General features: G+C 45.7%; 5 protein-coding genes across 18 annotated transcripts in view; 1 reads left to right on the top strand and 4 right to left on the bottom strand.

The window, feature by feature from the left end:
* Window positions 1-4,772: 4,772 nt before the first annotated feature.
* CCDC136 (coiled-coil domain containing 136) lies at window positions 4,773-31,184 on the bottom strand. 10 transcript variants are annotated; one of them, XM_060108961.1, is made up of 18 exons: window positions 31,114-31,184; window positions 30,234-30,341; window positions 28,452-28,727; window positions 28,294-28,368; window positions 22,364-22,687; window positions 20,026-20,137; window positions 19,276-19,444; window positions 18,886-19,026; window positions 18,407-18,565; window positions 17,951-18,121; window positions 17,356-17,541; window positions 15,518-15,712; window positions 14,830-15,057; window positions 12,829-13,338; window positions 12,236-12,457; window positions 10,877-11,158; window positions 9,923-10,213; window positions 4,773-5,114 (listed from the first exon to the last, which is right to left on the bottom strand). In XM_060108961.1, the coding sequence occupies exons 1-18, from the start codon at window positions 31,169-31,171 to the stop codon at window positions 5,004-5,006; spliced, it is 3,618 nt and encodes a 1,205-aa protein (XP_059964944.1). In that variant the 5' UTR covers window positions 31,172-31,184; the 3' UTR covers window positions 4,773-5,003. The 10 variants fall into 10 exon arrangements, with proteins under 10 accessions (XP_059964944.1, XP_059964946.1, XP_059964947.1 ...); XM_060108963.1 differs by having other exon boundaries at window positions 10,898-11,158; XM_060108964.1 differs by having other exon boundaries at window positions 19,297-19,444.
* Window positions 31,185-39,775: 8,591 nt separating this feature from the next.
* Window positions 39,776-43,044, top strand: OPN1SW (opsin 1, short wave sensitive). The gene is given in 6 exon segments (XM_060108311.1): window positions 39,776-40,028; window positions 40,031-40,120; window positions 40,421-40,589; window positions 40,897-41,062; window positions 41,480-41,719; window positions 42,925-43,044. Coding segments are annotated over 6 exon segments (1,038 nt in total).
* A 1,479-nt stretch (window positions 43,045-44,523) lies between these two features.
* Window positions 44,524-73,272, bottom strand: CALU (calumenin). Of its 2 annotated transcripts, none has more exons than XM_060107551.1 (7): window positions 73,165-73,272; window positions 63,626-63,857; window positions 58,864-59,057; window positions 54,783-54,949; window positions 54,029-54,089; window positions 48,545-48,744; window positions 44,524-46,901 (listed from the first exon to the last, which is right to left on the bottom strand). In XM_060107551.1, the coding sequence occupies exons 2-7, from the start codon at window positions 63,844-63,846 to the stop codon at window positions 46,797-46,799; spliced, it is 948 nt and encodes a 315-aa protein (XP_059963534.1). In that variant the 5' UTR covers window positions 63,847-63,857; window positions 73,165-73,272; the 3' UTR covers window positions 44,524-46,796. The 2 variants fall into 2 exon arrangements, with proteins under 2 accessions (XP_059963534.1, XP_059963535.1); XM_060107552.1 differs by lacking the exon at window positions 58,864-59,057 and adding an exon at window positions 58,597-58,790.
* Window positions 73,273-79,669: 6,397 nt separating this feature from the next.
* Window positions 79,670-97,410, bottom strand: LOC132496284 (Golgi-associated RAB2 interactor protein 1B-like). 4 transcript variants are annotated; one of them, XM_060108577.1, is made up of 6 exons: window positions 97,307-97,410; window positions 96,224-96,411; window positions 93,405-93,588; window positions 92,176-92,428; window positions 87,747-87,917; window positions 79,670-80,198 (listed from the first exon to the last, which is right to left on the bottom strand). In XM_060108577.1, exons 2-5 carry the CDS (start codon window positions 96,318-96,320, stop codon window positions 87,768-87,770), a joined length of 684 nt encoding a protein of 227 aa, XP_059964560.1. In that variant the 5' UTR covers window positions 96,321-96,411; window positions 97,307-97,410; the 3' UTR covers window positions 79,670-80,198; window positions 87,747-87,767. The 4 variants fall into 4 exon arrangements, with proteins under 4 accessions (XP_059964560.1, XP_059964564.1, XP_059964563.1 ...); XM_060108581.1 differs by lacking the exon at window positions 97,307-97,410 and adding an exon at window positions 95,844-96,016 and having other exon boundaries at window positions 96,224-96,286; XM_060108579.1 differs by lacking the exon at window positions 79,670-80,198 and adding an exon at window positions 84,886-84,929.
* Window positions 97,411-111,342: 13,932 nt separating this feature from the next.
* The window catches only part of LOC132496322 (Golgi-associated RAB2 interactor protein 1A-like), a 10,944-nt gene continuing 2,387 nt past the window's right edge, over window positions 111,343-119,899 (bottom strand). Inside the window, 5 exon segments of the mRNA XM_060108664.1 lie at window positions 111,343-111,541; window positions 116,158-116,231; window positions 116,233-116,280; window positions 117,842-118,088; window positions 119,040-119,224. Coding sequence (XP_059964647.1) covers window positions 111,343-111,541; window positions 116,158-116,231; window positions 116,233-116,280; window positions 117,842-118,088; window positions 119,040-119,224 — 753 coding nt within the window.

The following is a 119,899-nucleotide window of genomic DNA, read 5'->3' as shown; positions in this document are numbered from 1 at the left end:
CAGTGTCCCTGTCACCAGCCCTTTTGTCCTCATCCTCTCAGAATGAAGCTAAGCTCAGGAAAAGAGTGCCCAGTGAGTCACAGTGTGCTTCCCCGCGCCCCACCAAAGTCTGACTCAGCCAAGGTGATGAGAGGGGAGGGAGAGCCTCTGCCCTGTAGTACCAGGGACCCCCCTGGGCGATGTGCCCATTTGGGTCACAGGGCAGATCCTTCCAGTCAAAGGCAGGTTAGCCAGCCAGAGACAGAGAGAGTCCTGCCCAGAGTAGTCAAGGGGAAACGTGACAGGGGCTGGTGGGCAGGGAGAGCCCCAAGGAGCCAGCCAGGATGCCTGGGCAGGACTGGGCTCAGGGTAAGCCAAGGGCAGCTGACAGCAGGGAAACTGAGGCACTCAAACAGAGGAGCTGGCCTGGGATGAGGTGAAAGAGCTGTAGAACCTACTTTATATAAAAAGAATATATATTCTGCAATTCTGTAGGATACATGTATTCCGCACCTCCTGGCACCCCCTTTAGGCCAAACTTCCTCAGCTTTCCCATGCTTCTGGACCCATAAGTTTGGGCCCCAACTCAAGGTGTGTGATGACTGAAATTTGGCAAGTTTCTGGTGAATCATCTGACATTCCTCTTCCCCCACCAGGCCCGGTGAAAAGGACAGGGAGAGTGGGCATCTTTGGGGTCAGAATGAGGGCAGTCCTTGTTATAGAGCTTGGGAAGAAGTGCAGGAGCTTTGTGGGGGGCAGTGCTTATGGTGAAAGGGGTCCTTGAAGGATTTCTTTCCCTTCTCATTACTGAGGGAGGGGGAGGAGTAGAGAAGGGACCAGAAACAGAAAAGGGACCTGCTGTGCGTGACTTAGGAGGGGGGAGCTCTGGGGGCCCTGATAGTGACAGGCGAGATATAAATAGCTTGGGCCCTGCGGCTCATGTTCTCTCGGCTGCTTGTGATGAGGCGCTTAGGAATTCCACCCTCCTGCTGGCACCCCCTTCCCTATCTCCAGAACTCCCATTCCCCCATGCCACCTTTATACCATGGCCAAAACCAACCATCAGGCATCAGTGCCGTCGGTCTACTTGAGAGGCTGAGCTCTCCTGTGCAGAGATGCCCACCTCCTGGGGACACATGACATGTAGCTGGGTTTCATAAGGGAAGTGTGTGTGTGTGTGTGTGTGTGTGTGTGTGTGTGTGTGTGTGTGTGCGCGTGTGCGTGTGTGTGTGTGTGAGTGTGTGGCCCCAGGGGAGTGAGTGAATGGTCGGCAGAGGGTGCCCAGTGCCAAGGATGGTTCCTGGCACCCTTCTCACCCTGCCTGCCCCAGAAACCAGAGCCCGTTACTCTCCAGGATAAATCAGGGCCTGACTCAGGCCCCAGCCAGCCAGTCAGAGTCAGCCTGCCCAGGCACAGGCTGGTGACTCAGCCCTCAATATAGCCCATGAGCCTAGGCCCCAGGCCTCGCCATGAGAGCTGGAACAGACCGTGCACAATGCTGGTCCAGGGACCTGCCAAGTGAGGGCCCCTCCCTGAGGAGGGCTGATGTGCTCCTCTCAGAGCCTGGCAGGGGCTCAGAGAGGGGCTTACAGTGGGTTTCATCAGCTGAGTTTTTGCGGCAGTGCTGGCGGTGGCCAAGGCTGTATATAGCCCCCTGACTCACCACCCGCTGACCTGTTTCAGGAGACCTGGTTGCCTGGCCGTTCACCTGGCCCTGCCTCTCCCATCAAGGGGCACTGCTGGTCAGCCAACATTGGCCATATTTAACTTGAGCTGAGCAAAATCTGAGTGAGCGTGTCCAATGGGCCATGTTTGAAAATCCTGCTTTTCTGGAACCAGGGACATTTCCATAGCCACCTGTGATGGCACCAGGCTGGCCAGGCTCACAGCAGGCACTCTGTTCAATCCGTGATACTGACTGTGGCCCTGGCCCAGGTGTGGCAGGGACAGTGTAGTAGGGTGGAAAGATCCATAGGCTGAATTCCAGCCTCTTCACCTCTGGTTCTGTAGCCTTGGTCAGGTAATGGAACTCTTTGGGGCCTCAGTTTTTTCGTCTGCAAAATGGAGTTAATAGTACTCTCATAGGGATTTTTTTATGCGTGAAGATGAAAGGAGATAACATGTAAAGTGATTAGCATGGTGCTGGGCAGCTAACAGGTGATCAGAGAAAACCAGTTTGCTTCCTCTGCTGGTATCCTGGGGACCACATGGGTTCTGGTGAGCTAGGCCTTCCTCACAGCTGCCTCTGTCCCCTGTAGAATCCCCACTGCTCCCCTCTTCCCTTCCTTGCATCCTAACACTCCACCTGCCAGAATCAGAACCAGAGTACTTCTGATCTTTAGAGCTACCCACCATGCCCCCCGAGAGCAGCTGGGCCTTGACTGGGGTGGCAGGTGGTGTGCTCTACCATGTAGCCTGGGAAGGGAAAGCAGAGGGGTCCGTGGTGCAGGGAGAGGGCAGAAAGGAAGCAGTTATGCAGAGGGCAGGAGAGGGGGGAGATGGAGGCCACTGGAGGTGTTTTGAGTCCTTGGTTCTATCTGTACCTGGGCGCTTGCCTGCCTGTGGCTTCTAAGAGACACCCCTGTGGACTCAAAGCTAACTCCAGGGACTGTTTCACATTCAACACAGGCAGACCTGTTAACTCTGAACAGTGTATCTGCAAGACCAGAAAGCACAGAGCCCAGATCAGTGAAGAGGATGGCCTTCCAAGATGAGCCGACACGGGCAAGTGACCTAAAGGGAAGAGCTCTGTATTCTAAACAGAAAGGCTGAAGAAAAGGACCACTTCCCTGTCATTGCCAGCTCTGGGTTTGGGCCTGAGAAGGACCAGATGAAGTCCTGACTGGGGGCCGACTGCCTACCAGACCATGACCTCCACGTTGGCTTCAGATACGAAGTTAAAACAGTGATGCTCAGTGGTGGGTAATCTTCCAGTCCTCTCCACCACGTATGTCCTCCAGCCAACTGGTGGCCGGAGTAAAGTTGGTAAAAAGCAGGGTCTCACTGCACTCAACAGCAAGGGGACAGTGGTAGCAGGTGGATTGTGAAGGAATTTCAATTAGGTTACAACTGAGAATACACAGTCTAATATAGTGAGGGGCAGTGCTTCTCAAATTTTATCGTGTGTACTAAGCAACTGGGGATCTTGTTAAAACGTAGATTCTGTGTCAGTGGGCTTGAGCTGGGGCCCGAGATTCTGCCTTCCTAACAAGCTAACAATGCTCATGCTGCAGGCCCGTGGGCCACAACTTGAGCAGCAAGGAGCTAGGCCACCCTAAATGAGCCCTATCTTTAAAGAGGAGTCATTTAGAGGGAGCAAAGGGGACCCACGGCACTGCCCTCAATCTGCCTAGGTACAGCCCTGCGATAAGGGCAGGTCACGATTTCAGCCCTGGCCCCAGGTCTGCTAGGAAGACTCCCAGTCAGCCTTGTCACTCCTCTGGGCTGCACACAATTTAAAAACCTCCTCATTCTAAATGTCCTTGCTCCCACTAGGAAAACACTGTGGAAGAAATGAATTCATTTAGTGCTCAGCAGTGCCCACCTCAGTACACACTCTATAGGTACGTGTTGCTTTGTATATTGGGGGGAATGAAACAAACTCCTTTGGTATCAGGTAGAAAGGAGGCAGAGAGAGGGTCCCAGGAAACCAGCAGTCACGGGGGCCATTCTGCCCACTATGGCTTATGAATATACTTGGGGGCTTTCATATGGAAACATTCATGATGAGAACAACCAATCACAAAAGCTTCCGCAGGAATGAAGGTCAACGGGAACACTCATAAATTATCCTCATCATTCTGCTTATTCCCACTTAGATCCATTCTCAATCCTCTGCCTGGCTGGCTCTGAACTCCAGGAGGCTGACCCTGAAAGACTATCACCTGGGCATCTCTGCTCTCTGGCTCCCAGGTGGGATCAGCCAATGAGACACGCCAACAGGGAACTGGAGGGTGGGAAGAGAGGGTCGGGGGAGCACATAAACTTCCCACTTCCTCAGGGCTCTGATAAGGGCCACACCCCCCTATGGCCACCATGTGTGTCTGGGGCCCCGTGCCAGGCCTCCAGCTCTTGCTTCCTCCCTTTTCCCCTTCAGGCCTGCGACGGTTGCCAGTTCCCCCCGTTGCTGGTGCCTGGGGACTTCACTATTCCTCGTTGGTTCTCCTGCCTTCTGTACATAATCTGTTCATTAACAACCCTTAGGTTAAAGCCTTTTTTTTTTGGCTGCACTGTGCAGCTTGTGGGACCTCAGCTCCCCAACCAGGGATTGAACCCGGGCCATGGCAGTGAAAGCCCGGAATGCCAACCACCTGGCTACCAGGGAACTCCCTTCAGTTTACTGCTGGGACCCTGAGTGATCATTAAGTCATCTCCGAGAGCAAATCCCTCGAGAAGTCCTAAGAACGAAGCCACGAAGGCCTACACGCAGATCTTCTCAGGGCACCCTTCTCACAGTAGACAGACGTGGGCACGAGACCCAAGGGCAGGTCATTTGGCCCCCCATCACACAAGTACCCAGATCATTCCATTTCTCTGTGCTTAGATAAGTTCCTTGAGATTAGGGTTAGTAGGTACAGACCAATCCAGCTGTGATTCGGCTGGCAGCACAAGAAGCCAGCATCATTTCTTTCTTTCTTTTCTTTTTTTTCCTCAGCCTCATTTCTGAGGTCATTTGTAGGGTGAGAAATCGTACGTAGGAGCCAGAGCCTTAATTGAGCACCTGGTTAAAGGGGAACTGCTCTGTTCTGGTTGTGCTGTGAGGTAGTTAACAAATAAAAAGCCACAAAGTCTCATGTGATTCCGTTGATGTTTAATTACAAGGAACCCAGGTTCTTACACGAGGCAGGAGATGGGAGCCGGCAGTTCCCCACAAGCAGCCTTTCCGGCCTGAGTGGCTGAGGCTAAGGAGATGGGGACACATGGAGCACACGGGCGGGGTGGGGACTCTGGCACAGTGTGTCCTGCCCAAAGCTGAGGGTAGTGGCCACTGCGGATCTGCCCCCTCGGCTGGCCCAGGCCTGCCATCACTCCATGAGGCAGAACTCTGTCTCCTGCGGTCGCATGTTGGGCAACACATACAGAGCCACAGCTGCAAGAGCCAAGAACACCATAGGCTTCCACATCCCAAACATGTTCTGTGGGGACCAAAGACAAATGGTGAGTGCCCCGCCTTCTGAACTCCTCCCTAAGCTAGAGATCCCCTGCCTACTGGTGCTGGAGAGATACCTCAGGAACATCCTAATGGTCCAGTCTCTCTTATCTCCTGGGTAACCGCCGCAGACAATGTGGGCTTAGTCCTGGCACCATTAGGTATCTGGAACAACACTGCGTGGATGACCTGAGCTGGCTGCCTGTATTCATGCCCCGTGGGGTGAGAAGAACCAGCTCCTGCGTGTAGGAGCAAGCTCAGAAGCAGATTTCAGAGAATCCAAATGGTTGCAGCAAAGGATCAGATGCCACGGCAAGAAAAAGAGGGTAAATTTGGGCCCTTGGGAAATGCAGCAGCATCATTAAATGCTTGACGGAGGAAAAGTGAACTCAAGAGGATGATGAGACTAGGGGGGAAGCGAAGAAAGTGCACCAGAGTATGGCAAACATGAGGTTCTCAGGCAGCCCAGACCGTTTGTGGAGAATGAGGTCCTTGAAGGAGACTGAAGGAAGTTGGTCACTGGCCCCGGGAGGCAAACACCAGGGTCATTAAAACACCTCCTTGGAGAAAACAGGAGAAGAAAAGAGCAGGCTGATGGCAGCCTGCTGTACAACCATTTGTACGTGTCTGATAAGCTGGATGAGGGCCTGGAGAGGAACACCCTAGAGGCTCACCCTCACCTGTAACTTGGGTGAAGAGAAGAAGGTGGCTGGTCACCCCTGAGGATGAGGTGAAGTTGGCTGCAAAAGTGAGTACTTTGAAACCACAGGGTCAAGATTAAAAATAAACACAAAGCTTCATAGGTGAGAACAGTGGACAGTGGACTAGATCTAATAGAGTTGAATGGAACATTCTGCCTTGGATCCAAAAAATCAACTGCAGGCAGAGAATGGGGAGAGAACGCTTAGCCTACGCAGTGTGCAAAGGGCTTTTGTAAACAATACATGAAATAAGTTAGCAATGTGATATTAGTTATCAGAGAGCTAACGTGATCTAAGGCTGCACGAAGAGGCTGCTGTATGGTGTCTTCCTACTTACTTGGGAGCAACCAATGAAGAGAGACGAAAAGGGGAAACAGGACTGGAATTTTATCTGATGCTAGTATTAAGTCCTTAGAATCTGATTCACAATTTACTGGCTGTATTACATAACCCCTCTATGCCTTAGTTTTATCACACGTAAAATGATAGCTACCTCAATGGGTTATTGTGAGAATTAAATGAGTGAATACTTGTCAGATGATTAAACAGTGCCTGGCATATAGTATGCATTACGTAAGAGTCTGCTCTTTTTATTATTTATGCGGTGTTCTATCATTTATAAAGTACCTTCATATAAATGAACTCATCTGTTCCTCACATGAGGAAGCCAGAGGATTTATCATCCTTTCCTTACATTTGAAGAAACTGATGTTCAGGTTATGCATTTTGCCCACTGGGACTAAGCTCTAAGAAACAGAGACAGACTCACCCAAGTTGTCTGCCCGCTTTGTCAGCCACACTTTCTACTCTACTCTGCTGCCTGAGTTTCTGGATGGGAGCTGCATGCTGGGCCGTAGCCAGGCTCTGGGTATAAGAGGCTCCTCCAAGAGGATGCTTACCCAGGAGTTCCTTCCTCTCACTCTGGTCAGGCCTGGCTGGGTTTGAGTTGGTGAAAGGTTATGGCTGAATGCTTTGGGTCTCATCCCATACGGACCCAGAAATCTGGGAGTGTACAGGGAGCAACAGGTACAGGGAGAGACCCCTCTCACCAAAGGAGTTAAAGACTGACCGTGGTGAGTAACTGGAATGTCTAAAAGAAGAAAGGAGAAGGGCTGAAGAGAGAAAAAAAAGAAAAAAGTGAGGAGGAAAAAAGGCAGGACAGAAAAGGAAATAGTGATAAATGCTACCCACAAAGGCTCCAGCGGTCACTCTGAACCTATGCAGTGAGCCAACTCCATTTACAGGGATGTTAGAAGAGAGGGCGGGGGAGTGGGAGTGGCAGGGGGAGCGTGGGAAAGGAGCCAAAACAGGCCAAGAGAGAATAGTTTATGGGTCTGGAAGGGCTCTACCTTGGGCCATAAGACTACATTCTGCCTCCTGAATTTGGTGCCCTGTTGACAGATCAGATTACATGGACTGGTGCCCAGAATATATCAGTTTGGTTCCCTGAAAACACTGCATTTCTGGTTAGTGGAAACTTCTCACCAATACCACATTCTCTCCAGAGAGCCTAGCTTGGGAAGCCAATTACAATAGAATCTGACCCCCAAAAGGGATGTGGCATTCTTGTTCTGATTTTTTGGAGACTAGAATCCCCAAACGAGAGAACTTCTTAGTAGCAAGTATATAATATGGTAAGAGTTTGATGCCAAGGCTCAAGGACGAATCGAGGTTGTCCTCATACAAATGACCTTTGGGGATCACAACTCTCCAGACCTCCTCTCTCACCCAAGTGGGGAGGCAGTGATTCCTTATCTTGCCATCCTGGGTAGTGACCGTAGTGAGAGCTTGGCTCTGGGGCTAAACAAAGACAAAGAGCAGCCGGGCCAGCCTTGCAGTCAGACATCAGCTCATCAGAAGTAGTCGAGGGAGCTTTGAAAGTAGCCACAGTGCTGGGATCCTTCAAATTTTTCCCAGCCAGAGTACAGAAAGTCAAACTATGTCGATGGCGAGCATTCCAATTCCGTACAAGTTAGGGAGACGTTCTCCGAGATGTTATGGGCTTTGCAGTAGCCCAAGGAAAAGCCAGGGCTAAAACTCAGACCTGACTATCACCTGTTGTAAAATGGCAAAAGCAAAAAGCAAGCGGCTCAGAGAAAAGGGAAAGAGGAGAGGCCAGGGCAACCTGCACCCTCCCTCTATCCCTCAGAAGGAGGGGACGCAATACCAGTACCTGCGTTAGGACGACGTCTCAGCCCACCAGCACCAGAGCAAAGCCGATATGACCACCAGGCCTACGAGAGGCAAGGAGAAGATGGGGGGATCGGGGGCAGGGGATGGCTGCAACATATCAAATGAGAAAGAGGCACGAGGAGAGACCAGAGATGAGAGATGGTATAAAAAGACATAAACACATGAATCCAACAGATAATGAAGATGAGAAAACAAAGGGAAAAGAGAAAGAGATCAAGAGGTTAAACAACAGGTAAGCGAGAGCAGCGGTATTTCTTCTCCGCTACTCGGGCCTGGTTCTCCCCGTCGGTCGCCTACAGGAGATGCAAAACCGCACGGGTTAAGCAGCGGCGTGGGTCCAATTCGGGGCCACATTTTTGGCTTGTCATATCCCTCTTATATCTTGTCAAGCAAGGGTTATCTGCACCTAGACCTTTCTTGTAGGTCAGTAACTGGAAAAGTGAAGCTCCAGAGAGTAAAGCTGGGCTTTCCAGATGAGCAGGATGTCTACTTTGCCTGGGTCACTCTAGGAAGGGTAGCCTCCTGCCAGGCCACCTGTCCCTTTGTTAGCCGCATGTTCTGGCTGTTTTCCACCAAGTCTCAGTGTTCTGGGACATCCCCTAGGAGTCTGATGCTGTCGTTGTGAGACAAAACGCACTAAAACAAGCTAACAACGGAGAAGGGCTAGTTCTTAACTGCAACCATCTTCCAGAGAGAAAATGAATTTGCGGGCGGTAACACATATGCCAGCAGAGCTGCCTGTAAAAGATGCAGGACCCACTGAGGCAAAGGGACACCTCCATATGCAGACACAAGGAATGTACTTGATTGTGATGTAGAAAAATCCAGTTTCGTGTTTAGAAAGCTGGCACATGAGGCAAGGAAATCTATGAGGCTCTGAACCAGCATGTGGCAGGGTATGAAGAATTCAAAGAAATAGAACACTGGGGAAGGGGCTATGGTTACTCCTACTTTTCACATCCTAAACAATGGTCCTCTGCCATGAGGTTGACAGAGAACTGTAACTGGGTCCTTAGCCAGTGCTGCAGACTGAACTGACTGAACTGCTGAAAATTCCAGATAACCTTTGAGCTGACTGGGACATCCCACCACAAGAGACTTATTTTCTTCCCCTGTGTTTAAAAGGACAGAAAGAACCTGTACTGCAAACTGAGGACTTATTCAGGTACTACTCAAACCCTTCAGAAATCAGAGCCCCCAGTTACCTTCAACCAGGGCAGAGATTCAGCTAGTATGTTCCTGTATAGATGTACCAGTTGTTAAAATACAGAAATATTTTTGTACAGTTGGTACATTACCCAGGATACTCCCACCCGACCTCTCCAGATCTGGTAACTAAGGGGTCAGGGCTCTGGCTGGTCTCCCAAGACTGGCCAACGGCCCTGCTGTAGAGACGGAAACACTCTATCACTTCCCATCGGCCCTGGTCCCCGCTCTCATGCCCTGTAATATTACACAGACCCCGGCAGGCGACAGTAGCCTCTCCACACCCCTCACGGCAACAGAGGTCAGCCCTAATAGGGCACCTCGGGAAAGCAGGACTGGGTGACTTGCCCAGGCTGACAGAAATGCGTGGTGCGGTGCTAGGGGAGGGTGAAGAACCCTCCAGAAGTGAGTAACGAGGGGTATTACCACATAAATGAAAGGAGGCAGGACTCCGACCAGCACGCCCCGGTTCCCAGAGAAGGTGCTCTCTGTTAAGACAGTTCCACAGCCTTTCCCGCAGAGACTGCTCTCTCCAATCCCACCTCCACCTCCACTTTCCCCAGTGCGATGCCTCAGAGCTTGCTGGCCTCTACTCCTGTAGAAGTCCATCCAAGGGCTGGGTCACACCTGAATGCTGGGCACCTGCACCCAAGAGCCCATTTCCCACGTGATCCTGCCTTTGGGCGGTGGTTACCTTTTTGCTCTCAGAGGGCTTGAGGGGGTTGCTTCCCTCTGAAGCTTCATCCTCCTCCTCCTCTTGGTCGTCTTCTTCTTCCTTACCCTCCTGGCTGTGGAACTCTTCATATCTCTCCTCCTGGTCTTCTTTGAATTTAACCTCTCTAGGACCTGATGGCTCAGAAACTAGTTCATCCCAGGACTCCTTTGTTTCATCAATTGCCTCCTTCGTTTCCTCTTCTATTTCCTCTTTCGTTTGACCTTCCAAGGCCATGTGGCTGGCCTTGTAGTACAGCACCACCTCCAGACTCTGTGGGGCGGAGGCAGTGCAGGATGGGGGATGCTGTTACCTGGGAAGATGCCCACCCTCATGACGATGCTTAACTACCTCAAGAACACGCTGCTTCCCACAGCGCACAGACAGCACTGTGTCCTGGGACTGAACTGATGTCCCGCGCACAGTGTGGAGGGTAGCCACACCCGGACTCTCTGGACCCGTACCACATCTATCTGGCCAGTAGCCACTTCCAACCGTTCCCAGAGCTAAAGATTCTGCACCTCAACTGCTGCTTCCTACCCCTGCCTGGTGACCCCCCATTTTATCCAGTCCTCTTCCACCTATATGTACACAACTGCTTTGAGTAAATCCCTCTTTCCATCCATTTGGTCCTTCTCTTGGGCACGTGACCCAAGAAGAAGAACAGGGGCCCCAGAAAATTGTACTGGTCTAACTGAGACAGTCACCCAGCCTAGGGGCTCCAGGTCTGAGTGGTCTGTATTCCACTCTCCCCTTGACCTCACAGGAAAAGGGAGTACCAACCTGCTATTAAGATAGAGCTACTCTAGACACATTAGAGATCCCAGAAGCTCCTCTACAAATACCTCATCTGGTCGGAATGGTGGTGAAGGTGATTTTCCTTCCTAGGATCCCCTTTAACTTTCTGCTTATCTGGCTACCAAGGTTACTACTCACCCTTCTGGTCTCAAAGCTGACCTCAGAACTCTCCAGGCTTGGCTTGGCCACCTTTTTACTTTTAACCCCATTGGCATTCTTGTGCGTGTTCTTATTGCCATTCGTTCCCTTGGTTTCTTTGGTAACAGAGGACCTCTTCCCTTTGAGCTGGTGAAACTCTTCCTGGCAGCGCTGCAGCTGCCCCTCCAACTGCTCCTGCACGGCCAGGAGCTGCCCCTGCTCATCCACGCTAGCCTGGTACTGTAGCTGCAGCTCCCGCAGCTTGGCCTGCAGTTCTTTGATCTGTTGGTAGTGGAGGCCCAGTTATCCACAGCTGGGCCTACATGCTCAGCCTGGCCCCTGCTTCAGAAATCTCCCTGCTAAAGCCCAGGGGGATGTAGGTAATACAGAAAACATTAAACTGTTGAAAAGGAGCCTCTAAAGCAGTTTTAGAGGTTCTCCCTAACTTGAAGTACTTGATGATTTACATCTAACATGATCAAAAAAGGATGACTAAAATTATGTTTTTACTGTGAACTGTCAGGGGAATGACAAAAGGGCTAACCCCTTCTGAACCGTGGGGCTTTATTACGTAGTTATTTTTGAAGGGAACTCCTACTTTGCCCAAGCTATTTCTCTAATAGGTACAATCATTACTATAGGAACAGTGTTGTATACTCCTGAGACTGGACCTGGGCTCCTGCACCTCACTCTGGAAACAGAGGCAAGTGCCAACCCTGCTCCCTACTCCCTGGTTTTGTCTTTCCTGGCCTCTGGCAGCACATCATGGCCTCCTTGGGTAGGTACCAATACTAAGCAACCTAGGCCCACGTGTTTCTTGCTCTCTGAGCCTCTCCCATGCGTACAGCGACCCCCACTGGACAGAGGACTTCTCTTCATCAGAGACAATGCCCTCCGTCCCATTCCTAGTGGATGCGGAACACTCTGCTTGGCATTATGAGAGATCCAAAAGAAGGCACAGCCCTGGCCTTGAGGTGCTTACAATCTAGTTGAAGAGAAAAGGTGGAACACACACGAACTAAAGAAAATTGGAGGTAAAAAAGATACAACTCTACAGAAGTGCTCTAGGACAAGAGAGAACAGAAGCGGCAAAGGGGAAAAAAAAAAACCATTCAAGGAGTCTTGATGATCAGTAAATCCCAGCACAGTGGGCGCCTGACAAATGTCCATCAGTGGCACGACAGACTGCCCAGCCTCTTGGGGCTCAGCCCCTGCTCTGTCCCTCTGACCAGGAGGAGGGCAACTGTACAGAGCTGGCAATGAGCTCCCGTCTCTCTCCTCAGCCTCTCCGAAAGGGCTCCGACCTCCTCTGGCTCTAGGGACTCCTACCTGAAACCCTGCCTCCCTGAAAGCAGTTACCTCGTGCTCCTCATTTTGGGAGGCAACGGTCTTCTCGAGGCATTCCACGCACTCCTTGAATTCCTTCTCGCAGGCATCCAGCTCTGCCTTCAGCCCTTTCTGCTGGTCTAGCAGGTTTCTCATCTGCTGCTGCAGCAGGTCGTGCTCTTCCTGGCTGAGCTGGTACATGGCCTGCACTCCCTGCAGCTTGATCAACACCTTGGCAACCGTGTCCTCAAAGCGCTGTGGACGGCAGGGGAGTGATGACGGCACCCCGAGAAGCCCCTGCCCTCCGCCCGCTCTCTTCGCTAGGCCCTTTCTTGGGTACAAAACAGTGGTCACAAGGATCTGAAGCTGCCCAGGGGGAATCCTGTATTTCTTCCCATAAAGAGCACCATGACTGTGTTGATGCAAAGTCCTGAATCTCAGACTTCCATCCAGATGGAGCATCTCCGTATGAGGCGGGCAGAGTACCTCATTTATTTCCTGTGAGTTTCCCTGCTCAGCTCTGAGCCCACTGCCCACTTCACCTCTTGTGCCCTTCCCCGTGACTTCTCTCTTAATAAGACAAGCACCTTCTTCCCCTATCTGACCTGACATCTGGTGACTTTTACCTCCATATCTTCAGGCTCGGCAAGTTCGTCGTCCGTGCTGCTGCTGACATAACTCTTGTGACAGGTGTCAGAGCTAATGCTGGTGCCGTCACTCCTCTTATAGGCAATGCGGCTGCTGCTGCTGCTGCTGCTGCGGTAGCTCCTCCCATAGGACTCCCTGGTACCGGTGCTACTGTCAGAGCTCTTGAGGAGGCTCTCTTCGCTGGCCTGGCTGCTGTTGTAACTCCCGTGATAGCTCTCGTTGTCATCAATGTTACAACCTCTGCGACAGTTCTCGTTGCTGGTGGCCGTGCTCCCGTAACTCTTCTTGTAGGACTCAAGGCTCATTTTCACAGACGGGGACTGGACGTGGAGCACGTGCATTTCTTCCAGGCAGAGCTGCAAGTCGGTCTGCAGCCTCTTCCGCTCCTCTAGAAGCCGCTCCTGCTCCTGCTGCAGCAGCTCCTGCTCAGTCTCACTGGCCTCGTACAGCTCCTGCAGAGCCTGCATCTGGGCGATGATCATCTTGGACTGCCAGGAGTGGGCGGGGAAACAGCATCGTTACTCTAGACACTGCGCTCCTTCTAGCTGCACCCCTCCTGGTGCGGATGTCTGAGAGCACAGGTCAGAGCACTGCACACCTACCCTCCCGTCTCACCACAGCCTAGATCTTTGACTTTGCCTACAGGTAACTGGCATGTGTCAATTTCTTGCTCACTGGAGAAAATCTCCCTGGGACAGATAGTCGACGATTTCTGGCCTCCCATTTCTGCTGGTTTCCATATGCTCTGGTAACTTCCTCTCTCCCTGGAGCAGCACTGAGTGGATCTCAAGGTCACTCGGGCTCCCTCCCCTCCCCTCTTCTCAGTCAGGTGTATCCATTATCCTGACATCTGGGGCTCAGTCCCCTCCGCCACCCCCAATTCTAAAATCAGCCCTGGCCTTGAATGTGAGCATATGAAGAACTTCTTCCTCAGAAGATGCAGACTTGGAATCAAGGTCTCACTACAAGTCCCTGTCGTAGTGAGGGACTCCTCCTGCCTCAATTCTGAATCTGGCCCCTGGCATGTTTCCCAGGCCCTCGGGGCCTGGCTTCTCGGGAGCTGATGCCCAGGATGAGATCTGATTGGTTAAGGGAATATTTTATACCTGGTTCCTGGTGTCTGCTATCCAGGCTGAAATCTGACACCCCTGGAATCTGACCAAATCTCAGTTTGGACTTCCGCTATTCCCTACATATATCTGCCTGTCTAGGCTAATATCTGAACAAATAGATTGAAACTGAATACATTTCAATTTCAATAAATTGAAACTGTCTACCTGCTCTTCCTTGTCCCCACTGAGGCCTCAGACCAAATGCATCTCCCAACCCTGAACAGACTTGTCTAGAAATCTCCTTCAGTGTGACCCCAGAGGCATGACCACTTGCTGGTGCTTGAGACCCATGGATTCTCTAGCCCAACGACTCTGACCTGGCTGTTATTGCCACAAAGTTCCAATGAAGACAGTGAGGTCAGTACCAAGAACCCCATATGCTGGGAATTCTTCCCTTGGAAATAAACGGCCTCAGATGTGCCTCATGTAGAACGCCAAAAGGTTACAGATTTTGGTCACTGGAAAGCTTACTTCTCGATTACCAATGAGTTCATGAGGAAAGGATGGCATGTTTAGAGTCAGTCCTAAGGAATCCAAACAAACACTAAGTTGATCTACTTCCAAATACATCTGGAAAATGAGATGTTGAAGAGATTGAGTCAAATTATCAGGAGATCACAAACTTCCAGGTCATCTGGTTTCTAAGTGTTCACAGTGCTTCAACTGGGCATCCATCTGAGGGAGCAGCTAAGGCCGTACCTAAAGCCACATCTTAATGGGCCCCCGAGTGGCTGAGAGGGAGGAGCTTTAGCTTCATCCTTGCGCCTGGCAAAACAGGGCTTCAGAACTCTGACCCCTCTGTGGAGCCCCGTTTCCCTACCATGCTGTTGCCCTCAGAACTATCTCCCTGCCTCTTGCTATAGTTACCTTGTTATAACCACATTTTGAGGACTTAGGCCATTTGGGATCCTTCGGATTCTCCAACACTTCCTGGAAATCAGACTCCTTGAAACGTTGCAGCGCTCCGTGCAGTTCTAATTGTTCCTTTAATACACTTTCTTGATTCTGTATCAGTTTTTTCTGCTCCTCCTGCATGCCTTGGTAGAGCATCTGTAGTTCACACAGGTCTTGTAACTTTGTAAGGAGCTCCTGACTCTGTGAAGCAGAGTGGAAGGGGGCTAGAACTGTGGTGGTTACACAGCAAGACCTCTGCCTCCTTCCTGCTCGGGACTCTTCCCTTAGGGGGGCCGGCTCTGCACAGCCCATCTGGGACAGGAGGGGAGTCTCTCTTTGGAGACCTGCTAGTTGAGTAGTAATGACCTCATATGTTTGGAGGCATCTTGCAGTTTGCAAAGTGCTTTCAAGTACATTTTCTCCAGACGGACTGAATATCTAAATATAAAATGCTGGACAGATTCCAGAGTATAGGATGTATTTTAAGATTTAGAGCCCTAATCAGCTATATTGAACAGTTCTGTTTGAGGAGGTTGGTGAGAAAGGAAGGAGTGGTTGGTTAAGAAGAGAAAAAGTTCCATCCCCACCCTTCTACTTCTCCCAAGTACAGTCACATCTGGGCAGCTCCTCACAGCTAGCAGCCGCCCCTGGCTGTGATTACCTTGTGGAAGAGACCAGATCTGGGGAGCGGGAACGTGAGCCTGTGCAGCTCTTCGTGCAGCTGGCCCTGCGCCTCCTGTATCCTCCTCTGCCTCTCCAGGAGCTCGCGCTGCTCCATCTGCAGCTGCGCCATCTCCTGCTGGCTGGCCTTGTACCTCTCCTGCAATTCTGTCAGTCTGAAGAGCAGTGCGTCACACTGTGGACGGGGCAGGGCGCGCAGGGGTGCTTACTCTGGGAGGCAGGCTCCCTGGCGTTTCTCTGCCCCGTGCGGTCAGCAGAGCACCCCGTGTGCTCTTACCGCTTGTGATTCACCAGGGTCTCCCACCCTGTAGTCACCTTAGACTCATCACCCCAAGCCACATTGCGCCCATACAGGCCTAGATGCTGAATGGGCACCCCAGCAGGCTTCTCAGGACTGAAGTTTGGCTGTGCTCTAAATTTTGCCTACTAGTTCTTTCTGAGGGCGGTTTTCGCGGGAGGTTATCAGCGCCCCTCCCTTCTCATTTCCCCACCTCCATTTCCTCTGGTAGATACCATTTTCTCACCCTGCAGGGAATTCTAGTTCCTGTTACTCTCCAGTTGTTTCTATAACTAATTATGCTCCTATGCTCCAATAAGGACTTACTTTCACCCTAATTTTCCCCATTTTTGTTTTCATAATCAGCTTTAAGAATCTTTAGAGAAGTATGAGCTATTGCTGAATTTGGGTTGAGAGGACTAAATCATCCCATGATGCCAAAAACCCAAATCTTCTAATATCAAACTAATCTCAGTGTCCTTTTAGGATGAGAGAAGAGGCTGGCTCTGTAGGCCAGCATGCTTCTCCCTTCCCACAGTTTCTTCCACTAGGAGAGAAAGTGATGAGCAAGTTATGGACCCCCTGGACCTCTAAATGGAGTGGGAGTGGCGGGGGGTGGGGAGGGAAAGTGAGCCTGGGTGTAGAAAGGCAGGTGGACTATTGGGGCAGCCCATATAACGTCCCCAGTTCTGTGTCTTCTGAAGGCCTTTCCCTGGGGACATAGCCTACTGTTGGCTGTGGCAGGAGCTACTGAGTATTCTGGCAGAAGGCGACTAGCTCCACCATCTTTTGGAATCTTGTACCTTTTTTGCATCATGCTTCAACATTTTTCCATTTCCTGTCAGTGGTCAGGAGCTGAAAGTACTCAACAAGGCTAACTAATAATGACTTGCATTTTACACACTATGGAAAAAAGGCTAAGTGAAGAAGGAAGGCCTTATTTATCACTACCAGGATTTTTTACTAAAGGAAAGAGAGATAACAGTGGTATTCTGTTCAATCTAAAGAGGGTAAAATTCAAGTTTAGAATTTAACTACTCTGAAGTCACAGAATAAATCCTGAAAAAGCCTAGGTCCTTCTAGTACCCAAGTAGCACTCTGGGCACAGACCATGCCTTTTGACAAGAGCACCTACAATCTGCCTCAGAAAACTGGACCTTCTCTTTCTAGTTCTAACAATCATAGTTGTGTATATGGGCCTATGTATATGTTCTTTTCCACGAATGACAAGATATCACTACAGTTCTAACAACAGGGTATAAATGTCTACACACATGAAATCATGTGTGAAATCTTCAGGTGTTCAGACTGGATCCAGAGGTATTGATTCTACTAAGCTGTGGCTTGGGCTCAAAGTCAAGGTCAAGGCAAAGTTTTAAAGTTAACAGCATGGGGCTCTGCCTCTGTTTTCTGCCTTTCCGCATTCATCTGTGATTGGACAGGAAGTCCACCGAGCCTCCTGGTTGGATGACTTCATCTTTTGCCTCTGTACCTCCTCTCTCCAAGGCTCAGGAGACCTCACCTCTCTTAATTACAATTACCTTATCAGCACACATTCCCTTGTCCTCTGGGGTGGCCTGGGTGGTCTTGAGCTGCTGCAGCTCCTGCTGGCAGAGCCAGAAGTCCTGCTTGAGCTGATCATACACGTGCTTTTGCTGCTCCAGCGCATCCTTGCTGGTCTGGTACAGCCACTTCATCTCCTGCAGCTGGGCGTGCATCTCTGCATTCTGGGGCAGGGGAGGCAGACCCCGCCGTCATCCCAGAAGCCCCCGTGGCTGCACTCTCTCCTCTCAGGCAGGGACTAAAGGGTCCTGTCCTTTCCAGTTCCAATTTCATCCCAGCAGGGACTACCTGAGATGGACCAATCCCTAACAGGCTCTATACAGAGACCTGGGACTTCCTCTTTTGGAAGGTGGGGAAGGGAAACGGCTTCCTTTTTACAGCCCTTTCTGATTTAAAATCGAAGGAGGCTGAGCGCATCGTGACCCTTGAGATCACGTTTCCATGAAGCACTTTTTTATCTCCCTCATCGACAGCTCCTCCACAGAACTCCACCACCCCACTCCTCCTGTGGGCTTGTCCTCTCATGGGAGGCTCTGCCGTGCTACGTTCTCCCTCATCTGAAGCTTCTTTTACCTTCTCTCTGCTCTCTTGGAAGGAGGCCACGATGCCCGTGAGGTGCTGCACCTCTGCCTTGTGGCAGCGCAGGCTGTCCTGCAGCTGCTGCTGCACGGCCAGCAGCTTGTCCTTCTCACACGTGATGTTCTGGTACTGCAGCTGCAGCTTCTGTAGCTGGCACTGTAACTCCTGCGGTGGAGGGGGCCTTGGGCAGTACCTCGGGGATCCTCAACCCACTCACGCTTCTGCTTGAGTCACTCTCAGACACACAGAGTCTGAGAATCCACTTCCCCCTGCCCTGCACTTACGGGTGTCCTCTGTCCTCTCACCTAACAGAGGACTCGAGGGCGGCTGGAGTTCTGTACCTGTGGTGTGCACAGGGGGCAGCTGGAGCTATTTCAACACTCAACTCTTATCCCCCTCCCCCCAAAACTCTGGCACCTAAGCAGCCCCTCACCTCGGGGTCGTGGTTACCTTCTCACTCTGGCTTTCTACGACTGTGGGTTTCATAACTTTGAGCTGCCGGAGCTCAGCCTGAAGTTGTAGCTGCACCTTCAAGAGCTCACTCTGCTCATCCTGGCTAGCATCATACTTTTGCTGCAGGGCACAGAGTCTGGTCCTCAGCTCCTCGCTCTGCGGTGGGGAGGATGTGGGAAGAACGGTTACTCTCATGCATCAGCTGACCCCTCTCCAGACCGGAGTGGTTCTTTTCCAGACGCAGACATCTTGAGGCACTCCCACAGGCCTATGGTTTAGTTTCTTCTCTGCGGCAGACGCTCGATAGCGACTACCATTTCTAGAATGCGACGCTGTGTGACTTCTCCAATTGCTCTCTGGTTGCAGGGCAAGAGTCAGCAGAGCACAGCCTTCCTCTGCGTTCATCCTCCCCTGAAATGGCGACTCCACGTAGGCCCTTCTGCCCTCCCCGATGCCCTTCCCCCGTCAGTGTTTACCTGGGTGACACTGTGGGAAGTCTGAAACCGAAGCACCTCATTCTGTGCACACTTGAGCTCCCTCTGCAGCCGCCTCTGCTCCTCCTCGCTGGTCCGGCGATGATGCTGTAGCTCTTGCAGCTCACAGCTCAATTTCTCACACTGTGTGGGAAGCGGAACAGGAAGGCGGATTTACGACAGGTACCACAGGCTCTCTGGGAACAGGCTTGGGCAGAGTATGTCATTCCTTTTACCGGAATATTCAGGAAAAGGCAAGCAAGGGAGACCCTGGAGTCCTATCTCTTGCCACAGCACCTGCTTCCTTTGTCAGCCTCGTGTCTAAGGAGATGCTGCTGCCACGGGCCAGGAGAAGGTGGGAGCGAGGCCGTAAAGGGGCCTGCCTTTCCCTACCTTGTCCTGCATGTCATGCACCTGCTCCTCAGCTCCCAGCAGCTGCTGTCGCAACAAGTGCATTTCAGGATCCGGCTCCAGGAAATCCTCTTCTGAAGTCTGAGTCTCTGCTGACTTCGTACTCCGTAGTGCTTGGGACTCCAGCCACCTTTCTGTTGCTCTTTGTGTCCTGTAATCCAGAACCCCAGAGTCACGTTTGGGAGAGAGCTCTGCCCAGCACCACCTGCCAAGTGTGCTTGGTCCTGATGCCTTCATTTTAGGCAAAAGGAGCCTTCTATAGTGATTCACCTCTCAAACACACCTAGGAGATTATAGAAAAAGTCCCCAGCACCTCAATCTGCAAAGGCATGTCTGGCTCTGGGAGACCCTAAGAGTACGAGTCCAGTCGGGCTCCAGGCTGGGCCTGGAGACACGCTAGCTCCAATCTGGAGGTAATATACCATTAGACTGAATCAAGCCTGGGAGGACAACAAAGGAATTGCTTCTTATCTGCTCTAGGGCAGAGCAAACCAGACCTAATGCCTAGAATGGAAGAAAACTAAATTTTAGAACTCACTCAATTCTAGTCCTGAGACATCTGGGTTGGACCCCAAGACCTACTTCTTGGCAGTATCCATATCCTTTGGATACCATGGAAAGGACCGGCTCACCAGGACCGGAGGGAGGCTCATTAGCCTGGCATCTGCCTTCATCAGTTCTACTCAGGGGAAAGCCCAGTCCTAAAGAGCCCCGCCAGCCTCCAGGCTGTACCTCTCACTCTCCAGATCCGCAAGCTGTCCTGTGAGGCTGCTGTTGCTCTCCTGAAGGGCCTGGTACCCCTCGTTCAGGGAGTGGTAGCGGTCCCGCAGTTGCTGCAACTCTTCTGCAGAGGACAGGCGGAGAGGTGAGATCCCAGGGAGGAAGCACTGATGACCAGCCCCCAATTTTCCTGCCTAGAAATCTGGCTGCAGAAAGCTGAAGAGTTTCTTTTTCTAAAGACAGATGAGATACCACATGCAGAGGCTTAGAAGACAGGGCCCGGAAAGTTCCACGCTGCAGTGAGTCTTTGTCCTCTTTCAGTGAGCTGCCCTTCTTTTCAGCTTCCCAGAAGATTGCCCTGTGTGCCCATCTTCAAAACCCCAACCAAGGGGTTGGGTAGGGGTGGCAGGGGGTAGAAAACCAACCAAGACAGCCTTGAGATTTTGGGGAGCTTGCGAGGGTTTAAGTAAGTTTTTGGTTTACTGTGTTGAAAGCTTCCATTCAACTGTTTACAGTTAATCTCCTCTTACACTTTTAGTACAAAAAGCTGAGAGTGTTAACTGCCAGATGTCATACTGCCAGTGCCAGGCTTTCAGAGACAACCCAGGCATCCTTTTACTTCCTTTATGACCACACCAAATCCATCGGCCTGCACATGGCCAAGAATTCTTTCTAATGATCTTTTATCTCTGACATAAAAGCCCTCCCCAACCAAACCTACAAATCATCCACAGGCATCAGCAGAGATCTGGTTGAAATGTCCCAGCACATGTCCCTAAGTTCCAGATACCAATACTTTTTAGCGCTGTGATAATATCAACACCCATATCTGTTTTGTTTCTTCATGATTAAGAATTATTTCTCTCAGAATACTAATTTTGTTGATATTTAGAGAATACTAACTTGCTCGAATTAGAACACAAGGCCTATCTTACCTGCTTTGAGATTCAACACCCTGAAATTCACTTCTAATGTTCCCTCTTTAGTCCAATCAAAAGTCCTCGGCATACTCCAGATTATCATAGAAGGAAGGAAGGAAACTAATCTTTAATGAAAACCAACCACGTGCTAAGCATTAGACTTGATGAGTCCAGCCTCTGATTCAGTTGTGTGTGAGCGCCTTCAATACACTAGGCATTTCATTTAATCCCCAAAATAGTCCTATAAGGTTTTCTTTTTTTCTTTCTTTTTAAATAAACTTTTAGTTTTAGAAGAGTTTTAGATTTACAGAAAAGTTGCAAAGATAGTGCATAATTCCCCAGGAATGTTCTCACCTAGTTTCCCCAATTGTTAACATCTTCCCATGGGTACGTTTGTCATGACTAAGGAATGAACACTGGTACTTTACTGTTAACTAAACTCTATACTTCATTCAGATGTTTCTACATTTTCGCTAAGGTTCTTTTCCTGTTCCAGAATCCCATCCAGCTATAAAGTTTTATTAATCAATTTTTATAGCTATGTAAACTGAGGTCCAGGGAGATAATAACCAGGTTATTTATCCTGCTAATTAGCAGAGCTGAGATTCTGAACTTGGGTCTGTTTAACTCCAGCCCAAGCGTTCCCACTGTGCTGGCCTCCCTCTCCTAGTACACCAGTCCAAAAGCGCTTCTGAGAAGCCTGCTACAGCTGGGAAAACTTGCAGTTCTTTGATTCCTCGTTGATTGCCTCTGCTTGACCTGGCCTAGTACAGGGCCTCGCATTATACCCAGATCATAAATCTAGCCGCAGAATAAAGGCAAACACTCTGATGTCATGAAGCCTAGCAGCTAGCTGGGAGACTGAGCAGAGCTCTAAGCTTTTGAGGACTCACATATTACTGGAAATAACCTCTGTTCCTCTCCAGCTGTCTTGTGCTCTGGTTTGCTGCCCCCTAAAGCTTCTACTTGGGGAGGACTAAAGAAGGCTAAAAATTAGCATTGTGGGCATTCTGGGACTTGGGAGCAGGACTGGGAACCCCTCACCCCAACCCACACAGAAAGTGACCCAAGCAAAGCACCATGATGCCAGAGCAGTGGGAAGCTTTCCAAGGTGACAGGCCCCTATACGCCCACCCCAGAAATGGAAACTTTCCCAGGAAGGGCTTTAGCACAGGCAAATCAACAAATGCCCAATGGCTCTCTGAGGAAGAATTCTCAGGGTACAGCTCCATGGTGCTATTTCTTACACCATTATGGACTGGTTATATGACATCAAGTTTTTCTCTCTTACAGTCTTGAATCCAACATGGAAGCTTTTTCTAGAGGCTCCCAATTCATGATCTAAGCCCACCTTCCACCATCTTCTTGAATATTACTTCCCTCTGCTTGATTTGACTGACAGACCAGGAGGAGGGCTGGCTTTCTCATACCTTGCATCTCAGAGAAATCTGAGAGACTTAAACTATTGGATGGGTCAGAGTTCTTCATTTCTATTTCTGCACGGAGGGAGGTGATCTCCATCTCATACTCTCCTCGGACGCGCTCCATGTCCTCGAGTTCATTCTGCATACGGCAGAGATCCTCCTGCAGGGAGGCTATGTCACTCTCATGTTCAGTCGCGGAGTCCTCCGCTGCCTGCCGCAGATTCTGGATCTCAGCCTGGGCCAAATGCAACTCCTGCTCTACCTCCTGAAGTTCACATTCTTTTTCATGCTCTAACAGGGAAATCTCCTCCCGTAGAGACCGCAGCTCACCTGCAAAGCCCAAAGACGATCTTGAGATGATCAAGAGGACAAGTGAACTGATCTACCATATTCTAGAAGCACAAAGTTAAAGGCAGACTTATTTCTTAGCTGGAAACTCCTGACAACCCGCTCTCTACCCCATCAGAGAAGTATAGCTTCACCTGATATGGAATAAAGGGAATACCTAAGAAGAGAACAGAGTGAATCTACGTAGCAAGGTGCAGTAGAAAAGTAGATCTTGAGGTCGGGCATCAAAAACAAATTAGGCTACTCCAAACAAAAAGTATTAAGTGCTTCTATGAAATCGCCTGACAGTTAAAGACCAAACCTAATTTACAGCATTTTACTGATGCCCTGAGTCTTTCCAAAAAGCCCCTTACTAAAAAAATTTACACAGGCTATTCTCATCTATTCAGTCTGGGAGCTTAGAAATCACAGAGCCTCAGATCTCCCATGAACTGCCTGTGTAAGTACTGGTCCCAAAACAATGTGTATTTAGAGCTCACAGCTGAAATTCAAATATAGGTTCATCTCATGAGAACCAAACATGAGAAATAACCTAGATGCCAATCAATAACGGATAGCTTAAATTGAAGAAGGTAAAACAGAATATTGGCAGCCATTTAAAGGAAAAGTGGCAGATCTATAGAGAAGACATGAGAAAGTTTCCATAATATACTAACTAGGAAGAAAAATGAGCTGTAAAATACATGGTATTATCTTATTTTTGCAAAAAATATTCACATGTATAATATATAACACAAATATACAAAGACATAGAAAAAGTTCTGGAAAGATATATGTCCTAAACCATATAGCATAGCTGCTTCCGAGGAATGAGACAGCAAGTGAGCGGGGCTTTTACTTTCCACATCATATATATCAGTGCTGTCTGACATTTCACAACAAGCCTATATTTTATAATAGGTTTTAATTTACAAAAGAAACGTGTCAGAGCTCTCAGTATCCGTGGAGCATCTCAAGGTTTCTGGACAGAGGTACCCATCCAGGATCAGGAGAACCTAAAAGTGGAGCGAGAGTAAAAGGCACTGCCACCAACAGAGAATTCAAAATTTGGGAGTCAGGATTCAGGAATTAGTGAGGATTGGATTGGGAGGGTCAGGACCTTCCCACAAACTCTTTGCAAGGCACACTGTCCCCATCCCTTGCCCCCAACTCCTGTTCATTCTACAGATTTCAACTTTCCCTAGCCTCTCCCCCAAGCTCCTCAAAAAATTAAGCAAAGCCCTCCATTAAATGCTCTCATAGCCCCTTGTACTTTTTACAGTGTGTGTGTGTACATAAAACGTTGGTCTCCACTTGTAAGCTTCATGAAGACAGGAAACATGTCTGTTTTTCTCACCATTACAGGTTCAGGATCTGCCAGAGAACCTAGCATAATGCACTCAATAAATTTATTTGTTGTATTCATGCATAAATGAGGCAGGGATACATTTAGTCCACACACTTTTACTGAGGACCACGGGTACAGAATTACATGTTCGGGGTGGGAGGGAGACTCAAGAGGGAAGAGATATGGGGATATATGTGTATGTATAGCTGATTCACTTCGTTATACAGCAGAAAGTAACACACCACTGTAAAGCAATTATACTCCAATAAACATGTTAAAAAAAAAGAATTACATGTTTGGGTATTTTTTAAAAAACTAGAACAGAACATGGAGGTTTGAGAAGAAAAACTTGGACACACTGCAGACATAAACGCTGAGCGGACCAGGTGTCTCAGAGGCAAGGGTGCGGGGTGGGAGTGGCACGGGGGGTAGGTCTTCTGTCAACCTCACACGGGCGGCTCCGGCCACATCTTTGCCAGTCTCTCCTTCTCTACAACCATCCAACCATCCTAGCTGTCCCCTCTCTTCAGTCTATTCGACAAGTATTAACTGATCACCCCTGTGCCAAGTCCAAACATCTCCACTTAGATTCTCTGACTTCCTTCCTGTTTGAAGGAAACAAAGTCCTTGCTCTTTCCACTACTGAACGGACACACAAGTCAACCGGCCATTAGGATAAAGGCCTGGGTGGGTTTTCTGTTGGAGGGCTGACCAACGTCTACTTCCCCACTTTGTCCTCAATGTTCGGGTTCAAAACTCCCTTAGGTTCTCCTCTGGGGTCTAACCCTAAAAAATGACATTCTCAGATGCACTGGGGAACGGAGAAAGGTCGCGCTCAGCCTCAGAAAGCTCTTAACTAGAAACACAGAGGGGCGCAGGGGTGGGGCTTGCAGGCAGGCCCCAGGGAGGGGCTTATCGGGAAGATGGGCGGGGCGGGCCCGGCTGGGAGGTGGAAGGGCCTGACCAGGGTTCCGAAGAGCTGGCGCCGGTTGGCAGTGAAGCTGGGGCCGTCGGGGCGAGGCCGAAGACCCGGGGAGGGGGACACAGTGAAGTCAGTTCTCACTCACTGGTTATGGTCTCCATCTCGCCAGAATCCACCCCCTACCCCGCAAGCTGTCTCTCGGGGGGCCTCCCGCCGCCAACCGGTCCCAGCCCCCAAGGGGCTGTGGCGGCCAGAACGGCCTCTCAACACCAGCTACCTCTGAGGCCGCGCGCGCCCCCTCTTGGCGGAAACGGGCAACGCGCGTGCGCAAGGACTTGGTTTCCTCCAGCGAGGTGGGGTTTGGGCGCCTTCACCAGACCCGCAGCCCCAGCCCCACCCCCACCCCACCCCCGCGCTCAGATGAGATCCAGTGCTCTACTGGATCCTTTCCTCCATCAGACCAACATGATCTACTGTGACCCATCCCCCCAAAACCCAAGCACCAAAAGCCCTCCCTTGACTTCATTTCCCTTATTTCTCTGCTTCTCTTCAAGACATGACTACGGGAACTATGGGTACTCACCTTCTCCATTTCACCTCCCCTTTCCTCTTCGATCCCGATACAATCAGGCTTCTATCTTCACTGAAATGTCTCAGAGCCCTCCATCTTGCCAAATCCAATGGCCATCTTACTTGACTTAGCAACTTCTGACACCGCTGATCATTGTCTCCTTGAAGCACTTTCTGCTCTTGGCTTCCAGGTCATCGGATGCCTCAGTAGTTCCTCTTACCTCAGTCTCTTGTTCATTTCTCCTCCTCTATTGGACTTTTAAATTCTAGAGTATCCCTGGGACTAGACCCTTTTCTCTCCTCTTTCTATATCTCTCCATGTGATTTCATGGTGATCTCGCTTGGATTCAAATGTCATCTATATGCTAATGACTCCCAGATTTATATCTCCAGTCCTGATTTCTTCCCTGGTTCTAGATTCATATATCCAGCTGCTTCCTTAATATATTTACTTAGATGTCAATAGCCATTCCAAACTCAACATGTAGAAAACGTGTCTTAAATGGTTCCCCTAGCCCCAAAATTTGTTCCTTGTCAAGTTGTCCTCATTCCAATAAATGACACCACCATCTATTCAGTTTCTCAAGGCAAAGTCATCTTTCATGTCTATCTTATCCCCCAATCCAATTCAGCAGGTCCTGAGAACTCCAACTTCAAATTATATTCTCAATCATCTCCATTTCTACTGCTCTAATCCCTCTAATCCAACCAACCATCATCCCTTGACTGGACTATTGCAGTTATTTGCTGACCAGATTCACTGTTTTGACTCCTTTCTCTTCATCCAATTTCCACACAGTAGCTGAAGTGCTCTTTTAAAAATGTAAAGTGGGGACTGCCCTGGTGGCACAGTGGTTAAGAATCTGCCTGCCAATGCAGGGGACACAGGTCCGAGCCCTGGTCCAGGAAGATCCCACATGCTGGGGAGCAACTAAGCCCGTGCGCCACAACTACTGAGCTTGTGCTCCAGAGCCTGCGAGCCACAACTACTGAAGCCTGTGTGCCACAACTACTGAAGCCCACGCACCTAGAGCCCGTGCTCCGCAACAAGAGAAGCCACCGCAATGAGAAGCCCACACACCGCAACGAAGAGTAGCCCCTGCTCGCCACCAGCCCGCACGCAGCAATGAAGACCCAACGCGGCCAAAATAAATAAATAAATAAATTTATTTTTAAAATAAATAAATAAAAATGTAAAGTGGATCATATCCCTCCAGCCCTGGCTAATGCCCTCCCATGTTTTTCCACTATACTTAGAATAAAAGTCAAACCTCTCAGCTGACCTATAAGGCTCTCTGTAATCTGAACTCTGCCTGCTTCTCAGAACTCTCTCTTACCCAAGTCCTCCACGTGCACTTTGCTCCAGCCACAATGGCCTTTGTTCTGTCCCTCAAACACATGAAACTCATTCTTGCCTCTGACCTTTTGCAGTTGCTGGTTCATCTGCCTGGTGTGCACGTCCCTCAGATCTTCCTCATTATTCAGGTCTTAACTCAAATGTCCTCTTCTCAGAGGACTTTTATAACTACCGTATCAAAAATAAACTTCCATCTTACCCCGTCTCTCCATATCATATTGTTATATTTTCTTCATAGCATTTATTGCCACCTGAACTGGTGGTGTTTGTCTATTTTCTGCCTCTCCCCATTAGAATGTACTCTTCATTAGGGGAGGGATCTGGTCTATCTCGTTCATAGCTGTTCCTCCAAGTATACAGGCACTCAATAAATGGTTGACAAAACATTTAAATTAGCCCTATTTCACAGTTAAGGAACTGAGTCTCAGAGAGATGAAAGTGACTTGCCCAAGATCACAAAGCTTGTTATGTGGCAGAGCTGGGCTCAAGAATCTAGGTGACCTGAGACCAATGCTCACGCTCTTTTCCCTGAGCAACGTAGCTCCTGCAGTTTCTCTTTCCCCTCCCCTCCCACCTCAGCCTGTTTACTGTCTACTTTTCCTGCATCTACCTTTGCTTACATCTTCCTTCCCTTCTCTTTCCCTCCTCCTCTCCCACCTTGGCTTGCTCCTCTCCAGGCCTGCTTGCTGGCCTTCCTCTTTTTTCCATTTATACTTCTCTTTTGGCTTGATCTCAGTTCTCCCTGGAGAGTCCCTGCAGTTTTCTAGGACAGCTCCCAGGAACCTTCCAAAAGCCCACAGATATAACAAAACCTGCCTCTTTATTTGGCGGCGCATGTGGGACGACTGCCTTGCTGCTTCCCAGACAAAGGCACGTGGGTGTTAGAAGAAAAGGCTTTTGGGGCCACCAGCTCGGTCCTAGGGAGCAAAAGAAGCGTTCTCATCTGCCTCCCTTAAAAGATGCAGAGAGTCCCCTCCAGGCACTTCTCATTGGCTCACTGCTCTTCCCATGATGCCCTTGGAGGGACAGGCAAAAGCAATCTGGTTTGGAATTCAACCTTGACTACCTACCTGTGGCACTGACCAGGAGAACAAAGAAAAAGGGAGGCAGGTGTGAGGGGGAGTGACTGAGGAGAGAAAAAGGAGAGAGCCTCGGAACGGGGGTGAAATGGGATGGCAAGAAAGGGAAGGAGGGGGAACAGAAGAGCCAGTTAGAGGTGGAGAAAGAAAGGAAATTAGGTAAAGAGGAGGATGGAGAGGCAAGGAGAACAGGGCAAGAATAGTAGAAGAAAATGAGGAGAAAGTACCGAATTCGGTTCCGATGGTCTGCTATGTCTGCTATGCCTCAGCCACACCCTCAAGAAAAAAGTACTTGGATGACCACCTGCCTCCAGTCCGAGCGCTAGGATTTACCTTGGAGCTGCTGAATCTGCTTGGTGAACACCTCTGCCTGCTGGGCGCTGGCCAGCCGCTCATCCTCCAGGAGCCCTGCAGTGACGGGGAAGCTGGCATCAGGCCTGGGATCCAGTGCCTTTGGGCCCAGGCCCTCCGGCCCCATCACAGGCACTCACCCTGCAGCTCCAGCGAGTCGTCCTCATGCTGCCCTGCCAGTTCCCGGGTCTCCTCCAGCTCTGCCACCAGCTGCAGCACCTGAGCCCTCAGCTCCTCCAGCTCCGTCTCCGTGAGGCTCAGGCCCCGGTGCTTGCCAACCGACAGGGAGCCCACGTTGCCACCTTTCTGCACTTGATCATCCTCTTCTTCCACCTCGTCTTCCTCTTCTTCCTCCTCCTCCTCTTCCTCCTCGTAGAGAGCTGGGAGTAACACTTCCCCTAGGAGAGACCCACCCGCTGCCACCAGCGAGTAAGAGCCAACTTCCTTTCCACAGTCCTTAGAGGGTCCTCCAACTCACTGTCCCAGGGCAGAGATGGTATAATAGTGCCACCTGGTGTCCCCCAAGGAGCCCCTGGGCAGGACGTGCATGCATGAGGAGCCCTCAGGAGTGAGAGTCAAGTTTGGAGGTAGCCCATCCCCCTCCCGGGCCTTTTCTGGACCAATGTTGCCCCTGGTGGCCTCCAAGTACTGCCTCGGGCAGACTGGGCAGCCAGGTGCTGGCTCAGCCATGTGAAGCTGGCACAAGGATACCTGATTCTTCCATCCTCGTCTCTGGGTAGCAGGACAAGTAGTCAAGAAAGATTCAGACACTGGGTGTATCTTTAAGCCAAACAGGGCAAGAATTATAGTTTGGGGGTTTGTACAAAGTTTACAAATGATCCGGGTGGCTTGTGAGAAATTAGCCTTTCCATAATAAGAAAGGGTTGCCTGTCAGTCGGTAGAGAAAGAGAACATCTGAATGAAATGACTCTATATGTTTTATTGGACAAACACTAGGCCCCTTTCAAATATACTCTATTTAATAGTCTTTTTGGAATTTTCTACCAGGTCCACTTTTCTTTTCCCTGATGAGTGTCAGGAGATCTCCCTGCTGACCACAAGGCAGTTTTAAGGGGGAAGTCATAGGTTGTACTTGGGTGTAAAAGATAGCCTGACATTTCAACGCATTAAGAAACTGGGGTGTGCTAGTCCTCAGCCTCTGGCTGGCGAGCACGCCCTCCTTTGCTGCAATGCGGTTCCTCTAAATAGAAAATCTTACCTGGATGGTAATAGTTTGCTTTGTTTTAAAATTTGGAATCTCTGATCTTTGTCCAATAACCACAGCCTAAGGTTCACCTGGGACCCCTTGCATCATCTGCCCCCCTTGGGGGAGCAGGATTGTCCACATTGAGTGTGCATAGGGACCCTTCACAGGAAGTCCTGGAAACAGGACCAGCATCCTTCCAGGCTCCTGGTGTTGGTGGAGATACATGTGTGTTGGGAGGTTGGCCTTCTCACCGGCCCCGCTCCCAGGCTCCCTCTTTCAGGCGGTAAGATAGCCTAGAGAACCAAAGCCGCAAGGCTTCCATTTGAAGTTAGTGGTGGTGGCACCAGAAAGACAATTCACATGCTCACTTCCCTGCTTTTCAAAATAAGAGACAGCTTGGGATCTGGGTCTGGAGGCAGTGAGAACAAACCCCCTACTGACAGGCTGCTTCAAAGCTCTGTCCAACAAGGCCTCTTTCTCTGTCCGGCAGCTCCCCCGGGACACACAACCTGGTTAGCTGGTGATTAGGACTCCAAAGGGATGTACCCTGAACTTCCCTCAAGGCCTGAGCCCTGAGGAGGGGTGGAGGGGGCTCAGCTGAACTGCGGGGAAGGGCTGTGTCCTGGCTCAGAGTTTTGGGGGTCAGAGGGAGGAAGGAGAAGTGAAGGGAAATTGGGTGAGGGGGATGGAAAGAACGCTTTTTGGGAAAACTCACCCTCCATAGCTTGCATCCCCCGCCGTTCCAGGGGCCCCCAGCGTTGGCCTTTCTTCCTCTCACAACCCTCTGACACCTCGTAGGAGCCTGAAGTGGTCACTGTGGGTCCTGTGAGAAGGGAGAGAGGAGGGCCTGTGGGATGGTAGGGGAGGCTGGGGCGCAGAAGGGACACACCTTCTAGCCCTTTGGAGCCCTGGGTTTTTCATCCCGGTGGAAGTACTTGGCTCACTCTGCCAAGAGCTGCGATTCTCCTCCCCAGGCCGCCCCTCAAGCTGGGCCTACGGGGACAGCGCCCTGCACTGCCCAACCTCGCCCGCATCCCCGTTCCAGGCTCCTGTCCCCTGCACAGGCAGAAAGGGTGTGTGTCTCTTTAGCCCAGAGGGGACAGGGGGGAGATGGGCAGGGATGGCAGAGGGCGCGACCCAGTACAGAAGAGGCTGAAAGGGTGAGGTGGAAGGGGAAGGGGTTGAGGGCGGGCAGGGGTCGTGTGGGAAGGGGCTCTGCACCGGAGCCGCTCCCCTGCCCTACATTCTCTCCCTGGACTTCGTCCACCCCACCCCTGCCCCGCGCTCAGAATGGTTGGGGGTCCGAGCGGGTGCAGGGTCTGGAGCCCCCAGGGCTGGAAGCACCGTTGGTCTGGAGAGACGAGACTGACAGGGCTCAGGGGAGGGACTGCCAGGGAGGATGCGGCCGGTGTGGGGAAGACCCAGCCCGGAAAGATGGAGACCGGGCCTGGGTGGGAGGCGGGATGGAGGGAGGAAGACTTAGGACGTAAAGGTGGGGAGCAGCGGAGTGGGGAGAGGACGTGGGGGTCTGGAGGGAGGAGAGATGGGGAAGAGGAAGGAGCGGCGATGGAGTGGTGAGGGAGGGGCGCTCTGACCTGGGCCCGGGCAGCTCCAGCCCGCGGCGCCCGCGCCGGCCCCGGCGCCCGCCTCCATGGCCGCTCGCGCCGCCGCCGCCGCCGCCCGGAGCAGACGCCGCCGCCGCCGCCGCCGCCGCGAGGCCGGGGACCGGAGCCGGATGCTCAGGGGAAAAGAGGGCGGGCCGGCAGAGGGGGCGGGTCCTGGCCGGGCCACCTGACACCTCCCCCGCCGCCGCCCGGAAGCTGGCCCACCACCGGAGCTCCCGGACCCTGTGCTGGCGGGAGGGTGCCGGGAGGCCGAGCGAGCGTGTCCCCCGACACGCCCCAAGGCCCGCGCCGAGGGAGCGACCAGATGTCCTGGTCTGGCAGTGGGTCCTGCTGGCAGTTGGCTGAGCGGGGAGACCGCTCTGCGCCATGTGTCAGGGCCCCGTTCTGCTCGGTGATGGGGGAGGAAAACCACAAGGATGGACAAATCCTCCCGGCCTGTTTTCTCCAAAAGCACGGATGCTTACATTCCCCTCGCTTCCTACGGAGCAGGTCGGAGCTGCCGCCCAGCTCGGCAGTAAGCGCGGACCCCCGGCCGCCGGCCCCAGCCTCAGAGCTGCGTGAGGGCAGGAGGAGGGAAACCAAGGCCAGGATACTCGAACCTCGGGGCCCTGATCCCTCTGCTGTCCCCGCGCCCTCCACCAAGCCAGAAGCAGGGACCCTCTTAAGAGGGGCCGCTCCGTGGCCCTACGCAGTCTTTAGTGTCCGAAGAGCGCTTTTCTCCACCGCCTGCCTTCCCACCTGGCCCCATGCCCGCGGGGCTGCGAGCCATGACCCTCACTCAACCTGCCCCTGTAGCCTGCTCAGAGTGGGCACTGCTGATTTTCACTCTCATGGAAGGGAGATGTGAAAGCTCAGAGGGCTTATTTCACTTACTTCATCATTCATTCAAGGAACGTATGCCAGATCTTGACGAAGCAATTGCTCTCACATCTCTGCAGGTCTCAGCCAGGAAAAAAAAAAAAAAGGGTACACTTGGGAACCGGGGCGCCCCAGCACATCCAGAAAAGCATTGGGAGATTCCTAAGCCAGGGGCACACACCAATCCCTTCTCTTGTGCATCCACTCACAAGGTCATTGGGCATATATTGTCAGTGTCACTCCCGCCCCCAGGCTCCCAGGTTCACAAGCCCTCTATATTCCTCAGAAGGGAGCCCTTCTTTGCCTGGACATCCCCTACTTATCCTTCAGCACTCAGTGGGGAGTCATCTCTAAGCAGCTGTGCCTGACGCCCCACTCCAACCCCATTATATGCCCCTGCTGTGCTCTGCCCTGTCCTTCTTCCCTCTAGGGCAGCGCCAGTCACTCTGGGTTGTCAAGGTCAGGTTTTTAATTTTCTGTCTGCCTAGCTTCTTGAAGACTGGGAAGTTATCTTAGTCATTTTTTGTATCTCCAGCATCTAACAAAGTCCTTTACACGTAGAATAAATGAGTAAAGGTAAATCTCCCAACAACACAGTCAATGCTCTGCTTATTTTAACATATGATCTCACACTTAAGGAGTTCAATGTTGCCTCTTAACCATAATGTTGCCTCTAAGCCTCTCTCTGTCTCTGTCTGTCTCTCTCTCCTCTCCTTTCTTCTTCCCTCTCATACCCCCAGCCTCGTATGTGCTCTGAGAGATGGTGAGCACAGATCAAGATGTTTCGTTTGCTCCCCAGAGGACAGGGCTCCACTCCAGACCCTGTGGTTAAGGTGATGGAGTTGTGGGGAAAGACTGTTGAGCAGGCCCACCCAGACCCTTTCCAGAGGGTCCGCTGCCGATTTCAGGCCTGTCCAGACTTGGGGAGCAGGGCAACTGTCAGGGATGATGGAAAGGGGTTGGCGTTAGGAGGGTGGAGGGCATAGGGCTCCTGGGAATGACAGAGTCTAATGCTGGAAGCAGAGTGGCTGTTTGTTCTGCCCCAGCACAGCTCCTTCTGGTCCTGACTGAACCAGCAGGGTCAGATAGCAGACCTTGACTGCTGACCTCCTGGCTAATGGAGGGAAGGACAGGAGAGAAAGTTGTCAACTGTAACATCTAGAGGTCCAAGCTCTCCTCAGGGAGCTCTCATCCAGAGTATTAGGACTAATCTCTCCCTGGCTCCAGGGCTGCAGGTCACGATTCACCCTTGATTTGAGGAGCATTCAGAGGAGATCTGAACCAGTCTATTCTCAGGACCCAAATATGAGTAAAACCCAGACCAGTACTGGGTTGAGGGTGAGAATGAAGATAGGAGGCTGGAGGAAAGGGCTTAGCAGGTATGGGGGGGAGGTGGACTGTGGTCCAGGGATGCATCTCTGAAGGGCTAGGAGTGGTGGGGATGCCAGCCAAGTGATCACTTTAGGGGGATAATCTCAATTAATCCTTGTAATCCATGGACCCAGGATTCAGCTTCCCTCCTAATCCCATCCCAGCAGATCATCCTCTCTGAGGACTGATGCAGCCATTTATCCCCCTTTACCCTGATTTCTAAATGCCTAGATTCTTTCATTAAAAAGAAAAAAAAAAGTGAATCTTTTAAAGATGCAAAAAGTACAGTATATTATACACATTCTTCTGCAACCTTTCTTTTTTCCTTAACTTTTTTTTCTTTTTACATTTATTCATGCTGTTTTGTATAGCTCTAGTTCATGAATTTTAACTGCTGAATTTTGTTCCATTGTTTGAATATACCACAATTGATTTATCCATTCTTCTGCTAATGAGCATTTGGGATATTTCCAATATTCCCTGTTGTAAACAATGCTGTGATGGACAGTGCTGTGCATGCCTCCTTGGCATATATGTAAGCACATCTCTAAGGTAGATACCTAGAAGTAGAATTTCTGGGTCATAGAATATGTGCACCTTAAACTTTACTAGGTATTGCCAAATTGCTCTATAAAGCAGCTGAACTGATTTTTACTCCACTAACAGTGGCTGTCAATGCTTTTTTATTTTTTTAATTAAAAAAATTTTTTAAAGATTTTTTTTATGTGGACCATTTTTAAAGTCTTTATTGAATTTATTACAATATTGCTTCTGTTTTGGTTTTTTGGCCACGAGGCATGTGGGATCTTAAGCTCCCTGACCAGGGACCGAACCCGCACCCCCTGTGTTGGAAGGCGATGTCTTAACCACTGGACCACCAGGGAAGTCCCTCAATGCTTTTTTAGATTCACTAACATATTTATAAATTTCTTTGCTCACCATTCCTTCTTGCATTTCATTCCTTCCTTCTTATTTCAGTTTCCTTCTTACGAAGTATATCCTTTGGTAGCATTTCAGTGAAAGTCTTTGAGTGGTAAACATTCTCAGTCTTTGCCTTAAAAGGTCTTTATTTCACAACACTTAAATGGAAATTTAGTGGGCATAAAATTTTAGGTTGACAATTCTTTTAGATATACTTTTAAAGATATTCTATTTTTTTCTGTAATCTTTTGCTGCTAATAAGAAGTCAGCTGCCAATATAATTGTCTCTCTAGGCAAACAATTTTTAAAATTTTTTTTATTTTTTGTTGCTTTTAAGATTTTTCTTTTTCTCTTCAGTATTCTCCAGTTTCACCACAATGTGTTTATAAGCTCAGTTCTCAATCTGAGGACTGTGTCTTTCTTTTATTTTGGAAAATTATCAATCATTATCTCTTGGAATATTATTGTGTTGGCCAAAAAGTTCAAACATAAATCCAGATGCGACACAAGCATTTTCTCAGGCTCAGACTTCAATTTCTCAGGGTTGACTTGGATTTCTAACCCTTTTCTCTGCTTCGTTGAACTGGTGTGTGCCATTTTAGTCTTCTTTCCATGGATAAGGTAGATCTTTGATGTTCTGAGCTTTATGCAGGGGGTTCAGTACCAGCTCTTTGTCTCTGGTGGGCTGAGGGCCCATAGCCTATAACTGAAAGCATTAGAACACATCTCTATGTCCCTGGTATATGTCTGTGATCTGTGTCTGAAATGAACCATGGGCTTCTGTGATAGTCCCTCCTCCTTCTCCTCCTCCTCCTTCTTTGTTGAGTCTTATATCCTTTCTTTAATTCTGATATCTGGTAATTTCCCTTTTTAAACCAATTTTGCAATTGTTCATACGTTAGTTTTTAAATTCTGTTTTATGTAGTATTTCTGTGTGTGTTTTAGGGGCACTGGGTGAAGAGAAACTACATTAGTTCAGTCTGTCACGCTGTCAGAATTTCCTTTCCAGATTCTCTTTATCCTTAGTAGCATTCCTAACAATCCCTATGCCTGTAAGGTGTGTTATAGTTTGAAAAGTGTTTTCACATACAGTTTCTGATTTAATCCTCTCAACTTTAAGAAATGAATAGTATTGTTCCCATTTTACCAAGAGGAAAGCTGAGACTAAGAATTGTAACTTTATCCCTAGCTTTTGGACTTTGAAGCCAATGCATTTCATAGCTTGGGTTTTACATGGGGAGTTTGCCTTTTCTTGACCTCCAGCTCAGGCCCTGATTGTTCTGACCACCCGCTCTTTATCTGAGGCTCTCTGAGAGGCTTTCTGCCTAACACGAAGCAACCCTTTGGCTCTACCATCTCAGGTTCAGCTCCTGGAGCTATGTCAATCCCCTTCTGCTCGGCTTGGCCTCAGTGGAAATAATGGGGTATATACAGGCCATGGCTAATGGGGAGACTGACTGGCAGTTTGTCTTCAGGGTCCTTTATTCACTCACCACTGGGTCATCTCTGTTTCAACTTGAGAAAGGGCAGGCAATGTATACTTGTGTGGCGGGGAAAGGGGAACAGAAAAAAAGAAAAATCCAGGAAAAGTAGGACTCGTCTGGGATTTGAACCCGGGACCTCTTGCACCCTAAGTGAGAATCATAGCCCTAGACCAAAGAGCCACCGAGGGTTACTCTTTGCCAGCTGTGTCTTCTTTGCCACATCAGCAGTAGCCGCAGTTTGTGGTTCCTAGTAGGGCCTCTCTTCTCCGTCCAGGCTGGCTCCCAGCCCAGGTCGGCTGCACTGCAGCAGGCCTTGCCCCTCGGCTCTCTCCACTGCTCCCTGGCCCACTGTGGAGCCACACAGTGATTAGGCAAGGTCCCATCTTCCCGGTGACCATCCAGTTCCCCCTCAGGGCTGCCAAGTGGAGTTCGTGGGGTGCTGCTGGGGAAGGGCAGGGAGGGAGCCAGTCTCCAGCCAGCCCCCCTTCCGGGAACCCCAGGGCTGAGGGGGCCTGCCTGGCATCTCCTGCACCCATGAAGAACCACTCTTCTTTCTTACCTCATGATCAGACCACCAAAAAATCCTCCAAACTCATCTGCCTCCTAGGTGAGGACTAAGAAGTCTGTCCCAGATCACCCTTGACTCGGTGATATTTGCTAAATTACTCAGTTTCTTCATCTGTCAGGTGGGGAAGTCACACCTGCCCTGCCTGCCTTACAGGGTACTTTGAGGATCAGGTGAGTAAACGTATGTGAAAGCACTCTGCAAACTGTAAAGTGCTGTACAAAGGAAAGGGGTTATTATGATGGCAACATGAGGGCAAGGAGAAAATACATGAGAGGAAAGCTGCCACTTAATGCTTACTGTGGGCTGAGCAGTGTGATCTGTGCTTTACAGATCTCACTTCGCCTCATAACAGCCTTGTGAGATAGCTGTCACCCCACTGTAAGAAAAAGGAACGTGCCCAAATTCGACTTATACGAAGCACATTCATCTGAATCCAAAGCATGTTTTAAATGCAATACACACTGCTATCCAGACTTTCTAGAAAACCAGAGATGGGAATACATCCTGTAAATACCCACAATTCCTCCCTCACCCCAGCCTGCCCTGTTCATCCCACCCAGGGAAGAGCCTGCCAATCGGCTAAGGGTGGCCTGGGTGGGGTTCTTCAGGCTGGGATTCCCCAGATGAGAGTGAGGGGAGAGGTCACACATCAGAAACGGGGGCCTTGTAGGAGACCCCAGTAGGCTCTGTCTGTCTCTCTCTTTTGTGCTGCCACTTACCACATCCATCACACCCCCAGGACCCTTGTTTGCCTCCGGGTGGGGGGTCCCCTCTAGGAGGCTGGGAGCTTCTGGGGGGACAGAGATCTGTCTTATTGATCTTTGGATCCAGCCTTGTGTCTGGCACTTGGCAATCCTGCTGACAAAACAAACAACTCCCAAGCCTTTCTGTGTACCCGGCCTTAGATAAGCACTCTACCAGATTAATCTCATGTCACCCTCACAGCACAACTGCTGTTGTAGGCATCTCTTAGCAAATGTCTGTGGAATAAATGAATGCGTGAATGAGGGAAAGAAAGAAAGCCAGGAGTGTGCACCAAAATACCACCAGGGGCAACAGATATTCAGGTGGATCTTCATTACTTGGCTCGGGGTAAAAGCCATAAACCTAAAGAAACCCTCCCACCATCCATGCAAAAGCAGGCTTCCTAATAAACCAACGCGTCTGTTGGATATGGGGAAGAATGGCCCTCGCTTTAGAGAACATATTGGCTGACATTCCTTTGTACCCAGGGGATGAAGTTTTATTATCCCCATCCAGGAGTGTCTGGACCAAATGACTGGCTCCACTAACCAATCATGGCCAGAGAGAAAAGCAACACCTCATCTATTCTCAAACCAAAGGGAGTTTTTGGGTAGCTGTTTCCCAGCTTTAAACTGGCTTATAAATAAAAGCCACTCAACGCGTCATTCCATTACCTCAGTACACATTTCCTAATTGTTTCTCTCGCTGGGTGTGCCAAGGAGTGAGGTGGCTCCAAGCAAGGGCGCCAGGGGGACTTTGCTGAGAATGTGTCAGGGCTGAGACCGGGATTGGGTCCCAGCCAGTGCTTCTCTCTGGGGGTACTATTGGAATTTGAGGCAGGATCATTCTCAGTGTGGCCTGTCTAGAGCAGTGTCCTGCCCACTCAATACCAGTAATTCCCTTCTTTGCCAACAGCCATAAAACACCCCCCTCCCACCCCACACACCTCCAAATGTCTCCAGGGTAACAGGGTGGGGGAGAGGAGTGCCGCCCTGGTGGAAATCCATTGCCATCTACCATGCATTGTTTTCCAGGCTAAAATTACTGTGGCCTTGATCTAGGCTGTAGGAGTTTAGGCCCTCAGTGGTTCATTTGTCTCTGTATTTCAAAGCCAGCAGATGAAATTCTATAGGAAGCTTCATGGCTCTACCTCGGGGTGGGGTGCGGGGGTTCTGCTCTTTCCTCCCAGGCGTGAGGATGGCATTCATTCAGGCAAATCCTTGGACGATTCCTCATTTTCACAAGAGCATGTAGAACTTTCCCTTATCTCACCACTTGTCTGGAGAGTCTGACCGGTCAGTATTTAACAGACAACACCGTCACAACACATTTCAAGCTCAACACATCATTTCATCCTACATATCAAAAACACAGCAAAAAGTGAACACTGGTTGCTTCTGGAGAGGGGAACTGGGAGCCTGGGTGGGAAAGAAATGTATTTTTCACTGTATATTCTTTTGTACTTTTTGAACTTTGAGCCCCAGGCATATACAATCCACTTGAAACAGAAATCCACTTGAGAAAAAACTAAGCAGGGAGAAGCAATGATTAGAGAGGCTAGGGAATAATGCCTTTCAAGCCTCTAGAGAGTTGAAATGTCCTCTGGATTAGAGTAGCCTGGCAGAGCTGGTATTTGGCCCCCAGCCGAATGGTTCTGGTGTATGTCCAGTTCTGAATCGTGCTTTGTGTGGAGCCCATATTGAGGGTAAGTCAGCAGGAGACGCAATCCTGTGAAGCTGCTTGTTGTGCTACTCAGGAATGCTGTTGAGGACATTGTTTATTACGTCACACCGATGTCTCCTTTGTGAAACCCCATTCTTGTCCGTCATAATCTGAAGAACAGTTGGTTTCTGTTGACTTTCTGGACAGTGAATTATGTAATTCACTGGGCAGGTCTTGGATGAGCAGACAGGATGACTAGCAGCTTGGGCACTGCTGAGCTAAGGGCAGGGGCAGGTGTGAACATGGTGTGAGAGGGACAGTGAGCAAACTAACCTCGATCTGGCTGGGGGAGGTCTGAGTAGGAAAGGTACCCTCTCTGGGTAGACTCACCATGAAGAAACTGGCAGCCCGGGATGCCTTAGACCTCTAGGCATTGTCGAGTTGCCCCTGAACTGTTCCATGAAGGCTGTTACTAAGGTGCTCCAGGGAACTCTCCATTCCCTGCCCCTTCCTGCAGCCTGAGGCTGCTTCCCAGGCTGGCTGTGAGCCCAAGATCCCTGGAGAGGGACACTTAGGGGGCACCTTCCACAAAGGGGCAGATGGGGTGTAAACACCTACAGGGATATAGTAGTGCCTGAAGTCAAAGAAGGGTGCCTTCCATAGGTCCACTCAAAGGGAAAAAAAAAGTGATGGAGGGTCTTCATTAAATATGGGTCAGCATCTCCCAGGCCCTAATGAGCCCACTCCTATTCATTCCAGCACCTGACCATTGCATGTCCGGATTCTTTGAGCCCACTCTTTTATCCTCTGAAGAACATACAATCGGCTTTGGGGCCACAAAAGGTTTAGGTGGAGGCTTAGGGTCTTTAATCCCAAGCTTTGTCCTTAGGAGGCTTAGGATCAGTACTGATCTTTCAGGGAGCTCCAAAGTGGCTTTGGAGGAGAGGTTCTTTGGCAGGGTCGGGGAGAAGTGGTGGCGGGAGGATGATCTGTAAGGGGAATCAGAGCGGGTGGCGGACATCCCATGAGCAAGATGTCAGAGGAGGAGGAGTTTTTTCTGTTCATCTCCTTGGTGGGGCCGTGGGATGGGCCTCAGCACCACCTTGCCCCTGTCTGGGCCTTCCACCTCCAGGCAGCCTTCACGGGCTTTGTCTTCTTTGTAGAGACGCCACTCAATGCCACAGTGCTGGTGGCCACACTGCGCTACAGAAAGTTGCGGCAGCCACTCAACTACATTCTGGTCAATGTATCCCTGGGGGGCTTCATCTACTGCATCTTCTCTTTGTCGTCTTCATCACCAGCTGTCATGGATACTTTGTCTTCGGCCACCATGTTTGTGCTCTGGGGGCCTTCCTGGGCTATACAGCAGGTATTGCAGGAGAAGGGGGCTGGGGGGAGGCAAAGGACACTGCTCCATGATTGGGACCAGGGGCCAGGCTGTTGGGTGAGAGTGGGCCCCAAAGAGGAGTCTGGGGGATAGAAGTTTGGTGCTCTTTTGAATACTGAGATATAAAGCCACCCAGACTAGAAGCTTGACCGAGTCCCAAACTCTACTTCACTCACCACTCCAACCTTCCCTCCCTGTGCTTTCTCCACCCCATCTGTATTCCACTCTGCCTGCCAGGATGAGTGGGGCTGTTTACCCTCTTACCCTCACATTTCATCACAGGTCTGGTGACAGGCTGGTCACTGGCCTTCTTGGTCTTTGAGCACTACATCAGCATCTGTAAGCCCTTCGGCAACTTCCGCTTCAGCTCCAAGCACGCACTGATGGTGGTCCTGGCCACCTGGACCATCGGTATTGGTGCCTCCATCCCACCCTTCTTTGGCTGGAGCCGGTGAGAGTGTGGGGCCGTTGTGCTGACTTAGCTAGAAGCTCAGGCTGCGAGGGCGGGAAGAGAGTTGGGTATAGTCTTTGACCTCTAATTTTTAAAGAGCTGGTGGAATAAATAAGGGGAAGGGCTGTGGGAGACAAGTGCTAAAGTTTACCCTGCAGTTGCAATTGCTAAAGGCTCGCTGGTGAGGACAGAAAATACCCACTGCCTGAAGTCACTCTGGGTTCTAAGTGGAGAACACAACCCAAGAATCTCATCTCCCTCTCTACTAACTGAGCCTCACAGTGAGCAAGTGCTTGGTCCCTTGCAGGTTTGTCCCCGAGGGTCTTCAGTGTCCCTGTGGTCCCAACTGGTACACTGTGGGCACCAAATATTACAGCGAGTACTATACCTGGTTTCTCTTCATTTTCTGCTACATTGTGCCTCTCTCCCTCATCTGCTTCTCCTACTCTCAGCTGCTGGGGGTCTTCAGAGCTGTGAGTGCCTTTCGTGAGGGTCAGGGAGGAAGGGATCACAAGGCTCTAGGTGAGAGGGAAGAGCGGGTAAGTGCTCTAGAACATAAAACATTTGGAAATGTCCATAGTCAGGTAGAGGGGTATCAAAAAGCAGTGAAGGAAGTGGGGACAGGGAGATGATGAAATGGAATGAAGAATAAGGCGGAGTCATCCCTGCTCAGGTATATCAAGAGATGCATGTGATCTTTTCCATTGTCACAGACCAGAGAGCTGCCTCCATCTTGCCTTCCTCAAGGAGGGGGAAACAGAGGGACTAGGCCAAAAGCTGGGACAGCAGAGAGACAATTAGAATAGATGGCCCCCTAGTTGAAGAGTCCAGAGATCTGGGAGTTCAGGGCCAGGGATAAGAGGGTGTGATGTTTTCTGTGTTCTTTCCAGGTTGCAGCTCAGCAGCAGGAGTCAGGTACAACCCAGAAGGCTGAGCGGGAGATGAGTCACATGGTGGTGATGATGGTGGGGTCCTTCTGTCTCTGTTACACGCCCTGTGCTGCCCTGCCCATGTATATAGTCAACAACCGTAACCACGGGGTGGACTTACGGTTTGTCACCATTCCTGCCTTCTTCTCCAAGAGTGCTTGCGTCTACAATCCCATCATCTACTGCTTCATGAATAAGCAGGTAAAGCTCTCTATTTATATTCCTAAGACCTGGTTCTTCTCAACAACGACTTTTAACTCCAAGCACCTGGGACTCCACTCAAAGGGTTTCTAGGGGTGAACAGGGAAGGCATGGAAACCCTCAGCAGGCTAGAAAGCACTTGGTAAGCAAGCACAGGGATGAAGGCGTGGTCATCCAGACAAGATCACAGAACCCAGGGAAGACAACTTGAGCCATAAAATTCAAGTTGCTCCAAAGGGCAGGATGAGAAGTGAAAAGGCTTTCCGTTTCACTGAAAAACTGATAGATCAACAGTGCCCCTAAATTTCCATTTCACGAGTTCTTAATCCTTTCCAACTTCTAGTCTGCACGACCATTTATGTGAAACACAGAAATCACAACACATGCATAAGTTTCTAAAACAGCTTATCATCTGAAGGTACCAGGTGGCTTCCTATCCCAAATCCTGAATCTGGGCTTCCCTGGTGGCGCAGTGGTTGAGAGTCTGCCTGTCGATGCAGAGGACACGGGTTCGTGCCCCGGTCCGGGAGGATCCCACATGCCGCAGAGCGGCTGGGTCCATGAGCCATGGCCGCTGAGCCTGTGCGTCTGGAGCCTGTGCTCCGCAACGGGAGAGGCCACAACAGTGAGAGGCCCGCGTACCGCAAAAAAAAAAATCCTGAATCTAAGCTAATAACCCAAACTCAGACAAATCAAGGAGGGTTCCTGTCTTGTAGAGCTAACACTCTGCTTTGAGAATTGTTATTTTGTTTCCTCAATTCCAGAGATGGATTCAAAACTAATGTGAAACCTCCTGGACAGAAACAGAATTGGCAGTCCTTCCCCATTTGGGAGCACTTTCAAGTAATGGTGGGGTGGGTGGGCGGGGCTATTCTGGGGTCACTTTTGACAGTGCTCTTATGGGGCAGGGTGGTTTGTGAGGTTTCCCAACAGTGAAATTCTACACATTCTCAGAGTTAGCCAGAATGTGTAGGGATTATCATTGTAGACCCAAGAGTAGTGAGTAGTCTTAGCCTGGAATATAGCTAGCTCTCAGTATTGGGAAGATATAATCAAAACCACCTGAGGAGATCCTGTGTCTAAGGCATTGTGCAAGGCTTTGAGGATACAAAGAATGAGATCTTTTTTCCCCTATGCTTCCTGATGTTATCTCCTCTGTACTGGTCTAGCAAGGGGACTATCTCCAATTCTGCTCTTTCCTCCAGTTCCGAGCTTGCATCCTGGAGATGGTGTGTGGAAGGTCCATGACAGATGAGTCTGACATGTCTAGCTCCCAGAAAATGCAAGTTTCTACCATCTCTTCTAGCCAAGTTGGCCCCAACTAAGGAGCCATACTGGCCTGTTTGCAGCAACAAGGATTTTACATTTAAGGAAACTTCTACTTTCTACCTTCCCTGTCAAAAACCAAACTACTACAACACAGAAAATGGGAAAGGGAGTGACAGCAATTTGAGGTCAATTTTCCATTTTCCTACTATTTCCTTCCTACCTACACAAAGCTACTGTTCCAGCTGGGTCTACTTCAGACCACCCCAAAGGCCATTTCAACAATCATCAGTTTCTACTCTTAAGTGGCAGAATTTATAGCACTTGGAGAACAGATTTCTACATACAAGGCAACTGTAATGCAGTCTGGCTGATGATTTTTCAGTGTATACACAACAATTATTTTCCTTTTTAGTAACATTTTTTCCCTACTGGGGATCTGTTCAAAGATGATATATTTTGAATTAAAACAAACTTATGAAAACACTTTAGAAATGGGAGAGACATTAAAAAAAAAAACCTTTAGGGTTTCCCTGGTGGCGCAGTGGTTTAAGAATCCGCCTGCCAATGCAGGGGACACGGGTTCGAGTTCTGGTCTGGGAAGATCCCACATGCCACAGAGCAACTAAGTTCGTGCGCCACAACTACTGAGAGCCTGTGCTCTAGAGCCCGCAGGCCACAACTACTGAGCCCACGAGCCTAGAGCCCGTGCTCCACAACAAGAGAAGCCACCGCAGTGAGAAGCCCACGCACCACAACGAAGAGTAGCCCCCGCTCACCGCAACTAGAGAAAGCCCAAGCAGAGCAACGAAGACCTAATGCAGCCAAAAATAAATAAATTAAATAAATTAAAACAAAACAAAACAAACCTTAAAAAAAAACCTTCAGTAGGTCCCAAATGAGTTTGAAAGCACTTTCTTATGCTGTCACTGCCAGTAATTTCTACCGCTTTGGCTGCGACAGCCATGCCCACAAACCCCTGTACCAGCATGAATATTCCAGGTGCTTCCTTTCCCCCCACACCTCCTATCTGGCTAAACCTATATATCTGTCTTAAGCTGTGTATTTACTAAAGTTAATAGTTTAATTCCCTTCATGTTCTCAAAATGAATTTGCACATCTCAATACCATTTATAAACTATACAAAATGTTCAAAAAACTGTTTTACCTTATACTCCCTCTCCCCACCCCCTGAAGAAGAGACTTTTTGAAATAAAAATCAAGATAAATGTGTGTACATTCAGAAATGGCTTGTGTTTGGTATCAGGCAATTATGTAATGAGCAGCTGGGCTCCTCTCCAGTTATATGGCCTAAGGGAAGCAGAGAAGGGTTACAGCTGTAGAAGGATGCTAGAAGACTTCAGGAATAGGAAGAAAAGAGTAACCAGTTTGGGAGAAGGCAGTAACTTCTCTGGGTTGGGGTGGGGGGTATGATAAACCTTTTAGGAGAGCTCTTTTTCTGTGCCATTTTATAACACCCATAATTCTAAGCAAGAGTTCCATTTCTTAAGAAAATAAAGGACATACATAACCCACAGTGAATGTAAACAGTTTTATTTAGAAACAGATAGGTACCTGTTTGCATTATAGAATATAAAACTGGGTTTACACTCTATAAAAAAAAACCAATATCCAAATTCAAGAGAGCTAGCATTCACAGAACACACAGTGTGGGTGTGCAGCTACTGTTCACCAGCCTCAGGCTTGATTTAAACCAAAAGAAAAAAAAAATCCAGGGGGATCGTTAGAGATTAGAGTACATTGCTTACTGATGAGCACCCAGCATCCAGAAGTTGCTGTCTTAGCAGATGAAGGTTTGCTTTCTAGGTGCGTGACTTTAACATAAGGCCTGGGTTCTCTGTACCTAGTGACCTATGAGGATCTCCTGCCACACAATTCATGATGTGCCCTCTCCAAGCCAGGGTTGGTGGGCATTATTAATTATCCCTGATCTTCTTAACAATAAAAATGGGGAATCTGGAAGGCAGAGGATTTCCACTCCCTTATATTGGGGCTAAAAGAATGTATCCACTCTCAAGAGCTCAATGCAAAGGCTGGGGTGGAGTTACACGATATCCAGCTTTTTACCAGGCCAAGTAGCCCACCTCAACGTGATTGTGGAAGACCAAAGGACACACCTAGGTTCAGATTATAATAATCACCCAGCACCACCTGAATGTATTATCCAGAAAGATACATGAAATAATAACAGATATATATATATATTTGTCTTAGTAACCTGAGGGCTAAAAACTTGGAATATAATAATTCTTCTCAAAAGAGGTCCATCTGTATGAAAGGGACCAAAAAAAGACAGTTTCCTGTTACGTAAAATATAGGTAAAGTGAGTTGGGAACAGAGGTGGTTTCTTTAGCTCCTTCTACAATGTCCCTCTCTTTGATAAGGGTTGGCCATGTTGATTCATGATAAACTTTTTTTTGGCAGTGGGGAGATGGGGACATAGAGGGTGATGGGTCAAAGGCAGGAAGGGTGAGCGATGGTCCTCAAACCAAAGAGCCCTCTAGTCTTTGAGTCTTAGCTCAGGCTCTCCAGCTGACACAGAAATAGGCCTGGTAGTAAGTGGTTAGCATTCTGAGGTATGAGGATCCCTGGTAAATTCAGCAGCATGTGGTTTTTGGAAACCAGCCCACAAGATAAGAACACTGCAACCAAGCCCCTAACTAATACTGCTATTTAACCACCATCCAAAAGAGAAAGGAAAGAAAAAAATCCCACCACACTAGGAGGTTCTAAGCTTTCATTTAAGGTGGTCCAAATAATCTTCTCTTTATCTTCGAGTTTCTTAAGAGAATCCTCATTCAGTGATCATTTCTCTCATTAAAGGCACTTTCAATGACATGATTGGAAAGGAGTACATTTTAACTGCAGTGCAGATTAATGCCTTGGAACACCTGGGGAAACAGGAGCTGAATGGGGGCACTTACAGTGATTCAATAGGCAAGACAGTCTTGAGCACTTCAATAGATGCATACCCAGAAAAAAGCATGTGTCCTAAAAACACTTGTATTTTTCCTTTAGTTTTCCAGCTGTTTCTATGTATAGCTCTGTAAAGAGAACACACTCAGTACTTGATTGATTTTCAAGACAGTGGCCCCAACTCTTCCCACCACAGCTGTGCTTGACAAAATTAGCAAACAGCTAGTCTTACAGGGAAGGAAAAAAACGAATGAATGAAATCAAGTTGAGCCAAGCTTTCTTACAGCACAGGGATCGGTCCTTGACCAGACAATGCCAGGACCTGGACCTGGAGCAGATGAATGAAATATTCGGCCCCTACTCCTTATGCAGTATACTTTTCAATAGGCAAGTTTAAGGGTTATCTCTCTAAATATAAATTGTGGGGACTATTTCTTCCCTTTTCTCTCTCTTGAACATTTCTTATTGATCTCAGGCTTAAAATTAATTAAGTCAGAATTATAAAAATTATATGATAAGGGTTGAGACAGAGTGAAGGGCTAACGTTTGCCTACAAAGTGTGAGTTGAGGATCTTGATCCTTCATATCATACTCCCAACCAGAGAACAAATACAAAAATAAACACACATGTTATACATAATACAAAGTGTAAATCTACAAACACAAGTGTACTAATTAGAGTTTTTCCTCAGAAGCACAGTTTCCCTCCAGTCCCTCAGAGAGGAGGAGGAATGGGGACGGGATTTTTAAGACAGCTTTTCATGTCTTAAAAAGTTTGTAATAACAGTCTCAGTAGCGCAAACAATTTCATGTGAAACCAGAAGCTGTAAAAATAAATTACTTTTGAAGAAATGTAGGTTCCTCTGTCTGCAGCTCAGAACTCGTCATGTCGTACTAAGGCCTCACCAAAATCTGTGGCCTGGCTGCCCACAAATAAATCATACTTGTCAACAATCTCCTCCTTGGTAAGCTTGCCATCCTGAAAGTAGAGAGAACAGTGAATTGATGCAAAATATATTTCTCATTTCAAATTTAGAACACTGTTAACGTACAACAGGGGTTAGTCAAGATTTACGATTCTAATTCCCACTAAATTAAATGTGAACTCAATCCTCACTGCCCACCCCCAACACACACACACACGCACACGTGCAAAGAGGGAAGAAAACAGCAGTTGATACATTTTTCTTATCAAGGAAGTTAGAAGTGGAAGGATGGAAATAATATAGCTCAATAGCTCAGTGCTAGGGATATGGGTTTGTTTTTTGAGAAGAAAATGCTCCCTTCCAAGCAAAATGTGGGACATCTCCTAGATATGGGTAAGAGATAGTCAAGAAGAGCTAGGAAAAATACTTCAAAGTGAATCAAGTCTTTGTCTAACAGGAACAATGAAATATGCTAATATCAAGCACAGTCTTCAACTCCAAAATGACCTAGTCACCAATCAGATTCCAGACAGAACCCCAAATGAAGGCTCAGATACTCATCTCAAGAATTATCTAGGCCAGATTCCCAAGGGATGACTACAGGAGTTTCCTTTTCTCACATGTCTCAGGACACAGCACCTGGCTACTGAAGTGACTGAGTAAGAACTCAAAACAGACTGACCCTCAAAAAGGCTCAATAAGAAACTGCATTAGGGGCCTCCCTCGTGGCGCAGTGGTTAAGAATCCACCTGCCAATGCAGGGGACACGGACTCGAGCCCTGGTCCGGGAAGATGCCACATGCCACGGAGCAACTAAGCCCGTGCACCACAACTACTGAGCCTTTACTCTAGAGCCCACGCGAGCCACAACTACTGAAGCTCGTGCCTAGAGCCTGTGCTCCGCAACGAGAGAAGCCACTGCAATGAGAAGCCTCTGTACCGCAATGAAGAGTAGCCCCCGCTCACCACAACTAGAGAAAGCCCGCGTGCAGCAACAGACTCAACGCAGCCAAAAATAAATAAAATAATTAAAAAAAAAAAGAAAGAAACTGCATTAAAACCGAAGATCAGTCTAAATAAAAGAACATTTAGAATTCCAGAATCCCCCAACTTTAGGCTGATTTTCAGTTTGCTCTAAGGAGAGCATTCAAATCTCTGAAAAAGGTGACAGGGGTCAGTAGTAACACCACTCTTTTAATGAACTGAATGCCTTCTCAGATAACTGATCAAGGGTAATTTTAACAGGTTTCAGAGAAAAGCTGATTTATAAGCTCCTACAAATGACTTAATTTTAAAAAGCATACTTGATTTAAGAAGGAAACAACCAGCTTTGAGTAGGCAAAATGAGCCTGTAAAAGATAAAAGAACAAAGGAAATAACAACAAAAAAGCAAAGAAGATTTCTTGAGGTTCCAAAGATAGCAGATGATGCACGCTGGGCACAGGCTATATCCAGAGGCTCTTTCTGAGGCCTAAATTTCTCCAGTGCTGGGAACATTGGGCAAAAGGATTTCTAAAATGAGATCAGAGAGCTAGCACTGCCCTGTACGTTTTCAATCGCCAACTTTAGACCCACAGCAAGACTCAAACTAATTAAGACCTTAAATGCTCTATGTGCCTCGACAGGAATTGTTTAGGCAATACCCTAGAAACAGACTTCGATCACTGATAGATTGTTTGGACCTGGACAGACTTACCTTGTTTTGGTCGGATTCGTAGACTAGGTGCCTGGCTTCTGCCTCTGCATGATCATAGTCTGAGGGAAGGATCCAGTCTTTGGTCTCTTCCTTATCCATCTTCCCATCATGGTTCTTATCTCGAAACTCAACAAATTGTTCTCTCTCAGTCTTTACCCATTCTGGCTCATCAGCATTTCCATCATGGCTGTACATGTCACCTGTGTGAATACACATCCAGACAAAAGATGAGTTTGTCTTTTCTCAAAGACTGCCCCATACAAATCTGACCTGACCCTTTTTCCTCCTTCATCAGTTTGGAACCTAATAGCAGTTATAAGGGTATTTTAGGTCAGATAGACCTTAAGAAGCAAGGCGTTTTCCTGATGTGTGATTATTGATCTTGCAACAAAAATATTTCCAGCTGTTGGTCTTGAATGATATGAGAGCAAAGAGAATCCTTTAAAAAAATGCAGAAACAAAGGGAGATGACTAGCCTCAAGAAAGGTGAAGACCAGGACTTCCCTAGTGGAGCAGTAGTTAAGAATCCGCCTGCCAATACAGGGGACAATCAATCCCTGGTCCAGGAAGATCCCACATGCTGCGGAGCAACTAAGCCCATGTGTGCCACAACTACTGAGCTGGGGGCCACAACTACTGAAGCCCACGTGCCTAGAGCCCGTGCTCCGCAATGAGAGAAGCCACCACAATGAGAAGCCTGTGCACCACAACGAAGAGTAGCCCCTGCTCGTTGCAACCAGAGAAAGCCCGTGCAGCAATGAAGACCCAACACAGACAAAAATAAATAAATTTCTTTTTAAAAAAATAAATAAAAAGAAAGGTAAAGACCAACTTTCATAAGATAGTTGTTCCCTACATTCCATTTCACTACTAATTAACCCGACCACTAGTTTTAGAAAGATGTGGTTTTAAATCCTCAAGAAAACTTGAGAGGTCTGTAAGTCAAACTGTCCACCAACCAATTACAGAGTATACTTTAATTTTTTTTTTTTAAGTATTTAAAAAAAAATTTTTTTTTTTTTTGGCTGCGTTGGGTCTTTGTTGCTGCGCGTGGAGTTTCTCTAGATGCGGCGAGCAGGAGCTACTCTTCGTTGCGGTGCACGGGCTTCTCATTGCAGTGGCTTCTCTTGTTGTGAAGCACAGGCTCTAGGTGCATGGGCTTCCGTAGCTGCAGCAAACGGGCTCAGTAGTTGTGGCTCGCAGGCTCTAGAGTGCAGGCTCAGTAGTTGTGGCGCACGGGCTTAGCTACTGTCAGTATTTTTTTAGGAATTACCTGAGTGAAAGTCTGAAGACTCCTAAATTATACTATATCAAAGTAAGTGTACGTGCATTTCATGTAAGGTATGGGAACACACCTAATATAAGTCTAAGTAACTTCTAAAGAGTTATTTACTTGTGATAAAAGTAATTTGTATGTTGGGACCCATAAAATGGAGGCTGCCCCAGTGGCCCGGCCCATGCCACAAATCTAAACCTAAGTCAGCCCACACTGCCAAGAAAACCTAACATATATCAATCACAACCCTCCAGCTCAGCTTCAGTCAACTTACCTTACCCTTAGAAAAGATGACCTGCTATCTTTATAAGGAAATCCCTGACTTCCTAGCCAATCATGTCCTGCATCCAAGTTGCCCCTTTAATGTTTTATAAAGCCTGCTCTTGCCCAAAACCCCCTAGGAAGAATGCTCTACTGCTTGTGAGGTACTTGACTCCCCCAGTCCATGGATTGTTTTCCCTTGAATAAAGGACATCAAACTTGTTATTAAATTTTACTATTTCCAGCATTTTACAGTTGGCACTGTCATCTTCCTGAACTTGAGGGTTAAGAGTAGAACTACTCCTTTCTGTCTTAAACACAAATTGGGAGTCTCAGAGCAGGTCTTGCCAATTCTTTTTTCATGTTACAGCACATTCAGAAAACACAGTATTTGGGGCTTCCCTGGTGGCGCAGTGGTTGAGAGTCTGCCTGCCGATGCAGGGGACACGGGTTCGTGCCCCGTTCCGGGAAGATCCCACATGCCGCGGAGCAGCTGGGCCCATAAGACATGGCCGCTGAGCCTGTGCGTCCGGAGCCTGTGCTCCGCAACAGGAGAGGCCACAACAGTGAGAGGCCCACGTACCGCAAAAAAAAAGAAAAAAAAAAGAAAACACAGTATTTGTATGATCCACTGGCCAGCACCCTGCTCTAGCTGTCCTGAGGGTCAGGGAGACCTTTCACTGTATACAGATTGGGAAATTCTGAATTAGGGAATATGTGCATATTAGGAAACACACGTTGTTAGGAAAACATGTGTTTAAAAGACATATTTTTCTTTCTTTCTTTCTTTTAATTTGGCCACACCACACGGCATTCGGGATCTTAGTTCCCCAACCAGGGGTCAAACCCGGCCCCCACAGTGAAAGTGCCGAGTCCTAACCACTGGACCACCAGGGAATTTCCTGAAAGACATGCTTTTAATAGAAGCTAGAATATACAACATAATGTACCTGCATCTTAAAGCTAGAAGAGTAAGGATAAGAATTAATACTATTTAATTTTCTATTAAAAAATTCAACCTGGGCTTCCCTGGTGGCACAGCGGTTGAGAATCTACCTGCTAATGCAGGGGACACGGGTTCGAGCCCTGGTCTGGGAGGATCCCACATGCCGTGGAGCAACTAGGCCTGTGAGCCACAACTACTGAGCCTGCGCGTCTGGAGCCTGTGCTCCGCAACAAGAGAGGCCGCGACAGTGAGAGGCCCGCGCACCGCGATGAGGAGTGGCCCCCGCTCACTCCAACTAGAGAAAGCCCTCGCACAGAAATGAAGACCCAACATGGCCAAAAACAAACAAACAAACAAATACAAATAAAAAAAATTCAACCTATATAATGATACTAAGGAATTACTAATTTTTTGAGATTTTATTTAAAAATTTTTAGAGATACATATGTATCTTAAGAGAGATATAACCAAATGTTTACAGATGAAATGAGATGCTGATTGGGATTTACTTCAAAATAATAAAGGAGGTAAGACGTGGATATGGATTTAAAAGGATTGGCCATGGGTTGATGGCTGCTGGGACTGGGCGTTAAGTACGGGGGATTCATTATACTATTCTATTTAATTTTGTGTATGCTTGCAATGCTGTATAATAAATTTAAATGGTTCAACAGTATAACTCTGGGGACTTATTAATGCTAAATGTAAGAGGCAAAGACCATTTGTTTCTTTTTGATCTTTCTCCTCAACAGGGCAGAAACTAGCATACCCTAGAAACTGGAAGATACTGTTTGGGAGACTTTTTAGCTTTACAAAGCCCAGCACCCAAGATGTAAAAGTGTTTGCATTAGTTGATGATTTGCAAAACAAAGTCATACACACACAGTTGATAGTTTTAGTAGTTTCAAGAAACAATTGATCTATATGATGGGAGGGAGATAGAAGTATCTCTTTATTTGGCCCCAATGCTTGATAAATGATGGTACTTAACCGTTATAAAACTTAATTCCTCTCAAGAGGTTCAAAATGAGCTCCTCCGTTTTAGCAATGGTGATAAAATGGCAAAAACCAAGAATTAAAAGATAAAATATTAAAAAAAAGAAATAGCCGACTTTGAAATGGGCTCAGTAAATGCACCAGACGTTTATTTCCACTGTGCTGATGAATTCCACTAAAAAAGTCATTTTGGAAAAAAATTCCATCTTCCCACTGCTCACCCCTCTCAAAGTACATCATGGAGTCTTAGAAGAAAAGAGTATTCAAGGAGTAATTCAACTGGAATAACTCTAGAAAATAAATAGCAGGTATAATTAGACAAAATTTGAGTAAAGGAGTGACTTGTTCAATGGGCTGAAGTGACATACAGGCATAGAGGTAAGGGCTTAAGTCTCCCTTTCACACTTAAAATAAACATTCCAGGTAAAGATTAGAAGCATAAAAACAAATTGTCTTAAGAAACACAAAACCAGTGGTGCACTAGAATTAAGTTACTATGAGTAAAAATAATAATTGGAAATATAAAATTATCTAATATCTTTTAAAATGGAATGACATTTGTAACAAAGACATTTGTAGTATCTTCCATCTCTTCTCCTTTACTTATGCTAATTTCCATCACACTAATTGTGAAACAATTTGCTCAACTACTGGGTAAGAGGCAGCTCCTTTTTTTAAAGCAATGGGAAAATCTTGAAATTATTTTGAGGATAATAAAAATAGCTTTAGGGACTTCCCTGGAAGTCCAATGGTTAAGACTCTGCACTTCCACTGCAGGGGGCACGGGTTCGATCCCTGGTTGGAGAACTAAGATCCCACATGCTGCACGGTATGGCCAAAAAAAAAAAAAAAAAAAAAAAAAAAGCTTTACTTGAGAGAAAGGTATAGCATCTAAAATAAACAGACAGGGCCTCCCTGGTGGCGCAGTGGTTGAGAGTCCGCCTGCCGATGCAGGGGATACGGGTTCGTGCCCCGGTCCGGGAGGATCCCATATGCCGTGGAGCGGCTGGGCCCGTGAGCCATGGCCGCTGAGCCTGCGCATCCGGAGCCTGTGCTCCGCAACGGGAGAGGCCACAACAGTGAGAGGCCCGCATACCGCAAAAAATAAAAAATAAAAATAAAAATAAAAAATAAAATAAAATAAACAGACAACTTGAAGGTATAGTAGCATCTAAAATAAAACAGACAACTGGGAATTCCCTGGCAGGCCAGTGGTTAGGACTCCGAGCTTTCATTGCTGAGGGCAACGGTTCAATCCTTGGTCAGGGAACTAAGATCCCACAAGCCGAGGTGTGCTCAAAAAAGAAAACAAAAAGGAAAAGAAAACAAAACCAGACAACTAAAAGGAAAAATGGCAGAAAGGAGTGATTTTTTAAAAAAGACGAAAGGAAACAAATTAGAGAACCTAGACAGAAAACATGAATAGAATACAGCGAAAAGGAAAGACTAAGAGGAATCAACAGCTCTTAGTCACCCAACTGTCTCTTTTGTTCTATTTCCGTTTCCTAATGCCAGTCTAGGCTCCCTGCAACTCCTTACTGTCAATTCCACAGGGCATCTGGGATGCACTATTTCAGTGCTGTCCACTACAGTAGCCACTGGCCAATGTGACTGGTCCAAACTGAAATGTGCTATAGTGTAAAATAAACTTTTGAAGATTTGTAGAAAAAAAAAAACCTCAATGATTTATATTGATAACATGTTGAAATTATAGTATTTTGGAATCTTAGGCTAAATAAAATACACTATTGAAATAAATTTCATGTTTCTTTTTATTGTTTTTGATGTGGCTACTAGAAAAGTTAAAATTATATATGTGGCTCACATTTACATTTTGATTTGCCAGTGCTGCTACAGACACTTTATCATGACCCCCTATTCCTTATGTTGGTCTGACTTAATGATGTGCTAAGAGTTGACCCATGGGGTAAATTGTTTCTATTGGTGAACGTATCTTCCAAAGCTTCTCAGCTTCTTCTAAGAAAAACACTAGAAATAGACTTACCAATATACTCCTCCAGATCAATGAAACCATCAGCATTCTTATCTATATCTTCCATTGTTTCCTAAACAGAAGAGAGTAATTAGACTTAGTATCTGGATGAGTTAGTTTAGGCAATTACTTGTCATTCATTAAAATACACACACACACACACACACACACACACACACACACACACACATTTATGTAGATGTGTGTGGGTATGGTTAATCCATAGGAAATTGTGGTTTTTCTAGCTGAAAGAATGGTAAAATATTATCAATTTTTTATGCTTCAGCTTAAAATAACCAACAGTCTTCTTGAAGGAACACTTAATAGTGAATTACCCCATGAAGCCCATGATGATCTGGTAGCCCTAGTCATGCTTAACTCTAACAGGAGATGTGACCAGTGAGTACATCTACAGCTATAGTCTATGTTTTATCAGTAACTGCCTTCTGTGAAAATTCTTTAGTATCATTGTCATTACTCAGTGCCTGATATTTTAAAAAATAGGATTTCCCCTCATGCTTACAGTATGAAGCCACCAATGAATGGCAAAATACATAATCTGATGGTACATATTGTCATACTAAACAGAAAGCCTAAAGCACCATCGAGATCACAGAAAAACAGAGTGACAGAGCTTGGACTCAATCTGGCCAGCACTTGTATAGCAAGTCATTCTTCTAAATACAGAGGAAAGGCTAAAGAGGAAAGCGTTAAGTAACAAAAAGAGAAAGTTTCCACTGAGAATCCTTGCTCTCACCCCACCCACCTGTACTACTATATCCTTCATGTAGTCATACTCCTCAGGGTGCAGGAAAGCTGTGAATTCCTCCTTTGTGGCAATGAGGTCTCCATCCTTGTCTGCCATTTTAAACCTCCGCTCATCTCTAACCATCATCTGTTTATAGTTAAATCCATCATCAGGGTCTGGATCATCTAGAAAAGAAAAATTTAGGTCAAATCTTAAAAGACTTCCAGAAAACATGAAAATGTATGGGGAATCAATTTCCAAGAAAGATAAACCAAGCACTGAAGAATTAACTCTTGATTACTCAGGTAAAATCGCAGCCGTATAAAGACATTCAGTTTTGGTAATCAAAGACCTCAAAATCAGGTCTGAGTTGAATGTAAATGCTTGCCATTCAACATGGAACCCTGGCTCCTGGACTGTGTAATCCGTTATGTAATGCTTCACTGTCACTGCTCTTGGGGCAACCAAAGAGCTTGAGTTTTCTAGATATATCCAAGGGGCAGCGGTGGTTCTAAAGTCATACTGAGTTTGAATCCTAACTCTACCACTTCTTAGCCATGTGACCTTGGGCAAGCAACTTGACTGTACTTCAATTTACTCATCTGTAAAATGGAGATAATAACAGTGCTGGCCTCATAGGATTGTTATGAGGCTAAATAAGCAAATAAATAGAAGTGCTAGAACAGTGCCTGGCACAGAGTTGGCTTTTAATAAATGTTAGCCATTGCTATGTTGATTAAACATTAGGTTCTCATTAAAAAGCCAGATATCAGGAATTTCCCGGAAGTCCAGTGGTTAGGACTCCGAGCTCTCACTGCCGGGGGCCTGGGTTCAATCCCTGGTCGGCAGAACTAAAATCCCACAAGCCACGCAATGCAGCACCCCCCAACCGCTCCCAAAAGAAGCCAGACATCAAAGGCCTTCTATCCCATTATAGGCCATCTGGATTCAAGTACCAGAACAACACCACTTTGAATGGTCACACTTTAGTTTCTTAAGCCAACTCAGAAATATACCATGATATACAAATACTGTTCACTACCCCCCCTCCCCAATTTTTGTAAAATTCTAGAAAATGCAAATAAACTCGAGTTACAGAAAACAGATCAGTGGTTGCCTTGAGGATTATAAAGGGACACAAGGAAACTGTTGGGGGTGATGGAAATGTTCATTTATTTCGATTGTAGTGCTGAGCTCACTGATACATACATCTGTCAAAACTCATCAATTGTGCATTTTAAATACGTGCAGTGTATCGTATGTCAGTTATACTTCAATAAAGCTGTTACAAAAGATAAATATTAGATTACAACCAAATTAAATTTGGATTTATCCATCTGTTAGGATGTTGAACTGCACAAGCAGTAGTTATTTAGTCTCTCCGTAAGATTCTAGAAAAATGAAATTTTGTTTCTTTAAGTTGAAAAAATGTGGACTTAATGGCAGAAAAGGAAAAAAAAAAACTTTTCAATCTGAGTTGCTGTATGGACCTAATAAGGTAACATGTGAAGATATTCTGAAAGGAAAAGACACCATATTAAAGGTAAGAAATGATTGTTCCTACAACATATTGGTCAAATTTTTTAAAAGATACAGCACTAGTTTTATAAACATGACCCACAGGGTCCCTTAGTAACATTACATGCTGACTTTCGATACTGTAGTTCAATCTTTCCATACTTCAAGCACAGTCAAAAACAACAACAATAAACTACTGCTTTATTTTGAGAGGTGAGCAACTTGAAGTTTCATTCTTTGTTGAGTGTCAAAATTCAGTGAGATAGTTGACTGAATCGCGAGGCTTTGCAGACCCTATACGTGTATACTCAAAGCCGTAACAGGTTAGAGACAAAGAATTTAAGGAAAGTACGATCTTTCTCAAATACTAAGTCATTTCCTCTCAACAAATAAAGCTTCAGTACAAACTATGTAACATAAATAAGAAAGATAACAGAAGACAACTTATATATTAAGAGTAGATTCTTAGCTAAGAGCCCTTCTCTCCTCCTTAATTAAAACATGGTGACTGGAATCAAGTAGCCCGATAACATGCACATATATAAGGATGAAAAAGGAAGCTTTAAAACTTTATATTTAATGACTAAACTCATGTGCGTATCATCACTGCTCAGAGTGCCATTATCTGTCTTAAGCACCAGTTTACTGGGCTATCTGGCCTGGGTAGGCTCTTGATCTAGTTTTGGTATAGGCAGGGTGGATCGTAGTATCTCATATTTCATTTGTGGCAGAGACAGGGTTAATGTTCCTTTTGTGGAAAGCAGACTAAAAGCTAAAATGATTTATACCTGAACTCAGCTGAACCAAGAACACGCTTTCACAAAAACTCCTCAGCACTTTTGTAAGGCACCTCATTACCCCGAGCACTGTCCAGCCACAGGACTCCAGGGAAAGATGCCTTATAAAGACATTGTTTCTCCAGCCAGAGCTTCAGCTTATGCAGTCTCAGTCAGTAGAAATACCCATTACATTGAATCATTTGCCCTGTGAGGCAACAAAGCTCTCAACAGATTTTTATGCACATAATCATACAAAGAGTTTAAGATTCATTCTGGACAGCAAGTGAGTGACTAGGTCTGAGCTGAGATTTATTAACACACCATTCTATTGAGATCACCAATAGCCTACCCACTGCTTTACATTTATAATTAATTCCAAATAAATCAGGAGGGTGTTGGGTCTCAGCCAGAGAGCAAGAAGCATGGATGCCTCTCTATCTGCACTCACTTTTTAATACACGTGTTTTTAATTGGGTGAAGGATATGTTTGGTTCTTGGGTAAGTGTCAAGCGTAGAGAGAGACTGCCACTCTAGTCTTAGGAATGAGAACAAGCCTGATACAGAAATAAAAATCTGTTCAACAGAAATGCATGCAGTCCTGTAATTAACAGGGACAGCTGGCTATCCAGTGGGGGAAACAGACCATCATACACTTACTGCTTGTTAGTCGGTGATGGAGAATGCCTGCTTTAACCCAGAAATTTACTTAATTTCCAGAATAAAAATGCAAGAAGTAACATTTATACATTCTTGCCTCAAACTGTAACCATGTGCAATAGAGGAATCTCACTAACAAAAACACCCTAAGTCATCAACTCAGTAAGATCGCCACCTAGCATTCAACAGCAGGCAAGTGTAATAAGTAAAAGAAAATTACTAATGGGTGGCCCAAGCATACAAGCTACCAAATCAACAGAAAGCAATCAAAGTCACATTTATTTGCCTTGAAGCATTTGCAAAGCAGGCTGATAAACTCATGTGCCAGAGAACACAAATGGGAAATAATTCATTTCTAAACTACACTAAGCAGACATACTGAAATAGTTAAATTTCATCAAGGAAAGCTATTATATTTGATCTTTATTTTATTAAGGGAAAACAGTAATTTTCCTTCTATTCTCACCAGTTACAAAGAAATCTAATTTGGTTTGAATTTCAGGTCCAACACTTTAATGTGACCATGTCAGGCTTTGAGACATCTCAAAGCCTCTTGCTTTGCATTGTTGGAACAATGCAGCCTTTTAAACAAGATCTACTACAAAACTGGTCTCTCTGAGGGATGACAGCAAGAAAAAATGGGGAAATATATCTGAAATGCTAATGATGTAAAAGATGTCAGACCTTAGAAAACCAAAATAAAACAAATTTAAAAAATACATAATATACAAATTCAAAATTAATACAGGGAAGGAGAATCAGCTCAGCATCAAACTATCTCAGATAAGCATAATTTCTTCCTTTCCTTCACTGTGTGACCCATTTGTTTCTTTGACTCAAGACCATGGTCTCTGCCAGGCTGACATCTTGCCCCTTACCCAGGTAAGTGCCATAAGTCACGTTTCTGTACTCATCCCAGGAGATTAAGCCGTCTTGATTCAAATCAAACTCCTGCCATTGGTTTTCAACATTGTCATATATGTATTTCTTCTGGGCGTGCTTAATCCAGGATTTCAGCTCCCCCTCCGTCACAAACCCATCTTTATCCGCGTCTATTTTATCTACAATCATTCTACAAGACAAAACAGTTACGTTTCAAGGTGCCGGCTCCACAAAGCTTTTTCCCCCAGATAGTAGGGACCTACCTAAAACGTAGCCGTAGGTGGCATTTTTATACTCTTCCCAGGAAACGAGGCCGTCCTCATTGAGGTCATGCCCCTTCCACTGTCGCTCTACATCCTCGTAAATCCAGCGCTTTTGTGCAAATTTAATCCAGTCTTTGAGCTCATCCACAGTGACAAACCCGTCCTTGTCGCCATCTATTTTACTTACAATCTTTCTGTAGAAAATGCAGAGAAATCCAGCAAGAGGTTAAAAGGACACTAGGCTCTGGACTTAGCCAGGTGCGTGCTGTGGCCACAGGTGTTGCCCAGAGCTAAAGCATGGAAATAAAAATTGTTTCCAAAACAAAACTGCCAGACAGGCCATTGAAAATTTTTCTCTTAAGTGCCTGTTGCTGGTCTGAAATGAGCCATCCAGACAAGGCAAGCACAGTCCATGGCTGGTGTGCTTGGATTCAAAAGTGAATCCGGACTATCCCTTTAGAGGTAGGTTTCAGCCGATGGTCAGAATTCAGGAGTGAATATCCATTCCTATCTGGGTTCTCCACTCTTAGTATCAAACAACACGCAAATCTTTATACTTTTTCTTTATTGATTTTACGAGAATCTCAATTTCTGGGTAAACAATCACAACCACTGACTTGGTTTTCTAAAAATTCAAAAATTTAAACCAGACTTTAAAAAAATTCAGCTGTGTTTAAAAAAAAAAACCCAAAACACTTCTGTTAAAAATATAAAGATATCAAATATAGTTCCAGGATCACTTATACCTAAAGTCAAGATTACTTTTTTTAAAACCCCCAAACAGGTACACAGAGACAGAAGCATGCTTATTTTAAAAAATGACTAGCAGTTTATTATACACTATGTTGAAATGGATTTTTACATATAACCACAAAACCAGAGAGCTCTGAAGAAGTAATGTGGTAAGAATGTATATCCCTCATTATGAGAATGTTAATAAGCTGAGAGGGTTAGGGTGCAGGTGATAAAGCAAAACTACAAAGCTAAAGAATCAATATACTTTGCCCTCCATGAGTTTCTTTCTTCTAGATCTGTTATGTTAATGACAGACATTTTAAAAAATGATTTATTTAAGGATTTCAAAATATGTGCATGATATGAAAACTTCTGTTTAAAGATGCAGTCACTTACTTATAGAAGCTAAGACAGCCTATGTAAAGTCACAAGAACTTTAAATCAAAACTTCCAGTGGGGGACTTCCCTGGCGGTCCAGTGGTTAAGACACTGTGCTTCCACTGCAGTGGGCACAGGTTCGATCCCTGGTGGGGAACTAAGATCTGGCATGCCGCACAGTGCGGCCAAAAAAACAAAACAAAGAAAAAACCCCAACAACTTCTAATGGAATTGAAATCTTGGCATACTCCTATGCTCTATTATTTGTAGGATTGAAAAAGACTGTCATTTGGTAGCAAATAATGTTTTTCTCCAGTTTGTATTCAACTCATGAATACAACACTGGAAAGTGATTAGAATCACAGAATACAAGCAACACAAATTCGTCTTGATATTGACATGCTGTTAGCCATGATTGTCTATTACTTAAATCTTATAATTAACAAGCATTTTCCTTCAGAGAATCTTACAGCTTTTGCTCTAAAATGTTAAAAGGTAAAGCAGTAGGAAGTCACCTCAAATATCCTCCTCTATCTACATGGACACGGGACAAAAATTTTTTGCAACTTGAACCTGTAGAATTTTAACAATATTAATAAATTAAGTTTTAACCGCCCCCAAACTTCTGCATTATCTATAATGGGATCCAGTTTGTGTCCAAAAGGTACTGGCTACCAAGATTGCCACTGTACCATTAAGAAAAAAAGGGCAAGGTACTTATTCCCGAAAGAAAATTTTAAACTATTAAAAACAGCCTAAAGAGAAGGAACACTCAGATAAAAAAGGCATATGACTGTTTAAGATGGGCTTTTCCTAATGAAGTTGGCTAAATGCCATTCTATTCATCCCAACAGAAATATCCCAAATGGTCTAAATCAGAGGTTAGCAAACTTTTTCTGAAAAAGGACAGATAAGAAGAAATTTTCACTTTGTGGGCCACATATGGTCTGTCACATATTTTAAAAACAACAAAAATAACCACAAAACCATTTAAAAATAAAAAAGCCATCCTTATCTTGCTAGCTATCCAGCCTGCAGGCAGTTGTGAAAGTACATTGGAAGTGGGCATGTCCTATTTTAGGCATGAAGCTCTAAACTCTGATCTCTGAAAGCCTGTGTAAATTTATGAAGCTAATGGTGTTATATTTCTATGACACTGGAGAACCCTACAGATCCATGATGCCACTAAATAAGCACTCACTCCAGGACAGACACAATGTACCTAGTGGATCTTATATTATTTCTAAGAGGTAACATATGCGTCTACATTTCAAAAGGCATCAAACAAATCCTTTGATTTTTTAAGAACTGGGTCAATAAATGGGCTCCAGGAGGGTTCAAAATATTCCAGAAATTTTCAGCATGCAAAATTTTATATATATTCATATGTATGCACTTTCCCTTAGCTTTCACTAGACTGCCACAGGGACTGGGCTTGTGACCCAAAAAAGGATGATGAACTGCTCTAGTTCATTTCTACAGCAACTATATCAAGGGTGAAAACTTTATTAAGGACCACCACCTCAAAATAAATAATCGTTTGAAGGACACATAAATGAAAATTAAGTATATGTAGACTTCTTGGAGGTGGGGTTGAGAATACATACACAAGAAAAAATCTTCTATCTGTCAACATTCTTCATAAGAAAAAGGAACAAAAAACTGGATATTAAAATTGTTTTTAAGTGCTTCCTGAAGTCTTTTAGGTATTATAACTAAGGATTTAAAAACAGTAGTGAATTTTTGCAACTAGACGTATAGACAATGATCTTATCTCCTAATAATTACTGGCCTCCTAGATAGATGGAAAGGGGGAATCTGTTGTTCCCAACCTCTGACGTATAGTCACGTACCAAATAATGTTTAGAAATGCCACAGTAAGTTAAAAGAAAAAAAAAGTTCACCTGGAATTCTTGCTTGCAACAGTACATCACCTTATAAACTGGAAATATTTGCCATTATCTCCCAATTTGGGAGAAGAAAATTGTACTTGGTTCATTCATACATTCCATGAAAAACATGATTTTAACCATCTTATTCTAATCAAATATGGAGTCGCTCATGTGTTGAACTTTTGATATTTACTGATGACAAAAAGAAACATTTTCTCTCTACTGAAGACTGTTAGCAGAGCTATTCCAGTAACTACACAGAGCCAGAACACCCAGATTGACACCAAACCTAAGGGCCCTTCATTATTTAACAGTAATTCTGCACAGAGACATGTGCAGACCAAAATGTAGGCTGGACATGCATGTTATGCAAGACACGAAGACTGAGAACGCCCTCATGCATCCCTATTTTCAGCCTGGAATGTTAGCACAGTTATAAGATTAAAATTAAAAGTGAGCATGGTCCCTCAAAGTTAGAAAAACAACCTAACAGAAGACTAACTCTTTGATAAATTTCTATTTTCTCTATCTACTTTCAAATGTTTTAGGAGTTTCTCATTCTACACAGCAAAATCTTTTGATTGTTTCTGTGAGTGTTTAAGAATAAAATATTATATCCTTCAGTTAGCAGAAAACCCGTTGAAAGAATAAATTTATTTTGAAGTACCACCCAAAGCAAATCTTATAACGTCTTCTAATCACAGCACTATCCATGGGCAAAATATTTTTGGAAATTCCTATGTGGTATAACTTTTCAGACAAATCTCTTGAATATAGTTCAGAAAGTTACACCAATGGTAGCCTTTCATTGAGGAGAAAATGTTCACTGAATTAACCTGCATTTCCTTAAAAAGCAAGGCTTTGAAAGAGCTAAAAAAGACATTCTCAGATCCTCAGAAATAATCAACTGGAATTATACCAAATCAACTCTTTAAAAAAAAGATGCCTGCTGAGAGAGCCACAGAACCTGACTACGGCCCAGCTGTTACTGAAATAGCAACACATGCTCTGACATTAAGACCACTGCTTATTACAACCTTCTAAAAGGCAAGGTTGAGGGACTTCCCTGGCGGTCCAGCAGTTAAGACATCGCCTTCCAATGCAGGGGGTGCAGGTTCGATCCCTGGTCAGGGAGCTAAGATCCCACGTGCCTCACGGCCAAAATACCAAAACATAAAATAGAAGCACTACTGTAACAAATTCAATAAAGACTTTAAAAATGGTCCACATTAAAAAAAAAAAGGCAAGGTTGGTTTGGTTTGGTTTTTGGTTAAGCAAATATCTGACAGTGAAACCAAAGAGGGTGAAGGACATCCTTGGAAACCATAACTCTACAGAAATTAGTCAGTCCAGGAGTCTAATTTGCAGTTTATTATCCACTCAAAGACTTGGTATGGTCAGTAATAAATAGGTCCCAGATAGTTTTTAAAAATTAAAAGCAACAGGTTTGAGAAAATCCCCATGTAATGTTCCTTTGGGGTCAAGATGATGCAGTTTAAGCTGAGTCCTATAGTATGTGGCAATTCTATGCATAAATGACTTTGCTTTGTAGAACGAGGTAAAAACTATTATTCAATGGAGAAATGCAGGAAAGCGCTTAATTAAATTTTAGTGGTAGCAATTCTATGGTTAGTTTTCAGAAGATGTAGTTCAATACAGCTTTACTGAGTGACTGAGCCAAAAGAGAAAAAAAGAATGAGTTGATTTATAAAGAAATGTCATTATTCTAACTAGCTCCCTGAGAGCTGGCACCTTACCCAAGTCTTTCCTTGCTCTCTTCTGGTGTCAGCTGATCAAAGGTTTTTGCTTCTTCAGCACCCAAGAAGGCATCATGGTCATAATCAAAACTCTGAGCATCATTGTGAACTTTGTCACTGAGCTGAGGCTCATGGTGTACACGGTCCTTCTTTTCCGTGGGCTTGCTCAAGGCAAAGGCTGTGCACAGGGACAGGCATGTAAGAAACTGTCGCAGGTCCATGATAATCAGATCTTAAAGAAAAAAGAAAGGTAGTTCATTCAGGAGCAGTATGCTTAATAATGAAACAAGAAATTAAAAGCTCACATCCAGTTACAATATTAATTTGATATTATCCCAAATATTATTACTTAATCCATAAAAAAAAGTATGGTAGAATATCAGACTTTCCAGTTTTACTCTGAGAAATATTCACCAGTTTTCTTCATCTGATTGTAGGCTGACAAGGAATTACTAGGAACATCCACCTTGTAAGTGGTCTCATTTCAAAAACACCAAAGTAGAACTTTAATCCTTTTGCCCAAGTTCCTAAGATTTAAAAGTGAAAGGACCAAGATTTAAATCCAGACCTACTGACTCCAAATACTTTACCTTTGTACTACATCAGTGGTCTGGTCTTCAAACCTGGCTGGTTATTAGAATCACCTAGGAAGCTTTATTAAAAAAAAAAAAAAAAAAAGTTTCCCCTACTGAATTAGAATCTCTGAGGCTGAACCCAAGCATTTGTAGTTTTAAATGGTTCCCAGGTGATTCTGATGGTTGTCAGATAAGAACCAATGATCACCTTCAAAGATCAAACCACTGAGATGGTACAGTGATGGATAACTGCCTTATCATTCCGTATACCTGTGTTTCCGTATACCTTATACCCAGGTATAAGGACCACCTGGAATACTGTTCAAAGTACAGATTCCCCAGCTCTACACTGTACGTTCAGAATCTCTGCAGTCACAGGTGATTCTGATGAACAAGCACAAGGCTGGAACACTTTATCGAAAACAGTGACAAAAAATCGCAGAGAAGCTGCAGGATAGAAACTGTTTAGAACTCTTGACAGATAACCTATAGTATTGTCCAGAGAGGGTAAGGTTTTAGAGAAAACAGTAAAATTAAAAATCAAGGTGGGGGGTGGGGCGGGGGAGACTTCCCTGGTGGCACAGTGGTTAAGAATCTGCCTGTCAATGCAGGGGACATGGGTTCGAGCCCTGCTCCGGGAATATCCCACATGCCATGGAGCAACTATGCCCATGCACCACAACTACTGAGCCCTCGTGCCACAACTACTGAAGCTCTTGCTCCTAGAGCCCGTGCTCCCCAACAAGAGAAGCCACCGCAATGAGAAGCCTGCGCACCACAACGAAGAGTAGTCCCTGCTCGCCACAACTAGAGAAAGCCCGTGCACAGTAACGAAGATGCAACACCGCCAAATATAAATAAATAAATAAAATTTAAAAACCACAAAAAAACAAATCAAGGGGGGACTTCCCTGGCGGTCCACTGGTTAAGACTCCATGTTGCCACTTGCAGGGGGCATGGGTTCGATCCCTGGTGGGGAACTAAGATCCTGCATGCTGTGCAGTATGGCCAAAAAATAAGATAAAAAATAAAAAAATCAAGGGGAAAGAGTTTCCCAGGCTTTCATATTTTAACTAATCCTTTATCAGTAGAACACAGATTCTGAAGGCTTCTCCCCTTGTGGTGAGTATAAACTTTAATAATTTCATATTATCACTTACTCGTTTCCTCTTATGATCAGTGACTCCCTTACTGGATGCGTAGGTGGTTACTGGGCATGAGGCCTGTTGTAGGTTGAACTGTGTCCCCCCCAAAAGATACGCTTTAGTCCTAATCCCTGGTGCCTGTGAATGTGACCTTATTTGGAAATAGGATCTTTGCAGATGTAATCAAGTAGGATGGGCTCTAATACAATGGCTGGTGTCTTTATAAAAGGAGGGAAATTTGGATACAGACACAGAGAAGATAGTGCCACATTATGAAAGAGGCAAAGATCAGAGTGATCATCTACGAGCCAAGGAATGTCAATGATTGCTGGCAACCACCAGAAGCTAGGAAGAGGCAAGGAAGGATCCTCCCTTAGGGCCTTCAGAGAGCATGCCCCTACCAACACTCTGATTTCCAATTTCTAGCCTCTAGAACTGTAAGAGAATAAATTTCTGTCCTTTTAAGCAATGTAGTTTATGGTAATTTGTTACAGCAGCCCTAGGAAACTAATACAAGGCTACAGTACAGAGGGACACAGCATCACATGAAAGTTAAATGCATTATCTTGTCCTAATCTGCAGATTAAACTAGCCACAGGCTTCACCTTCCCCAGGATGTCACCAGTGGAACTACCTAATCTAAGGCTCATTTTTTATATATAAAAATTTTTTTTAATTATAAAAACTCTTTCAGCATTGCTTGTAACTCAGTGATCTCAACCTAGACTGTACCCTAAAATCACCTGGGGAGTTTTTATAAATGACCACTGAACCCCACCCTTAACCATAAATATTTTTAAAAGGCAGCCAGGTTGAGAACCAGCATTCTAACCAAATTCTCAAATGGCCATAATAGTATCTTAAGAAATGTGACTTGAGAGTACACTTAATACGAAGAAACTGCATGCATCTGATCCTGCCTCAAAGTTTTGGGAATTAGAAGGAAGAAAGTGAATTGTGTCAAGGGATAAAGAAATCAAATACGCCAATAACTTAGACATATTTTAATGTATCCATCTCCTTGTAATCCCCCAAATAGTAACTAAAAGAAGTTACATTGTATTTGCTTGGATTTACAAAGCATTTTGGATTTAATAAACTAAAAAATGCTTAGCACAGCTAATGGTGAGCACGTTACGTTATATAAAAATTCCTTAAAAGTGGAAGGAAAGCAAATAGAGGAATATGTTTAATGCTAACACAATTTAGCTGATTATACAAAGGCACAACCTGAGGCCTCCTTGAGTGACTTTCAGGCTGTCAAAGGGCATACAAGGGCACTATTTGTGTACAATAGGAAAGCAGCTAAGTGGGGAGGTCCAGAAATGGCAGAGAAGGATACATCAGTAGAGAGCAGAAAGTGTTCTAGAGTGACTAGGACAATGCCAAAAAGACAAACAGAAATGTTAGCTAAGGAGATAATGGGAGGCAGTCGCTTCCCCAAGAGCCCATTTCAAAAACACACAAAAACGGTAATTTTGCTGGACAGTTGTTAAGACTGATGAAAATCCATCAGAGCAAACAATGTGGCAGCACTGTCCTAAGACCCACAGAGAAAGGGGAAGAAGGTGGTACTATTCTTAAGCTGTTCACCAGTGTTAGGACTTGGCTATGCTTCTGGAAGTTTATCAATGTTGTTTCGTGCTATCCCATCAAAATACCCAAATGTGTATACAAAGATGCTTCAATTCAGATGTTCAATGATAAGTTTATAATGATTTTTTAAAAAAGGAAAATGAACTAAACCTAAGAAGTGGTAAATACATATGAAATCTATACTGTGGAACACAACACAGTTTAAGAAGAATGAAGCGGACCTATTCACACTGAAACTGACAAGGCACCAAGATATGTTCAGTGAACAAAAACAACAATAAGAAAGCATGTTGTAAAACAATATCAAGATCTCATTTATATAAAAAGCAAAATCCAACAACCTCCCCAGCTTGTTTATATTTGTATAAAATATAACATATATGCACGAAAATGGTGTGGAAGGATAAACATCTACCTGTAAACAGCAATAAGCCCTAGGCTGAAGGGAGAAGAGATGGGGTGGGGAGGTAAGGTTCATGGGGAGTGAACTTCACTACTGTACTGCTGTGTTGTCTTATTTTTTGTAAATGAGCACATAGTCATGTGTATTATCTTTTTATGTGTATTACTTTCTAAACAATAGCATAAAAATTCTTTGCATTTTTAGGTAGCAAAGCAAACATTTTCAAGCCATTTCTCCAGACTGGAAAAGGAGACTGAAGGACAAACACATATTTATTCTTAAGACACAAACCCTATTTTATAAAGTAAAATAACACTGCCCTAGGAGAATAACACTCCAGCCCACTTTTCAATAACTGAATCTAATCAATCAGATCAGTGGAACAGTAAAGAGAAAATTAGATTCAGTGGCTCTCTCAAACATCACAGTATGCCTTTATTTTAGGACAAAATGAAACTTCCATTTCAAACTACAAATAATTCTTTAGACAAATAAAATCCTTTACAGAGATAAGGAATAAGATTTATGTTGTTATTTTTTGATATATCCAAATAATATCTATAATGTTAGAGGCTTACAGAATCAAGTAAAATCAAGAGTCACTGCAACAGATGATTTTCCTTATGTCTATTAACAAGGGGGCTTCCCATTCAGGAAAATTTTATAAGTGACTAATTACATCCCGAGAATAATACTCTAACAACTCTTGCATAATACCCTGACAACTTCTGCAAACCCCAAATGTTTTAATATGAATTAATGCTTAAGCCCACTAACACTATCAGGGCCTGGGAAGGATACTGTGTAAAGTTTTGATACTGTGTAACATAAAGAAATGCAACAGATTGACTCACTGTGATTCTAGAGGGAAAACTACATTTAAGATTGAGGTGTGACATCTTGATACAGTGATAAAAGAAGAATTTCAGAAAAAAAGCCAAGTGACTCACCTTTATCATTTATCCATCTCTCTATCCTTTCCCTTCTCAATTAAACTTTCAATCCTGCCCCTCTACAGGTTCCTCCATTCTGTCAATCAATACTTCTCAGGTCTTCATAATCCAAAATCAGTCTTTCTCAGACCCCGTTATTCCTTCAAGCATGCTCTTCCCTTTCCTTCACCCATACGGTCTCTAGAAACTGCTCTCTCTGCTTCCTCACCACCTACTGTCACCCTGAAATATGGGTTTCTATCACTACTGATGAAACTGCCTAAAAAGGTCATCAAGGACCACCTGCTGGACAAAGCAATGGTCCTACCTTTATCTCTCTGCAGTGGGCAATGAAAAATCTGCATTTTAATAAGTTTTAAAAACTATGCACTTTGTGCCCACATATAATATATCAACTCCTGGCTATTAGAAACTAACAAAAGGCCCCTTGTTTTATGATTACAGACACTAAAAAAAGAGACTACTAAATTTATCTAAATCCATATACACATAAAAATGTCCAAATAGAAACAAAGGATATCTCCCAAGACAAAGGATATATAATGTGGGACAATGTGAGAAGGAGTATAAAACAACTTCTTACACAAGGCATCTGAAGAACTACATTAGTGCAGTTATTTCTGAAGCATCTTTCTCTTTTCAACCAAATGGAAACCAAATAATAGAAAGCTAAGACCCTTCTCTTTCTCCGTCATGAGAGCTATTCATCAATGGATAACAGAACATTAGGAAAACATAATATACTACATAAATGAAGGACTTGGTTGTATGAGTTTTTACCATATGGTCTAGGTGAGTCTGGCCACAGGTTTGTCAATTTTGTTTACCCTTTCAAAGAACCAGCTCTAGGTTTTGTTGACTTTTTCTATTGTTTTTTAAATCTCTATTTCCTCTCTGATCTTTATTATTTCCTCTTTCTGCTGCCTTTAGGTTTTGTTTGTTCTTCTTTTTCTAATTCTTTCAGGTGGTAGGGTTAGGTTATTTGAGATTTTTTTTCTTTTCTGAGGAAGGCCTGTGAACTTACCATGTGATCTAAAGGTAAATCAATGGCTGTGAAAAATGCATCTCCCCATCTCCCATTTCTCAAATGACCTATAAGTTTCTCTTCCTCAAATTCTGTCCCTCCCCCACCAAGGGTAACATTTAATATTTTTTCTTAAACAAACAGAAAACTAGACCTGCAATGTCCAGGACAAGAGCTACTAGCTACATGTGGCTACCAAGCAGTTGAAATGTGGCTAGTGTGAATTAAGAAGTGGCGTGGGCCTCCCTGGTGGCGCAGTGGTTGAGAGTCCGCCTGCCGATGCAGGGGACACGGGTTCGTGCCCCGATCCCGGAGGATCCCACATGCCGCGGAGCGGCTGGGCCCGCGAGCCATGGCCGCGGGGCCTGTGTGTCCGGAGCCTGTGCTCCGCAACGGGAGAGGCCACAGCAGTGAGAGGCCCGCGTACAGCAAAAAAAAAAAAAAAAAAAAAAAAAAAGAAGTGGCGTGTTACACTTTATGTCAAAAGAATGGTATTTTTGTATGTACTGGATTAAATTATTAAAATTAATTTCACATGTTTAAAATATTCACCTGTAAATCTAAAGTTACATACGTGGCTTGTATTATACTTCTTATCTACTGCATCACACAATGCTAGAGACACAAATAAAGGGCTAGAACAGAAAAGGTATCAAGTTACTATCATACTTTTGCAGCATGTCACCAATAACGGTCTCCTGCAAAGTTATTTTCATGAATTGTTCCACTTAATTTATAAGGAAAAAAAGGTAACAGCATAGTCTTGAATTTCTTTCAAAAACAATAAGCCTTAAGAATTAATTTTATCCATTCAAAAATTTCCTTGACAGCTCTAAATTCATGCCATTTCTCACCTCCTTCCCAATCATTTTTTATAAAAATCCGTAGGTCACAGAACACTTAAAAGTAAGTTTTTTCAGGGGAATTTAGATGTCTAGATTAAATTCAACTTCTCAAGAACATTAACAGTGGGTGACCCCACAGTTATTCTGGTTGACCAAAGACCCACTGCTCAATGTTAATAGTGGGAGAAATGGGTGTGGTGGTAGAATTCCAGTTCTGTGAGTTGGATATTTGGCGGGGGGGCGGGGGGGGGGGAGGCATTCCTTTATAGTGCAGCAAAAGCAGACTCTCAATGCTTAAGTGTCTACTTCAATTGGGGATTGAGGGCAAGAGCCTGACAGCAATTTAACTATACTAAGGCTCAGGTTATAAAGTCTAGGAATTAAAGGTATCTGGTTATCTATCTGACATTCTTCACTTACAGACTTTAGTACAAGTACCACCAATGGATTATCATATTAAAGTAATAATGTCACCCTTCATGATTTGATAAAAGTTATGATAATGACAAACCATTTATTAAACATTTCTCTAGCGATCAATGGAACAAATTTACATTAATATATTCTAATTCATTCTAGTTCATTAATATATTCTAATTAAACTATTTGTGTAACTGAGGGCATACGTTTATAAGATAGTTGAGTATATAAAAGTGCAAACTTCGGCTGTAGAAGAAAAGCCTTGAAATGACAAACTATTACTCAGGTTTCATTAGTTCTATAACCAAAGCAACCCAGTACAAACTTAAAATTTTTCTTGCTACAGAGTAAAGAAAATTTTCTTTAAGAATTAAGTTCTTAGAAACTCTGGAGAATCAAAGTTTCCTTTTGGCAGATGAAACTTCAATACATAATTAATTACTATAGGAATACCATGTAAAATGTAGGGACAAGAGTTTTGGTTTCTAGTTGTAATTTGCTGTGCATGTGTAACATGCATAAAATGCTTGGGAATCCTTGCTTTAGTGCCAAATGTAAATAAATGTAATTTAAAAATCCTAGGTGAAAAGACCTACCTACTATGATCACTCCAGCTGGAAATGATCTGCACATATTCCTCTCAACTTTTATAAGACTTGTTTGTACCATTCCACAATAAGGATCATAGGCTATCTTAAGTTGTCTCCTTAGCTCCTCTGTAGATGTACATTTTTGGAAGGCAGGGATCTCAGCTAATATAAATTAATTCCCCTCTGTAGTCCTTAACACAGTGTCTTGCACTTTCTGTACACCAAAACATTTTATTGGATTAGTTGGACTGTACTTGGGAGCAACAAAGTTCCTGCCAGCTGCCAGTGCTCCCCAACCCCCAATTCCCCTTACCGGATCTGGCCATCAGCCAGCAACAAGAAAAGTGTTATTTCAGCTGTCTTAACTCTAATACATAAATCACAGCAGCAACAACATCCATATTTAAGAGTTCATAAAGACAGGGAACTAGGACCTTACGGCCTAGCAAGCACCTCCAATGGCTATCCCTGGCTACACCATGCATGTGCCACACACAGAGAAAATGTGTGTTAAAATCAGTGTACTGATCTCCAGTACTGGTGCAATGTACCTAAAATGCCATAAGCATCTTTTGACACGTCATTGGATGAATGGAAGCAAACGATTATATTAACAGTGATGATTAAGAGTTGATTTCAAAGCTGTATCTGAGTACTACTATCCACTCAGGCATACTCAATTCATCTTTGTTAGCTCATGTTTCTCCTAGTTGTGATTCTCAAAAGAATCCTATTGGAGACCGCTGAACCCCTGTAAATCTCAGATTAGGCCCAGGTAAACTCAGATCTCTCGCCACACAAATACAATTTACAGGTTACCTCTGGACCCTTATTTGTAGTACAATACATAAATTCTTCAATGATGACCACCGTTTGGTACCCGGTTAACTAAATCTACTGAATGAGGTCAAACATGCATTTGTCTTGTGTCAAGTCCCATTCTATGGCAAAGAATAAATTTATCAGAAATTCCACGGTTCTCTACCTCCAGGCTACAAAAACAAATCAGAAGCAACCTTATTCCTGACTCATTAACGTAGACTTTACGGTTCATGCCAGGAAGTGAATGTAATTCAACTCTCAAAGACACTATTCTGGGACTTTGTACACTTAGGAATTCAGATCAAAGGCCCTGAAGTTTTAGTAGGAGACCCAGGGAGCTTTTTGCCTTGATGCAAAAGCAGCTTTTGGAACTGCAAATCACACGACTCTTAATCAGGGCAGCTGTAGGGAATTAAGTTTATTGATGAACACAGTATGCCAAAAATCAGAACTAGGGTGTGGAGCTAAAGCAACAAAACAAGGTAAAGATACAATCCTTTAATGAAGCTTTTAAAACTACTTTCCTTCGCTGACCGAAGCATGCGGCCAAACATGGAAGCTTGAAATATTCCGCCTTTTCTTTAAAATTATAGAGAGTTAAAAAAAAATCACATAGTGTCTTCATGCTTTCTTCCCCCTTGTTTCTACACCCTCAAAGTCAGCGAACACGACCTTCTTGGCAGATGCAGATGTCCTCTCGGGATGTGGCCCTGGGGCGGAGCTGGCGGACACAAGGAGGCCCAAGTGTGGGAAGTGGCAGGGAGCTGTAACAATAACGCTATCTGACTGCACTCTGACCTTCAGGAGGTAAACAAGAGTGACCTTTTCGGACGAAGGGCTTGCTGACTGGCGGGGCCCAGGGCCAGAGGACGTGGCAAGCCAGGCACGAAACTGTACCCCACAGGACGCAAAGCCGGGAGCCGGAGTTCGCAGGGACCCAGGCCCCTTCCCAGAGCGCAAGGGAAGGCGAGAGGCGGCCTCCGACCCACGCTGCGCACCGAGGGTCGGGCAATCGCGAGCAGCCTCAGGCCCCAGAACCCCGAGCTGGCAGAAACAGGGGCCCTGAGACAAGGAGGCCCTGCCGCGCCGGGAGCGAGGCCCAGAGAACAAAAAGAAAGTGAACAAGGGGGAGGCGGCGGCGGAGAGATGTGCACCGTGGTACTTACCGCTCCCCGTTGCGCCCACTGCCCAGGATGCCGCGGCTGCAACTCACCCACCGGCTCAGCTCTGGCGCGCAAGCACCGCCCAACCGGAAGCGGTTCCGCGCCCCGCCGCTGTCCTCCACGCCGGCAGACTCCGGACCAATCACCAACAAACCCGCCGCGGACGCACAGCTTCCCCGGACAGCCATTGGCCCTACGGTCTCGTGGTCCGGATTGGCTGGAAAGCGCCACGTCCCCGCGAGCGCGCCGAGTTACGTGGACAGGATTCCCTCCCAGCTCTCGTCCCGGGACTTGTGGGGTTGGCGGGCCACAGCTCCTTACTCCGGGGGGCGTGTGGGCGCGGCTGTCCGACCGCCACGTCCTGGTTCGCAGCGCTTGACTCGGCCTCCATAGGGCTTCTTAAATTATCCTAATTATCTTCATGCCCACAAGAACCCAGGGCCGAATTAATCCGACTCTGTCAGTCGCCAACTATTGATATATTGAATAATCCCATTCCCTCCTTTCCCTTCAGCTCTACCGCCTAAATGGGGTATCGTACAGAACTTCAGTCGCTGGCTTCGGCTTCATCTCCCACCACTTCTCGGGTGTCGCGCTCGGTCCACCACCATCTCGGTGTTTCCTAACTGCCCGCCCTTTCACATCTCCATAGTCTTTTATTATCAACCAGGAGTGACGGCGTTTTCCAGATTCTCTGCCTTGTGAATGACAATAGAAGTCCCGGTTCACAGAAATCACGGTTTAGATGTTAGCTCTAGAAGCCTTTCCTGACCTCACTAAGCATAGTAATTCCTCCCTTATTTACCTTCATAGCACTTTGCATCTTTGGTACACTTTGCCAAATTTTGCTATATAATGCTGCTTATCCATTTGTCCTCCTCCAGACTAAGCTCCAGGGGAGAGATCTTCCTTTATTCATCTTTGTACCTACAGCTTTGAGCTTACTGCCCAGTACAAAGTAAATGCCTAATAATGTTAAGTGAACTGAATGGGTGGAACCCATAGAATGTCCCTGATTGAAGAGGAACACAGGAAATTATTAACTTATTCATTCATTTTCACATCATGAAATTAAAGTTAAATTAAATAAGGGCTACTATGTTTGCAATGTCAATGGACTATAAACCTGTGTTCTTAGCACATAAAGCCTCTATAGTTTAAAATCCAGTTGAGACATGTAGTATGCTCATGAGAGAGTTAAATAGAAAGCAACTTAGTTTACTTTAAACATCAAGATGAGAGGTTGACAACCAGTGGGAATTCAAAGTTGTGGCCCTGACCCTTGGTGGCAACCAGAGAGGGCTTCCTAAGAAGGTGTGACTCAGGCTAGACTAAGAAATTCCTGAATGCCCTATTCATCAAAAGGAATAACAGGAACAAGGGTAAGCAGGGGACAGAGTAGGAGGTAACTTCTTAGGTCAGGTAGGGGATGAGGGAGGTAAAAAAAAGGGGGGGGGGAAGGGGGGAGCCTGAGCTCTGAGGAGCCTGAGCTGAAGGCAGTGGGAATTGTGGGTCTTCTTCTGAAGGTTTCTAAGCTTGTACCTTTGTGGCAGATGGAATGAGGTTGAAAGTGTTCTTTCAGGGAGGTGCATCTCCTAATAGGGGTTAACTATAATAGAATAGGTTGCATCAGGAGATATTTTAAAAACTATTTTGAAAATGCCTCCTTGAAGTCAGGCACTGCACTAGGTGCTGGTGAACCCACAAAGAATAGGACATGGTCCCTGCCCTCAAGGACCTGCAGCCTAGTGGGAGAGCCACCATCCTGGAAGTGTCCTAGAAGAGGCTGGATAAGCTAGTGGGACTCTGCCAGAGATGGGGCCTGTCAACCCTGAGATTCCCTGTGGATGAGGGCTTGGCCTAGGCAAAGCAAGAGAAATGCAAATGAACACTTCTATACAAGGGAATTTTAAAAAGTGGGAACAACAATTTCCTGGACTCAGTCACTGCTTGGAAGAAGGAAATGAAGAAGGAGCACTCAAAAATTTAAAGCTGTAATCATAGGAAACTGGGAGAACGAGCTAGATGAGTGGAAGACGGGGGAACTGAATTGAGTTCAAGACATGATGAGTTAAGGTGATGGCAGAACATTGAAAAAGAAAGAACCAAAAGGCTGGAGGAGATACTTAGGGTCACTGGCCAGGCAGCAGCTGGTGGAGCCATGAGAACACATGAGCTTTCTGAGGAGAGTAAAACAGATTAGGCCTCATGGGAGCCCAAGAGTTAGAAGGAAAGCAGAGGAGGAAAAGGACATGAGGGCTGACACACATAAGAAGTGTCACCATAGCTGTATCAAAGGCCCATCTAACCATGGATTCTGTCTCTGAGAGAAGCACTGAAGGACTGTTTATGGCAGGTATCGTGATGTCAGCCTCAAAAGGCTGATGGTGTTCTTCAAGCATCCCAACTCTGCTCATGTGGCGCTACTGAACATTCACTCCACAAATGAATGTATTGTTTCCTGTATGCAAGACACTGTTCTAGGCACTGGGGATACAGCAGTGAACACAATGGAACAAACTCTCTCATGGTGCTCATATTCTGGTATGCGGCCAATAAACAAGATAAAAAAGCAAAATATGTAGAATGAGAAGTGGTGATAGGTACCACGGAATAATAGAAGGCAGGGGAGGAGAAAAGCGGGTGTCAGGACTATCAGGAGTGGTGCTGCAGTCTTTGAGAGGGTGGCCAGGGACGGCTTATGGAGAGGATGACATGTGAGTGAACATCTGAAGGTGGTGAAGAACATCCCGGGGAAAGGGGAGAGCAAGGGCAAAGGCCCTGAGCTGAAGCCTGCTGGAGTGTTTGAGCAGCAGCAGGAAGTCAGGGTGGCTGGGTACAGTAATTGAGGAGAGTGGAGAACATGAGGTCAGTCGCAGGGATGGCGGTAAAGGGGAGAGGGACACCACGCAGGGCCTTTAGGCCATTGTAAGGACTACAGCTGCTACTATGAGTGAAGTGATGTAGAAGACACTGGCTAATTATTTACCAAACTGTTTCTTCTTCATCCTGTGACACAGCTAGACTACCTTTCCCAGCCCCCTTACAGCATGGCCACGTGACTGAGCTCTGGCCAAGGGAAGAGAGGCAGAAATTATGTCCACTACTTCCAGTACTGGCCATGCAAACCTACCACATGCCATTCTCCAAGCTCTTTCTCTTTCTGTGGCAACCCTGGAAACTGTCCAGTGCAGATAGCGAGTCACAGGATAGAAGGAGCCCAGGGTCCTGTTAAAGAGCCACTCCATGAACAGGAACACCCTTTCTGGACTTTTCTGTGTGTGAGAAATGAACTTCTGTTGGTTATTTTATGCCATTGATATATCGGGGTTTTTTATCTCTTACAGAGGTAGCATTACCTTAACTAATACAGATGGGAAGCCACGGGAAGCCACTGGAAGGATTCCACTTCTCATTGGAGCATAGAAGTAACATGACCTAAGATTTTAAAAGGGTCACATTAGATTGAGGAGGTTAAGATTAGAAACAAGCCACCCACTTAGGAGGCTTTTGCAACAATCCAGGTGATGATGGCTTGGTCCAAGGTAGTAACAGTAGAAATAGTGAGAAGTGTCAGATTGTGCATATATTTTGAAAGTATCAATAGTTTAAAAGGGTTCCCTGATGGGTTGGAAATGGGGTGGAGAGAGAGGAGTCAAGGATGAGGCAAGGCTTTGAGCAAGTAAAAAAATGGAGCTGCATTTACTAGGATAGAAAAGACCTTGTGGGGAGCAAGTCTCGAGGGATACTACTGAGAGATTAGTTTTGGACATATTGAGATGCCTATTAGATATTCAAATGGAGATGTCAAGTAGGCAGTTGGAGCTCACAGTGTCTGGACTAGAGATATAAATTTGGGAGTAACTGGTTTATGTGTGGTATAAAACCATGTGTTTTGATTAGAAGGGACCCAAGACTGAGTCCTGGAAATTTCTAGTGTTTGGAGATGGTGGTGGTGGTGGGGGCGTTGATGAGAATGAAGTAGCAAAGGAAACTGAGGAGAAAAGCCAGTGAAGGAGGAGGAGAGCTTAGTGTTCTAGATGCCAAGTGAAGGAAGTGTTTCCAGGAGAAATCACATATGTTACGCGCTAACAGTGAGCTGAGGACAGATTGACCATTGGCTTTAGCAATGTGAAGATCAGGTTTGGTGGGGTAGTGGAGGGGTTAGAGAGAGAATGCGAAGCAAGATGTTGGAAACCCTTTCAGGGCGTTTACTATAAAGGGGAGCAGAGTGGGCAGAGGGGCCAAGAGAGGTTTTGTTTTATTTTGTTATGTTTTTAAATGGAAGAAATAACAGTTATGTTTTGGAGAAATACCAGCATGATTGTTACTGATGGGAAGGACCTAGGAGAGAGAATCAAACTGATGGTGTAGGGAGAAGGGAGAGTTGCTGGAGCAACGTCCTTGAGAAGGGGAGATGGGATGGGATCCAGTACAAAAGGGGAAGAGTTGGACTTTGCTTAGAGTGAGACCGTTCTTCTATATTAATAAGGAGAGAAACTCGATCTACTGGTCCGATTCCAGGTAAGTGGTAGGCATCGTGGTGAGAACTTGGAGTTCTCTTTCAGTTGCTTCTATGTTCTCAGTGAAATGGGAAGCTGGGTCATCAGGAGGCAGTGGGGGGTTTAAAGTGGGAGAAGATGTGAAATAGCCATTCAACAGAGAGAACATATGAGGGGAACATAGTATGATCTCCAGGCAACATTAAGGACCCTCTTGAGGCCTGAGATGATGACTTTGAGGTGAAAATGGTTAGTATGGCATGTGATTTTTCTCCAGGCAAGTTTAGTGGCATGGTGCAGTTGGTGGAGAGTTGGACTTGGTCGGTGAGTAGAATAAAGTGGAAGAGACACAAAGGTGCTGAGGGTACTTGCAAGGGAGTGATAATATTCAGGATGGATTCTGGAATCTAGGCTGGAGGGGAAGGGACTGAGGATGTGAGGAGAGTGAGGGATAGTGAAAACCCAGAAGGAGCAAGAGATTGCAGGATTGGTGGGGTTGAGGATTATTGAACTCAGGGAAATATAGGAGATGGTATAGTTGGAGGGTAGGAATAATGGGGTGGGGTGCAGTTATTAATGACAAACTCTAGGGTAAAATCAGGGGGGTCAGTGGCCGAGGAGGGTGAAGGACAGTAACAGCGACCAGGGTATGGGAAAGATCATCTATGTGGATATTGAAAGCAGCAAGAATTAGGACATAACTCATCCTTGGCAAGAGTGATGGTGGTCCGGGAACTTACTTTTTAGCCCTCCAACCATTTCAGTCTGAAAACCACTTCAGGGCTCCCCTGGTGGCGCAGTGGTTGAGAGTCCGCCTGCCGATGCAGGGGATATGGGTTCGTGCCCCGGTCCGGGAAGATCCCACATGCCGCGGAGCGGCTGGGCCCGTGAGCCATGGCCGCTGAGCCTGCGCGTCTGGAACCTGCACGTCTGGAGCCTGTGCTCCGCAACGGGAGAGGCCACAACATTGAGAGGCCCGCGTACCGCAAAAAAAAAAACAAAAAAAACCCACTTCAGTGAATGGGGGGAGGGATAGTTAGGGAATGTGGGATTGACATGTACACACTGCTGTATTTAAAATGGATAACCAACAAGGACCTACTATATAACACAGGGAACTCTGCTCAATATTATGTAACAGCCTAAATGGGAAAAGAATTTGAAAAATAATAGATACATGTATATGTATAACTGGATCACCTGAAACTATCACAACATTGTTAATCAACTGTACTCCAATATAAAATAAAAAGTTTTAAAAAAAAGTTATTTTGTCACTGCCCCCCCCCAAAAAAAACCACTTCAGTGAAGAAAAAGACCCTCCTAGGGTATCCTAAATCAAAGCAAGACATCCAAGAAAGCTTTCCAATTAGAAGGTTGGGTAGCTTTTCTGAAATACTCATAGTCTGGTTTTTATTGAATGTGAAATATTGTGCATTTTAAATAGAGTCCACGGGCCGTCTGGCAGACCCTCCTTAGTGACTCTCTTGATCTATAATTTGTGAACCCCTGATTTTACCTATACTTCAAGCCTGGAACCTCTGATTTACCTGTGCTTTGAGCCTGTGTCTCTTCTCCTTGGAATCTCTAATACGCATTAACAAGATATGTCAACATTTCAAGGGGGTGTCATATGCAAAAGAAAGTGAGCCAGTGTTTGTAGGGCTGAGACAATAGTAAACTTTGAAAGTTTGAACACAAAAGAGAAACTCCGCCTACTTCACAGACCTTGTCTTACAACCTCCTGCAGGAACCTTTCTTCAGCCTCAAACCCAAACCGCCATTTGGAACAGCAGGGCCAGGCTAGCAAGTTCAAGTTAGGGAATGCACTAAGGAAGAGAAGGTCTAAAGCTTGAATCAGAAAAGAGGGACTAACAAGAGAAACTGGCAGAAAGGGATATTTAAGGAGAAGCCTTTGGCTGGAATTCATTTCTGTCTCCTCATCCTTATGCAGAGGAATCTGAGCAGAGAAGAAAACACATATCTCTTTTGGTATATGGCCTTACTTTCAAGTTTTAAATTAGATAAATAGAAGCTCAGTGAAGCCTCTCTTAGAGGTGTACTTCTCTTGTCCTCTCTTCTGTTTCTTTCTGTCACCACTTTTCTGCATCTTCCTTCTCTGGTTTCCACCCTCCACGTTCCTCTTCACCCCCGTTTTGTTCTCTTCCACCTCTCCTCTGGTCCTGGTTCTCTTTCCTTCCTTCTCTCCATCTCTCGGTCCTGGTCCTTCTGAGAGCACGTCTTCTTGTGCTGGAACGGATGTGAGGTGTGGTGATGTGCAGTGGTGAGGACATGAAGTTATGGACTGGAATGATGCTGGAAAAATGCTTCTCATCCAGGAGCCATGCTCCCAAGTGGTTCTCCAGGGAAAGGCTATGTTGTCAGCATGAGATTCTTCTAGTTTTTCCTCAGTTACAGCTTTCTCCTCCCCTCCATCCAGATAGAGTCCCTCAGAAAGCTGAATGCTGCAGAGTGGCGTTGGCAAGGGCTGTGTAGATTCTCTCCAGTGTGAAAGTGTGGCTCAAATAGAACTTCCTGTAGGTGTAGGAGAGAAAAACTTTCAATAAAATATAACTCCTTAAAACTCTTCTGTGGGCACCTAGATATTTCTGTTAATTTTTTTTTTTTTTTTTTTTTTGCAGTACGCGGGGCTCTCACCACTGTGGCCTCTCCCGCCGTGGAGCACAGGCCCCGGATATGCAGGCCCAGCGGCCACGGCCCACGGGCCCAGCCGCCCTGCGGCATGCGGGATCCTCCCGGACCGGGGCACGAACCCACGTCCCCCGCATCAGCAGGCGGACTCTCAACCACTGCGCCACCAGGGAAGCCCACTTCTGTTAATTTTTTAAATTGTCAACTATTAATAACAGGTAACTTGTAAGAGTTAGTGGTTTATTGATAGTATTTTACTCTGGAAAACATATAACCACTTCTACCTTCTTTAAGGATCTCTCTATGGTCAGACAGAGGCACAAAGGAAGTACTTAATGAATAACTGTTAAATGAATACATGGATGGATGGATGAGGGTTGGAGCTTGGGAAGATAAGGGCTGGGCCCCAGGCAGGTCCTCTAGCTCCTTCCCACTCTCCTCAGTGGAAGGTTGGGGCTCCCAAGGAGCTCAGGGAAGGAAAAGGAGCTCCCCCCTCCCCGCTGCAGAGGCAGACCCTCATGCCTCCCACACTGCAGGGAGAAGGCAGCTCTAGTGACGACAGCGTCCTGCTAGTCTCTGTCCCTTCAGAGCCACTTGCAGGAACTCCCAGGAGCCTCTGGTGGCTCTGGAGGTGCCATACTTAGGGTTTCACTCAGGCCAGTTGGAGGTAAAGAAGAACAGGGCAAAAAGAAAGAGGGCTGAGGGCTTCCCTGGTCGCAGTGGTTAAGAATCCGCCTGCCAATGCAGGGGACAAGGGTTCGGACCCTGGTCTGGGATGATCCCACATGCCACGGAGCAACTAAGCCCGTGCGCCACAACTACTGAGGCTGCGCTCTAGAGCCCGCGAGCCACAACTACTGAAGCCTGAGCGCCTAGAGCCCGTGGTCCACAACAAGAGAAGCCACCGCAGTGAGAAGCCCATGCACCACAACGAAGAGTAGCCCCTGCTCGCCGCAACTAGAGAAGGCCCGCACGCAGCAACAAAGACCCAACACAGCCAAAAAATAAAAATAAATTTATTAAAAAATAAAATAATAATTTAAAAAAAAGGAAAGAAAGAGGCCCCCCTCTCCCACCCCACAGCCTCCTGGAATCATCCCCAGGACCCTAGGACCTGAACCCAGATCTGAGGTAGAATTCCAGGCCTGTCCCAGGAAGGCAGCTGGATTAATCCCATCACCGTACCTAGGAGTGGTGCCTGCTGGGGCCCGGTGGAGGCTGCCAGAGTGCTGAGGAGTGAGACGGGCTGCGGCCCAGCGGGGTTCTCTCTTTCCTACTCCCTCCAGCTGAGGTCACGGGTGCAAGGGATGGAGTCTTCGCTGGGACGGTTTTTTTCTAGGTCAAAAAGGGAATGCAGGGCCTCCCTGGTGGCGCAGTGGTTAAGAGTCCGCCTGCCGATGCAGGGGACACGGGTTCGTGCCCCGGTCTGGGAGGATCCCATATGCCGCGGAGCGGCTGGGCCCGTGAGCCATGGCCGCTGGGCCTGCGCGTCCGGAGCCTGTGCTCCGCAACGGGAGAGGCCACAACAGTGAGAGGCCCACATACCGCAAAAATAAAAAAAAATAAAAAAAAAGGGAATGCATTTGTGTACTTTAGTTCCCAGGGCACTCTCACAGAGGCCAGCCAACATTTGCGAGGTGCTTATTATGGGCCAGGCACTGTTCCCCAAAGTTACAGGCGTGAATGCTCTTTTAATACTCACAACCCCCGAGAGCTCACTGCTGCCATAGTCCCCATTTGATGCATGAGGTTTCTGAGGCCCAGCAAGGTTAAGTCACTTACCCGTGGTCACAAAATGAGGAGGCAAGGCCAGAATTCAAAGCCAGATAACCAGGCAACAGAGCCCGTGTTTTTACCACTATGTCATGTGAACAAGGCAGTACCAGTAAAAGGAGGCAACCAACGTGGCTTGGAGAGGTTAACCAAGTGAATTTCCCTAGGAGATTCAGCTAGCTGAACTGGCAATGGCCTTGAACCCAGATGGCCTGAAGCCAGAGCCTGTTCCTGGTCCACTTGGCTTCAGCTACTCAAAGGGTGGCTTGCAGCCTAGCAGCCTTGGCATCACCTAGAGCATGTGAAAAATGCAGTCTCGGGTCCACCCAGACCCACTGAATCAGAATCTGCATATTAACAAGATCCCCAGGGGATCATTTGCACGTGAAAGTTTGGGAAGCACTGTGATAGGTCACACCACCCACTGATAGGGAGTTGAAAGATTCAACTACACAGGTAAGCTTGGGGACGCTGGCTTTTCCAAATGTAGCGCCCACGCTCTCTCGCTCTCTCTCTCTCTCTCTCTCCTTTCTCTCCTCTCTCTCTCTCTCTCTCCCTCTCTCTCTCTCATCATCCAAAAGTTCCAAGAGGCTGGGGTGTGACTGTCCTTCCAAACTGAAAGGGTACACTACCTGGCCCAAAGAGAAAAGAGGGGTTCCTTCAGCTCCAAGGAAAGGGCAGGGTCCTGAGGACACCCCAGGATGATTAATTGAAATCAGCCTAGGGGCATCTTGGGAACAACAGTTCCCAAGACACAGATGTCCTATGAGTCTGAAATTATGATTAATTGAAATCAGCCTAGGGGCATCTTGGGAACAACAGTTCCCATGACACAGATGTCCTATGAGTCTGAAATTCTAGCTGTTCTCTCAAGTCCTAGAAATAAGTTTGAAATATTCTCTATTTCTGTCTTCTTCAACTCTAATCTCATGCGGTATGTTTTGAGTGTATGTGTATGTGTGTGTGTGTGTGTGTGTGTGTGTCTGTGTTTGAATGTATGTGGAAAAACATTAATGAATCACCATTGTATTAGCAGTCACATAATATGAGAAAGCACTTCTAGACTTGGAGAAAACGTGGGCCAGCAATCAGCTCTATTTACCATATAGAACAGGGGTTGTGAACTGGCAGCCTCCAGGCTCACTTTGGTCTGTGGATACCTTTGTTTGCCCACTAAGTGTTGGCATGTACTGTACTTTAGTATTTTATGAAGCGGGGGGGGGGGGAGGTATGTGATATAAAAATTCAGATTTTTGTTTTTTCTTGAAAAATCAGAGTATCTGGCAACCCCAGGCTTGTGTTGCAGCGTGGCAACAATTAGTTGAAGCTTTAATTGAAACGTTCACTTTTTCATGCCACTCTCCCCACCACTCCCTATTGTCTCCTCAATGCTGAAACCAAGTGTCAGCCCAGCTGTTGTTTTACCAATGATAGAGTTGAGAGAAAACCCAGCCATTTCTTATATCTATGACACTTAGACTCTTTACTCCTCTATAGCCCCTGCAGATGTTTGAGTTGCAACCCCTGGTTTGGATAAAAGTTGGCACAGCTCCCCTGGGACCTACACATTCCTCTAAATCTCTAAATATAACATGATATTCTGGCTGCCTCCTGAGCCAATTTGGAGGAATAATTTCTTAGTGGTGTGGTGCACAAATATTTATTGAGCTCCTATTGTGTTCCCAGCCCTGTGCTTGCCACTGTAGAAATTCAGAGGCACCAGAAAAATCTAGTATTGGTTGAAGAAACAAGACTTAAGCCTATGAAACAATTAGGGACAGTATGTTGTGTCAGAGAGGTTATGAGCAAGGAGAGATTTGTCTGGGCAGGAAGGTGTCGTGAGTGGACCTGAAAGGTTAGGTAGGATTTAGGGTGGCGTCAGGAGGAAGGGAGGAGAGGGGGATGAATAAGGCATGGGGAAGGGTAGCTGAGGTTTGACCAGAGCAGAAGATTTGGGCTGGAGAACAGGAGGAGTCAGAGGGCTCCCATTTGAGGAGGGGACAGTGATCAGGTGAGATGGGTACGAGGGGAAAGTTCATGCAGGATCATCCATGCCAAAATGAGTGGATCTGGGGTAAACTAGAACCCAGAAATAAATCGGGAACAGGGCTGCTGTTCCAGAATGGGTCATGCTGTCTCACACAGACTCTGCGTCTCTTCCTAGAAACCTCGCCTCCTCTGCCTTGGCCAGCCCACGCGTACTCATCCTCTCTGACTCAGCTCAGACCCCAGGCCTTCTGGGACAGCTTCCCGGGAGGAGTGAGGGAGGCCTGCCTTTGTGCTCCTGTGGCACCCCAGGCTTGAGCTTTGAATGTTGCCTGGAAGGAGAGGTTATGTAATTTGGGGATTTACCCATCTGACTCCAGAAATTATAAACCCCTTGAAGGGGGTGCTGCGTCTTTCTTCACTGTGATCCCAAAGCCTTCAACAGTGTTTGGCACTTACTGAGTGCTCAGTGCATGCTTTTGAATGAATAAATGAATGAATGAACTAGCAGAAGATTGCTGCCACGGTCCAGGCAGCAAAGAGATGATCAAGTGGACTAGGGTGGGATCTGTGGGAGTAGAAATGAAGTAAAGAATATAAGAAACATTTGAAAGAAAGGAATTAATAGGATTTGATGCCAAATTGACTATGGTGGCCAAAGATCCCGGAGGAACTCAAACTAAGGTACAGGAGGATGATAGCAAACCTGACAGGACCAGGAAAGCTGGGATGGGGGACTAGAGGCAATCTTACTCCTATATCTGCAGAGCGGAAAATTCTCCGAGACAAAGGTGCCCCGTGCCCTCCGTTACCTGGACTGTCTTTTTTTTCTCTGTCTTTCTGCTGCTCCTGGAACTCCAGCCATTTCAGCATCAAGGAAATGGAAGTCAAAAGGAAAAGAATAGAGGATGAAACTCTCATTTTAAATCTTGTTTCTTGTTATATTTTTCCTGATGCAACAAAAGCGTTAGAGGCAGATATAAATGTGAAAAAGGCCAGCTGTGACTATACCGGGTGGGTGTGACGCATATTAAAGTACCCGAAGAAAAAATAGGGAAGGGGGAGGCGGGATGGGGTGAAGTTTGGGCAGCAGAACCCAGGCTGCTGATTTTGCTGAGGTGGAGTGGGTGTGACTCCATCTGTTTGGTCCTGCGTCTTGGCCATTTATTTTATTTGCTGTACGTTGCATGTTGCTGCCAACGTGCAAAAACTGCTATAACCGCAACCAGACTAGAACCTGCCTAAATGAGGAGAAAAATCATCACTCAGGGCTTCATGCTGAAAAATTAAAGAGAAGAAACTAAATGTCTGTACAAAGCAATTATTGAGATAAGGAAGCAAAAATTCCATGTTCCCTGTTTCTCACATCCCTCTGATCCGTCTTGTACGTGACAGCCCAGACTCGGTTGCCATAGCTCCCTGGCTGGTCCCTCCACACCTAGCCTCCCTCTCTTCAACTGTCACTGCAACAGCCAGCATGACCTTTTTAAAATGTAAATGGATCACGCCACGTCCCTGTTTAAAATGCTGCTAAGGCTCCCATTACACTTAAAGTCTAAATCCATTCGCATGGCTTCCCAGCCCCTGCCTGGCTTGGTCCCTGCCCACTTCTACGTGTGTCGTCCTACCACCATCCCCACTTCCCTACTGGCCTTCCTTCCCTTTCTCAGCACTCACCAAGCTTCTTCCTCAGGGCGAAGCCTCATTTGTTCCCTTACCCTGCACAGCTTTCTCTGCCCTTTATCTGGCTTGTGCATGTTTCTCCTTCAGGTCTTTGACTCCTCTGACCTCCTGGAGATATTAAAAGCTGTCTGTGCCAGAGATTGCCAGTAGGTCCCCAGCATGCCCTTTTCCCTTCTCCCTCCAGGGTAGATCATCTAATTTTTTTTTTTTTTTTTTTTTTTTTTTTTTTTTTTTTTGCGGTAAGCGGGCCTCTCACCGCTGTGGCCTCTCCTGTTGCGGAGCACAGGCTCCGGACGCGCAGGCTCAGTGGCCATGGCTCACAGGCCCAGCCGCTCTGTGGCACATGGGATCCTCCCGGACCGGGGCACGAACCCGCGTCCCCTGCATCGGCAGGCGGACTCTCAACAACTGCGCCACCAGGGAAGCCCAGATCATCTAGTTTTGTGTTGGGCCCATGGCTATGTGGAATGGAGGCTGCATTTCCCAGCCTCCTTTGCAGCTGGGTGTGGCCATGTGACTGAATTGTGGCCAATGAGGTATAAACAGAAGCAGTCCTTCCCAGAGTAATAAAGAAAATCTGTAAGTTAACATTCTGAGACAGTCAAAATATCTTGCTATTAGATACCAAATATCTTCCTCCATTAGAGTCCAGGGCTCTCCAGCTCAGCAATGTGACATCTTACCATCTTACATCTTCCTTCATTACAGATCTCTGTATGATATACAGAGTGACAACCCCAGTATAAATTCTTTAACAGTGGGCAACTAACAAGTATTTTTCTTGTGTTAATACTTTTTCTACTTCCAGCTCAAGTTAGAATGAATACTACAAGCTAATTTTTTTTTTTTTTTTGGCCGCGCCTCGCAGCTTGCCGGATCTCAGGTCCCCGACCAGGGATTGAACCCGGGCCCTTGGCAGTGAGAGCGCAGAGTCCTAACCACAGGACCGCCAGGGAATTCCCTACAAGTTAATGTTAATTGAGAGTTTATTACATCCTCCTGTAAATTTGCTGAGGATGGGCCAAGCACTTGATGCATGTGAGCTCATTTAGTCCTGATACTATCTGCTTGAGGTTGGCAGTACTGCAGTTTCTACTTTATAGGTGTAAAAACCGAGGCCCAGCAGAGTTAAGCAATATGCCCCTAAGGGCTCATAGTCAGAGTGGTGACTTGGGCCCAGGGTTGTGTGAGCTCTTACCCATTATGAGAGATTGCATCCTCTGAGCTCTCCTGGTTTTTAGTTTATTACTGGCATTCACAAAGAAAACTTTCTTTTTTAAAATTCTGTCTCTGAGTTGCTGGTCCCTGTTATGACAAAAATCTCCTTCTCTCTGACACCTCGTTTTTCTCTTCTGGTGACATTTACTAATTTTTTTCTGTTCTTCCTTTTCTTTGACACCACAAATCAAGTTCACTAGGACCCCGGTTCCCATTTTATCTTTGCTCTCTGGCCGTGGTGCCCTGTGGTCTAAGTGCTCTCGACCTCTGTTTCTCTCATACCAACCAGTCTTAAGACGCAACCCTAAGTCATCTGTACGTGTAAGGATATTTCCTCAGGCATGGAGAAGACAGGCCTGCATGAGGGAGCTTTCCAAAAAACATTAAAAAAAAAAAAAAAGTGACCATAGAAGCTCCATAAAGTTCAAGCAGAGGCCAGGTAAGCAGGTAAAGGAACCCAGTGACAGATGATGACATTTTAAACAATGTTTTGATTACTTTTCTGTAGGACTAGAAACTAGTTTAGAAATTAGCTTTTACTTTTCCACCTGTGTTACTAATTTATTCTTAATATTGAAGAAGCTACTTTTCATTTTTTATAAAATTCCTCCTCTGGGGTCAAGCCCACGATGCTTGTGGAGAAGGAGAGTTAGGCAAAGAGACCAGGCAAAGGTTGCCCTGAGTCAAGAATACAGACTGGATACTGAGGGGCAATACTTCATGCATCTCCCTGTGCCCATTAACCAAGATAACTTGGTTTCTGGATCTCACCGCGCAGACCATCTGGGGACGTCATGCTGGCTGGATTTGAGTCATGCACCTGAACTGGTTGTGCTGGTGCAAGTCGGGAAAGATCTGAGAGAGGGCCTCACTCTCCCCCTTGGCCATCAGCTGCGTGAGGCTCTCGCTGGGCTGGGAGGCTTGGAGTTTCTTCTGCACTAACTAGATGGAGGAAAAAAAGCAAAACCAGGTGGTTAAGTTCTCAGCGTCTCTGCATTTACCTAATATCATGGTCCAGACCCTAAGGGTTAGAACTCAGCTGTCCTATCAGACAGAGCCATGCCAACTGCACAGAGAGGCAATTCTGAGGCCATACCTGTTTGTTTATACCCCCGTACTGTTATAAAGATCCTTTGGTGTCCCAAGAAGAACATTGTCTCTGAAAACTTTAAACATAATTTAGTAGATAAGCTATTCTTATTAACATACCTTAATATGTTATTGAATAGCCTATTAATATAAACTTTAATAAAGCTCATGCTACTTGGTTTTATATTTATTTATTTTATTTTATTTTATTATTTTTTTTTTTCTTGCGGTACGCGGGCCTCTCACTGTTGTGGCCTCTCCCATTGCGGAGCACAGGCTCCGGACGCGCAGGCCCAGCGGCCATGGCTCACAGGCCCAGCCACTCCGCGCCATGTGGGATCCTCCCGGACCGGGGCACGAACCTGTGTCCCCTGCATTGGCAGGCAGACTCTCAACCACTGCGCCACCAGGGAAGCCCTGGTTTTATATTTAAATGGAAGGGGATTAAATGTTTATTGTAGGAATTTAATGTTTTTCAAATTCATTTCTCTAAGAAATATCCTACGTTGAGCTACTTTTTATGCCAGAGTAAAACTGCCTTTTTTTCCTGTTGCCTGTGATACCCCACAGATGCCCCACTTGTGCACACTGCTCATACTCATTCAATATTTATTGAATATCAACTACGTGCCAGGCACTGGGGAATCGAAGTGAAGAAAACAGATAAAAATCTCGGGGCTTCATGGATTTTGTGTTGTAACTCAAGTCAGGCTTCTGTTCATTATACTCTAAGACCTGGGGCAAAAAGGCCCAGGTGGCTTCCCTGAATTCTATCAAATATTTAAAGAAGTAGTAACACCAATCTTCACAAACTCAGAAATAGAGGAGGAGGGAACACTTCCCAAATTACTCAATAAGGTGAGTATTACCCTCATACCAAAGCCAGGCTATCACAAGAAAACTACAGACCAATATCTCTAATGAACATAGATGCAAAACTCCTTAACAAAATGCTAGTGAACCAGATCCAGTTATATATAAAAAGGATCATACACACTGCAACCAAATGGAATTTATTGCAGGAACACAAGGCTGGTTTAACATCTAAAAGTCAATTAATGTAATATACTATATTAATAGAATAAAGGACAAAATATGTGATCATCTCAGCAGATGGAGAAAAAGCATCTGACAAAATTTAATACCCACTCAAGATAAAAATTCTCAATAAACAAGGAATAGAAGGGAATTTCCTGAACCTTATAAAAGGCGTCTACAAAAATCCCATGGTTAACATCATACTTAATAAAAGACTGGATGTTTTCCCCTAATACGAGGAACAAGGCAAGGATGTCTACTTTTGCTACTTCTATTAAACATTGTACTGAAGGTTCTAACTAATGCAATAAGGCAATAAACAAATAAATGGATCCAAACTGGAAATTAAGTTAAGCTGTCTTTATTCGCAGATGACATGAATGTATGCACATATGTAGAAAATCCCAAGGAATCCACAAAAACTACTACAACTAATAAACAAGATTAATACACAAAAACCAATTGTATTCCTGTACACTTTCAATGACTGATGCAAAAATTAAATTAAGAAAACAATTCCATTCACAATAATATCAACAACAATCAAATACTTAATATATTGAACGAAAGAAGTGTAGAACTTGTAAACTGAGAGCTACAAAACATTGCTAAGGGAAATTAAATTAGATTGACATAAATGGAAAGACATTCGATATACATGTATTAAAAGACTCAATATTGTCAAGATGGCAATTTTCCCCAAATTGATATATAAATTCCACATGTCCTTATCAAAATTCCAGGAGGCCTTTTTTTTTTGTAGAAATAGACAAGTTGACCCTAAAATTTACATGGAAATGCAAAGGATCTGGAATAGCCAAAACAATTTGAAAAAGAGCAAAATTGGAAGATTTACAACACCCAATTTCAAAACTTAATATAAAGCTACATTAATCAAGACATTGTGGTATTGGCACAAGAATAGGCAAACGAATCAATGGAACAGAATTGAGAAGCCAGAAATAGATCCTTACATTTATGGTCAATTGATTTTTGGCAAAGATGCCAAGATAATTCAATGTGGAAAGGATAGGCTTTTCAACAAATGGTACTAGGACAGTTGTATATCCACATGCTAAAAAAAAAAAAAAGTACTTAAAAAAGTACCCCTACCTCACATCATACACAAATATTAATTCAAAATGGATCAGAGACCAAAATGTAAGAGCTAAGTCTTCTACACTTCTAGAAGAAAATATAGGATAACATCTTAGTGACTTTGGGTTGAACAAAGAGTTTTTAGATACAACACCAAAAGCCTGATCCATAAAAGAAAAAATTGATAAACTGCATTTCATCAAAATTTTAAACTTTTGGGCTTCCCTGGTGGTGCAGCGGTGAAGAATCCACCTGCCAATGCAGGGGACACGGGTTCAAGCCCTGGTCCGGGAGGATCCCACATGCTGAGGAGCAACTAAGCCCGCGCGCTGCAACTACTAAAGCCTGCGCGCCTAGAGCCCGTGCTCTGCAACAAGAGAAGCCACCACAATGAGAAGCCCGTGCACTGCAAAGAAGAGTGGTCCCTGCTCGCCGCAACTAGAGAAAGCCTGCGTGCAGCAACAAAGACCCTATGCAGCCAAAAATAAAAATAAAATAAATAAATAAAATAAAATTTTAAACTTTTGCTCCTCAAAAGACATCATTAAGAAAATGAAAAGACAACTCACGGACTGGGAGAAAATATTTACAAATCATACATCTGATAAAGGACTTGTATCCAAAATATGCAAATAACTTACAACTCAATAAGAAGAAAAAAATCAATTTAAAAATAGGCAAGGGACTTCCCTGGTGGTCCAGTGGTTAAGACTGAGCTTCCACTGCAGGGGGCCTGGGTTTGATCCCTGCCCAGGGAACTAGATCCCACATGCATGCCACACTAACAGTTTGCATGCCACAACTAAGAGTTTGCATGCCACAACTAAGGAGCAGGCGAGCTGCAACTAAGAAGCCGGCCTGCCTCAACTAAGACCTGCCACAACCAAATAAATAAATAAAGTAAATATATTTTTTTAAAGTTTCAAGAAAGATTTGAATAGAAATTTCACCAAGAAGATATATAAATGACTAATAAGCCCATGTAAAGTTGCTCGACAGGAAACCCTAATTAAAAACATAACACATCCACTAGAATGACTTTAATTAAAAAGATAATACCATTGTTTTGTTTTTGTTTTTGTTTTTGGCTGTGTGGCTTGTGGGATTTTAGTTCCCTGACTAGGGATTGAACCCAGGCCCTCAGCAGTGAACAGAGACCTAACCACTGAACCGCCAGGGAATTCCCAACAATACCATTGCTGGTGAAGATGCAGAGAAACTGAAACCCTCATGCATTACTGGTGGGAATGTGAAATGGTACTGTCACCTTGGAAAACAGTTTGCCGGTTTAAACATAAGCTTACCATATGACCCAGCAATTCCAATTCCTTGGAATCTACCCATGACAAATGAAAACATACCCTAACATACATCTATACAAAAATTTGTACACAAATGTCCACAGCAGCATTATTCATAATAGCCCCAAACTGGAAACAATCCAAATGTCCATCAACTGGTGAATAGATAAAACATGGTATATCTATACAACGGAATACTATTCAGCAATTGAAAGGAATAAATTATTGATAATCTGTGACTCTACCCTAGAGTTGGCCCCATGCTATGATATGGATGAACTTGAAAAACCTTGTGCTAAGTGAAAGAAGCCAGACACGAAAGCCTATATATTATAGGATTCCATTTATATGAAATGTTTCAGAAATATGAGTAGAGATTGAAGACAGATCAATGGCTGCCTAGGGCAGAAAGCAGGAACAGGGAATGACTGCAAATGGGCATGAGGGAATTTTTTAGGGTGATAGAAATGTTCTAAAACTGGATTGTGGTGATGGCTGCACAACTCTATACATTTACTGAAAAATCTGAACTGTACACTCAGGTGAATTTTAATCAGTAAAGCTGGTTAGAAAAGGCCTAAGGCAAGGCTTCCCAGGGTGCTGCCGTATCAGCTCACCGAAGCTCTACAGCTCAGCTCTGACCTTGGCTGGAGGAGCCAATGGTGCCCACTTACCTGTGAGTCTCCTGAGGGACTGCAGCTGTTCTTGGGTACCAGGCAGTGAGTGACGAGAATCCTAGGGTCTTTGGTGGTGATGGACAGGCCCTTCTGCAGAATTTGAACCAGTCGGATCCAGAAGTGGAAGACAGTCTCAGGATGGTCAGGGTGGAGCCTTAGGTAGTAGATCTTCTCCGTGACTGTCCTCAACCGCAGGATATGTTGAAAGCGGTCACAGACCTGGAGCTCCACAAACTTCAAAGGGAGAATCCTGAAGGCGTGAGGGAAGACACACACTGACAACCCCATTGCTTCTGATCCAACCCTGTCTTCATTAAAATGAGGAGTGTCTCCTTCAGAACTGAGGCTTTGGTGGGTAGGAGAGAGAATGCTTAGCACAGTGGTGCCCAAACTTTGGGGAGATCAGATTCACCTGGGGAGCTTGTTTAAAATGCAGATGTCTCAAGAGACCCCCAAAGATTCAGATTCAGTAGGACTGGGGTGAGCCCCTGGAATCTGCATTCTAACCTCTACCCATCCTGCCATGATTCTCATGCTGGTGTTCCCTGGATCCTGCTTGAGAGGGACAGCCTGGGAGTAAGATAGCTGGGATCATAGGGCTTTTCAGTTTCCTTCTTGACAGCACAACAGGAACTGGGTCCCACTGTCCAGCTTGCCCATTCATTGACCTCAATGCCTCAATTACTCTTCCAAAAGGAGCTAAGATTCAAGGAGCTGCCTTTGGATCTAGTATTAGTCAGCTGGGTCTGGGCTGTACTTGCCATAGGTGTATCTAGAACATAATGGAGAGGTCTATCACTGAAGCAACATGGAGCAATGAAGGGTTTACTTGGACTTCTGGGAATATCTAGAGATTCTTGAGATATCCTACAGAAGAGGCTCAAACATCTAAAAGGGCCGTTTCATCCCCGACAAGCGTAATGTTACAGCTCCAAGTGAGACTTCGTTCCACTCACTTTACCAGTAGGAAGACTGCAATGCGGCAAGTAACTTGTGACTCAAAAATTATTTGAGTCTAGTTAGTTGCATATGGACCAGAACCTGCATCTCCCAGCCAGTGCTTCATCTGCCAGACTGCCTGGCTTCCTTGCCCCTTGGCCCAAAGTGGAGAGATTTCCTAAGAATTCGGTGCAGTGAATGCAGCGAGAAGGAAAGAGGGCATGTAGACTGGCCCTCACTCCTGTCCACTTTATGGCCCCCCCTTTGCCCCACTTCAGGATGCTTACCTCTTCAGGATGATCTTGGGGGCTGTAGTTGGTTGGTTCCATGTCTGGCTCTGCCCATGGTGCCATTTGACGTTGGCCATGAAGAGGATGTTGGGAAGAGGCAGGCAGGGCACAGAGGAGGTCACCCAAGGGCCGTGGTGTTGAAGGCTTTGTAGATGTCTATCCAGTTCCTGCCCTTTTTGACCTGCAAAGCAGCACCCCCAGGGCACAGTCTGAGCACTGGCAGAAGCAGCAGTATGTTTTAGGCGAGAGTTTCTCAGACTCAGCACCATTCAAATTTGGGGCTGGATAATTCTTTGCTTGGGGGAGGAGCTGTCCTGTGCATTGTAAGATGTTTAGCAGTGTCCATGGCCTCTGCCCAATAGATACCAGGAGCAATCTCCACCCTACCCCCATACAAACTGTGATAACCCAAAATGTCTTCAGACATTGCCAAATGCCCCCTGGTGGCAGGGGCAAAATCATTACTTCTTGGGAACCACAGTTTAACCTATATTGGTTAAACAACTGTACCAGTATTTACTTTACCTACTATTAGCAATTGCCCACAAGAGTTCCTTGACGTGTGTCACACTTCTGTGAATCCTCCCCAGACTGTTTCCTGGATTTTCTTTGAAAAACCTGTCCTTTGGCACTTTCTTGAGGGGCCCTATTATCTCCTGCACCTTTTCTGCACCGTCAGGTCCCTGTAACTTCCAAGTTCTGTTTATTCTGGGTTCCATCTGGCTTGAGGGGAGCCCAGACAAGGAAACAAAAATGAGTGCCATTGCACTAAGGCCTTTGCCTCCTGTGTTTCATGGAACAGCCAGGTCAGTCCCACCCTTTTTACAATAGAGGAAACTGGGATTCAGGGTGTGCAGGTCGCCTTCCTGATGACACCTCCTGATAAGAATGCGGTGGACCAGGATCTTCCCTGGTGGCGCAGTGGTTGAGAGTCCGCCTGCCGATGCAGGGAACACGGGTTCGTGCCCCGGTCCGGGAAGATTCCACATGCCGCGGAGCAGCTGGGCCCGTGAGCCATGGCCGCTGGGTCTGCGCGTCCGGAGCCTGTGCTCCACAACAGGAGAGGCCACAACAGTGAGAGGCCCGCCTACCGCAAAAAAAAAAAAAAAAAAAAAAAAAAAAAAAAGAAAGCAGTGGCCCGGACTCTGAGCCCAGATCTCTCTGGGCTTCCGGCTCCTATTCTTTCACCCACCAACATTTCTGTTCTGAACCCTCAAAGGGCAGCTCATTTTACTGCATCTTTGTTCATCTGCTTTGAGCTGACAGCCTGGAGGAGGAAGTAAATTGAGGGAGGAAGCTACCAAATCCTCCACTCAGAGCAGACAACACTTGACCTCTCTCCCCAGAGTGACTGCAGGAGAAAACCTATCTGGAGCTCTGCAAAGTCAGGGTCAGATGGGGGTAGTCTTGCCTTAGGTTCCTCTCTTTGCCTCCGTTGTCACTCCACTCCAGTTCCAGGGACAGACTCTCTGTCACATTGTGGGAACAGATTTAGAGGAATCAAGGAGTGCCATTCTGAGCGGCCCGAGAGTACCTGGACAAAGTTGCTTTCAAATACCACTGATTCAGGAAACAGGTTGAATTCTGGAGAATGAACCATCTGGCAGAGCAGTCCCTCCTCCACACCCAGGCCCACTCCAGGATTTGGTTCCCTATCCACAGGAAAGAGGTCCCTGAATTCTTCCCAGGCATTCAGGGAAGGGAAGGTTGGATAGGATCTTGTGACTTTTACTGTCTTCTTCGATTTGTTCCAAGTCTTTCTATGTGGAACTGATGACAACATTTCCGCACATGCTCAGGGGCCTGCTGCGCATTTGTCCTGGGATCTCTCTCTTCCCTTCTGGCCTTGGGCAGCTGGCCAAGGCCTGGGACCACCAATCAGATCACAATGATGCATGGATGACATCATGAAAAAACAGGGCAGGCCTGCAGGAAAGGGAAATACAGAGGAGCCTCCCTTTTCCTCCAGAGTGCTTTTACAGCTTGTTTAGTGCCCTGACAGGCCCCAGCCCTTCTCAGGACCTGAGCTCCCCCAGAACTTGCTAAGAAAGTATTGAACCAGGCACAAAGCAAAGAAGGAAGGCTGTTAGGAAGCTCCTGCTTCTAAGAGGAAACTACCCTCCCTGCCTTTCAACCCTCCCTTACTCTGAATGTGACTAACCCCAAAGAGTTCTTTTATTTATTTTTATTTTTTATTTTTCCCCCAAAGAGTTTTAAAGGCTGTTGTCAATTTAAAACCCAGCCTTCCTGAGCTTTGTACCATGTGGGTCCCACATGCCCTGGTTTATCTGCAGTAGCCTTTGCTGTTTCTGGAAGGAGTTGAGGGGCTGTAAGGTGCCTGCTCTGTGTTCTCCTACAGCTGGCTGGCTACTTCTGCGGGCCTTATTTCCCTGAGGAAGTCAAACTGAAGAACCGTAGAAACAAGTAGTTTCTTACCCAGAGGCTGGCTTGGTGAGGGTACCAGCTGAGAGGAATAGAATCCCAATGAGCAGCTCTGCTGGATCAACAAGGCCTGCTTCCTCATCCTTGAGCCAGAGGAAGAAAGAGCCCAGATCTTGGGGTGGCTAGATCAGAGGCAAAGAACCAAGCAGGCTGACTGCTACTCAAGTCTATTTCAGGGAGAAATCACATTCTAGTTTGGACAAAATTCCAGAATCTATTAATCATCAAGGTACATTCACCATCAAGGTTAAATACAGTCAATTTAGAAAAGCAATTTGACAACCAACATATGCAAAGTACAAGCATGGAGGTTTATTTTTGTGTTTCATTATCAAGTCAGGGAGAAGGCTGAAAGGTCACGAGGCTTTCCTTACCTGATTCCATCAGCTCCCTTTCTGAGTCGTTTCCATTGCGCCCCTGCTCTATCGGCTCCCTCAAGGCTAAAGCAACTTCTGCACTCACGTTCCTCATTTTCTTTTGTTTACCATGTGGGAGAAATGTCCTCTATGGTAACATTCTCTAAGGATGGGGTCAGATACCGCATCCTGTGGTTTACATTTCCCTGGAAACAACATACAGTACAAAAGTGATGGCAGTTAATACGCTGATATGATGCTTTTCACAGTTAAAGCTTACCTGCAACAGTAAATCTTATTGGCTTAGATACATGGTTTGGATATATTTGGCCATTGAGACATTCAAAAATTCCCTTCAATACGGAAGATGACTTTTTCTCTTTACAAGCCTGTTGAGCCCATTTTTGTGGTGTGTAGAGGGTGGCTTTTTAGCACCCAGGCTAAATAGCTAATTGTGAGGAAGCAAGCTTTCAGCTCTAAACAAAATGCTAAACGATGATTAAATGGTACCTTAAGTTCCTATTCCTTCCTACCCGCCCCCATCAAACCTCAAAAACTAGCACACTAAATCTTTTAAAAAAACATTTGACAGGGCTTCCCTGGTGGCGCAGTGGTTGAGAGTCCGCCTGCCGATGCAGGGGACATGGGTTTGAGCCCTGGTCCAGGAAGATCCCACATGCCGTGGAGCAACTAAGCCCGTGTGCCACAACTACTGAGCCCACGTGCCGCAACTAATGAAGCCCATGCACCTAGAGCCCGTGCTCCACAACAAGAGAAGCTACCACAATGAGAAGCCCGTGCACCGCAATGAAGAGTAGCCCCCACTCGCAGCAACTAGAGAGACCCCATGCGCAGCAACAAAGACCCAATGCAGCCGAAGAGAATAAATAAATAAATAAATAAATAATTTTTTTAAAAAAGGAAGACATAAAACATAAAATTTGAAATAAGAAAACACAAATAAGTACAAGTAATAAGGAAGTACACGCTGCTGGGTAAAAGTAGTAACATGAAGCTGTATTACTTAGAGTATAATCTAGGTAGTCAAAAGCCCCCAAAATACAGTGGGTTAAACAAAACAGAATTTTGATTCTCTCTTACATAGTGGTCCAAAGGTAAGCAGTCCCTAGCTGGTAAGAGTATCTCTGCTATTCTCAACAGGTGGGTTCCAAGGTGGTTGCTCCAGCTCCTGCCATTATGTTTGCATCCTGGCCAGTGAGAAGGGGAAAGGGGAAGGGGAGTGTACACTCTTTCCTTTTAAGGGCATGGCCTGGAAATGGCATAATCACTTTTGCTCACATCCCATTAGTTGGAATTCTGCCACATGGCCACACCCAGATACAAGGGAAGCTGGGAAATGTAGCTTTTAGCTGGGTGGCCATGAGCCCATGTAGAACTGTAGAGTTCTATTCTTTATTATTTAGGGATGAAGGATATTGGTGGATTATCAGCAGACTCTGCAAAGAAGCATGTCACAGAATTACTCCCTCTGACATCCACAGTAAATACATATTTTTTTTAACAGCAAAATTTTAACTAGTGACACTCTAACCAGGAAAGAGGTTACGTGGTGGCCAAAGGATAGGGAAAACAGAGAACCCGGGTATGGCCTGATAATAAAGAAAGCAAGTTAATATAATTGTGTGTGTTCTCACAAATTACCCACCACCAGCAAAAGGAGACAGGCAACCAGAGGGGTGAGTAATCAGCTCAGGGAAAACAACAGTAAGAAAAATCTTCAAGAGGAGAAGCCCTTATTGATCACAGCACTGCCTCTGCAGAGGCAGAAAAGCTCAGCTGGGCTCACCGTTTTTCAGATCTCCAGGCTGAATTGACAAAGATTATTCCATGAGAACAGGATGCATCTCCAACTAGAGAAAAGGACGTTTAAAGGGCCATCAGGAGAGATAGCACAGCCCAAGATCTCACCTGGACGGACAGTCCAGAAGAGATTGGAGATGAGAAGTGAGTTGGAGTGAGGGCAGAACAGGCAGGATGTAGCTGAGGGGCTGGGAAAGGGCGGGAGAGAGGCTAGGAGGGAGCGATTGCATTCATGGGATTGCACCAGGGCACGAGTGATGCTGTCAGGGACTTGCTTCCCTGAGAGCTACGGAGGTGTGGGACCTGCAGAGCGAAGGAGCAGCCCCAGGGTGAGGTGAGAGCAGGAGAAAGTGGAGACAGCAAAGTAGGCTTAAAGTTGTTGTCTGTTCAAGTATCATCAAGTCAACCAGGAAACATCCAGGAGAAGGTCAATACTCCCATATGATGGTCCTCAACCTTGTCAGACCCAAGTCCCCTTTTCATGGCAAATATAGCGTAACACCTCTTCTGCTGTTCTGAAATAAAATACAGTGATTATACCATATATAAATATAAAAATATACACGTATAGGTTTTCAAAATCGATGTGCTAGCTCAACTGTCATATAAAAGGAAAAAACTATAATAAAAAATATATTCTAATATGTAAATGCTTGTGTGTGACTCTTAGAAGTCAGAATGAAAGCTAATCAGAGACCTGTACTCAGAATGCAGTAGTTACCAAAAAAAAAAAAAAAAAATACCCTTGAAGGTGTATTGAACTGGCTTCTGAAAAACAGTAAAAGCCCACTATAGTTTGACAAGTGAGGTCCCAAATAGTCAATCAGGTGCTGTGGCGTTATTCTGAAGTTAATAAAATACCTGGGGTTAGCCTACGCAGCCAAGGGGCTGGGAGGTGCAGATCCAATCCACTGGGGTCCCGTCTGCAGTGTGGCGCCACCTGGTGCCAGTCATTCGCTCTGCTACATTGTCAAGAATCCGGTCTTGGGGTTGGGCTGGGCCCCTGGTTTAGCAACTAGGCTGGGCTGAGCCTGCAACCAAAGGTCTCAGTGATGATGGCTGACAGAAATGGGCGCAAGAGGGACTGACATTTGTGAGAAGAGGCCCAGAGACCATTGGCCCTACTGCCCTCTGGACTTTGAGACTCACAAGCTGCCCAAAGTTCCTGCCAAGCTGTTCTGGGCTTTACTTTTCTCATCTGTAAGGCATAGTTCAAAATAACAGCTATCTCACACAATTGGGAAAACTACATTAGATTGTAGAAGTGGAGACAATTTGAAAAATTCAAAGCATTTACAAATGGAATGTCCCGAGTGCACGTGGTGTGCGTGGTGTGTGATGATCCGATACCACTAGTTGCCACATTCTTCTTGCATCTAGGCATGGCTCTTGAATGGTGGCGAGGGGAGGGATAGATACGACAGAAATTCCTTTCGTTCTTTCTGCAAGGCAGCGTGGAGACTTTAGGGGGCTATAAGACCAACTTAGAATAAATTATGACTACTTCTTTGTTTGTCATGGACACATGGTGTGTTCCTGGTTATTGTTGCAACTATTAACATTCCAAAACAGGGTTTTGCTTGGGGGCATAATAAAAAAAACATATCTCTCCAATGGGGAAATGAGTTGATTTATCCTAAGTCAGGCAGGAATCAGAGACAGATTCAAAAACCTGAACCATCCTCTCTTGGTGTATTTCTAGATTGTTGTATTTCTAGATTGTTGTATTTCTGGTTGTTTCCATTCAAGTTATAGCTCCTGAAAGTGGCCTTAGCCTTAATAATTCTAGATTTTCATTTATTATTTTTTTTAATTGCCATTGGTAATTTTTTAAATATATACATTTATTTATTTATTTTTGGCTGCACTGGGTCTTCGTTGCTGCGTGCGGGCTTTCTCTAGTGGCGAGCAGGGGCTACTCTTCGTTGTGGTGTGAGGGCTCCTCATTATGGTGGCTTCTCCTGTTGCGGAGCACGGGCTCTGGGCACGCGAGCTCCAGTAGTTGTGGCATGTGGGCTCAGTAGTTGTGGCTCGCCAGCTCTAGAGCACAGGCTCAGTAGTTGTGGCGCACGGGCTTAGCTGCTCCGCGGCATGTGGGATCTTCCCAGAGCAGGGATTGAACCCATGTCCCCTGCACTGGCAGGCAGATTTCTTAACCACTGTGCCACCAGGGAAGTCTCTAGATTTTCATTTAAAATGCTCATTTTATGAAGCTTTACCATTCTCAGTGGTTGTTTTTCTTTTGAAGCCATAGTCTTGGATATCTCAAGATTGACCCCTTGTGGGCTTTTTTTTTTTTTTTTTTTTTTAGCAAGATAAAGAAGACTTTATTTGGGACAAGAGGGGTGGGCGGACTAACACAACAGGTGGAGGGACAACCACAGTGGAATTTTGCAGCTGGGGAGAGAGATCGGGCTCAACTCTGAATGCAGGATGGATAGGTGGCAATTTATAGCCAAGGAGCAGGGTGAGGAGAAGTGGACAGAAAGTTACTAAGAGGAAGCATCAGGGGTAAGGAGGATTCTGGCTAAACTGACCGACAGGAGTCTTTGTGAAGATGAGACATGTTTTGTTTTGTTTTCTAAATCAATGGCCTGTGGTTCTGAGAATTCATTAGTGGATCCCTTGGTGGCCCCAGGATGCAGGCCAGGACCTCTCATTTCTACATATTCACTGTCCCCAGGTTCTCTGCTTGCCCTACCTGCTGTCTCGTCAATACCACTAGGGTCTTAATGGACCCGCTGTTGATTATTTCTCTTGAGACTTACGAGGGCGTTTGTGAAGCTTTCATCTCACTTCCATTGCACATTTTAAGTGAGTCCATCTTGGTATTATTCCTTGAGGACATTCTCTCTTTTCTCTGAATTCCATTTCAGAAACTTGAAGATGCATTCTTACATTGTTTGGGGGATTGTTTTTGCAAATGTCGTGTCCTGGTGGGCTCTAAATGACTTTGGATAACAATGTTTTATCCCTTCCCCCCCTCCTTTTTTTTTTTTTTTTTGCGGTACGCGGGCCTCTCACTGTTGTGACCTCTCCCGTTGCAGAGCACAGGCTCCGGACGCGCAGGGTCAGTGGCCATGGCTCACAGGCCCAGCCGCTCCGCGGCATGTGGGATCTTCCTGGGCCGGGGCACGAACCCGCGTCCGCCGCATGGGCAGGCGGACTCTCAACCACTGTGCCACCAGGAAAGCCCCCTTTTCCCTTTTAAATGATGTGTTTATTGGCCATTAAAAGCTTTACCAATCCCTTATGTTGTGTTATTTTCATCTAAGAAATAGTCTCTGGGAAGTCAATTTCACTAAGTTCATTCAGCAAAGGCTGGAGTTTCTTCCCTCGTTTGCGGGGAGGAACAACATGGGGCAGCCAGAGCTGCCTGTGGCAGAAATGGATTTACTTAACAACCTTTAACTGGGTACCTGGCAGAAACCAGGCACTGGAGGAAACACAAATGAATAAGACACCTGTGGTTGCCATGTTTCCACAGCATCCACTTTTCTGGGGATAGCAGCACATCGATTAGACTTCATGGTTGTAGGCACAGGAAATGACAGGCCAACCTAAGCCAAAGAGAATTCTTTGGAAGACTATTGGGAGGTCTTGACAACAGCTAAAACTTAAGGGAACCAGACTCGGGGGATTTTGGGCTCTTGTCAGGAATCAAAAGAGGAGCAATAAGCTGGATGGATGCCCGGCCCCTGTCACATAGCCAGCAGTGCCTGGTCAGGATGCTGCTCCCACTGCCACACCTTCGGTTGTGGGGATGAGCGACATCCTTGCTCAAGATGTAAAATTCAGGAGGGAGCATCCAGTTAGTTAAGTCCATAATGGACCTGAAGGGTGAGGGGAGGGAATGGTTACTGGAACCAGAAAGAGATAGTTGACTGGAAGAGGCTGCCATGAGAGGAGCAGTTTCCTTCTGTTAAGGGACACACAGCCAGCCTTATGCTACTACAAGGAAGGGAATAACTGTCTTGACCCCATCCTCCCCTCTCCCTCTGATCTCCTACCCGGACTTCCCACTGGCCAAACCCACCTGGAGACCACAGGCAATGGGCCCTTTGATGTAGGCTATACAGATCAACTTGTACAACAGGCAGGAACCATAGGCGTTCTGGGGCATGGAGAGGGTGGAGAAGGGAGAGAGTGGGTTTGGAGGGAAAAGGGAAGGTAACTGGCACAGGTAGGTACAAGGCCAAAGCTAGGTTCCTGGGTCATTGAATGTTAAATGGAAAACCACAAGGACAGAAAACATGGCGGAGACATTAAAGCCAGTGACAGTGTCCCAAACAAAGTGTACATTAAATCCAAGTCCTACCTCCTTGGTGCTGCTCTGGGTCTGCATTCTCTAAGCCTGTTTCTCCAATTGTCTCTGATTCTGGGAGTCAGCCTCCAATGGCATGGGGTGGGGGGTACAAAACCCAAGCTTTTTCTGCCGAAGATAGAGTAGTTCCTATTGTTTGCAGCTGAAGGACTCTGATACGGAAATTGGTACTAGAGAGTGGATTGCAGGTTATAGGTCCCCAGGGAGTTGATTACCCTAACAAGATGGAATAGAATGTAGCAAGATTCCAGCAATATTCTGGGAGGGGAAGTTAACTGTCAATGGCCCACAGCTAATGAAATTATAAGTTGTTGATAATGAGGACCATTTGTTGGCTGAGGGCATCTGGGGAACAAGGTGGCTGCTACCTTAGGACAATATAAAGGGTATGAAGACTTTCAGGACACTGGGGTACAATGGGTGCTTCTGATGACACTGAATAACTCAAAGAAAGAGAAAAAAATTTCAAAGAACTCAGAATCTGGTTCTTTGGGTTGTTGAATTTTGAAGACTGCCGAAGTCACAGCTTCAATCCAGTCTTTTATGTAAAAGAGAGGCACAATGAAACAGAGTGAATCTCTAACAACTGGAACAGGAATAGCTGACAAGACTTGGAAGACCCAAATCCTCAAATCCTTCTGGAAATTTCCCACTGCCTATCCCTTGTGAGAGGAAGACTTTCCTTCTTGCAGGAGGATGCTAAAAATTCCCCTCAGTGTTAGGAGGCTGATTACCAGAATTCAATTCCACTACGTCCAGTGGGTGTTGGGTAGATAAGTGTAGAAATAAATGTAGGGAAGAGAAAGTATTTACCCAGGAAAACATATTGTAGAAATTTGACAATTTGTATCTGTAAAGTCTGGGAATATCTATTAGAATAAATTTTAAGGCACTCCATCAAAGAGGGAGAACATAATTTTAGATAGGATTGATTTTATTGATATGGGTGCTCTTCCCAGAGATTATGTAATGACTGTGCTATTTCTCACAGCTCTGTCTATTTCTAATAGTTTCCTGTGTTGGTTAAAGTGAGCTTGGATTCAACCCAGTTTACATTAAAGAACAATGAGAGATAACTAGTAAGAACCTGCTGTATAAAACAATAAAATAAAATTCAAAAATTAAAAAATAATATGTAAAATATACAAGTGATGGCAAATGTCCTTTCAGTGTAAAAATCCCCCATAAAAAAAAAAAAAAGAACAGTGAGAGGCCAGAAATTCCTTGATACGATGTAGAAAGAGGAACTCAAAGGCTTTGGGAGGCAAGAATACTGACTCATCTATCCTGTACCTGTCCTCATCCAACTCTGTCCTTTGAGAAGACCCTGAATACTTGTACATCTCCAAGTTTTTGTGTGTGTGTGTGATACGTGGGCCTCTCACTGTTGTGGCCTCTTCCACTGCAGAGCACAGGCTCTGGATGCGCAGGCTCAGCGGCCATGGCTCACGGGCCCAGCCGCTCCACGGCATGTGGGATCTTCCCGGACCGGGGCCTGAACCCGTGTCCCCTGCATCGGCAGGCAGACTCTCAACCGCTGCGCCCCCAGGGAAGCCCATCTCCAAGGTTTTGAGAAAGCATTAGAATGTTTAATAGGCTCTCTGCAAGCCAGTAAATGGGCTCCAGTGGAGATCTCAGTGGGGAAAAGAGGATTCTGGGGAGCATTCAAGGAGCAGAAGCGTAGTCAGGCTTGTTAATCAGAGCTGAGAATGGTTTGACCTTTTGAGATCCGGGTCTGTAGTTAATTAATTAAGGGTGTTTTGGGGACATTTTTCATGGCTTCTGGCTGCTCGTACTTCTATTTGGGGATTTACACTTTGTGAGTTTTACTTCGCCTGGGAGGAAGCCAGACCTTACTTAGCTAGACTCTGTTTCAGCTCAGGTACATCCTGCAACCTGGGTTCTCCCAAGCAGACTCACTTGCTTGGGAGTGAGAACATAAGGATGCCAGCACTGCACAGAGTCTCGTTTTCTGGGCCAGGTGGCAGTAGAAGTGTCTGATTTTAGAAGACTCCTGGCCCAGGGTCACTGGTGGGAGCTGTAGTGTACGTGCAATAGTGGGGAGTGGGGTGGTTGTTGGAGCAGTCCTGCCGTGGTTGGGCCATCATTCTTCGTCCTGGCTGTGTAAGCCTTCAAGCCATTTCTCTCTTACCTTTCTGGAGAGTGTGTCAGCTATTGGATAGCCTGTCCAATGTTCATTTTATGCCTGAACTAGTGAGACTTGGCTGTTGACAACTAAAAAAATCAGGGCTGACTTAAGGTCTCTAGGAATAAAATTGATAGGCAGTGACTAAGGTCATCTGCATCATCAGAAGAATGATGATAGCTAGCTCGGAGGAATAAGGTTCAGAATCATGGCTGCTCACCACTTTTCAAGCCTCAGTCAGTACTCAGACCCAGAGCTCCTCAAATGAAGGGAAGGCCAGAACCCTTAACCAAGAACCCTGTTATAAACACCATAGAGCACCTACTATGAATCTTTCTCCTGGGCATCCCCAAAGAGACTTGAAGCCACTGACAAGGATAATGTGCCCTTGTAAAAGGGAAATGCACATTCAGGGACCATGGGGACTCTGAGTTAACACCAGTGAAGGGACCCAAAAGGCTATTGTGTAGTCTGCCAGTCAAAATGGAATGCCTCAGATTCAATGTTGAGTAAAAAAACTGTTTCAGAGGAACATACAGAATATAACATCATCTATCTAAACATTTTATCCCTATCTGAAAATTGCACTTGGGTAAAACCACCTACAAACCACTCAAAGATAGGTAGGTGGTAGGTAGGTAGATAGATATACAGATATAATATATGGACAGACATAGAGATACCTAATGATATATATGGATATACATATCTATCTGTTATCTATTGCTGCATAATAGATTACTCCCCAAACTTCATATGTTTATCCCCAAAACACACATTTATTATCTCACAGCTTCTATGGGACAGGAATCCAGGCATGGCTTAGTTGGGGTCTCTGCTTCCGGATCTCTTATGAGGCTTCAATCAAGGTGTTGGCCCAGGGTCTCTCATGAGACTGTAATCAAAGTATTGGCCAGGATCACCATCACCCAACAGTTCAACTAGAGCAAGATCTACTTCCAAGCTCACCCCGTGATGTTGACAGGATCCAATTTTTTACTATCTGTTGGCTTGAGGGCCTCAATTCCTCGCTGGCTGTTAGTTGGAGGCCACCCTTGTTTCCTGGCCAGGTGGTCTTCCCTATTGGAGCAAGCATATGAGAACAGCCAGAGAGAGAATGCCAGCAAAATGGAAGTACAGACTTATAATCCAACCTTCAAAGTGACTTGCTATTCATTAGAAGCACGTCACTAAATCCAGCCTACACACAAGGGGAGGGAGGATTAGGGGTATTACAAAAGGGCAGGGAGGCTTCTAGAAGGAGATATATATATATATATATATATATATATATATATATATATATATATATAATTTTTTTAAATTGTAAATTATAAGCAGCAAATTCAGGATAATAATCATCACTTCTGGGGTTCAAGGAACTGAGGACCTAACTGATTAACGAGGCGGGTGACAGAGGGACCTCAGCTGTACAGCCAATACTTCTATTCATAAACTGCATAGCAAGATGCAAGTTTCTCCTGCATAATTTCTATTTTATCTTAATTTTTAAAGTATTTTCATCAGCATTTTACATGAACATGGTATACAAAGTCAAATCAAGGCCTGTTATCAAAAATAGCAGTCACAGGACTTCCTTGGCAGTCCAGTGGTTAAGACTCCATGCTTCCACTGCAGGGGTGTGGGTTCGAACCCTGGCGGGGGAACTAAGATCCCACATGTCACGCAGCCAAAAAAAAAAAAAAAGAAATAGCAGTCACTTGTCCACATACCCTCCATTGCCTCATTCATTTCTCAGAAATAAACTCTCTTAGATATTTCTTTGAATAGTTATCCTCGGATCTCTCAAAAACACACTTACATTGTTACTTCTTGATTTTTCAGTTTTGGGTATTAGCTACTGATTTCCAACTATAAAAGATGAAGATGTACTCTTTATCACCTCCCTCCTCTCCTACACCTTCCCCCCAACCTCCACACAATTGCCTTTCACCCATCCTCCAAATACAGCTCTTGCTATCTTTGATTAAATCTATATTCTATCTAAATGTACATAGTATTATGAATAGTCACAGACAAAGCATATACTTGAACTATATTTCTTTTTAGTACAATTTTTCTTCTTGGAGTTAATAATTATAGCATCGTTTTGGTTGCTTGGTTTTATATACTATTCTTAATACACCCCTAAACTCTGCCATATGTGTATACCTCCTCTCATTACATTCAAGCACATCAGGTATTCCACCAGTGTGATCTCTGTGGAGACACATTCAGGCACATTTAGTTCCAATAAGAACTAAGTGCTCTGCTGTCATTCCAGGCTCTCCCTTCATTGACATCTTGGATTTCCTTCACTTCTCTCCTACTTTGAACCCAACCCTTTCCTGGGTCCATGTTTTCCTCCTTCTGAGGAATTTTAATGGAGTGCATCCTCCAGGAGTTTCCAAAGAAAGAGTTGTATGGAAAATTTTTGTAAGTTGCATGTCCAAAGTTTGGAGATTTTTATACCTAAGGATGGAAATGATTCCATCAGAGGCACAAAAATCATTCCACTGATTGAAAACTGAGCCTTGATGCTGCTCGTTTGGGCTCCTCTTGCCATGAGGGGAACATGGCGATTATGTATAAAAGGGGGTTCTGGAGTTGTTTGAGAGCACTGACTCACTATCAAAGGCAAAAAGTGTTGCTTCTACACGATAGGGGCAGCGAGGAGTAGGAAGGGAGCCCAGATGTTCCTTGAAATGCCTCTTTACAGCACCTGCTCAGTTAACAGAAGAGCACATGACCCTACACAGCAAGACCAGCGAGGCCTTAGGTTTTGTAGGAATTAAGTTTTGTGTTCTCCCTACCAAGAGAAGAATCCCATCCAGCTGAGGTGCTCGTTAAAGCGAGATGTACCTGAAATGGAAGGTCATAAATACTAGCTACTGCCTGGTTACCAAGACGCAGAAACAAGAACTTCCACCTGTATTTCTTTCTTTGTGGTGATATATATAATTTATGTTATTCCTTCTCTCATTATTATACATAGGGTGTATTTGGAGCATTTCAATTTACCATTTGATATAGAATTTTTGGAATATAAAGGCAAGATAGAAACAAACCAGGGGAAGAATAGACATTGCCCAGTGAACCCAAATTTGGAAATGGATGCAGTAATTGAGGAGGCTTTGTGTTTTCCCTATAAAGAGAGATTCCCCCACCCCACCCCCAACACAGGCATTATGTTAGTTGAAGATTATTTTTAATAGTGAAAATAACTATAGAATAAGAGTGTATACAAGGGGTTTGGACAGTATCAGAGAAGAACCCAGGTCTCACAGAGGATGGCAAGGAGAAACAAAGAAATGACTCCAAAGAAAACGGCTAAGGAAGCAATCAGATGGACTTACCAAAAGCCCAAAGTTGCCCAAAGTAGACAGCAAGAGTCAATAGATCGAGACTTCCCTGGTGGTGCAGTGGTTAAGAATCCGCCTTCTGGGCTTCCCTGGTGGAGCAGTGATTGAGAGTCCGCCTGCCAATGCAGGGAACGCGGGTTCGTGCCCCGGTCCGGGAAGATCCCACATGCCGCGGAGCGGCTGGGCCCGTGAGCCATGGCCGCTGAGCCTGCGCGTCCAGAGCCTGTGCTCCACAATGGGAGAGGCCACAACAGTGAGAGGCCCGCGTACCGCAAAAAAAAAAAAAAAAAAAAAAAAAAAGAATCTGCCTTCTAATGCAGGGAACAAGGGTTTGATCCCTGGTCCGGGAAGATCCCACATGCTGCACAGCAACCAAGCCTGTGTGCCACAATTACTGAGCCTGAGCTCTAGAGCCCACGAGCCACAATTACTGAGCCCACGTGCCACAACTCTGAAGCCTGTGGCTCTAGGACCCGAGTGTCACAACTACTGAGCGCACGTGCTGCATCTACTGAAGCCTGCTCACCTAGAGCCCGTGCTCCACAACAAGAGAAGCCACTGCAGTGAGAAGCCTGGGCACCGCAACAAAGAGTAGCCCCTGCTCGCCACAACTAGAGAAAAGCCCAGGCACAGCAACAGAGACCCAATGCAGCCAAAAGAAAACAACGAGTCAATGGATCAAAGGAAGACAGTTTGTTATAACAGCACAGCAAACAGCAGGAGCATCAGCATGGCAGTGCCAGGCCCCCAATCCCCACAGGGCAACATGATGGGCCCAGGTGAGGGCTATGCCTGCGGTGGATTACATTGCAGCTGAGGAACCCAGGTCTAAGGGCTCAGCAAACAGTAACTAAACAGTAACTAAACAGTAACCAAACCAGTGTCCTTCCCCAAGAGCAAGTCATCGTAAGGTAGTCATGTGTTCGTCACCTTGATCTATCTAACTGCCTATGTGACTAGCTATACAAATGGCTCAAGGTCAGAGGACAGTTAGGCTTCCTCAGCAAGGATGTACAGAGATGCTTGAGGCTATGGCAGAGTGCCTCTCTGAACACAAAGTCGGACTGTGGTGGACGTTTGTTATTATCAGCCACCAGACATCCATTCCCCTAATTGTTCTTTTGTAACAGCCCTCCATTTCCTTTGGGGAAACCACCCAGCCTGCTGCAGCATTTGATGAAATGTTCAATTAGCCATCCTTACCTGAATCCCCAGAGCTGTTCTGGTGTCAGTGCGTTCCAAGACTGACTTTTCAGCTGTCCCTTTGATGCCGTGAGCCAACTCATATTTTTCCAATAAATTCCTTTTGGTTTCAATTAGAGTCAGCTTCTCTTACTGGCAATCAGAAAACTTTAATATAAAATGGTATCTCTTCTCATAGTCCCACCAAGGAAACAGACAGGTAAGCAACTACAGTGGTGTGAGAAATGCTGTAAAATGGGTACATGCAGGGCACAATGGTAGCATAGAAGAACTCCATCAATAAGGACAAGTATCATGAGAGCAACAGGTAGAAAATGCAAGGACAGGTATTTGAATAGAGTGAAGGATGTGCAACATCCTTGCACTATCTAAACACGCGGTGTATTATGGAAACCACAAGAAATCGGGCATGGTGGAAGCATGAGGCTCAAGGTGAGCAGTGGCCAGTGGAGAGGCTGGAGAGAGAGGCCTGGTCATTTTGCATCAAAGAGTTTGCTTTTATCAAGGGTGAAGTGATGGATTTATATTTCAGAAAGATGGCTTTTTAGAAGTACAGATGGGAAATGGATTGGGAGTAAATCGAATTCATAAGAGTATGAACTTCAGAGTTAGACGGACTGGGTTCAGATCCTGGTTCTGCTACTTGCTCCCTATAGGACCTTAAGCAAGTTCTTGAACCTTTCTGTGGCTCGGGTTCATCATCTGTAAAATGTGATCATAGATTATCTACATCCTAATGAGTGTGTCGCTTAAGTGATCTTTGTAAAGTCTTAGCATAGTGTTTGGCATATAGTAAGTTTCTAATGAAATTAGCCATTATTGTTACAATGATGACAGAATCTGGGAGACCAGTTGGGGTTACCACAATAATCTCGGTGAGAGTTGATGGAGGCTTAAACCAAGGCAATAGAAATGAGGATGGAGATCTCCTAAATGTTTGTAAACTTACCATATTAGGGATACTTTTGAGAGTGGAGTGCGTACACATTAATAATGATGCTAGAACAACAGGCATAAATTGGGAAGGGTGGTCCCCCTTCACATTAGTCTTCTCTAAGTTCTGCTTCTAGACGTCCCTCACCAGCACCAACAATGCTCAGCTTGTTTGATTGTAACATGCTGAAAGGAAATTTGTTGCTTTAATTTTTATTGGAGGCAGGAAGAAATCAACAAACACTAGGCATCCTCTCAGCTCAGTCTTTTCTGACCCAGTCTAGCTAGGATTTACCACTCAGCCCAACTGAGCATGCACAAGGGGAGGGCAGTCATGTTCCTTCTCCTTCCATCACTGTATTACCCACGTGTGAACTATAGGGAAGCAGGTCCTCCAGCCTTGATTTGCAGACCAGGTGGCTCAAACATCATGTCAACCTAAATGGCTTTCCTGTGTCCCCAAAACAGGGCTCAGTATCTCTCCCATATGCTCCCTAAAGGCAAGTATCATGTCCATCTGTCTTGTTCTCTCTAATATACCCAGCAACTAGTGCAGTGTCTGGCACCTAGCAGGAGCTTGATAAATGCCTACTGAATGCTGTGGTAGTATTCCTCAAGTCAGTATTCCCCATTTGTCCAGAGGTTGGTCAAGGGTCCTGTTTTATCCCTGATATACACAGACACTGTGTCTTCCACTTGGGTTTCATTAGGTCCTGAGTAGGAAGAGTCAATCAATTAGGACTTCCAGTGATGGGTGGTCACCATCTTCCTTGACAGAAGCCCCATCTTCATTAGCAACCAAAGTTTGCATGGCCAGGATGACCTTTCATAGCTTTACCTTAACACAGGGAATGGGACAGGAAGACTCACGTTCTTGTTTGAGGTAAGTGGGGCAACACAAAAACATCTCCTAGCTGATCGCCATCATTCTCAGGATTCTTTCACTTTGGGCTTGTAGCAGCCCTGTCTCTGTTTCCCCCTATCCCTTTGTAAGAGGAAGTTGGATTGCTCCCCAGGTCCTTTCCTCTGGACTGGCTTTCTTGGTTTTGCTTGGCTGTTTGGGGGTTTCAACTGAGCTAACAGAATGTTTTTTCCATTTATATCCCAAGGAGTGAGCTATTGCTCCTAATTAGTCCTTCTCCAGCCCCTCCCCACCTCCACCCCCCATAGCACAACCTATAACAATTAGGGACTCACTTGGAGGTTTATTGGTGGAAGTACTGGAGCACCTTGTTATAAACACCATCTCCCATGGTCATCTGGGCCACAATAGGAAAAGAGCATTATAGAAGGTTGTAGCAAGTGGACTGAATGAAGCCTGGGAAGATGACCCTGTTTCAGCTAGGTGTTAGGGTCCCAGGAAGTTCTCTCCTAGGGAACTGGCTACAGGAGCCTGCAGGAAGTGCTCCTCTGGATTCTTTTGTTCCCAGAGACTGTGGCTCAAGGTGGCTCTCATGGGTATATTTGAATTGACAGGGGATGCCACTGGAGAGGATGTCTTGTCGTAGCAGTTGAAATTGTCTATTTCAGTGGTGGTATTGGTGTTTCTGGAGTAGCCCAGGATATCGGGGTCATTGAAAGCAATAGAAGAAAAAGAAAGCATTGTTAAGAATCTGATTTTGAAACTTTTAAAATTACATCTTTTCCAGCATGAGTGCCTTGAACCTAGATCTAAATATGGAAATGATGGGCAGTGACAACACGTATTTATGGCATGAGGTACCTACAAGCAACTTGAGCAGAGAAAGCCAAGCGGGAGGGAGGCTGGAGCGAAGGCATCTCTGCTGAAGTGGAACAGATACCCCTCCAAATCTTAAGCCTTGCTTTTATGTGTTGAGAATGTAACATGTTATGAGTCAAAGGCAAGACCTGAACCCACTGGGACCTGCCTGATGCCCACTATAGCCTGCCAGGTATCAGCATAAGTGCAAAGAAAACCTCAGACAGTTCTCCAAAACAATAACAACTGAAAAAAAAAAATCACAACCACTTGTGTGTCTAGAAAAACACACCCTGGGCTAAAATTTTTTAAAATTTTGATTTTAAGTGAAATACATGCTTATTTTAAATGAAAAAAAACCTACAAAAAAGCACCCAAAAGAAAATAAAAATCACTCACACTTACTATTCAGAGATAAGTACAGTGAGCTCTTTTTTTTTTCCAATGAAATTAATTTTAGGGTTATTTAGCCAGAGACTGGCAATATGGCCTAATATCTAAAAATGTCTTTGCCACAAAACACCTAGAAATGCTGAATAAAATATAATCTACACAATTTTAAATGCATTGTTAAACTCACAAAAAGTAAAGTAAAAACCCCAGGGACCAAAATTAAAGATCAGTGAAGTATGAGTTAAAGTGGGGCTGCCTGAGGGACTGGCCAGTCTTGGTGACCCAGGCCTTGGGTTTTTATGGCCATGTGACACAGGAGATAAAGTCTTGGGCCCGAGGTAGGTAGGGCATTAACTGAGGTATTTACACAAGTCCAGGACTTTCAAAGCCACCTTCTCGGCACCAGAAAGAAATCCATCCGGTGCCACAAGCTCATCTATATCAACTTGGATTCTGGGTCAAAACAAAAATCTCTGCTGAAAATTCTTATCTTTGGGACTGTCCCAATACTGGTTTGAGGACTGAAACGATATATGGTACGAGAACTTCCAAGCTGAGAAACTAATATAAAAACTTTTGGACTTACATGGTGGTGCAGTGGCTAAGAATCCGCCTGCCAATGCAGGGGACACGGGTTCGAGCGCTGGTCTGGGAAGATCCCACATGCTGCGGAGTAACTAAGCTCGAGCGCCACAACTACTGAGCCTGCGCTCTAGAGCCCACGAGCCACAACTACCGAGCCCATGTGCCACAACTACTGAAGGCCGCATGCCTAGAGCCCGTGCTCGGCAACAAGAGAAGCCACTGCAGTGAGAAACCCGTGCACAGCAACGAAGACCCAATACAGCCAAAAATAAATAAATAAATAAAATTTACATTAAAAAAATTTTTTTTCTCCTGAACCAGTAATATCTCTGATATGGAATCAAACTTACAACGGCTCTTTGGGGTTAACCCCTCCCCCTCCAATTTAGGCCAACATGAGTCCCACAGATAAAGGCCTGTTTGAGAAAAGCTCGGATAAAATATTACAGCTACAGACAGCTCCAAGGCCCACAGGGTATCAGTATCTGTGTGAGAGGAAGCAGAGAGAAGCAACAGGGCATCTGATGTGCCTGTAAACAGGAGAGCTCCTACATCTCCCTCAGCTTCTCAGTGGCAAGTGCAGCCAGCCAATTTGAGAAGAAGGAAACTGAAAGTAAGTGCAAGGGGTCCATGGTACAGTCTGAAGAGGCTGGTGAAGTATGTGCCTTAAGAACTCTCAAAACCACCAGAACACTCTCCCTTGCAGGACGCGCCCTCAAACAAGGAAAAACCACTGGAAATGGAATCCAAATTGAGTAGGACAGGAACAATAAAAGCAAAGGAAAGAGAGAGGTCAGGGAAAGATAGGAGAGAGGAACACAGCCCTGGAATCCTAAAAAATACAAGGCCATAAACACTTCACAAAAATGACACAAGAGGGAGCTCTGGAGCCCAAACCAGAAAGCTGCCTCGACCAGCCCCTCACCCGCAAAGGTTCAGGAAAACGTTCACATCAGAGATCATAATCCAAGGCAACACAAAATTATATAAGGAGGAAACAGGTTGGGACTTCCTCAGCGGTCCAGTGGTTAAGACTCTGCCTGCCAATGTAGCAGGGTGCGGGTTCGATCCCTGGTTGGGAACTAAGATCCTGCATGCCGCCCAAGGCGTCCAAAAATTTTTAAAGAAAGAAAAGAGGCTATGAAGCATCATAAATCCTTATAGACAATGAATGCACACTAAAAAGATGTGCCTGCAAAACAAATGAAAAGTGCAACCTAGCATTTCAAAATGAGCTAAAAGAAGTTAAGACAATGACAGAACATATGAGAGAACAACTAAGTCAGAATTTAAAAGATTTATAGGAATTCCCTGGTGGTCCAGTGTTTAGGACTCTGTGCTCTCACTGCCAAGGGCGGGGTTCAATCCCTGGTTGGGGAACTAAGATCCCACAAGCTGCGTGGTGCAGCCTAAAAAAATAAAAATAAAAAATATAAATAAAAGATTTATAAATGCGGTGATAAAACTGATAAAAGAATTAGACATTTCTAAAGAAATAAAAATTACTTCTTAAATGAAGCCTAAAGCCAGAAAGAACACAAAAACAAACAAACAAAGCAGATAATGCCTTAAGAGAAACAGAAGTTTAGAAGCAGGAGAGTTTCAAGAATAAAAAAGAGAAAGTGGCAGGTAATTAGATACGCAAAGATGATCCAACATACAAATAGTAAGAGTACCCAAAGAGGAAAATTTTACATTGTAATTCAAGAATACCATCTTGAGGGCTTCCCTGGTGGCGCAGTGGTTGAGAGTCTGCCTGCCGATGCAGGGGACGCGGGTTCGTGACCCGGTCCAGGAAGATCCCACATGCTGCGGAGCGGCTGGGCCCGTGAGCCATGGCCACTGAGCCTGCGCTTCCGGAGCCTGTGCTCCGCAACGGGAGAGGCCACAACAGTGAGAGGCCCGCGTACTGCAAAAAAAAAAAAAAAAAAAAAAAATACTATCTTGAAGTTGAAAAAAAAAAAAAGGCTGGAAAGTACATATAAAGGCTCACCATGACCTGGGAGAACAGACCCAGCATGACCACGGCTGGGACCCTGCCCCAGAGCAAGGCTGTGAAAGCACTGAGAGAGAGGATGTGTGGAGAGTCCTTTGTATAGAGCTTCTCCTTTGTTCCCCTCCAGCTGAACAACAGAGGCTTCCTGGGAACACCCAGAGACCTTGAGCAGTGGCCCCTGGGGTCTGGGAGACCCAGTAGGTGGCGGGGCACAACTCCCACCCAGGAAACATGGAGGGTGGCGGAACCGGGAGAGCAGGTTTCTTTGATGATAAAGTGAAGAGGAGCTGCTCTGTGTCCAGGAGGCACAGTCCTCCCTCCAGTAGCTGGTCAAGGTCTGAGAGGACATTTCCTGAGGACAAGATGTCAACTGTACCGGAGAGAAAGAGCCTGCCTGGAGCCACTGTAGACCCTACCCGCAAGGACTCCCTTAAAGGTGAGGGGACTCTGACAGCTAGTGCCTGAGTGCATGGATGCCTGCAGAGCCAGGGCCTGAGCGGGGGTCTTGCATTAGGGTGAGGACTTCAAGGAACCCAAGAAAGCTCCTAAGAGAAAAAGCCAGCTTTAAAATCAGGAAACAGAAGGAGAGGAGTGACAGTCCAGTCCCCACATGAAGGGCCATCTTAATATGAGGCCAAGCTGACTGAAGGGGGGGTGATGTGATCACTTTAGAGTTTTGATAATTTTCAGGCACTGGATGTTTTAATTTCAGAACTGATGCTGCTTTTGCAGTTTAAAGGGACCAAAGAACTCTTTTATATTCTAAGAGGGAGCCCATATATGCTATGGGGCCTGCCCAGAGACCAGCTTTTATCCAGGGGCAAGAAGACAACTTCTCCCGCTGAAAAAATTATAAAGCAAAGGAAAAAATTTTGCATTTTGATGATACCCTACAAGTTGTACTTCTTCAATGTATCGATTGAACAATCTTGCTTTGGTTTTCTCTCTCTTGTTACAGAAAGAATCTAACACAATGACTTAGTAGATGAGTAAAACTTCGGAGCCAGCAGTGGTCTCCCATGTGGGTTAATGTCTATTCTGTCCATTTTACAGAATAGACAAGTGATGCAAGGAGGCCTTGGGATTGTCTTACCCAAGGGACCCTTGTGAGTTGGGGCTGGAGATAGTCAATATATAACTCCATGAGCCTGCTTCATTGCCCTTCTTTGAATTAATTTATTCATCCCTCACTCCTTTTACTGAACACCTTCCATATGAAAACACTGGGGTTTACCTAGGGACTATTCAGATCAATCAGCCACTGACCCTGTTCCCAAGGACAGGCTTATAATAAAATTAAGGGGACAAGTCACATGCAGAGGTCTAAAGTGAAGAGAAGGAACTGAGATGGGTAGGCAGAGGGTGTCACTGACCGCCGCCCACCCCCGCCCCCCGCCCCCCACCCCTCCCTGCGCCATGGCTCTGTGCTGCGGGAAGGGATGCCAGCGCTGCCTGCACGGAGGACCCGCCTGTCTTCTGTGAGCTGGGACCTTCCTGAGAGATTTGAGAAACAGTCACTGGTCTGCTCGGCTGCCAAGAGCTTTCATGGAGCTTTCACTGGACTGGCAGGATGACAGGAGGCTGCTTCCAGACTGGATGGAGAAATGTGCAGTCAGATGGCCACTTCTGCTCCCTGATAGCCCTTGGCTTCCTCGGGCCATAACCTTGAAGGAACTCACTTGTGTCTGCCAGCCTAGTCCTGGGAACCTGCTCCTTCAACATCAAGCCCTCAAATCATCAGACCAAAAATGGGGCCCTAGCAGGATCACCTCCTCTCCCTGATGGGCTGCTGTGGCTATCTGCCCAGAGCACAGGCTCTGACCCTTGTGAAGCACAGCAGTAGAGCTGACTTGCGAAGTCAGCGATAGAGTGCCTGACGTATGCCACTTACATGAGACGAGGCAAGTGTTTCCATCCTGAAATCTGAAGGTTTAAGGCTGTCCAATCTATCAAGCTTTTCCTTCCTGACCTTCTACCCTAAGCAGGTACTGGGAAAGCCTTCTATGGGTCAAAGGAAAAGAAAAAAAACCCTTAAATAAACTAAAAGGGAAAAGCAAATCCTTAGGGGAAATATTTGCAAAAACTTGAGATTAAAGGCTTAAAAATCCTGATATATAAAAAGCTCTGGTTTACAAATCAATTTAGAAAAATGCAAAGCTGCCAATAGAAAAATGGCCAAAGAACACAAGAGCCAATGCAAAAAAAAAAAAAGGTGAGTGTTCAAATTCATTGAAAAATCAGAGAATCCACTTTTTTTCAGCCTATCATACTAGAAAATTTAAATGTACACTTCTCAATTGTGATAAGGATACAGTGACACAGTCACTCATATTATTGGAGAGAGTATAATTTGGTATGAACTTTCTGGAAATAATCTGGTAGTATGTATCAAGAGCCTTAAAAATGTCTGTACCCTTTGAATTCTGCTTCTAAAAATCAATTCTGAGAAAACAATCAGAAATGTGGACGATACATAAATGCTTGTTGTAGCATCAGTTACAATAATGAAAAGTCAGAAACAACTCTGAATGTTAAACAATGTTAAATGAAATAACTCTGAATGAATGATATTAGGGGAATGGTGAAGTAAATTTTAACCCATTCATACAACTGAATAGCATGAAATTACCAAAATGATGTATATAAAGGGCTTCTAAAAGAAATGGGAAAATGCTTATGATATAATCTAAATTGGAAACAAAAGCAACATTCAGAAATGTATATATATTTAATGTCCTCAAATATATAAATTAAAAATTAAGATGAAAGAATAGAAAGAAATATGCCAAAATGTTCCAAGTGATTGCTTGGGGCTGGAGAGAAGTGGGGGTGATTTTTCTGTAATTTTCTGATTTTCTTCGGTGAGCATTATTCCTTTATAACACTGAAAAAAAAAAAACCCAGCAAAAAACAGCAAACAATTTTTAAGTGAGTGAAGTACTTTATAGCTCTTTTTTTGGAAGACAAAATTAATTTACTTTTTATGTCTGTAGACCTCAATTTGGTGTGTGCGTATCATTGGCCCTTGAAAAAGAAGTCTGCTCATCCCCACACAACACTAGACTGTAATACCCATCAATTCTCGGGAGGTGATATGTTTCCGATCCCCAGCTGACCCTACGGATCTCTTGGCGGGATCTTGGTGAAACTTACTGTTTTGGTGGAGCTGCAGGGCAACTTGGGCACCAGGCAGTGAGAGAACTGGATTCTTGGGTCTTTTGTGGTGATAGACAGACCTCTCCGCAGAATTTTCACCAAGCGGATCCAGAATTGAAACACAGCCTCTGGGTGTTTTTCGTGGAGCCTCAGGTAGTAGATCTTTTCAGTCACTGTCCTAACCCTCAGGATGCGCTGGAGCCGGTCGCAGATTCGTAGCTCCACGTACTTCAGTGGGAGAATCCTGGACACAATCAGGAAATTCCCATGGCAGAGGCATCAGTGATTTTAATCAACCAAGCTGGTGCCTTCCTAGAGCTTGGGTCAACCTCACTAGGTGCTCACTTCTGCTTGGGGGACACCCAAGGGAGAAAGCTCATGGTCTGAGAGTGGGAATGATCACTAAGACCGACTCTTCTCTGATTTCCAGGGCCTTAGTTATTAAAGAATCTGCCCACACCAATAACAATGGCTGAGAGTCGATGTATAATATCTTGTTTAGTCCTCACAACAGCCCTTTGATGAAGGAAAGATAAGTAGCATTAATTCCATTTTACAGAATTTGAAACTGTGGCTCAGAGAAGCTAAGTGATTTACCCAAGTTTAGATCTTCTTCAGTAGGAAATCGAACTAAGGTTTTCTGGCTCTATTTTCAGGTCTCCTCCTCCCTAGATCCTGATTAACTGTGCTGAAAGATTAAGAAAATGGACGGAGGTCTCCTATACATCCAGTATTTTTTTTTCAATCTCAACACCTCATAATCCTATTTGACTATCATATCGCTCACCTTTCTTTTTGAAAACCTCTAAGTCGATATTGACAAAAAAAAAAATAAGCAAAAGGAAGCCAAGATTCTCAAAAACTAGGCCAAGCCAGGGATTGGTGCCCTACCACAGCGCCAAGCACAGCACTTGGTGCACATAGATACTAAGTAAATACTTGTTAAATGAATGAATGAAGTCTATATAGTTCATCAGCTAAAGAACACTGTTCTTGCTTCTCAGCTAAAGTCCAGCAAAAACTAACACAACATTGTAAAGCAATTTTACTCCAATTAAAAAAAGAAAATTATGTTGCTAAAAAAAAACAAACAAACACAAAGGCCACAAAATAAAAAAAATAAATAAGTCCAGCTGCAAAACAATGCAGTCATTCATCCTGCCCCTTCCGGCCCCTCCCTCAAGCCTTTCTTTACCTGCTGAGGGTGATGACTGGGGCACTACCAGGTGGGCTCCAGGTGGAAAACTGACCCTGGGGCCAGGTGACATTGGCCATCAGGAGGACGTTGGGGAGTGGCAAGGACGGCACCGAGGAGGTCACCCCGAGGATCACAGTGGTAGACCCTTCACAGACATCCATCCAGTTCCCGGGCTTAGTGACCTAGAAATCAGCCCCAGGCACATGGGTCAGAAAGAAGCAGAAGACAGGGGTGGAAGGTTACAGATGTTAGAAAGTGGCTCTGCAACTTGGTGACAGGCTTAGAGCACCTGTGCTTCTTGCAGGTGTGTGGCACACTGGACCGGGTCATGACCTGAATGTGTCCTTCCTGTGGGTCTCCCCAGAGAGACTTAAGTTCATTGGCAACAGGAACGCTGTGTGCCCTTCTTCGAGTCCTTTGCATTACTAATTTTAAAAGGATGCACTAGTAAGAAGCCAGCACAGGTTCCTTTCTTCCTTTCTTCCTTCCTTCCTTTTTCTTTCTTTCTTTTCCTCCCTTCCTTCCTTCCTTCCTTCCCTCCTTCCTTCCTTCCTTCTTTCCTTCCTTCCTTCCTTTCTCTCTCTCTCTCTTTCTTCATTCATTCATTTATTGGCTGTGTTGGGTCCCTGTTGCTGCATGCAGGCTCTTGTCTAGTTGCGGCGAGCGGGGCCTACTCTTCATTGCGGTGCGCGGGCTTCTCACTGCGGTGGCTTCTCTTGTTGCGGAGCACGGGCTCTAGGCGCGCGGGCTTCAGTAGCTGTGGCTCAAGGGCTCCAGAGCACAGGCTCGGCAGTTGTGGAGCACGGGCCCAGCTGCTCCATGGCGTGCGGGATCTTTCCAGAGCAGGGATCGAACCC

Source organism: Mesoplodon densirostris, chromosome 9 (assembly GCF_025265405.1).
Source record: "Mesoplodon densirostris isolate mMesDen1 chromosome 9, mMesDen1 primary haplotype, whole genome shotgun sequence".
In the NCBI taxonomy this organism is placed as follows: Eukaryota; Metazoa; Chordata; class Mammalia; order Artiodactyla; family Ziphiidae; genus Mesoplodon; species Mesoplodon densirostris.
Note: the sequence above shows the minus strand (reverse complement) of the source record. Positions and strands in the feature narration are given on the sequence as shown.

Coding starts and splice junctions, on each gene's coding strand:
- CALU (XM_060107551.1), bottom strand. CDS start 63,846: ATGGACCTGCGACAGTTTCTTACATGCCTGTCCCTGTGCACAGCCTTT. Junction 59,058..63,625: donor GAGAGCAAGGAAAGACTTGG/GTAAGGTGCCAG, acceptor CATTTTCTACAG/AAAGATTGTAAGTAAAATAG. Junction 54,090..54,782: donor TGAAGGATATAGTAGTACAG/GTGGGTGGGGTG, acceptor TCTTCTGTTTAG/GAAACAATGGAAGATATAGA.
- CCDC136 (XM_060108961.1), bottom strand. CDS start 31,171: ATGGAGGCGGGCGCCGGGGCCGGCGCGGGCGCCGCGGGCTGGAGCTGC. Junction 28,728..30,233: donor GGGGATGCAAGCTATGGAGG/GTGAGTTTTCCC, acceptor CGCTGGTGGCAG/CGGGTGGGTCTCTCCTAGGG. Junction 22,688..28,293: donor GCAGATTCAGCAGCTCCAAG/GTAAATCCTAGC, acceptor TGGGCTTTGCAG/GTGAGCTGCGGTCTCTACGG.
- LOC132496284 (XM_060108577.1), bottom strand. CDS start 96,320: ATGAGGAACGTGAGTGCAGAAGTTGCTTTAGCCTTGAGGGAGCCGATA. Junction 93,589..96,223: donor AAGGGAGCTGATGGAATCAG/GTAAGGAAAGCC, acceptor GCTGCTTTGCAG/GTCAAAAAGGGCAGGAACTG. Junction 87,918..92,175: donor GTCCCTCAGGAGACTCACAG/GTAAGTGGGCAC, acceptor TCCTCCATCTAG/TTAGTGCAGAAGAAACTCCA.